General features: G+C 33.8%; 7 protein-coding genes and 1 pseudogene across 8 annotated transcripts; 2 read left to right on the forward strand and 6 right to left on the reverse strand.

The window, feature by feature from the left end:
• Positions 1-1918: 1918 nt before the first annotated feature.
• On the reverse strand, positions 1919-3963 carry LOC128157136 (spore cortex-lytic enzyme-like). Its single transcript, XM_052819550.1, has 2 exons — positions 3670-3963; positions 1919-2494 (listed from the first exon to the last, which is right to left on the reverse strand). Exons 1-2 carry the CDS (start codon positions 3735-3737, stop codon positions 2062-2064), a joined length of 501 nt encoding a protein of 166 aa, XP_052675510.1. The 5' UTR covers positions 3738-3963; the 3' UTR covers positions 1919-2061.
• A 7768-nt stretch (positions 3964-11731) lies between these two features.
• LOC128157124 (uncharacterized) lies at positions 11732-47853 on the reverse strand. Of its 2 annotated transcripts, XM_052819524.1 has the most exons (8): positions 47730-47853; positions 27796-27876; positions 27503-27622; positions 16542-16667; positions 16090-16252; positions 15731-15836; positions 13657-13837; positions 11732-12473 (listed from the first exon to the last, which is right to left on the reverse strand). In XM_052819524.1, exons 1-8 carry the CDS (start codon positions 47737-47739, stop codon positions 12469-12471), a joined length of 792 nt encoding a protein of 263 aa, XP_052675484.1. In that variant the 5' UTR covers positions 47740-47853; the 3' UTR covers positions 11732-12468. The 2 variants fall into 2 exon arrangements, with proteins under 2 accessions (XP_052675484.1, XP_052675473.1); XM_052819513.1 differs by lacking the exon at positions 47730-47853 and having other exon boundaries at positions 27796-27895.
• Positions 36796-43034, forward strand: LOC128157133 (low-density lipoprotein receptor-related protein 4-like). Its single transcript, XM_052819536.1, has 5 exons — positions 36796-36968; positions 38780-38899; positions 39366-39485; positions 41512-41628; positions 42502-43034. The coding sequence occupies exons 1-5, from the start codon at positions 36893-36895 to the stop codon at positions 42579-42581; spliced, it is 513 nt and encodes a 170-aa protein (XP_052675496.1). The 5' UTR covers positions 36796-36892; the 3' UTR covers positions 42582-43034.
• Positions 47854-52232: 4379 nt separating the features above from the next.
• On the reverse strand, positions 52233-63012 carry LOC128157144 (uncharacterized; annotated as a pseudogene).
• A 29125-nt stretch (positions 63013-92137) lies between these two features.
• LOC128166532 (uncharacterized) lies at positions 92138-104400 on the reverse strand. The gene is made up of 4 exons (XM_052831772.1): positions 104150-104400; positions 103707-104118; positions 102800-103095; positions 92138-92502 (listed from the first exon to the last, which is right to left on the reverse strand). Exons 1-3 carry the CDS (start codon positions 104369-104371, stop codon positions 102833-102835), a joined length of 897 nt encoding a protein of 298 aa, XP_052687732.1. The 5' UTR covers positions 104372-104400; the 3' UTR covers positions 92138-92502; positions 102800-102832.
• On the reverse strand, positions 94499-95449 carry LOC128192018 (uncharacterized). The gene has a single exon (XM_052864415.1). The coding sequence runs from the start codon at positions 95447-95449 to the stop codon at positions 94499-94501; it is 951 nt and encodes a 316-aa protein (XP_052720375.1).
• LOC128192025 (uncharacterized) lies at positions 95801-98602 on the reverse strand. Its single transcript, XM_052864426.1, has one exon. The coding sequence runs from the start codon at positions 98600-98602 to the stop codon at positions 95801-95803; it is 2802 nt and encodes a 933-aa protein (XP_052720386.1).
• Positions 104401-117589: 13189 nt separating the features above from the next.
• On the forward strand, positions 117590-119552 carry LOC128159909 (spore cortex-lytic enzyme-like). Its single transcript, XM_052823135.1, has 2 exons — positions 117590-117887; positions 119069-119552. Exons 1-2 carry the CDS (start codon positions 117817-117819, stop codon positions 119493-119495), a joined length of 498 nt encoding a protein of 165 aa, XP_052679095.1. The 5' UTR covers positions 117590-117816; the 3' UTR covers positions 119496-119552.
• The last annotated feature ends 5879 nt before the right edge of the window (positions 119553-125431 follow it).

Here is a 125431-nt window from a genome sequence, read left to right on the forward strand (position 1 = left end):
CGAATTTAGTTCTGATCAAAATAATTTATTTTTCACAACGGGGTGCCAAAGAACGCGGTTTGACTATTTACATCATGGCGGAAAGTGTAGAACGAGTTACCTATAACACTGTACCGGATAATTATGCCAGTGCCAAGGTAGCATTTTTGCACCCGCTTCAGATTGAGTTTCGGAAAAATCCATACATACCAAATGATAGACCATGTCTAGAGAGTATATAACCACTTTTGTTTTAGTGTGTTTGACCTGACAGGTGAGATATTTACCTTTAAGAATTAATATCCCATAGGAAAATGATAATTTCCATAGGAGAAATGATTCTCCTACAGAAAATATTGATATTAAAAAGTCCTATAGGAATTATATTTCCTATAGGAGAATGGTATTTCCTGTAGGATTCAGACATGTAGTTTTCCTATCGGATTTTTATCAAATCCTATCGGAATTGATATTCCTCTAGGAAGTTCTTGTATTCCGATTGGAAATTTCAAATTACCTTTAAGAATATTGTTATCCTAAGGGAAAAATTATTTTCCAATATTAACCTGACAGGTGAGATTCAATGATAACAAAGTGGTTGTTAACTCTTTATGCAATGGTCTATCATATGGCATATTTGAAGTTTTTGATATATGCAGCTAAGACGGGTGCAAAAATGCCACCATGGCACTGGAATAGTTATCCGGCACAGTGTTCCATGTTATCCATCGGGCAGATACTTGGGTATGACAACTTTTGTTTTAAAAAAGCATAATAATATGCATAGAATATCGTTTTTTTTAATTTAATACATTTTAATACCACGACAGATCGGTTGGGTTGTAAACCTTAGACACTAATTTGTAAACAAGGAACATATTCTGTTTTTATAAAATTCGGGGGGGGGGGGGGGGGGGTAATCACAATCCCCAGTCGTTTTTTTTTTCCAAAATCAGGCTTTTTTCTGAAATTCTCATTTGAGACAATAATAAATATTGCAATTAAATTTGACCTAAAGAACAATTTAAAAATATAACGTCGTAAACCCCCACTCACTGGTTTAAACAAATCATTATCATTTTCTACTCAGCTGCAACAAAAAGAAAGAAAGGAATTAAGGAAAAAAGGCCATGTTCATATCACCTAATAGAGTTTAGATTTTACATCCCTCAGCTAAATAACCAGCTATGAATTTTTTACTTATTTTTTTTTTTTAATTTCAAAGAATAGGTTAAGAGAACAATGAAGAAAATTTCAGACATACTGTATACGGAAATGAAAAAAAAAACATGCTTCAACCTTTTAGCGCTGTGTCATTAATGTGTAAAGTGTTAATTTCCGCGCTTGCGCGGGGTATCATCAAGTATACGTTAAAAGGACTTGGACACGATTTGAGTTCAAAATTTTAAACTTTATTTATCTGTTTTTTTTTATGTTTAGCATGGTTAATTGGGTATTTTTAATTCTTGTCAAAATTTGAAAGTCAAATGTTGAGTTACAAGCAAGATTTGAAATTCTTTGTTTTGTAAACAAAACTCGAGTCATTATTTTTACAAATATGTCTTAATTGACATAAGTTTCAATCAAATGTTGAATTTCTGTTGATAATATTATTTAAAAAAAGAACATTGAATCAGTTTATCTTGTTTGCCACGAGTCAGTTTGTCAATTAATTGGTAATATCTTACTTTACATTATTTGTAAACAAATTTAAGACTCGAGCTTTGTTTACATAACAATGAATTATTACATCTGTATCTCTCTTATAACTTGATTTCTAACATTCAAATTTTGGTCATTCAAATAGCATCAGTAAATTATTTCATACATAAAAAATAAAAAAATAAAATTTTGATCTTAAATCGTGTGTAGGTCCTTTTTAAAATTAAATGACATGGATACAAAAACAGATTTGAAATAAAGTTAAAATAATGTTTATACCTTTTATTAGTATAATACTTATCTAATTTTGTGACTTATAATTGTATTGAGAAGTCTGTCATATTTTACTTGTTAGCCGTTTTGGAACAACTCAGGAATAGCATTTGTCACAGAATAAAAAGAAGACATGTAGCGTCCGCATCATCCACTGGTACGAACGCGGCAAACAAAGTAATGGTTTCCGATCCTCATTTTGTTGGTTGCCCGCCACCACTGGTTAGACTTCGTTGCATGGCAGGGATCAAATGCGCAGTAGTCTGTTGCGCATCTTGTTGGATCACTAACTCTTCTACACAACACGTCTCTTGAAGCTTTAATTGCATTTCTGTATTCCCTTGTGTTTCTTTTTTTGGCATCATTCCAAGCCCGAGTATGAGACGCCAAATCAAGGGTTTCGTACTGATACCCTCCTGAACTCATTCTTTGGTAAACCACTGAATTAAGGTTATTCGGATACCCCTCATGGTTTATTCTATTGACAATGCTGTAGGCAACTGCAATCTGCCCTCTCATTGGTTCCCCTCTGGCTTCACCAAACACTACCCTTCCGACAGTTTGAAAGTTTGCGTTGGTGCTGTATAATGAAAGTGAAACATTCAGAGCAGCTAACTAGGAAAGAATAAACTAATCATAAGTTAAGGGGACTTGGACACGATTTGACTTAAAATTTTCAAATTTTATTTTTCCAATTTCAATGTTCATAATGATAAATATAGAGTGTTTTAATGCTATGTGAAAATTTGAAAGTCAAATATCAAGCTATAAGCAAGATACAGAGATAACAATTTCTGTTTTGTAAACTTATTTTGTAACTTTCTTTTGTGATAATAGTATTTATGAAGATGTTGAATTAGTTTAAATTGTTTTTTAAACGTCATTTTGTCTAAGAAATAGGAATTCTTTTACATTACATTTTTTGAAAACAACTATAAAACTCGAGCTTTGTTAACATTACAATTAATTCTTACCTCTGTATCTCGCTTGTAACTTGACTTTAACATTCAATATTTTGGTCGATCATTAAAAAAATAACATTTTTGATCTCAAATCGTGTCGAAGTCCCTTAGAGAATTCAATGCACCCAAATTAGACTACATGTAAGTAGTACAAAAATTGTAATACAATTATGTCGTCATGTTTTAATAAAAAAAATGTTGATATTTATTTTAAAAAGACGAATTTCCCTCTGGCTATAAATGATTTAATAACAATATCCTACTTTCAAACTGTTGATAAAAAAGTGTAAGCTTGTGTTTTCAATTTGATTAGTAAATTTTATTAATGACAATTTCTTTTTTTACATATCTTTTATGCTAATCCATGAGCCGAGTGTACAGAGTTTTTAGTATTTTACAACATTTGATTACATTTAAAATCATTGATAAATCGGACACGAGAAAAATCAAAACCTACAAAGTTTAGCCCGTATTTTGAAAAAAGAAATAATATAGTTATCCTAAAAAAGCTATAAATTATGTGTTTAATAACAATAGAGTAGTTGCTCAAAATTGTTAAGGTTTTTAGACGTCAAAATTAAGTTTACTTCGATTTGTTTTTTATTTTTTTTCTGATGAAGAGGTTTCTTCAATACATGTACCTTTGTGTTTTCAATCGTGTCGGTATAAGAAAAAATTACATATTGGTTACATTTCATTTAAACTGCTTTACGTGATCATGAACGTTTGGAAAAAAAGACAACATCAGGTTAAAAGATTATTATAAGCAAATTGATCACAAGATAAAACTTACCATAATTGGCCAAATACCTTCAAGACTAGCAGGGACAGAGCACAAACAATGAGTTGAAATTGTTGCATGATGTAACAAAGGAATAGTTGGTAATTAAATTGGCGAATTCTCTGGTTTATCTGTATCAGTTCTTTATATACAAGAAGAACTGATCTTCATGAATCCATTTTAATCTTCTCCAGGATGCAGTGTATCCTGTTAGTGACATGCGGAGGTGCGAAAAATGGAATAATGAGATATTTATTCATCAGGTATGAATAAAACTTAATGTTTTATTATGGGTCTGAAATGCATTAATGTCAAGGCAGTAATGACATAGTTGTTTGTTTATTTACCAACATTTGGACTTATAATAATTTATGTAAATTTTATTAATTTAAAACACGTGAAAGGAAAGTTTCTGTCCGAGTAAAACATCCCTACAGGATATTGAAATCACACTCGTACACATTACAACGCCTAAATTCTAAATAGTTTGTAAAGTTTTCATCTGTTCGGGGCGTACAAGGGTTATTTCAGGCATACGTTACAAGTATATCATCCTGTTATGCTGAGGTACTATTATAATATCATATATTTACATCTACTAAGTATGGTTCCCTCTACTTCTTACGGACACTTATACTTAATTCATACTTCTATAGAAACAGCTATACTGAAATCTACACGCCCCGTTTATCGATCGGTCGAAATCTACAGCGGCTAAAATTGACAGGACTGAAATCGACACGCATTGATTATCGATTGTTAGTAAAAATCACGGACGGCACGAAATAATCATGATAATGTCAGACTCAAAACTCACAGGAGACGATTTGGCTGTTTCTTGTAGAAAACGTACTAATGTACGTTAACAGTAATTAAGTGAATTTTACTTACCTTTTATAATCAATAACTAAATTAGTTAAAAGAAAGATGCCCAACTTTACACTATAATCTGTGCTTCAAAAATGGTTAATAATACTTGGTACATACTTAAATAATGTCAAATTTCAAGTTTATATGATGAATTTCAAAATTTTTTTTATGTTTTCTGCAATTATTCTACTGCCGTGTTTGGTGCATTTGCAGATTTTTAATAAATCTCAAATAATACACAGTTTAGAATCTAATTTTTCAAACTTGGCGTCTTTTAACATTGTTTTTATTTATTAGCGATATGATTGTACATGTAGGTGCAAGCAATCAGAAAATCGAAAGAAAATCCTGTTTTAATCGTCTGTCCCACATAGTCTTAATTAATTCACCGAACGCGGATCTACAAGGTATCGTTTATACATCTAGAAGAAAAGTTCATTATGAAAACTGTGTACATACAATGTGACGATATCGATGTGACCGTCGAAAGTGAATATTTGGAAGAAGCATATGAATCTGGGTTTTTTTAAATGTTTGAGTGTTTCTTTCCACAATATTTGTTACTGCTTCTACATGTACCTTTAAGATAAAGCCAGTCTTAGTGTTAGCTTTTATATTGGGTTGCTTGATATTCATACAGAATAAGAGTACCAAACCCCCAGATGTTTACATCAGAGAAAAGTTGCAGAACGTTGTATTAAGGAATTAATGGTAGCCGTTACGCGATAAGCTGAATTCAGGTATGTAACATTTCTCATTTTAAAGTAAAAATATTAGTTTTTAGAATAAATGATGGAATGGGGGAATATTTTAATGAATATAGCAACACTAGGGGTTAAGGATGGGGGTTGATTTTTTATGTAAAGTGTCATTTACTTCCGATCTCTGTAAATCGTAAAAACCGCAAACTTGACCACTAAACGCCACGGGACCATTACTGAAGAATTTGAAATTTCGGACAGTTTCACGATCCCGTCCGAACTGAGATTTATTTTCACATTTTTATTTTAGTCGATGAAGCGGATTCATAAAGTTATTTTCGGCTTTAATGAAGTATGTAAGATTTATAAATGATTTGGAATGTAGGATACATAGAGTCTAATTATACAGCTTGAAGACAACGCACTGACTGCATGCATAAGCATTGGATTATGGGTAAGGGACGGTTGAGATTTATCTTACTGAAATATACATAGATTGATTACTGCATGTTTTCTTTATAGTACTAAACCTACATATTTGCCGTGGAATGGTCACACACAGATGATTAGTGTCTGTATGTTGTTTTTCAGGCGTGGGCACGCCCGAAATGTGTAAGCAAAGGTGTTGAGGGGAGGGGGGCTTAACAATTGCAGAAAAATAATCACAGTAGTTTGAAAAAAATAGGTCTAGAAGCGATCGTAAAGTAAAATATGCAACATACACTAAAAATACTATTTTAAATTAAGTGAAATTAATCAATATTGGAAGGGGGTGAATATCAACCGATCCAGGGAAGGGGCACTTTTTCCATAAATTCTGCATAAAGTTGACCGGAAAAAACTTTTGAACAAAAAGGGTGGGCATGATCCCGGCAGTGGTAGAATTAATCACTTTTTCTTATTGTGTGTAATTTTAGGAAGACCTAAGAGAAAAAAAATGATTTACATAAAATTTATTGTTAGTTCAGGAACTGGTATCCTGTACAATTATTCAAATAAGTGTATTCATTTTACAATAGTCATTAAAGGCAGTTACAGCGACCATTATGTAGCGCGTTTTACACGGCATTTAAAATAATGTTTTCAAATTTTTATTTTGTTGGTTGCAATCCAATACTAATTAGAGTCATAGATAGACAAGGGCTTTCGCGCAGAAGTTTACCGCGTATGTCGTCGGGTCACTTTCTTTTCCGCATAATGCGTCCTTGGCAGCTTTGATAGCATTTTTTAAAGCCCGTGTGTTTCCTCTTTTGGCACTTTTCAAGTTTTGAGCATGAACAATTTTGTCTAGAGTTCATACTCGTACTTTCCATCTTTCATTTTCGCATTCACTACTGCGTCAAGGGTATTTGGATACTGTGGATGATTGAATCGGATAATAATTGTGAAGGCAACAGGTATTTGGCCTTCCATTGTTTCTTGTCAATTTTATATTAAGCTATAAGTGTACGAAAGAATGGGAGAGGAGTTTGAACCGGTATCACTTAGAAGTATGATTTTCAGTTATGACAGAGCTCTTCGACGACACCGCTACGAAGCAAGCATCATGCAGTCGCCTGATAGTATATTTACAGCAACCAGACAAGCTTTGATAGCCAATAAAAAAAATCTTGAACAAATATGGAAGGGCAATGGGCCACAAAAAGCAGATCCATTATCTGACGATGACATTGGGGTTCTAGGAGTTACATCCCCTCAGTCGCTGTTGAATACGGTATGGTTTAACATTGCCATCCACTTAGGATTGTGTAGACACCAGGAACACTATAATCTCTGTTGGGGGTATTTCATTACATAAACATAGGTAATCATAGATTACTAAGCTCACCGAGACGGAGCATCACCCTTATGAGACATCACCTTCATAAGACCACCTTTATCATTTTATATGAAAATCATACTTTATGATCTTGGATATTCATGGATTCTGTTTTGACAAAATATCGTATATCATCTGATATAATTTTTTATGATAATCATATGTTCATATGTTAATCAATACAATGATTTAAAATGAAATATTGCATCATGTCATATTTATAATATATATCATATAATACAATAAAATACCGTAATAAACAATAATGAGATATGATATTGTAACGTATGATATGACATTGTATTGTGTTATACCTTATTGTATTTGATCACATAATACAATATCATAAAATATAATACAATATAGTATTATATTACAATATCATATTACATAATACATCATAACATTGAAGCATGATATTATATTGTATAATATAGTATGATATTGTATTGAATGACACTGAAACATATTTGATACATTATATGATATTATATCATATAATACAATATAATTTGATTCCAACATCGTATCTTATCAAATGATACAATATTATGTGATAAAGTAAAATATTATAAAATACATTATTATATTATACATATTGTATCATATGACACAATAATATATATTACAATATCATATAATACAATTTCATGTGATATGATAATATCACATGATATTACAATATCATATAAACCAATATCATATCATTCAATATCGTATGATACAATATTATATAATATTACAATATCATATAATACAATTTCATGTGATATAATTCTATATTACTGAAACCAATATCATATTATACAATAGTGTATGATACAATATTATAGAATATATAATATTGTCTCATAGGATACAATATTATATTTTGCAATATCTTATGTAATTGTATCATGTGATAAAATAATAAATTAAAAATACAATATAATATTATACAATATTGTATCATAATATACAATACTATCCATAACAATATCATGATACAATATCATATCATAAAATATAAAAAATTGATACAATATCATATCTTATCATATAACTTTTTATAATATAACATAATTTATCATATTGTATCATATCAAACAATATTGTTTCATATCATACAATATTATATCATAGGAATCATGTTATATCATTTATCAACAAACACATCTATCTATTGAGCTGGTTTGAGTGAGGTAGGAGATTTCTTTAGCATCCTTGATAATGGAGATCAGGCTCTGCATTTGAAGCAACCTCTGCATTTAATTTATAATAAAGTTAAATCAACTATGCAAGCTATCATCTATTAAACATGTGACCTGTTCCAAAAAACTAAACCTCATCCAGCATCCGAAACCTATGGCTCAGATTCAGCATTCAAGCCCATCAGGTGCATTGGTATCATAAGACGCATCATCCATGGAAGTTTGGTGAAGTTTGGACCAGTAATAACTAAGATATCATAATCAGAGGGCACTAACAATTAAAACCTTAACTTCCTCCAGCATCCGCAACCTATGGCTCAGAATCAGCATCCATGCCTGTCAGGTGCATCTGTATCATAAGACACACCATCCATTCAAGTTTGGTGAAGTTAGGATCTGTAATATCTAAGATTTATTTTTTAGCATCCTTGATAATGGAGATCAAGCTCTGCATCTGAAGCTACCTCTGCGATTCATTCATATTACAGTTAAATCAACTATGCAAGTTTGAAATAGTACTCTCATCTATTAAACATGTGACCTGTTCCTAAAAACTTAACTTTATCCAGCATCCGAAACCAGACTCAGCATTCAAGCCTGTCAGGTGCATCAGTATCATAAGACACACCATCCATGGAAGTCTGGTGAAGTAAGGACAAGTAATAACTAAGATATCATCATCAGAGGGCACCTGTTTCAAAAACTTTATTTAACCAGCTCTTAAAACCTTAACCTCCTCCAGCATCCGAAACCTATTGCTCAGATTCAGCATTCAAGCTTGTCAGGTGCATCAGTATCATAAGACGCACCATCCATACAAGTTTGGTGAAGTTAGGACCAGTAGTAACTAAGATATAATCATCAGAGGGCACCTGCAACAAAAACTTTAACCAGCTCTAAAAACCTTAACCTCTTCCAGCATCCGAAACCTATTGCTCAGATTCAGCATTCAAGCTTGTCAGGTGCATCAGTATCATAAGACGCATCATCCATACAAATTTGGTGAAGTTAGGACCAGTAGTAACTTAGATATTGCTATCGATGGGCACCCGCAACAAAAACTTTAACCTGCTCCAAAAACCTTAACCTCCTCCAGCATCCGAAACCTATAGCTCAGATTCAGCACTCAAGCCTGTCTGGTGCATCAATATCATAAGGCACACCATCCATGCAAGTTTGGTGAAGTACGGACCAGCAGTAACTAAGATATTGCTATCAAAGGGCACCTGCAACAAAAACTTTAACCTGGTCCAACAACCTTAATCTCCTCCAGCATCTGAAATTTAGGACCCAGATTCAGCATCCAAGTCTTTCAAGTCCATAAGTAGGTCCAGATGCATCATCCATGCAAGTTTGGTGAAGATAGGACAAGTAATAGCTTAGATACAGGACCTGCAACAAAAACTTTAACCAGGTCCGGACGCCGACGCCGACGCCACCGCCGACGCCGAGGGTATAGCATAAGCTCTCCTTGACTTCGTCTCGGTGAGCTAAAAACCCTGATGCCACAGAATATTTACAACATTATGAGAGAAAGAAAAACGCACAATGCGATAAATAGTTCATAAAACAGAAGCTTTGAGTAAATTAAATTGGGAAAATTATGGGGAAATTGATTGTAAAATGTCAAAAAATTGCAGAATCTGTATAGCGCCTCACAAACACAAGCACCAGAAAATACTGTGTCCAAAAACTCAGGGAAAACAATACAGCAGCTACGGATATTATGCAAGTAATCGACCACAAAAATGTTAATTCAATCAACAGTTATTCCGAAATTACAGTTACAAAACAAAAAGAAATGTCCAAATTATTATTTTCAACGAAAAATACCGATTTTGCTTCGACCACAAATCCACAAGGACAAGCGTCAGTCGCAGGAATCATTCAGCAGGCTCAGTCAGTGTTTGCAGGGGTATTCTTGCACATACACAATATGAATGTTTACACTTACTAAAGTGCCTCCCATGACTTCCATCTACCACCAGGCAAGAAAGCAAATGAACATTAATTCCAGCTAATAAACTTCAAATTGATTGAATTGTTTTGAATTTAGTTTTTGTTTCACACAAACAAACAACATCTCGTTTAACTTCTAGTTATTGAGTTATTTAAATCGACAGGCATTCGTAACTTTTCAAAGTAATGAGGTCACCCGATCTAATTTAAAATCTCGTTTGTAATTGCAAGGCTTACAATAAAATTAAAGAAAAAGAAAAACTCAGATAAAGTCCATTTCAGTGAAAATTTATTTTTAAATGCAAAAAACTTTCTAATTCAAATATGCATTATTTTGAATTGTGCAAGGTTACATATATCGTCTTCTTAACGACGCGTTGAACCATCGATTAGAAAAAACCAATCGTGGTTTTTAAGGAACATTTCAAAAACTTAAAAATACTAGACGAGATAAATAGAACATATTTAATTGTGTGATTTTATTATTGCCCTATCCAATTCGTTGAAATGATTATATTCGTTCGGCAAGCCTCGCGAATATATACACTATTTCAACTTGTTGGATAAAGAAAATCACAATATAAGTATCCTATATTCATCACTGCAACCGAGAAAATTACTTTAAACCCAAAAAAATTATAGTAAGAGACATCTAAACAAAAAGGTTTAAAAATACTGAAAGAACTAACCACAGATTGGCAGAAGCATCCCACGACATCATGAAAAGGGCACAATCGTGTTTTGCAGAAAGGTATTCTTTAATTAATAAAGAATAAAGCTTTTAAGTCGTGTCGATGTATTGATCGAGCTTTGTCGATAGGTCGATAGACCATATTTTAATAATTTATTTCCATTTTAAACTTTGTCTAAAATTTTTATTAGATACAGTATTCGCAACTTTCTTGTTTTCACAATATAGCCAATAGAATATGGTTTGTTGGAACCTGTGGTTACGATTAAAAAAACAAAAAAACAAATGTATACGATATTACAAATTAACATTTATATTTACTGAAGGTATACAGAGTAAAGCTGTGCAAATGATTTTCAGCTAATTTCATTAATCGCAATCTTATTATTTTTTATTTTTCTCTCTTTTTTAAGATTGAAAATTAACGAGCATGTTCATCTTTACGTATTGAGATCATCGGAAAATTATTTTCCTTGCGCCAAACAGCATTTAACTAAATATTCTCAACATATATTTTTACCAATCACAAAGGAGAGAAAGTACACAACCCGGAGAATGTAAACTATTTTATCGATTTTAGTAGCGTCCTCTTTGGAAGACTGTACTAAATTCAATTTAAACTTTGAGTTAATAGATTGTTCGGCATCCTCGTGATAGTTGTAAAAGTCTATTGATTAAAATATATACGTAAATTGCCATTAATAGTAATAGTAATAGTGATTAATTTCTTCTATACGTTTTGTCAATATGTTTTTCTTTGATCTTTATCCTCGTTTTCCAAAAGAAAAAGTTTTATGCAAATTCTTTTTATATTCTTAGTTACATTGTATGAGACATTTAATAGCTCTGGGTTGGGATGGTGGTTGGGAACCACTGTGTTGAATAAGCATGGTTTGTTGATTCAACTAAACAACCACAACTTTTCATCAGTCACAAAATTATATTTTACATTTCTTCTATTAATGTTGTAACCATCTTTAATGTTTATTACAATTATTGCAACAATCTTCCTTTCCGTCGTTTTCAATGGCATGAGTTTTTGGGGAAAAGCCCTATTAACTACGAAAACGACATTTGTGTTTGGAGAAAAGCCCGATTAACTACAAGTATTAATTAACTCATTGGCACTCAAGTAACTGCAATTTTATGATTTGGTAAATTAAAGCTACAGTCTATGATAATTAAGTTCGAAGGCAAGACAAAAATAACAGAAATATTTTGAACAAATGCTACATGTATATTTTCTACATACTTTTTCATTTGTACTGCTCTGTACATCGCTGAATTGCGAGAATATTTGCAACATCGCTGCATAATAGGACATAAATATTCATTGATTATTTATTGTTTAACATACATAAACAAGAAATGATCTTGTGTAAATAATTGATATTGAAAACTTTCTACACTTACATGGATAAAAGGGCAATTTCGATTCTGTCATAGTGACATAGTGAACGCAGTATATTAATTGATGGATTTTATTATATATTGTATGTGACATCGATATCATGACTGTTTATACGCTCTCGTCATCGATAGTGTACAAATCCAGGTTTGCAGGAGTATTTCTCGTGATAGTTATACTGCAAAAAGACAAAAAAAAAAAACCCCATGAAATTAATTTCATTAATACATCGCATAAAGTATAGGTTAAAGATGCTAAATAAGTTTTGTTTAATGTCAAATCACCGTGAAAATTTTAAATAAAAAGGTAAATAATAAATGCAGAGGTTGTAAAGCAGACAAAGCAAATTAAATACAAACAATCTAATTTTTGTTTGCGTACCGTAAATGTAAAACATGTTTGAAATATGGTAAGCTAATGTTTAAACCTTACTTTTGTTTGGATAAACGTTATCCTTGGGTTTTTTGTAGATAACAACGAAACGATAAAGCTTTATAATATCTTCTTCTCTTGTATTGCATTCAAAATTTACAAATAAAAAATGTATTGTATAATTGGAAACTTAAGAAAGAACGAGTCAATTCATACTATTACAATTAAGAAGAATGTTTTGTTTTACTGTTAAGATCTCTATCTTTATCATTAAATGAAAGATAAAACAATTACATGTGTATGTCAAACTCTTGCACTTATGCAATGAATACTTTGTCAGAATACGTTAAACTATTCTGTATATTTACATCCACCCTCTAAGGGGTATAGTCTCTCAGTTGAATTTCAATTGTTTTAACATGGACTAGGATAGATGAAGCGAAACCTTAACGTGTGGTTATAAATATGTGCATATATATGTGTATATATCCTGTTGCTGATTATTCATGGATATGTATATCTTGTTACCATAATATATTGTAAATCTTTTCTTTCTTTTGGTTAGAGTGATATGTAATTATCATATTTGTATTTGCAAGAAATACATACATGAAAAAAATTATCAAGAAATTATGCATTAATTAAAAATTTTATGTGTCATATCAATGCAGACTATTTAATGAGGTACAGGTATATGAATGAAAAAAAAAACAACATGAAAGATACAAAATTGTAAAATGCACTTTGAATGTTAACCATAAATAACAGCTTCTTGAGTAGTCAAATTTCATTACAAATTGTTCCCTACATTCGATTTTTAATCAAGCCTATAAAATGTGTTTTTTTCATCTGAATTTCTATTACTTGGAATAAGTGTTTCAGTGCAAAATGTCAACATTAATAGGTCTGTAGATTATACCATATCTTATTTTCAAAAGTAATTAGAATTTTTAATCCTTAAATTATAGATTAAAATTAGAATAATGTACCTATTTGGCAATGAACATGTGTACCGCCGTGGGACCAGCCCTTATGTTTTGTACATTCATCTCTGAAAGCTTTTTCTTGTGCTGCTTTTGCAGTTCCGCTCCCAAATAATTGAAAATCGACAGCTTTTCCATCATAATGTTTGGAGCCATTAGAGTGGCACGCTCCGGCGATGGCGTTTACCTTTAAATAGAAAAATAAAACCTGTTTTAAATTTATTTCATTAGACCACTTTTACTATTTTTTTATTTTTAAAACCGACCGACCGAACAAAAATTGTGGAATCAGGTTAATGAATTTGACTGAGACATATTATTCATTTACCCCTATCCATCCCCCCAACGTAAATGCGATTTGAAAGGTTTTAAAAGGAGTACCAGGTATTTGTTTTTCTTTTTTGGGTATGTGGTAGGGTTTTGTTGGTAGTGTTCGTATATTTGTGTAAAACTCGATCGGAAATTTTTTTCAAGTCGGTTTTTTAATACGAGGCACCGTAATGTCTTTAAAATTAATACTCTTCAATTGGAATTATAAACAGATATTATTTATTCATCGAGTGCAAAATTCACTGTAAAATCCACAGATTGTTAACATTCAAAGTGCATTTTGCAGTGAATTTTGTACTCAATAAATGAATAATATCTGTGTATAATTCCAATAAATACTATTTAAAAACAGTACGGGGCATCGTATTAAATTATTAATCAATTTGATTATTTCATCAAAATTAACAATTACAGATTTGTGTGTAAAATGAAATTAAAGGTTGATAAATGTATACTGATTAATCTTTGGACAATACAAAAAATGGTAAGTGAGGCACTAATATTTGAATTATAAAAGAATATAAAAAAAAATCATATAATAATAAAATTTAAACAAGAATAGATTTCCTGCGTCCCCCACCGGTCAAGCAGTATACTAGTATACTGTATATGAAATTGCAATATTTCAAACATTAAGGGCTGTTCCAGAATTAAATGTGTGGGGAGGTTGGGAGGAACATTTTTTTACCCCCACCACCCATTTTTTTTCTATTTTTCCTGTCGCAAATATATCCAAAATGCTACAATCTAAAATCAAACAAATACCTATTAACATATATAAGTTTATCTAAAATGTACAAGACAATATCACTGTACAGTTTTTGATTAAAAATCATATTCAAGTTTCATACTCTGGTTTACATACCGTATAAAACCACATACCTTATTGCAGAGATATACATGTAAGAAAATGGTGATTTTCGAACTTGACCAAAGTATTAGTGGTATAAACATTTGGTATAAATTTAATGAAAATCCGTCAAAATTTGTAGGCATGAGAGCGCTTACAAAAAAGTGTGACGGACGGAAACACGGACGCAAAATCCCATAACTCCAACAAAAAGTATCGACCAAGGCTGATTTAGGAACTTGACCAAAGTATTAGTAGTAAAAACATTTGGTATAAATTTCATGTAAACCCGTCAAAATTGTAGGCATGAGAGCGGTTACAAGGTCAATTTTTGATATAATTAAGTAATAATTGTGGTCAAAGTCCCATAACTCCAACAAAAAGTATCGACCAAGGCTGATTTCGGAACTTGACCAAGGTATTAGTGGTATAAACATTTGGTATAATTTTCATGTAAATCCGTCAAAATTTGTAGGCATGAGAGCGCTTACAAGGTCAATATTTGGATAAAACAGAGTCATTATTGTGGTCAAAGTCCCAAATCTCCAACAAAAAGTATCGACCAATGCTGATTTTCGAACTTGACCAAAGTATTAGTGGTATAAACATTTGGTATGAATTTAATGAAAATCCGTCAAAATTTGTAGGCATGAGAGCGCTTACAAGGTCACAAAGTCCCATAACTCCAACAAAAAGTATCGACCAATGCTGATTTTCGAACTTGACCAAAGTATTAGTGGTATAAACATTGGTGTAAATTTAATGAAAATCCGTCAAAATTTGTAGGCATGAGAGCGCTACAAAAAATGTGACGGACGGAAACACGGACGGACGGACGCCCGGCATTTCTATGTCCCCGCTCCGCGTTGCGGCGGGGGACAAAAATAATTCTACATGTACCTGTACTTGGTATTTGGTAGAAGTTCCCAAGTTGTAAATGTATTGTAGAATTTTCAAGTCCAGACAGGTAGAGCCACCTGGTGCCTGTCCTTCTCTACATTTATAACTGAAATATGAATATATTTAATATTATATCAACTACTACCATTTAATGTTGAATGCCATTAATTTGACAAATATTTAATACTTCATATAAGTTTAAAAAATATATATACCCTTCTTATATAAATTGTCATATAAATATATATACGTGTCAATTCTCGATGAGATCTTTCAAAAAAATGCAACAACAGCATAGAAAACATCCCCCCCCCTCTCTCTCTCTCTCTCTCCATTGACCTTATGATACAATTAACTACCTTGACCGCTTGGCAACTTTTCTAGCACATGCATCCCTGATATTGCTGTAAGGATCTGCTTCGTCTTTCACTTGTGATGGGTTTATTTTTAACAAGGTAATCTTTGAGGAGTTTTTAATCTTGCATGCTACTGCCGCTGCCGCTGCACTACAACTCGCCGATCCTATAAACATTGTATCTATATTGTTGACTTACTTACATGTAGAATGAATAAAATAACATCTTGGTAAGTAAAGGGTTTTCTCCCTTATTCTAATTATGAGATTGATATTAGATTGTCAGTATCATCTTTAGCCAAGGAAAACGTTCCCACTCGATTAAAGTTTTATAAGGGTTAGTTTTGCAAAAATAAGAACTGTAACCTCTCGTGTTATAAGCAGCAAATAGGCTACACGTATAGCGTAAAATTGGAAAGAAAATGCAGTTTTCATTTAATTTGAATCAGTGCCTACCTGACTGTGGGACACAGCACTTCCTGGACGCTGATCCTCCACACAATCCGCTCGTGTATGTCCCTCTACAGGACACGGAGGTCTGTTGACATTTACCTCCTTTATCTCTGCAAGGTTTGTCAGCAACTTTTTATGAGAGAAAAAAAAAACCCATTTACTGATTATGCAAGTAGAAATGTTAAAGATAAAGTGTGTCTAACGAATATGATTCAGTTGTTTCTTTATATTTATATCGAAAACAAATTTTTTTGGTTTATATTCAGATTTTAAAATTATAGACAAACGGACTCTCGTGGGTAAGTGAGTGTAGATAAAGCCTAAATAGAAGGTTCATTTCATGTGTAGTTAGATATGACGCCTTCCAAACAAAAAACAGCATTAAAATGTTTTTAATAGCATTGTTTTATCATCATTGTTGAAAACAGCAGATGTTTTCAACAAGAGGCCAAAAGACGTTTACTTGAATACCTTAGCTCATACACAGACCTTTTGAAGATTCTCTTAATATATCCATTTAATTAAGCTTCACTCTGGAGTAAAATAAAATCTAAAATATGGTAATTACCTAAAATCTTACAATAAGGACATTGATTGGGAATAACTGCTCCATATTTATTAACTTTCAAGATAGCATTTATGTTTATATGGTTTGATATATAACTTACAGATACATGTAGCTGGTATTCATGTTTTATTAAAAAAAACAACAACAACAACCTTTCCCATCCCCATCGGCCAGACAGGCACTCTGTCCTTTGGGACATTTATACGAAAACAAAAACCACTGATTAGTTATTTTGTTCTATAAATTTTCACGTTTTACCTGTTCACTCTTCAACCATTTATTCAAAGACACCATTTTGCATTTATTAAAAAGTATATTACACATACCAAACTTTTTCAGTATTTTTTTTACGCTGTTATTAACAAGTCTACGGTTTATTTAAAACTTTAAAACCTGTTTTGGTTGTTTTGTTTAAAAAAAAAATAAAAAGAACTTTGAACTCTTTGTATACATTTTTTTACAATGAGTAGTTCTTAAATATGAAAAAGCAAGGAAAAAATATCCATTAACTGTTTTGTCCCCATTAACCAATTCTTGCAAATTGCTTTCTTGTTATCTTTAATTTTGATAGACAGCTTCATTCATTCCCTTTATAAATTTTTTTCATTAAAATTCAAGTTCGCCCACACCCATTATAACTAAATGTGACTACATTTTGGCGCCATCCTTGAGTCAAAACCTCTTTCCAAGTGGCCATGAAATTTTGGTAGATGACTTCCTAGTCTTCATATTTTTTTTACAGGTGTGTGGGAGTAGAGATGTTTTTTAAAGTAAAGTAAATTTCCTAACATAGGGCGTATATCAGTTCGACAATTTACCATGTAGTTTAGAGGATGAAGTTAAAATTGTTAATGGATGACAAACAGCATAAATAAAAATACATGTTCAATACATAGTCATATTAACCACCCCCCCCCCCCCGCCCCCCGCTTCAACTTCTGCCCCATGGCTCAAGGACGACGAATCTCACCATTTAACATCAGCACAATTTTAACATAATAACAATGCAAAACCTCATTTCCCACAACTGTGATAGTACAGATCTTAAATCTATATACTGTCACTATGTGGCAACATTTGCCCGACCTAGGGACTTAACTCCTGACCCAGGAACCATAAATTTCACAATTTTGCTAAATGGCTTTATGGACATCATAAAATGATTACCATGCATTTATTCCTTGTTACATGTAAATATATATGGGAGTGAAGAAAAAGATTTTTTAAAGATTTAATTCACTTTCACTATATGGCCATATTAGTCCCGCCCTAGGGCCTTAATCCTAATCTCAGCGGTCATGAATTTCAAAATTTAGATAGAGGGCTTCATGGACATCATTACCATTTAGTTGATATTATAATACCTCAACTGTACATGAATATGGGAATAGAAAAAACAATTTATAACGATTTAATACTCTTTTACCACATAGCTATATTGGCCCCGCCCTACGGCTTGAACCCCTGACTATGAATTTCACAAATTTGGTAAACGGCTCAATGAACATCATTACAATGCATTTAGGTTTTTTTTTCTCAAATATATATGGAAGTAGAAAACGAGATTTTAACAGATTTAATATATGCTTACCATATGACCATATTGATGCTACCCTAGGGCCTGAAACCCTGACCCAGTGGCCATGAATTTTACAGTTTAGTAGAAGACTTCATGGATATCAATATACTGCATTTAGTTTTTTTCCCCACGTGTGTTGAAGAAGAGAAGAAGATTTTTGATAATTTTAAAATTCTGTATTTTAGCACCGCCTATGGCACCCCGGGGAGTGGTAGAGTTATGAATTTCACATTTTTGATTCCTTAGATGCTTCAGCCAAAAATGATAACAAATGACCTTTTAGTTTTTAAGAAGTTAAAAAATAAATAATTCTTTTTAAAAAAGTTGCCCACCGCACCACGACGGACGAAGATATAGTAGGTAAATAGGTCACCTGAGTATCCTAAAAATATTCTAACATTAACATTTATTATACATTTGATTAATCTGCACTTTTCTGTACTTAGACACTGTCTTAGTGTTCAGTTGAATGTAACGAATAAGAGGCATTCAGAAGTTGGAGTGCTATTCGCTTTTCGCTATTCACTATTCGAATAGCGAATAGAATTCTGTGGTCGGTTCGCTATTCAAATTACCGTAAACATGCTAATAAACGTAAATTCAAAATTTCATATAAAGTTCCCTTTTTAATTAAACAAACAGTTTTATAGTAAAAATTATTACTTGCTGACCTAATCTCAACATTCACATAATGAACACGGCCAGTAACAGGCTTAGCTAGCCTGGCGAAAATGCGACATTTCCTATAATACAGTTATAATGGAATTTCATTCAAGGGGCTAGCTAACACCCTGTATCCCATATTTAGGCCTTCATATTTATAGAAGATGAGGCCCCGGGACAGCCCAGCCGACTCTCAAAAGGAATTGGTTTTACACGACGAGTAAGAGGCTTAGCTAGCCTGGCGAAAATGCGACATTTCCTATAATACAGTTATAATCGGATTTCATTCAAGGGACTGGCTAACACCCTGTATCCCATATTTGGGCCTTCATATTTCCAGGGGATGGGGCCCCGGGACAGCCCATTCGACGCTCAAAAGGAATTGGGTTTACAGGACCAGTAAGAGCCTTAGCTAGCCTGGAGAAAATAATGGGATTTCATTCAAGGGCCTGAAAAACACTCTGCATCCTAAATTTGAGCCCTCATATTTGCAGAAAATGGGGCCCTGGCACAGCCCAGCCGACTCTCAAAAGCAATTGGTTTTACACGACCAGTAAGAGGCTTAGCTAGCCTGGCGAAAATGCGACATTTCCTATAATACAGTTATAATGGGATTTCATTCAAGGGACTGGCTAACACCCTGTATCCCATATTTGGGCCTTCATATTTGCAGAGGATGAGGCCCCGGGACAGCCCAGTCGACCCTCAAAAGGAATTGGGTTTACACGACCAGTAAGAGGCTTAGATAGCCTGGCGAAAATGCGATTATTCCTTTAATACAGTTATAAAGGGATTCCATTCAAGGGGCTGGCTATATAACACCCTGTTTCCCATATTTGGGCCTTCATATTTGCAGAGGATGGGGCCCCGGGACAGCCCAGTCGACACTCAAAAGGAATTGGGTTTACACGACCAGTAAGAGGCTTAGCTAGCCTGGCGAAAATGCGTAATTTCCTATAATACAATTTTAATTGGATTTCATTCAAGGGCCTGAAAAACACTCTGCATCCAATATTTGGGCCCTTATATTTGGTGAGAATGGGGCCCTGGCACAGGCCAGCCGACTCTCAAAAGGAATCTGGTTTACACGACAAGTAACAGGCTTAGCTAGCCTGGCGAATAATAGGATATTTCCAATAATACAGTTATAATGGGAGTTCTTTCACGGGGATGGCTAACACCCTGCATCCCTTTTTTGGGCTTTCATATTAAGTGAGGATTGGGCCCCGGGACAGCCCAGTCGACCCTCAAAAGAAATTGGGTTTACACGACCAGTAAGAGGCATAGCTAGCCTGGCGAATTATAGGAAAATTCCAATAATACAATTATAATGGGATATCTTTGGAGGGGCTTGCTAACAGCCTGCATTCCATATTTGGGCCTTCATATTTGGTGAAGATAGGGCCCCGGGGCATCCCGGTTGATCCTCAAAAGGAATTGGCTTTACACGACCAGTAAGAGGTTTAGCTTGCCTGGCGAATAATAGAACATTTTCTATAATACAGTTGTAATGGAAGTTCTTTCACGGGGCTGGCTAACACCCTCCATCCCTTATTTGGGCCTTCATATTAAGTGAGGATTGGGCCCCGGGACAGCCCAGTCGACCCTCAAAAAGAATTGGGTTTACACGACCAGTAAGAGGCTTAGCTAGCCTTGCGAATAAGGAATTGGGTTTACATGGTCAGTAAGAGGCATAGCTAGCCTTGCACATAATAGGGCAATTCCAATAATACAATTATAATGGGATATCTTTGGAGGGGCTTGCTAACACCCTGCATTCCATATTTGGGCCTTCATATTTGGTGAGGATAGGGCCCCGGGGCATCCCGGTTGATCCTCAAAAGGAATTGGGTTTACACGACCAGTAAGAGGTTTAGCTAGCCTGGCGAATAATAGAACATTTTCTATAATACAGTTGTAATGGAAGTTCTTTCACGGGGCTGGCTAACACCCTCCATCCCTAATTTGGGCCTTCATATTAAGTGAGGATTGGGCCCCGGGACAGCCCAGTCGACCCTCAAAAAGAATTGGTTTTACACGACCATTAAAAGGCTTAGCTAGCCTTGCGAATAAGGAATTGGGTTTACATGGTCAGTAAGAGGCATAGCTAGCCTTGCGAATAATAGGGCAATTCCAATAATACAGTTATAATGGGATATCTTTGTGGGGCTTGCTAACACCCTGCCTCCCATATTTGGGCCTTCATATTTGGTGAGGATAGGGCCCCGGGACAGCCCGGTTGATCTTCAAAAGGAATTGGGTTTACACGACCAGAAAGAGGTTTAGCTAGCCTGGCGAATAATAGAACATTTTCTATAATACAGTTGTAATTGGAGTTCTTACACGGGGCTGGCTTACACCCTGCATCCCTTTTTTGGGCTTTCATATTTAGTGAGGATTGGGCCCTGGGAACGCCAAGTCGACCCTCAAAAGGAATTGGGTTCACACGGTCAGTAACAGGCATAGCTAGCCTGGCGAATAATATGACAATTCCAATAATACAATTATAATGAGATATCTTTGGAGGGGCTTGCTAACACCCTGCATCCCATGTTTGGGCCTTTATATTTAGTGAGGATAGGGCCCCGGGCCAGCGCGGTTGATCTTCAAAAGGAATTGGGTTTACACGACCAGTAAGAGGCTTAGCTAGCCTGGCGAATAATAGGACAATTCATATAATACAGTTATAATGGGATTTCTTTCACGGGGCTGGCTAACACCCTGTATCCCATATTTGGGCCTTCATATTTGATGAGGATGGGGCCCCGGGAACGCCAAGTCGACCCTCAAAAGGAATTGGGTTTACACGGCCATTAACAGGTCTAGCTAGTCTGGCGAAATATTGAAATTAGTATGATACAGGTATAATTGAATTTCGGCTGTCCAGTTTACCATCAATTGTAATTTGGTTTACATGACTTACAGACATGTGTGTAAATAGCTATTTGAAGTGGCAAATATGATGTAAATTGCTATATGGGAAAAGTTTTGTAGGAAGTGACTTACATATTCATATCTTCTTTTGTCAAATGCGGTACTTGGTGAAATCAATGGACATTTTAGAAGGAGTTATTGCTCTGAATATATACATGTGTAAGGACATTCACATCATACAATTATCACAACAGTCATCTTAACACTTGTTTATATTAGATATTAAAAGTCAGCGCCATCTCTCTGAAAGTGAACAGAGGTTAATAATTTTGGGTATTACATGTAATAACATTTGCATGCATGTAGCACGTTTTTGATTTTTATAGTGTATAAAATCGATAACGAAACAATATGTTTTATTATACTTTCATGTTAAATACTGAAATCTGATTGGTTTAGACGCAGTTGGTAATCCGTTCTATTACCCTCAGCATTAGCAACACAATTGGCAACGGGTAACACAACGCAGGCACGTAGCATCAGGGGGGGCCAGGGGGGGCCTGGCCCCCCCACTTTTTCTCGCAACAACAAATTTTTTAAAATTTACATATAAAAAATTGAATTATCATTGAGTTGCCCCTCCCCCCCCACTTTTTAGGGAGTATGTAAAAAAAATGATATGAAAATAAGGAAATGAGGAGTGAAATTGAAGTTATATACTACGCCAGCTTCGCGTCGGTTGACAATGGTTTTCTCGGGGTGTCAATTTCTACAGTTACCCCCTCAAACAGGCACTATTTACATAATGTGATTTGTTCTTTAATCCCGTGAGCAAAGGTCAACGAATATTTAAATCAATATGGGTCTTTGTTCGACTTGGGTTATCTCTCAATATACATATACCGGAGTTCACACGGTGTGTCATTTCATAACGATTTATATGCTATATGATTTATTATATATTATGTGAGTGTTATATGAAAATATAAAAAGGTCGACTGTTCAAGCCCCAATGTGGCCATTTACTGTGTGTTGTGTCCTTGGACAAGACACTTTATCTACATTTTTCTTAGTCCACAAAGATAGGTTCAGGCTGGAAGTTAATCTACGATGGACTGATGTCGCATCCAGAAGGAGTCAATGATTTTCATCCGATAACCAGGATTAAAATAACGACGGTCACTCTCATTTGTCGGAGAAAGAATGGAAATGCTAGCAATAATGCAAATACTTCCAACAAGCATGTTCCCCTCTTTACAGAACATTAAATGCTTTGTTTTGGGCTCTAATACCGATGAACCGCGAGATACTTTCTTTTGTTTAAAATATCATAAATCTGTAACTACTATAATTCTTTCCAAGTCGAAACTTACTATCTACTAATCAAATAAGTAAGGCTTAAAAAAGAAATTTGTACGAGTGTGAAATTAAACCTGGTAGTTGCCGAGACGAAAGCTTTCCCTTTACATAGAATGTATTTAATGGACATTGCCCCATGATCAGTTTGCATTTCGGAGACAATGATAAATTTTTCAACACGTGATGAATTATTTGAATTTTGTATGTATTTTGACATATTTCCATTGTCAACTGTCTGTCTGTGATACAATAACGAATCAATTTTGAACCCTAAAACCCAATAACTTCATAAAACACGAGTGACACAAAATGGGCGTGTCTTATAGCATAACCGAAAAACGGTATTGGCTGCGCCGCGTAGTAATATATATTATAGAATGTGCTACATAAATAATAGTGGTTTTAAAATAATGTTGTTTTAAAGTGTACAAATTTAAAATAATGTAAATATAAGTAATAAGTAATCATTCTATGAATATTATGAGGTGTTAATTGTGGTCGGAGCGTGGTCAAATTTATTGATTTGACCACGCCCCGACCGAAATTATCACCTCATAATACTCAAAGAATGATTCCTTATTCCTTAAATATCTATATATAGGCGTTGCATACATGTATATATAAATATACATACTTGTAATAAGCATATAGATATACAATAAACACACAGTTATAGAGAACACGCATATAATGAATTAACGTTTACAGCGAAGTGATTTTCATTCCGACTGAAATTATCACCTTAAAATTCCTTATTTCTTAAATATCTATATATGGGCGTGAAATAAATGTATATGTAGATATACATACATGTATAAAGCATATAGATCTACAGTAAACACAGTAATAGAGAACACGCTTATAATGAATTGACGCTTACAGTAAAGTGATTTTCATTCCCCGTGACTAAATAGCACGTTGTAAATTCAAGCATATCTTTTACAACATACACCATAGCATAGCATAGCATAGCATTGAAATCTTATAGCATAGCATTGAAATTTTATAGCATAGCATTGGAATCTCATACCATAGCATATAATCTCATAGAATCGTATTCGTCATATCATACCATAGCATAGCATACAACATTATTTCAACTCGGTTTTAAATGTTTTTATTTGAAAAAATAAATGTTCACATGATAGATTTGTGGTAAACTTTGGCTTCTTAGTATTTTACTTTGAAAAGTGTGGAACTCTTCTGTGTATGGAGGCGCTTTTGTTCAAATCTCATAGCATACAATAGCATAGCATAGCATAGCATACCATATCATTAAGCCCTTCATTTCAATTTCTCGTAGCATAGCATACAAATCTCATAGCATATCATTAAAATTGCATACCATAGCATAGCATAAAATTGTAAGATATGCATGTAATGAATTTATAACGACTTTCGGTTATAACGAAGCAAAATCACTCACTACACAATATGGTTTGGTATGTATTGCGGCGTGAAAGAGCCTAGAACCAAATAAAGAAAAAATTAATTTAAGTTCTGACGAATTTGCTATATGTTTGAACAAATGAATTAATTGTTTATAAAAAAAATTAAAGGGTAATTTAGAGTAATTTAGACTATCTTATCTGCCAATGATGTATATTTCGGGGGGGGGGGGGCTGTAATCAAGCCACACCTTTCCTGGATTGTTTTTTTTCCCTTTTAACAACAATTTTTTTTATATACAAATAAATGCATACAAATACTAGTCATTGATATTGATACATTATTTGACATTTTGCTGCCGGAACATAGGTTCAGTTCTCTAAAACTATCACCATTTTGCATGTCGATAAAGAGTGGGCGGATTGAGAGAGAGAGAGAGAAAAAGAGAGAGAGAGAGAGAGAGAGAAAGAGAGAGAGAGAGGATGCCTTCAAGATCAAGAAAATTCAACCCAAAAGGAGGGGACTGGAAAATAATTTTATTTTCTTTCCCCCGGGAGGGGGGGGGGGGGTCTGACCCCCTCACTCTAGATATACGCATATAGTTGTCCACTCTAGGTACAGTTGGTTTTTCTCTGGTATCTATAAAAAATTACTTAATGTCATTTACATACCGCCTCCTTTATATAAAATGTTGTAAAACATTGAGTAATTGGTCGAAGGAAAGGCATATTTCAGGTGTTGGGGTTGGGTGGGGGTGGGGTCATTGCTGCTTATTTATAAACTATTTGGATCTGATGCATAATGTTGATTAGGAAATAATAGGCAATTTTGTGTCTTGCGCGTTTTTTTCTTCTAAATATTGAAAGCGAGCTCGACTGTCATATCAACAAACGGATATTTTGTTTATTAGGATAGGTGGCGTGGGATAGTTTCGCAGGAAAGACCCGGTCAAATTTTAGAAAAAAGGGTAAATGTGAGGTTTGGTTGGGTATTTGAGGGGTATAAACTTTAGAATATCTATTTCATTCATTGTGTGGATAGAAGACCTTATGTCTATGTAATTGACATGCAACACTTTAGATGCGAAACTGTGACTTTTGTGAAATTTTCATTTTCGATTTTATAATGGAAATGGGGGGGGGGGGGGATGTCAGAACATGAAATCTCACTCAGAGGGAAAGTGTATGATATCAAATAAACTCTTGAATATTTACATGGACATAGCTGCAAATCCTATCGTAGTGTATGGGAATTGCCGGGGATTAGAGAGTATATTGGGACCTACGTATCTCAAAAACAGCGAATAAGGGACACATCTTCAAAAACTTTTGAGATCGACCATGGCTGTTTAAGTAAATGTTTTATGTAAGTTGTACATCTTTTATTCTGCAATGTCTGGAAAGAGTCCTAAACATGTCTCCCCTACATTTAAACCAGTTTAAACCTATTTAAAAATCCGCTCAAAAATAAAACAGAAATACGACCAGTATCTGCTTCACATTTCCTCCACAGTTAAACAAAATTCCCCTTTTAACCTATAGTTTAAAATGAATGAACATTTAGCAAAAACAAAAGAAATAATCAGACATATACATGAAACAAATGAATATCAAATTACAGGGCGACGAGCAAAATTAAATATATATAATTTATTTTGAATTTATTATTAAACCCTATCACAACAAGAGACAGGGCTTCCCCGGGACCCCATCCCCACCAAATATGAAGGCCCAAATATGGGATACAGGGTGTTAGCCAGCCCCTCGAAAGATATCCCATTATAATTGTATTATACGAAATTTCCAATTTTCGCCAGGCTAGCTAAGCCTGTTACTGGCCGTGTAAACCCAATTCCTTTTGAGGGTCGACTGGGCTTCCCCGGGACCCCATCCCCACCAAATATGAAGGCCCAAATATGGGATACAGGGTGTTAGCCAGCCCCTCGAAAGATATCCCATTGTAATTGTATTATACGAAATTTCCAATTTTCGCCAGGCTAGCTAAGCCTGTTACTGGCCGTGTAAACCCAATTCCTTTTGAGGGTCGACTGGGCTTCCCCGGGACCCCATCCCCACCAAATATGAAGGCCCAAATATGGGATACAGGGTGTTAGCCAGCCCCTCGAAAGATATCCCATTATAATTGTATTATACGAAATTTCCAATTTTCGCCAGGCTAGCTAAGCCTGTTACTGGCCGTGTTCATTATGTCAATGTTCAGGTCAGGTCAGCAAGTAATAATTTTTACTATAAAACTGTTTGTTTAATTAAAAAGGGAAATTTATTTTAAATTTTGAATTTACGTTTATTAGCATGTTTACGGTAATTTGAATAGCGAACCGACCACAGAATTCTATTCGCTATTCGAATAGTGAATAGTGAAAAGCGAATAGAACTCCAACTTCTGAATGCCCGAATAAGAACGTAACATGTTACATAAACAATAAATCTTTGTGTCTAATGTTCTACAAAACTGAGTAAACGTGTACTAAATATTTATTTTAAAAATGTTTTAAAATAAGAGAAATAGAACCTTGGTTGGAAATACAGCACTGTCTGGTTCGTCCACCATTACATAACCCTTTTTGGTAATTGTCGCATGGTATTGAATTCTCCTGACATTTTCCTCCCTTTCGTAAACATCTAAGGTCGCCTATCAGGAAAAAATAAGATATTTAAATAAAGATAAAAAGAAAAAAAAATTGATCTTTTTTATCACAACGATGGAAAAGAATATAAAACATGTAGTTGCCAAAATTCATGTCAAGAAAATGATAAGTTTTAAAAAAAAATGCAAAACCGTTATTTAAAAAAATACTTAATTACCTGTTGCAGTCTGAATAATAAAGAAAAGTATTATAGCACAGCTTCCTAGGGGTCTTCTTGCTTGCATCTTCTTAGACAACTCTTCAAAAAACATCAACATGTATCATTTAGTTGCGCTATATATATATATATATATAACTTCATGCGTAATTCACATCATGTAGAAATGAAAAATAGGTATATTTTCGAAAAATATTATATAAAAAGTCTGTAAAATTAATTGCAAACTTGACTTAACAAGGGCAAAATAAACAATATATCATCGAATGAAACTGTTGTTGTTATAAACATGACCTGCCATTTGGTCACTGCAGAATAAAAAGCCTTCAGTCGTACTTAAGATGCCTGAATGCTCTAATTTAGTCCTGTGCTTTCAACAATATCAATGAATGAGTGATGCAAACATATATATATATACACGTTCTTAACTTCGTGCGTAATTCACATCATGTAGAAATGACAAATAGGTATATTTTCGAAAAATATTATATAAAAATTCTGTAAAATTAATTGCAAACTTGACTTAACAAGGGCAAAATAAACAATATATCATCGAATGAAAGTGTTGTTGTTATTAATAATGTCTGAAAATATGCATGACCTGCCATTTGGTCACTGCAGAATAAAAAGCCTTCAGTCGTACTTTAGATGTCTGAATGCTCTAATTTAGTCCTGTGTTTTTAGCAATATCAATGAATGAGTAATGCAAATAATTGGGTACTTCAACGTTTATGCAACTCCGTCTTTAATCTAATGGAATAATACGTCTTAAATGAAGATTTTTATTTAGACTAAGACAAAATGCTGAAGACGTTAAACTAGTTTAATCAAGCATACATATAGAATATCACACTGTTGTTTTGATCTCGGCCCTGGTATCAGCCCGAGCGGTTGGTATCGGCCCAAGCCCGAAGGGCGCGGGGCGATACCGTCCGAGGGCTGAGAGAAGCTTCCATTCTACGCAGCTTCGTTATAAGTAAAATTCTTTCACTGGGATTTCGTAAGTTTCCTGTCAGATTCCATTCATAAAAATCCATAAGTTGGTATAGCAAGTTGTTTGAGAACGTTCATAAGCGGTGCCATTACTTCAACCACTTAAATTTTACAGTCTAATCTCTGGTTTTCTAAGATTAGGTCTCGTTCCATCCTTCTTTATATCCTCCATAATTAATTTAAATGTTAATTGATATTAATTAAAGCGTGATATTGTTCTAAATACACAACCGTTGTGTAGGTTACCTCCCCTTACTTGAATACATATCACTCTTTGGCGCTATTTTTGAATTATTATTTTTCAATTTTCGGCAATAAAATAAAAATATTCAGATGTATAAGGTGGTGCTTTGTATTATTTATTCGTTATTCTATCGTTATTTTACAAACTAGTCTTAATATAAAGCAGAGATATATGAGAATTATCGATTTCAAATTTGAGGGCAATACACCCCTTAACGACAAGCTGAGTGAGACAGAGAAATATCAGCCCCGAGGGCGATACAGCCCTAGCTCCCGGTTGCTGTCTCACCTTGTCCAAAACACGTGTATCAAGGCTGATACACTACTAGGTATATGATATATGTACGTATACTGTTATCAGTTTTTATTAGCTCACCTGAGCTGAAAGCTCAAGTGAGCTATTCTGATCACATTTTGTCCGTCGTCCGTCTGTCCGTCTGTAAACTTTTTACATTTTGAACTTCTCTAAAACTGCTTATCCAATTTCAACCAATTTTGGCACAAAGCATCCTTATGGGAGGGCGAATATAAATTGCAGAAATAAAAGTCCGATCTGTATTCAAAGCGGAGAAAACCTTGAAACTGTAGAAAAAGGGGGGTGCATTTTTAAAAATCTTCTTCTCAAGAACTACCGAGTTCAATTCAACGTAGTTTAGCATAAAGTATCCTTATGGGAAGGAAAATATAAATTGCTAAAATTAAGTGCTAATTCTGTTTCAAATCTGAGTTATTACGAAAATAATAATAAAGGAAAGGCGTGTTTCAATCAGTTTAATAGCTTCGGGCTCGGCATACGATAAAATGGGTAGGCAAGACTTGGCCTGAGCAAAACAAAAGATTGGCAGGTATTAATCTGCCAATCTCATTAAAATTTCGGGATATTTGATGGACCAGTATATTTGTATTCGCTGTAAATATTGCTGCAAAATAATGCGTATTTGAAATTGACGATTGCCGATCTGCCCCGGCTTTTATTTTGCCACGGCCCGGGTTTGCATACCCATTTTACCAAGACTCGTATTCCATACTTCTAAAACGAGGCTCTTTGTATAAAGCAGCCATGACATTATACGAAAAAGGGTCGATCTGACTATGATGAATTTGCTTGCTATGAAACCGTTCGCGTATGAAGGGAAATTTTTGAAACATGCAAAATATATTGGTGCCGATTTTGTGAAGTAAATTAAGGCTAAATATTTCAATGCGTTGACCGTTTTCACACATGACGTTGGTGTTAGCTAGTTCTGATTTTCGTTTCGTTTTCATTATTTATGCTTTGTATTTCGTGATTTTTACGTATCAAATCAAACAGAGACTTCGGTAAATCAAACAGTTAACTGTTTACCTGCGCAAATTAAGCAAAATCTGATGTAGGGGTACTGAAATACAATTCATTCTATCGGTAATTCGGCATTATCTTTTGCGTAATGGTAAATTAATGCAATGGGTTTTGTTGAGATGCTCGGCATTTTCTCGAGTTAATCAGTTTAAATAGAGTTTGATATCGCTGACGGAAATATGTAGGTATATACATGTATATATATGATTCATTTCGAAAAAATAAATTGTGTTCTTTAAATTATTTGTTATACATGTAGTGCATGTTTCTTGTGTTTAATTGTTACCCTACAATATCTATTTACTAAATATATTTGAGTGTAAAGCTTCGAATTATAAGCAAGATACAGAGCTTTGCTCACAATTCTATGTTTGTACACAGATCTTAAAAGCTAAAGATTAAAAAAGTAAAAAATTTGTCAATATTTATTACGAAAATTTCAAAGTCTGTTCTTCCAGAAACCAACTTATTGAATTGTAAACTTAACCTTTTAGCTCACCTGAGGGTGGGGCCACAATGGGGGGTCGAAGTTTAACAAATGAATATATAGAGTAAATCTTTAAAAATCTTTTACTCAGAAACTAATCGGCCAGGAAAGCTGAAACTTGTGTGGAAGCATCCTCAGGTAGTGTAGTTTCAAAGTTGTGAAAATCATGACCCCCGGGGGTAGGGTGGGGCCACAATGACGGGTCGAAGTTTAACATATCAATATAAAAAGTAATAAATCTTTAAAAATCTTCTTCTCAGAAACTAATCGGCCAGGAAAGCTGAGACTTGTGTGGAAGCATCCTCAGGTAATGTAGATTCAAAGTTGTGAAAATCATGACCCCTGGGGGTAGGGTAGGGCCACAATGGGGGATCAAAGTTTTACATAGGAATATAAACAGTAAATCTTTAAAAATCTTCTTCTCAGAAACTAACCAGCCAGGAAAGCTGAGACTTGTGTGGATGCATCCTTAGGTAGTGTAAATTTAAAGTTGTGAAAATCATGACCCCCAGGGGTAGGGTGGGGCCACAATGGGGGATCGAAGTTTAACACAGAATTATATACAGTAAATCTTTAAAAATCTTCTTCTCAGAAACTAATCCGCCGGCAAAGCTGGAACTTGTGTGGAAGCATCCTCAGGTAGTGTAGATTCAAAGTTGTGAAAATAATAACCCCCCGGGTAGGTTGGGGCCACAATGGGGGGTCGAAGTTTAATATATGATTATATAGAGTAAATCTTTAAAAAATCTTCTTCTCAGAAACCAGCCAGGAAAGCTGAAACTTGTGTGAAAGCATCCTCAGGTAGTGTAGATTCAAAGTTGTGAAAATAATGATCCCCAGGGGTAGGGTGGGGCCAGAATGGGGGGGGGGTCAAAGTTTAACAAAGGAATATATAGGGTAAATCTTTATAAATCTTCTCAGAAACTAATCAGCCAGATGATTCTTTATAATTGTTAAGACTTTAGCCCCAGGCTCACGAGAAGGTTCAGAGTTTGATGTACGTTTATATCCCATATATAAACTATTGTTAGGGATCTTTTTGAGACCTGTAATACTCAACATATGATATGACTATAAAATCATCCTGTTAGAAAAGGGACTAATGATTATAAACATAAGAACATCCAGGGGAAAATGGATTTTATTTATACAGGATCTACATTTATTATTGTACATTGTCCAGATAGTTTGTATTATGACTCCATTGAGCTGATTTTATCATACCTATTGTTCCTCAGGTGAGCGATGTGGCCCATGGGCCTCTTGTTCTAGTTTTATGTCTGACGTTAGTATGTATCTCCTGAATGATATAAAATAAATACATATATGTAAATGTATATTTTAACATCGTGATGAGTTTCCCCTTTTTACTTTTGCCATTTAATGCTTAATGTTTCGAAGAAAACCTTGCATATAAATCACCCTACCCAAATTAAATGTTCTTTTTGTGTTCTATTTATGACTACACGAGTTAGCTATGAGTTAACCAAACAGGCTGGTTTTCAAATCTTTATCTGCTGTGAAGAGAGTGCGACATCGTCTGTTAAAGGGGCATTGTCAGGATTTTGGTCAAATTCTAAATTTCTGTTTTCATTATTGAAATGCTCTAGGAATGCCTTGCTAATGTACAAATAAAAGTTGAAAATCAGTCGTAGAGTTATTAGCAAGATACAGGGATATCAATTCTTTGTCATGTAAAAAAGCTCGTGCCCTGTTTTTGTTTACAATAGTTCAGTATACCAGTAAAAAAATCTTTTTCAAAATGATTTGTCGGCCTTTTTATTCATTTTTAGCATAAATAAACAGTTCATTACGTTTCACACGTTCACTTTAGGTCTAAAACTGGAATTTTCACTTCTACATTCAAAATGTAAACAACTCAGCGAATGACTCTAAATTTTGGTTGCTTATTAATCATACTCTCAGTTATTTTGTTTTATACAAACAGGATTATCGTTTTCAAACAAACAGAGTAACCTCATTTGTAAACCTGTGGTATATTCACTTTGGATTAATTCATATTTGCAAGTTACTAGTTTTTTAAGGAGGAATTGGTCCTCATTTTCGTTACAATTATTGACTTTATAATAGAATATTCATTTCAATCAAATTTTATAAACAATGGTTTGTGTACTGGTTTAAGTAGATAATTATGACTAATTATACAGGCTATTTAAGAAATAAAGTACGAGTTTTCATGAATGTTACAGAATAACCATCGAGGTCGAGAAATGTTGTTTTGAAATATAAAAGCCGAGGCGTTAAGTCACGGGAAAATGCTGCATATATCAACACAGTGTCATCCAGGATCAGGTGGCAAGTCGAACATCCATGCTGTCTTTCTCATATAGACTCATTTCGAATAAAAACTATGTATAATTGCTGGTACATCTCTAAAGAACACTATACAATTTTATAAATCTTCTCAGAAACTAATCAGCCAGATGATTCCTTATAATTGTTAAGACTTTAGCCCCAGGCTCACGAGAAGGTTCAGAGTTTGATGTACGTTTATATCCCATATATAAACTATTGTTAGGAATCTTTTTGAGAACTGTAATACTCAATATATGATATGACTATAAAATCATCCTGTTAGAAAAGGGACTAATGATTATAAACATAAGAACATCCAGGGGAAAATGGATTTTATTTATACAGGATCTACATTTATTATTGTACATTGTCCAGATAGTTTGTATTATGACTCCATTGAGCTGATTTTATCATACCTATTGTTCCTCAGGTGAGCGATGTGGCCCATGGGCCTCTTGTTCTAGTTTTATGTCTGACGTTAGTATGTATCTCCTGAATGATATAAAATAAATACATATATGTAAATGTATATTTTAACATCGTGATGAGTTTCCCCTTTTTACTTTTGCCATTTAATGCTTAATGTTTCGAAGAAAACCTTGCATATAAATCACCCCACCCAAATTAAATGTTCTTTTTGTGCTCTATTTATGACTACACGAGTTAGCTATGAGTTAACCAAACAGGCTGGTTTTCAAATCTTTATCTGCTGTGAAGAGAGTGCGACATCGTCTGTTAAATGGGCATTGTCAGGATTTTGGTCAAATTCTAAATTTCTGTTTTCATTATTGAAATGCTCTAGGAATGCCTTGCTAATGTACAAATAAAAGTTGAAAATCAGTCGTAGAGTTATTAGCAAGATACAGGGATATCAATTCTTTGTCATGTAAAAAAGCTCGTGCCCTGTTTTTGTTTACAATAGTTCAGTATACCAGTAAAAAAATCTTTTTCAAAATGATTTGTCGGCCTTTTTATTCATTTTTAGCATAAATAAACAGTTCATTACGTTTCACACGTTCACTTTAGGTCTAAAACTGGAATTTTCACTTCTACATTCAAAATGTAAACAACTCGGCGAATGACTCTAAATTTTGGTTGCTTATTAATCATACTCTCAGTTATTTTGTCTTATACAAACAGGATTATCGTATTCAAACAAACAGAGTAACCTCATTTGTAAACCTGTGGTATATTCACTTTGGATTAACTCATATTTGCAAGTTACTAGTTTTTTAAGGAGGAATTGGTCCTCATTTTCGTTACAATTATTGACTTTATAATAGAATATTCATTTCAATCAAATTTTATAAACAATGGTTTGTGTACTGGTTTAAGAAGATAATTATGACTAATTATACAGGCTTTTTAAGAAATAAAGTACGAGTTTTCATGAATGTTACAGAATAACCATCGAGGTCGAGAAATGTTGTTTTGAAATATAAAAGCCGAGGCGTTAAGTCACGGGAAAATGCTGCATATATCAACACAGTGTCATCCGGGATCAGGTGGCAAGTCGAGACACCGAGCATCCATGCTGTCTTTCTCATATAGACTCATTTCGAATAAAAACTATGTATAATTGCTGGTACATCTCAAAAGAACACTATACAATTTTATAAATTGGTTAAGTTCAAGTACATTATTAATGAATAAACATGTTTTCACAACACTGATAAATGATGTAATAGTTTTTTTTTAAAACCAACCTTGGTCTTATCGCACCATCTTTGATTTAATTTTCAAATGCATAAACAAGAGACATTAAATGATCTTGAAAATTGGCGATGCATAAATCCTTGATTTTTGATAGAGTACATTGTCGATAAAAAAGGAATAATCTTTTTGTCAAACACCTTTCGTACATACCTGACTATGTGATACAAACAAGAAACAAATTGGCCAAAATAGTCATTTTGGCATCAACATAGAGGATTCAGTTCAGTAGAATTTCATGATTTAGTACGCTATAAAAATGGCCACGGTGCTCTATTTTACATTTTTTTCATTAAGTAACTAATTACTCTTTTTGTAATCGATGGGATAGAATATTGGATATTATTTAATGTGCGATCAGTTTGTCGAGATCTCTTTAAGAAGTCATGAACGTAGCTTTACGATATAGCTAAGTCTAAGAACGTAGTTTAACTTTCCTTCGGAGAGTATATCTTCTATATAATTTATTTATTTACATGAGGCATATGCTTTTATTAGATATTGGAACCACTTTCAGGGTACCTCGTTCAAGGTTCATTTTCTAGTGATTTCTATCCATCGAAAAAAAGGCATTGTGTAGATAAATGGAATGGACGGTAATGTTCCCTAATTTTTCAATACAGTCAGAAAAAGTCTATGATATATCTGTTTCAAAATATTGTGTTGTTTGGGGCTTTTTCTAATTTGAAGAATGTAATTTACTCTGACATTAATACAACCCTTAGAAGAGACGTACATATATGACGTAGCAATGTCAAGTATATATCATTATATAAACATCAATATCTTGTTAGATGTTGTACTTCAAATTAGAATTTTGATAAGGAAGCTTTTCGTGTATCATTTAATACAATACAAAAAAAATTAAAATTATATTTGGAAAAGGAACCAAATTTATATGTTCAGGAAATACATGTATTATATCTTATTTCATAGATAAAATTTTGCAATATCTTAAAAGCAAAATTATGTATTATATGATACTGGCATTTTGTGTATTTACAGGTATTAAGTAAGACGCTGAGACCCAATTACAGCGGTACTGAAGAAGATCTGTTTACGAAGACTAAACGATTTCCTGATAGCCCATAATTTACTTTTAATTTACCCAGAACATTCAGTAAATGGCTATTTTGTTTAACAATGGCGGAAATCGTGAACTTTATAGTATTATCAAAACATTCAGACACATTTAAGTAATACATTAATATATAACATCACATATCAAGGGTCATTAATATAAAATACTTGGATACTGTCTTGAAATACATGTACTAAGCTAGGGCTAGGCTTGCTGAACCCTCTTCAAGTTTTGACCCGAGCCCAAATATTATAGCTTATACTTCAAGACATTTATGATAATGCTACAATATAGTAATAGTTTTACGCCTTAAACGAGCTATTTCGACAAAATTCGCTCAATATCTGTAGTTATACCATAACGCAGTGGCGTCAACCATGCAAAAAGATGACGCCAAAATGGAAATGAAACGCTGCGCGAAAGCGTGCGTACTTAAACTGTTCTCCACCTCTTTAAATACCCCTCACCAAATTATCCTGGATGTCAAGTTTAAATGAAATTAACACAGTAGTTCTGAAGAGAAAGTTGATTAAATATATAAAAAAAATGTTCGCAAGAGAGAAACAGACAGAGGGGTGTCTGAAAATACATGATTTGAAAAGGTACCGTCTGCTTTTAGCTCGGGTGAGCTAATAAAATATATTATGGATTTTGCTCAGTTATGAAATTTATTGTTAAGGAAGTTGCATTTTACCCACACATATGAAATTTTATTGTTTTGATCCATTTTCTGATAAAAATGTAGTTCAAAAACAATATCTTGATATCCGTCGAACAGGATCTACAAATAAACAGGAATATGCATCGTGCTAGTCACTGCTACTTGAACCTCGATCGTACCGATTGCCTTGCCCGGCTACTTTTCTATCTCAATAAATATAGAGAAAAATTAAAGTTATTGTATACCTGAATCAGAAGACCTAAGATGTCGGATTTTGTCTCCATAAGCATTACTTTGTTCCTTCTGTTGGTGTGCTCATTACCATGTGCTCAATCAACAGGTAAGTATTTTATTAAGTAATGATGATTGCCTTTTGACTCAGCTATTACTTGACACAATTTCTTTCAATTAAATGCATTTATATAAAGTAGATAAACGCTTATTATAATATATGGCGGTTCGGAAGGATTCTTTCCATGTTTCTTGGATTGGAAAATAAATATTAAAATTAAAATCAAATGAAGTTTCAAAAAGACAAATTAAACTAGAAAGTAGACACAGCTATTTACCGACTGCGAATAGGGAGTCGGTTGATTGTTATTAGATATATAAGTAAAAATGAAATTAAATTTTGTTCTGGACAAAGCAGAGAGAGAGAGAGAGAGAGAGAGAGAGAGAGAGAGAGAGAGAGAGAGAGAGAGAGAGAGATGGAAGAAGTAGGCCAATTGTAAAGATCTTATTTTAAAATTAAAATGTTTCTTTACCGAGATAAAAATAATTATTATCACTAAATGTAACCATAAAAGAATGATTATTATTTTGGCGTTATATGTTTGCATTTTTAATCATCTGACAAATTATTAATTTTTTGTGTTGTAACATCTGATTAGCCTAAGACCTTTATGTTCAACAAATAAACCTCCTCCTTTTTTAATCAAAAGTTCAGCTTTTATGTCCTTTAATATTCAACACAGTCGCGTACAATTTATGCGACAATCGTGTTTAAGTGTATATTATATATGTATATCCATGTTTTTCTACACATTGATAACCAAGGTTGTACATTTGTAGAAAAAAGAATGATCTTTAAAATTCTTAACACCGCAAAATAATCATATGAGGAAAGGTGTACATTTTACTAATTTGCATAGCGGCCATTTTGTAATCACAATGGCGATTTTTAGTACATTAGAAAATATAGAAAGGAATGAGAAAAATCACAAATTTTTAAAGATAAGTATTTCGGAAATATTTTCTCCTCATTTGGTTTTGTCATTTACTTCATCCAGGATCGGAATGTGCTTGTTTTGTTTACAATAGATATTGAGATGGTGGTTCCTTTTGAACCTGAAAAATCGAAGCGGGGCGTTGTAGGAAGTGTGTTTTAGTGATGAAAGGCGTCAAGAAAGGATTTTGGAATTATTTTTAAAATATATATACTTGCCATTTATAGGTAAAGTAGTTCCTCATATATTTACAACAAAGTTTACATTGCAAACTAGTTGTGTCAGAAATCTTGACTCAAATTAAAAAAGTCTTGTCGTTCCTTTTTACTTTCAATTTAGCATTTTTCAAGACTCTCCCAGTAAGCTATCGGACATGCAACTAGGCATTTAGGCTTTATATTGAATCATTGGGCATATTGCATATTTCTATTTAGGAATTATCGTATATAAATTAAATGAAATTTTTCAGTTTTTAATTCTATTCTGTTTCAAGCTGATATTTTTAGCTGTTTATTTATTTATTTACTTATTTCAGTCGATATAGTCCTATTTTTAGATTATCTATAAAGGTTGGATAGAGAGGCATTCAAAGTGAATTTGAAGTGTGAATCACTGATTGTGGTGACAAAACATACACAAATAATCTATGCATTGCCCCCACACATGTTCTCATTAAAAAAATGAAAGTTTTGACATAATCACACACATTTCATACATAAAAGGTATGTAATTTTCATTCGTAAGGGAGACAATATGAAGACATGAATATTAATTAGAACAGCGTCACGTGGTATTTAGCTCATGAATAAAGTGTACGTGATTTCTCCATACCCTTATATTTCGATACTTCAGAAAAATAATACCCCCTTTAAGATAGTCAATTTTATTCTTAGACCAAATTTCAAGTTATAATTACTTTCTACAGAAGCTCAATGCACAGACCAAGGCGGGATTTGCCAGGCGACAACAACACCGTGTGAATATCCTTCACAATTTGTGAATAATATTTGTTCTGATGATTCCTCAGTGCAGTGCTGCTTACCTGGTAAGAAAGTAGAATTAGTCTTGTAATTCTTTTAAGAAATCATAATGATTATTATTTGCAATTATATGCAATCTAGTTTAATGATCCAATCTTCACATTTATTTCAACACTAAAAGCATTTTGATTTCTCTGTTAAAAACTGCAGCATTTTAAATTTTGGAATGATTTTTATCGGGTTTAGTTCTATTTTAATCGTAATCGGTTCAAGTTTGTTTAAAATTATTTTTTCGTTACAGTTTCTTTCTAAACTAGAATCATGAAATAGCTATGTACTGTAAGATTGCTGTGTATTTTAGTATATTTTATACAAAGGAAGAATATACATAAGAATATATCTATGAGAAAAAAGTCAATTGACAAAAAATTGTGGGATGGCGAGTAGAATGATAAATAGAAAAAAAAATTAGAAAAATTGTAACAAAGAATGAAGCCTGAAAAAGTTAAAACCTGTCGATTTTTTTTGCAGATAAAGATGTACATTGTACATCAAAAGGAGGTATATGTCAGGAGGACGAACTTCCATGCGGGCGCTCCTACGTTCGATTTCTGTGTGGTGGAGGAAATAACAGACGATGTTGTCTACCAAGTAAAACTTGATGTCAATTAATCTTACTTAAAGCAATATGAGTCACAGTGTTTTTTACAGTATTTTTATATTATTAAACTGCAAAGACCTGCTAGTGTGATAAGTCTGCATGCAACTAAAACGTTTATGGTCTTTAAAATTTGAAAAAGTCATTAATTTTTTGTACGAAGAAAGATTTTTCTTCTAAAGAATATATAGCAGATCAATTTTTGTACAGGACAACAATAATTCAATTTTGCTACAATTAGGGGTTCCTAAAGACTTTTCCCACAAAAATATGGCCAATAGAAATTTTAAAAATCATGGGATTTTTTTTTATTTTAGTAGAAAATAATATTTTCGTAAAAAAAAAATCAGCATGAAAATGCAGCTAATACTGCTTTAAGGTATTCCTGTACTCGAAAATTACCACGGAAATCCTAGTTTTATAATTACAGATGTGCATTTTAACAATACATTAACAACGAAAAAGTATGTTTACAGTATTTTCTGTAATAACCTCTCAGAAATGTTTAGTACCCCCGTGCAAATATTATTGACAATGATAAAATTTGAAAAACCTCTTGTTTTTTTTTCTAAAATTAATTATCAAATTTGGGTAATTTAGAAATGGGTGCCATTGTTAAAATTGATTATAAACAGCTATATCACATCAAATTGTTGTGGATATTAACGCTTGGTGGACTTGACAAATCAGAGTACAATACAAACAAGTGATTTTTTAAACCAAATTATCTAAAAAAAAAATTTTAATTCCCAAAATTTTTTACAAAGAAATTATCTGCAATTTCGATGAATGTAATTCCCAAAATGTATCATGAAATCAGCTCACCGAAAACTTGTGGTTGAATAATTATATTAAATGTAAGGAAAAACCACTTTTCCTAGAATCGTGGATAAAAGGTGGTATAATTTGTTATAATAGATGGTATAAAAGATACATGATACTAAAGAAAATATGAAATCAAAAAGAAATTATCTGTGCGAATATCTTATAATCAAAAATGCTAGAGGGTTGAATGTAGATTACTCCTATGTAAACAATACTAAAATTGAAAAGCCATACTTTATTTCTGCGGAAAAATGAAATAGCCAGATCTTCAATAATCATATTTCTGTTATAAAATTTTGTAATCAGAAAAGACACAAAAACCAATACTTAAAAATTGAAGCAAAACGACCAAAAGAATTTGAAATATCAAATGATCTGTGGAACAATATATATACAGATAAGATAATAAATGCATTTGATAAGCAAATAACAGAATTTAACTTTAAATTTTACGCAATCAGTTGAGATGTAATTATACAGTTAAATGGAAATAGAAAATTACAATATATTACAATTTCGCAAAGAAAGATTGTATAGTTGTAAAATGCATAATGCATACCAATTGCTCGTAATAAACTGCAGTCTTTCTATATAATTTCAATTTTAAAATAATTCTGACCGGGATGATTTTTTTTTGCGATCGAATGCGGATCGAATTAAATAATAAGCAATTTGTCTAAGTTTGCATTTTCGTTTCTGTTTAAAATATTTTTGTTTCATAAGTGCTGTATGTGACTATGTATTATTCTTTAAATTTAATCCATAGATTTAAAAGATATTAAAGATTAACAATTTTAATTTTCCAACAAAGTTTTTATTAAGTTCGTCATGTGTTTATTCATGATTATATTACACATCAATTGAGATCAAGTTTTGAAATATAAAATACTCTCTTTGCAGTCAAATCAATTTTCCCATTTTACTTACAAACAAAAAAAAGTGATATTTTAAAAAGTTTCTTTCTCATTCCATAAAATAAAATTTAAATGTCGAAGAACCTGACCAAAACTGCAGTTAAAGTGAAAAAAATGTCATTAGAAATTTAACACTTCGTCAAGTCATTCTTTTACAATATTAATGAAAATTTTACCATGAGAAAATTTTTAGGTTTCCACTGAACTATAAATTATCCAGACGGTTACGCTGAAGTTACTGATAAAGCAGCTACAGTTTTTATCTCTTTTGCGTTTGTAGATGCTGATGTTCGCTGCCATGAGTCTGGAGGTAGGTGTTATACCACAGGCTCCCCCTGTGACGGGCGATACAAGACAGGGCTCTGTGGAGGACAAGACAGGCAATGCTGTATTCGGAGTATGTGGAATTGTTTCCAAGAAATCCACGGCTTTAATTTTATTTAGCGTTATGGCTTTATTATCATTCTATACACGTAAATGTTTGTAGACATTTAAGAGTTAGTTCTGAATATTTATATAAACATTTACATGTATATGGATTCATGGATGGCATTCTTTTTTTGTTTGACTTATTCAATAACACAAGAAAAATTCATACAGACACTGTAATTGAGAGACATATGTATCAATGTAAAATTCGATACAAATAGACATATTTTTAGTTTCTTCTTTGTTCTTTGACGACTTCGTTATCACAATCTCTTGCTAAAGTAATGTACTGAAATGATAGGAAACAAATATTTGAAAAGCTTTCAAATCAACCGACCTATAATTTGTTAATTATTACCACCTGAGCAGCATGCCTTTGGCTATAATTTTTTTTCCTTTAATTACAACTAAATTTTTTATTATTAAAATTGCAATACTAGTATTTTTTTTAAATATTGTATCTAGGTGACGTTAAGGTGGCTATTTTGATTTTGTGTTGTAACCTTTGTTTTAACATGCAATTTCATTTTTTTTTAAACCCAACAGGAAAAAAGTTTTCTGCAACAATATTAGTCACTGCTAATGAAACGCGCCAAAAAATAAAAGTACAACAATGCTAAAGACGTTGCTTATAATTTTTCTTTAAAGTTTATTGTCCTTTGCACATGACAAAATAATTGTAGGTATATATTTCTAGCCGATTCATAAAAACGAGCTAGTGCCCAATTTTGTTATTCCGTAGACATTCACAATCTGTTTAAATCACATTTGCTTTTAATTCGTACATAATAATGTATTTAACTTTTATTCTTGATTACTGAATTATTTTTTATTCTTTCAGAATTTTATTCATGGTATTGGTCCAAAAATGGTGGAAATACGTGCCAGAGAACACCAGGATTTTGGTATCAGCCTGTTTGAATTGGTTAAACGTTTACGTTTAATAGAATAAATTAGTTAACCAATCAGATGACTGTATTATAAATGTATTCAATTAATTAAAAAGGTTGAAAATATTAAACATTTATTAGACATCAATCGATATTGAAAATAGCCTACAGGGATTATTTTTTATTGAATTCTTATGAAACTTAAGGCAACATCGAATGCCAATATGTAATAAAGCTGAATGAAAAAACCTATTTATAAATCTCGCGGATTACCAGACTTGGTTTGATTCTACATATCATGCATGTACATGTATGACTTTTTAAATGTGCTACTTTATGCTTCCATGCATACATTGGAAAATTGAGAATAAAATGAATTTTACTTGTTAACTGAGTATCGAAAAAAGAAGTCCAATTAGTATATATTTATAATAGGTATTGATTATTATAGACAATAAAGGCAAATGTAAAATGTTAATATATGTTTTAATTTGTTTTCGAACGTGGCCACGGCCTTAGGTCTGCCGAATGAATAAATGGCCATCATTAAAACATTAAGCATTACAATACGCATTACATTATCCATTACAGTATGTAATACATGATACTATTATTGTGGGTTACATTATACATTGCATTATGAATTTCAACCATTGATAATCTATATATCATCCATTACTTATTATGCAACATTAAGACATTTTAGTCAACATTACACATTAAAGCATTCAGCTCATTAAACATTATGACATAATATATTTCGTTATTGGTTTAATGTTTTTGAATGATAGACAAAACAATATGGTTAATGTACTGAGAACAGATATACTCGGTATCATTTTGCTATCAAATTTATAAATCCAAAAGGGTCGCGAAAAATCGCCATGCACATGGTTGTTAGAGTTATAAGAGAACAATCACCGCACCGCCAAATTATATTGGAAGAATAGCGACGCCTAGGATATTGACCGTGACCTACTTTCGCATTGCTATAACGCCATAAAGATCTAGAAAGAATAAAAGACCAAACAAGAATGGTGTTTTGAAGTCTGGTCTAAATTCTATAATTTTTTTTTAATTTTCCTGCATATGTCAAGAAGAGGAACATTTTACCTCATTGGGCCTACAGGTTTCTCTGGTTTAAATGGAATATTGTGCGATACTAGTCCATGTGTACCTTGTTTAAAGAAATCAAAATAAAAGCTATTTATACTACTGAGTATTATTCATCCAAAGGTATTTTAAAAAAGCAATATAAGCTGTAATTTTCATGCTGAATTTTTTTTTACGAAAATGTTATTTTCTACTAAAATGACAAATAATAACATGTTTTTTAAAAAAAATTCTGTTAGCCTCATTTTAGTAGGAAAAGCCGTTTAGATGCCTTAATTGAAGCAAGATTGAATTATTGTCGTCCTTTTCGCAACTTGAACAGCTATATATTCCTTAGAAGAGAAATCTTGCCTCTGCCAAAAATCAATGATTTTTTCAAATCTTATTTATGACAAAAGTTTAGGTTACATGCAGACTTAGCATGCTAGTAGGTTTTTGCAGCAAAATAAAATTCTAAAAAATACAGCCAAAATAAGAGTCTTTCGTGTAAAAGGCCACGTGTACGTGTGGGTATCTCACGCTGTGTTTGACCACAAAACTTTACTGCTTTAGTTATATTTTTATGTTCTTATTGAATTTGAACAAATTCGGGCGTTCGTGTTAACGTCTGTTTGAAAATATGCCCAATCTACTAGTATCAAACTCCAGCTCGGAGAATGAGAATATACGTACAGATATAATTCAGCTTTTTGCCTCTGAATCATAGATCGACGCAACGGGGCATAATGGCAATGATACTATAAATGAGCGACCAAATACTAGAAGCACAGCTTCGACAATTGTCGCCACAAATTTCAAATCCGGCAGACCAGGAAAAGGTAAAGACAACTAAAAAGTTAAGCTCTATCAAAAAGGTGAGCAACAAATGAAAAAATGAAGAAAAAACTGTAAAAAGTAAAATCAAGAAGAAGAGTTTAATCCATCCCAACTATTATCGGTATTAAACGACCCAGAACGAATGCAAGAATTTTTTCCGTAACTTGATATTGATCAGAATGAATTTAACAATGAGAGTAATTTATTTTTAGTTGATAATGACCCTGAAGTGGTTTTTGATGACGAGAACTGTTTCTCTGCCAAAAAGATTTGAAGACGATCCAAAATTTTCTGAACCAATTTCTGAAAACATGGCAAAATTAATAAATATGGGATGTACTCAGAAAGCTGATCTATTTTTGGAAAATGTAAAAATTCCAGAGAATTGCGAAAACTTGGTACCACCTTTGTTCAATTATGAGATTTCGAATAATTTATACCTATAAACGTTCAAGAAAGGAATACATGTAGGACCTTACAAGATGATCAAAGAATTTTGGGGCTTTCCATTGAACCGATGATAAGTTTGGCAGAAATGTTTGAAGGGGGCATGGTCATGATTTTGGTCAAATTTTATTTTTCGGTTTTTATTATTTACAATGTTTAGGGAATGTATTTTTCATGATCAAATGAAATTTGGGTGCCAGTCGATGAGTTTTAAGCAAGATATAGGGCTCACATTTCTTCGTCATGTAAACAAGGCTCGTGTCCTGTTTTTGTTTACATAGCTTCAATATACATGTACCAGTAAACATCTTTTTCCAGCTGATTTGTCTATCTTCTTATTCATTTTAAGCATAAATAAACAGTTCCTAACGATTAACGCATGCATTTGAAGTTTAAAACTGGAGTTTTCACTTCAACATTTAAAATGTAAACAAAAGCTTTGTTTACATAGCGAAGAATTTTAGGCTATGTAACTCGCTTATAACTCAACAAATGACACTCAGATTTTGGTTGCCTGATAAAAATGCCTTACTGAGGCATTGTTAACATTAAAATCGAAAAAATAATTTTTTTTACCAAAATCGTGACCAATCCCCTTTAAAACGAACAAGTTGGAAATGAAAAAGCTAAAACATGTGTATTAGACGCAATAACCCTTGCATGCAATGCAATGCTATTTATGATTTAAATGTGGGACGCTGTTTTATTTTAAGGCCATTTGTTCAGAAAAAAATTCAGCAATTATGTGCTGCTACTGCATTGTACACAAATTGAGGAAAAAAATTATCCCCATCTGACATAATAAAAAGAATAAAAGAAATCACTGATGCTTCAAAAATAAATAGACAATTGACAGGTTATCCAAGAAACATTTCAAATAAGTACAGAAGAAAAATAAACTTCAGAGGAAGGGATAATACAGTCCCTACTCTCGTGGAGGCGGCAGAGGCCGGTCTGGAGGCATGTCAAAAGACTCAAGATTAAGCCGAGGACAAGGTCGGGGCTACAAATACCAACAGAATTTTTAGATGTGATCAATGTACAATTAATATCAGGTGGTTTAGCAAATAAGGTAAAAGAATGACAAAAATAAGTTCAGATCCTTGGATTTTGAGCACAATATCGGGTTTCATGAAATTCCATTTCAATACAAAATTCCACACCCAATCAAATTTTAAATCATTCAACAGCAAACCGAAATCACAGACCAAGTGGTTTTTGGAATTTCTTAATAAACGGGCAATAAATAAAAGTAAATTTGAAACTAATCAGTTTATTTGTAATATTTTTCTTGTGGAAAAGAAAAATGGTAATTTTAGACCAGTGATAAATTTAATGAAAATGAAAGATTTCATTTTATATCATCATTTGAAGATGGAAAATTTAGATGTTGTTTTATTCTCAATAAAAAGATATTCATAGTTTGTAAGTATAGATTTAACAGCGTACCTATTGATATGAAAGACAAATGGACGTATTCGAAATGTTTATGGAAAGGGGTTCTGTATCAATGTAATGCACTGATCTTTGGTCTGGGTTCGGCTCCCAGAGTTTTTATTAATTTTTGCTTTTATTCGGCAACAAGGAATGTCATCATTTTATTATATTGATGATTCATTAATTAAGGCAGATGATTTTGCTCAGGTGGAACAACATGCACATTTTTGGTAGATTTAATAGAGAAGTCTGGTCTATTTTGGTACCGTCTACCACAATCCATTATTTAGGGTTTATAAAAGACAACAGCTGAACACCAACTGGCTTATTTTTTGAAATTGAACATGCATTTTAGCAACCGACCTGCCACCCTTTTGGTGAGCAGGTGTATGGCTGCACAATAAATCAATCAATCAATCACTACATCAACAATCAATTGTTCAATCAATAGATATACACGTAAATTATTATCTCAGCAATAGGACTGTTCAATCAATCAACCCATGAATAATCAATCAACTTGTTAGATCAATCAATATAAATCAATGATATTAGCAATATGATTATTGAATCAATTAATCCTTAGTCAATCAATTTATCATTGAATATAAATCGTATGCGATAATTTTGCCGTTGGAGTCCTAAATGTGCTTTTTCTTCAAAAATGCAAGCGCGTTTTTCTTGACCTGTATATGATACATTTACATGTAACGCAAATATCATAAATGATATATCAAGAAAAAACAAAATTCTTACGAATTCTAATTAATTGGTCGTTGATTATCTGTATGTCATGAATACCAATGATATTGGGGAATGTTATTGGTATTGTTTCATGCAAATTCACTTACCCTTAAAATACATGATATTTCAAAGAATTCGAAAATTCACCACAAATTAGGAAGGTTCTAATTAAACAGGTGTAGGTTTTTTCCAAAACTTGACTAAAATTCTTTAACTTTTATTGTATGAACTTTTTGTGTTTGCGGCTACAAAATTCATTGTTAGCAGTTCTATTTCAGCACTGATATTATCCTCGTGAAATCTTCTGGAAAGGGCAATGAATAAATGTCCGCTTCGGGTGCGAGCGATCTGAATCTTGCCCACTGTTAACCATAAAAAGAATCAGCGATCGAGTTATTATTTATAACAGGTCCAGTACAATCACTATAATACGCTACGTAGCTAAGTTTACCTTCTTAGGTATTTAAACCCACCGGTAGTAGCTTTATTTACCTTCTTGATATGATTTTAATAAATAAAAAGCTAAATATAAAAAGTCGCACGAAAAAAAGTGTGGGTCATGGTGGCGGGAAAGTGCTTGGTTATCACAACAAAAAAGTCGTCATAAAAGAGCTGCGCTTACCTGTAATCATCAATATTGATGAAGATAACTGTGCGAAGGTGTCCCCTTTCGTGTGTGTGCGGGTTACTACTGGCCTTGTTAAGAATGATCCACACACCAAGTTTGTCTAACAGCAACCTGTTGACCCAAGGATGGCTGCAGTGCAGTGCGGAAGTTGATTGTCGTAAGCAAATGAAAATGATGAGATCCGAATTAAATGATAATTGTATAGCGCGCGTTTGGTGTAAGAATTCAATCAGAGTGGGTGAAAATAGAATTAATTAAGGTATCTAACACTATTTAAGATATTTCATTTTTTTTATTGTAGAAAAATGCCTCCAACATACAAATGCAGCTGAAAAATACACGATAGACACTCGGATATACTAAATCTTGATTTTAAAATATCCACAAAAATGTGTTATTGAAGCACTATGCAGCGGTGGTTTCCTGTCTGCTAGGGCTCTGTATTTATGCACTGCTTGTGCAGATTATGCTGAAAAGAACTTGCTTTGCAATTCTGACAAAGACACTGATAGTAAAGTTGAAGAAATTATAAATTTGATCAAAAACAATAAAATATCGAACATCAAATTGCTAGAGTTGTTGAAAGCCATTATTGGAAGTCAAATACTAGATCTGTACATTGATTGTGCTACTATGCAAAAGCAGTATAAAGACTATTACTTTTTACAAAAAGTAAATGTTGTAAAATGGGTGAAAGACAGAAATTTCATTATATTGACAATTCTTTTATCACTTCTAGGTTGTGAATTGGAAAACTTGTCTAGCAATTATTTTATTCTTTTGGCTTTCTCCATTTAACAGTTGTACTGTGTATTGAAGAGAAATGTCGTTTTGCCATTTTCATTTGGAAAAAACCTGAAGTCTTTTTAATTTTCGACAAATAAAAGTGTTTGCGCATTGAATTCCTCGTGCGGTCCAATTCTGAACTAGATAAGTGAAAATTCCAAACTTTCTGTTCACGTCCCTCCAAATAACAACGTAATAACATATTCTGACAACAACCACGTGTTGGCCAGAAATTGGAGGGTACACTTTGACGCAAAAGCGATTTTAAGTGCGATTACTACAATTATTCATGTGTTTCCTTTCCACCAATGCAATGTCCAGTTTCATCCCGGGTTATCGCCCAGATCAGATATTGGTTGTACATTGTATAAAGCAAATTTCTGTTTCCCATGGCAATCGCGTATATCCCTTTTTCCTCGGACCTCCGAAACTTTTCGCACACTCCGGGAAAATTTCATTTCAGATAGATTGTCCATCATTAGGAAAGAGCAGAAATACGAATTGACCGGCTATTCTGATAATGTCAGTATTATAGTGTATAGGAGAAAGAAGCAAAAATGTAAGGAAAACACACCAAAATCTGAGGTGAAAGCCGACGTATACAATTTTGTAACGCATCATCATGATGAACCTCCGGAAATCATTGTGGCATTCCAATTTCTAGAAATCCATGCTTCTATGATGCTGTTAAGGATGTTCTTCAACAAATTAAAAACGATGTAGGTATATCCAATCATAGATCATGGTCCATAATAAGGTGTGATGGCCTTCCTTATGTCATTGCATCAAGAGTCATCAAGGAGACTGCTGATTTGCAGAATATATTGCTACAACCAGGCCTTGGACACTGGGAAATGAATATGGCAAAAGGTAATATTATAATTTCTATTCTTTTCCGTTCAATCAACAATAAGTGTATTGTCTTCATTATGATATAAATTATTTTAATTTTCTTTACATATTTAGTTTTCTTTCGATAGCACTTATCAAACTCGTATGGAACATAGTTGGAGAAGACCTTGCGAAACTTTTGGAGCTTGGTTGCCCGTACTCGGGCCTGCCACAAGTTCCATGTTGATTGCTACTGAAGATTTTTCAACTGGATGTTGGTTTCTTGAGACAACGACAATATCATCCCTCTGGAGTATTAAGGTTTGAATAGTCTGTGTCGTATCCGAGAGAATCATTTGTGATACAATTGAAGCTAAAATAAACTGAGGCCAAAAGTATTGCAACAAACAATGAAAGCGTATTCACAACTGTGATTGCTTCAAATTTTATTTTTAATGCTGACACGTAACTATGCATGTTCGGAGCACAGTATCCGGGTTGAAATTTATATGGGGTATGATTTATTTAAGGAATCGGTTCTGGTTCCCATACGCAGACGATATCTGGTGCAGAGACTAAATGTAAACAATGTCGAAGAAAAAGAGAAAACTGTCAACAGATTGAAAGGAGCGGATCGTAATATTGAATTCAAATGGATTAAACAGCAACAAAATAAGTGAATCATTGGGTATACACCCGAGTACAGTAAGACCTATTTTGAAGAATTTCTTCCAAGAGGGAAGTGTTGAACACGGTCCCCGAAGTGGAAAATCGCGAAAGGCAGAAGTGGGTGGTGATCGGTTCGACCAAGAGGAAAAATTCAGCAAACTCTGACAAAAAAGCAAAGTCAACCGACAACGCCGAATTTTTTGGTGTCGAGGAAAAAGACATTGGCAATCTGAACAGTGGCAGAACGTAATATTTTCAGACAAAACACAGGTGGTAATTGCGCAAAATAACTCTGTTAGTTTGTGGAGAAAAACGCCTGAGAAGTAAAAGCCCTTACTTATCCAACGCAAAACGCCAGTCGAAGTGAGTTGTATGTTTTGGGGGTATTTTAGCTGCGATGGATAATTAAACTCCACACAGTACATTAAACTATTAGATTTTCATTTATAGCCTGTTATTCATTTTGGGAAATCGTCCGTTTTTTCCAAGATGAGAATGTCAATTCTTTATACTCTTCCACATGTAAACAGGAAAACGGTATTAAAAAATGTAGTGACCTGCATTATCCCCATTTCTTAATGTCATTGAAAAGGCTAAGTGGATTCAAAGTTGTGAAAATTAAGGGTCACGCCCCATTACATGGGGAAACAATTAGCAAGTTAAAGGTGTGAAAATCATGACTCTCGGCGATAGGTGTGGCCACAATAAATATGTAGAGTATATCTTTAAAATCTTCTCAAGAACCATTTGGCCAGGAAAGCTGAAACTTTTATGGAAGTAGTCTCAGATAGTGTAGACTCAAAGTTGTAAAAATCATGACCCCCGGGGGTAGGGTGGGGCCACAGTGGGGGTCGAATTTTGACATAGGACTACTTAGAGTAATGCTTTAAAAATCTTCTTAGAAACCATTTGGCCAGGGAAGCTAAAACCTGTATAGAAGCATCCTTGGGTATTGTAGATTCAAAGTTGTGAAAATCATGACCCCTGGGGTTAGGGTGGGGCACAATGGGGTTGAGTTTTAACATAGTTAAAAATAGAGTATATCTTTAAAAATCTTCTTCTCAGGAAAACTGAAACTTATGTGGAAGCATCCGCCGGTGATGTAGATTCAAAGTTGTGAAAAGCATGACCTCGGGGGTAGGGTGGGCTACAATGGGGGTCGAATTTTTACACAGGAATATACAAAATATATCTTTAAAATCTTCCTCTGAAGAACCATTTGGCTAGGAAAACTGAAACCTATGTGGAAGCAGTCTAAGATAGTGTAGATTCAAAGTTGTGAATATCATGACCCCCGGGGGGAGGGTGCGGCCACATGGGGGTCGACTTTTCACATAGGAATATATAGAGTAAATCTTTTTTTTAAAATCCTTTAATTAAAAAAAAAACATTTGCGTAGAAAAGCTGTAACTTTAGTGAAAGTAACTTCATTTAGTGTAAATGAAGGGTGGGGTCACTTTGGGGATCCAGTTGTACAAAAGAAAACATTTCAATTATATACAAAAATTGAAATGTTATTATATATGCTTTTACTTAAACGCAAGCATTTTTACATATTGCTGATTCTTTAAAACTGTTTAAACTTTGGCCCCTGGACGATTATTGGGCCTCACAAGGGTTCAGAGTTTGATGAAGGTTTATATCCTGTATATATAAACAATTGTTTTGGGGTCTTTTGAGAACTGCAATGCTGAATGTGATATGACTATAAAATCATCAGGTTAGAAAAGGGACTTGATTATAAATGTAAGAATATTCAGAGAGAAACTGATTTTTTTTTTTATACAGGATCAACATGTATTATACCACATTGTCCAAATATTTTGTATTATGACTCCATGAAGCTGATTTTGTCATGCCTATTGTTGCTCAGCTGAGCGATGTGGCTCATGGGCCTCTCGTTCCCAATTACGACAAAGAGCACACGGTGGGTGTGACCGGTAAGCAGATGATGCTCACTCCTCCTAGACACCTGTTGCTACCTCTATCTTTTTAGAGGTCCGTGTTGCTCCGTTTTGAATTTGCATTTCGTTTTATGGATTTTTGATACGGTTGATATAGTTTGTTATTGTCATTTTTCATTATATGTCTTAAATTTAATTTTGTAAAACATTAACCTGTATCAAAACCTTACAGTGACAATTTGTATATTTCTGATTGTCGTAGTTTTGACTTTCAAAAAAATAACTTAAAATCATCAACAAACTGGGTCATTTAAATTTTAATTTAAAAAAGAGATATATTTCCAGTTATACATCAATAACATGTCCAAAAACAAACTTGTATATATAGTTGGTTATCTGGCACTAAACTAATCAGCCTTTAGTCGTTTACCTATAATTTAATTTGATAAAATAAATTCAGTCTACGACACCAGCAAACAAAAAAAAGTATTCGAATTAACCGCTGGCTTTTACACGGCAAACAAAGTAGTGACGTCCGATTTGGATTTTGTTGGTTGCCGTCCAATATTTATTAGAGTTTGTTGCAGAACACGGATCATATGCGCAGTAGTCTGTTGCGCATGTCGTTGGATCGCTGACTCTACCGCACAAGGCGTCACTAGAGGCTTTGATAGCATTTTTATATTCCTGTGTGTTTCCTTTTTTGGCAACGTTCCAAGCTTTTGTGTGAGCAGCTACGCCCAAAGTTTCATACTGGTAAGCACCACCAGCAGTCTTTTGGTTGACAACTGCATTAAGCGTATTGGGATACCCCGAGTGGTTTATTCTGTTGACAATGCTGTATGCAACTGCTAACTGCCCTCTTGCCGTTTCCCCTCTGGCTTCACCAAACACAACTCTTCCAACAGTTTGAAAGTTAGCGTCGGTACTGAAAAATGCATTCAAAAGTAACAGTGCAGTTGAAACAAGCTGAAAAAAAGCTTAGATTATATATTTGATTTTTTTCCCAATAAATTTTAACATAATGTCATTTCTTTTTCGGCACTTTTGAATTGTCTTGAAAATATAAAGCTTGCGTTATTTTAATGACACGTATAGTATGAACGTTTGAAAGTATTTTAATTCCTTATTTTTGCATTAGATTCAAATACATATTGATAGTTTAAAATTTACGTATTAGAAAAAAATCCTGTTTGAATCTGACAAGTTTGAATCCAAAATAATGGTAATACAACATTTCATAAATAATAGTATAATTATAATAATATGTAATGTATGAAATTAAGTCATAAACGTATAAAATGAATATTTGATAAATGATAAAAAATTATAAGAATTTCAAACATATATAATCACACCGCAAGAAAGAATTACACATGTAGTCTAAAATTAACGACAAACACATTTAATTTAAATCAAGCTTACCATAATTTTCCACTTGATGCTAAAATGGAAATAATAAACACTACAAGTTAGTGCAAATGATTAATATTACTGTCCAAAAATGAGCTGAATGTATTTTAATAACTACATTAATAACAATTATTTAACTTTTATATACATGTTTAGGTTTCCTCATATCAAAGATGACATCGTGTTGGTTTTGATACTTAACTACGTTCGCTGACACATTACATATGTAGCAAAGATATTAACTGTCGTACATTAACAATGTCTTATTTTTGGAGAGCCGTAGAGTGTAGCTAATCGGAGAAACAAGTTTCGGCGCAAAAAGAGATACTGTGTATTGACAGTTGTGTGTTTTCCAACTGTAAGGCGTTCATGATGTTTTGCTTCGTTACAACAACTTTTATTTGACATGACCCTGACACTGAATATTTAAATCCATCATATTTTTTCACTAAAATCTTTTAATTTTTTTTTCTCGTTTGTTTTCCCCTAATCCCGTGAAATATAAAATGAAGATTTAACCACATTTGCACAACATGTTCAATTTAAGAAAAACTCTTTCCAGTCACTTTGACATATTGGTTTTATCATCAAAGCATTGATCCCGGCTTAGTTGTCTTGTGTTTCCCGAACGAGCTGTTTTCAAAAGCAAATGACCCTGGTATCTTGTAAATATTGAGTTTGATATCAATAATGCTATCAATAATTTTTTAATAGTATGGATCATTAAATATTCGATGTCGGTGAGAGTACATCAAGTTTGAACTTTTTAAAATAATTCAAAATCCTCTGCACGTTTCGAAGTCATGAAAACCACAACCAAACGCATCAACCAACTGTCCTACACTAGTATTCTAACAATATTACAAAAGGGAAATAATTAGAAAGTTGTTCTAATAGGCTAAGCTTAATTAATCACAATGTGTGTACACTTCATTTTTCCGTTTCGTACTTTATTTAACAAAATAAACGCACAATGTTTTAGTTGATAAACATTCGTAAGAATGACCTCAAATAATTAAGTAACCTTTTGATAATAGTCATTCATAAATTGTTAAGAAATGATGTATCCAATCTATACAATATTTAGGCGATAAACGTCATAGTAGTTTTCCGTTTCTTTTTCCGTTCTACGTTTTAGCAAAACACGCTTATACTGTTTACCAAATAAATATTTCATGTCTCTCATTAAGAAATCGTCGAAAGAATTTTGGACACAAAAATATGTACATTTGTAACTACCTGACCGTGGGACACAGCACTTCCTGGACGCTGATCCACCACACAATCCGCTCATGTATGTCCCGCTACAGGACACGGAGGTCTGTTTTATCCATGCAACGTTTATCAGCGACTATTTATACAAAAATGAACAATTAATGATTTTATCTTTTAACCACTTTCTTCAAAGCAAAAAAGAATAACACTGGACAAATTTGGGTTATTATTTTAGAAAAACAGAACCTTGGTTGGAAATACAGCACTGTCTAGTTCGTCCACCATTACATAACCCACTTTGGTAATTATCACACGGTATGGAGTTCTCCTGACATTTTCCTCCTTTTTGTATACATCTTGTGTCGCCTTTTGTGATGAATACAAATAAACAATTATCAGAAAATGTCGAATACATATGCTTATAAGGCTAACAAGTTTGCAACATGTATATAGATAAAAACTATTATTAAAACAAAATGCATGAGTCGTTTCTTTAAAGCAATATGAGCTGTATTTTTCAGAATTTTATTTGCTGCTAAAACCTGCTAGTATAACAAGTCTACATGTAACTTAAACTTTTATGATAAATAAGATTTGAAAAAAAAACCATTCATTTTTGTCAGAGGAAAGATTACTGTTCTAAGGAATATATAGCAGATCAAATTTTGTACAGGACGACAAAAAAATTCAATTTTGATCCAATTAAGGCTGAAGTTCTTAAAAGCCTTTTCCACAAATATAAGTCTAACAGAAAATTTAAAGCCATGATTCTTTTGTCATTTTAAAGGACAACAACATTTTTGTACAAAAAAATTTCAACATTAAAACTGCAACTCATAAACATTTTAATTAAGATATTAGAAATATTAATTAGATGTGTTCCTACTTACCTGTTGCAGTCTGTATGATAAATAAAAGTATTAGCGCACAGCCGTTCAGAAGACCTCCTGCTTGCATCTTTCGAGACAATTTTTCAATTTATTGTTGTGTCATTCAAATTTGTCCGTTTTATATAAGTCAGGCCTAATCATGATGCGCAAAATAATTCAGCATTGATAAATGGACTTATTTTTAAAAAATAAATATATAAAAAATTATACTGCTGAGCAATTTAAAATGATCAAAACAAACGATTAGTCACATGAAAATGAAATGGTACCGGTGCTAATTAGACAACATATTGTTCACTCAAGGTCTTAAAAAATGAAATGAATTGCGTTGCAAATCATTCATTCTCTTTTTAAACACAGTACGTCAACATTTGATATGCCTAAATGACACAGTTTTATCCCAACATGAAAGAATATGCGATACAAAAAATGACTGCACTTCAGCTTAGTCAGAACCGTCCTTGATATTTAAAGACTAAAGATCAAGATCTACTGAAGTAATGGTGCCTACATGTACCTGTTTATGAGATTCAAGATGTCCAAAAATATTTAAGCCCGACCCCACTCTCTTCTATTCTCATCGGAGAGCGGGTTTAAAATATTAAACCCCCTCTGATTTTCTTTTGCTATTGGACAGAAAATTCAAAATATTATGGCTTCGAAATATTGAACTCCCTTTGGTTTTTTACTTTTTTATTGACGAGGGGGTTAAAGATAAAAGATGTGGCTGGTTAATATTGACCCCCCCCCCTTCTGATATTCACTGCTAATGGAAAGGGGGTTAAAAATGGCTGCGAAATATTAAGTGCGATTTTGAATTTAAATTCTCATTGGAGAGAATGTTCAAATATATTGGGCGCGAAGTATTAATTCCATCTTTTGATTTTCATTTCTCTTTGAAGAGAGAGGATTTAAAATATGGCCATAAAATCATTCTTTTGACTTTCAATTCCAATTGTCAGAGGAGGGTTCAAAAAGTAATATGGACGCGAAATATCGAACTTCCTGCTATTTATTTTTATTTTTTTTTCGCTAGCTATTTGAGAGAATATTAGTGAAATATTGAAACCCAATCTTTCTGCAGTTCTCATTATTACAAATATATTGACGGATACTTTATTCGAAACTGTCCCCTACCTTACAATAGAAATAGGATATTGGTATTCTCTTGGGTAACACTATAGTTATATGTTTATAGGACGGGAGTAAAAGGGTTAATACCTGTCAACTGCGTATACAAACTGGTGGTTAACATTTAATCTGTTCCCTTCATTCTTTCTGGGACCTGACTGACAGCGTTAATGTATGGTATCCCCTCTAACATAAATTCATGCCAGGGATTGTAAATTGACCTGCCAAAACAAAGGGTTGCTTATCTTGCTTATTTTTAAAAAAAATATTATATTCTATAGCTATATACTGATCAATTTATTTGGACTGCGTGAGACAAGGATGTAAAGAGTACCATGCTTTGTTTAAATTCCTGAGAAGGCCAGAGGTACAGGGGGAATTGCCATTGAAGCTTAGCTGTGTCAAAGTACATTTAGTTTTAAGTTGTTGACTTTTTGAATTAATTGGTTTTATATGCCAACATATGTTCATTTACTTCTTGTTGAGAAATATGGTGAACTATTATTAGTCAGGTACATATATCAGCTACATTCGAGTCCCATGATTGTAACATGTAAAAAGTGTAAAATTCAATATAAAAAGATTGATTAGTAATGTTGCCTGATAAAGGATATATATGTACATAACAGAAAGTGATTTGCAGTTTAATTCTTTTCATTAGATTTAACTTTTTGTGTGCTTTTGCTACTATAATATAGATGTCGTATATTTAAAGTTTTCAGAAAAAGTTTTTTTAAGGTGCTAACGGCTTAACAAAAGTTGAACGAGGCAATTTTGAAAAATCATGCAGAGAAGGATTTTCGGTAACCTTTTTATCTCACCGAGACGTTGTCAAGGGGAGCTTATGCTATACTCCCGGCGTATTGATTATATTAGCCCCTTTGGGACGAAAATATTGCCCTCCGCTTCGCGTCGGGCAATATTTCGTCCCTCGGGGGCTAACACAATCAATGTTGCCCTCAACCCCAGTCAATATTTGTATAATATTGTATTACGTGATCAAATACAATTATGTATAATACAATACAATGTCATATCTTATGTTACAATATCATATCTCATCATTGTTTATTACGGTATTTTATTGCATTATATGATATATATTGTAAGTATGATATGATCCAATATATAAATTTTATATTATTATTTTGATTAACATATGAACATATGATTATAGGCTTTAGACAGATCGCAAAAAACTACACATGACACTTTACCCTCATCAATGGCTTTTAAAATACAATCTCAAGTTTCGATAAGTTGGTATACTGTAAAATGGTCCGTTTAAAACCTGCCTCATATTTGTAAAAAAGATCGTTGTCATGAAAACAAAATGTTCTTATACATAACTTAAAATACTATGCGCTCCATTATCTTCCCGACCCTCAAAAGTGAAACAGGTCGGTAATTAATCAGTTCAGACGTCTTTCTTAATAAGGGGAAGAACAATCATATTTTTCATGAGCATGGGAAAATCCAATCATTCAATAATTTGATACATAATAAACACAAAGGAATAGCAATTATATACATGTACATTATGCTCTTCAACATTTCATGGCTTATGTCATCTTGACCAATGGATTTGTCTGAGGGTAAAATTGTAATGCTATCAATGATTTAGAGTGCTGTTTAATCTATATTCATTAATTTACTTCTATAAATATTATAAATTGAATACTTCTTATAATATACAAATATTTTTAAAAAATGATAAAAATGTTTTACTTTACTAATATCGCTTATAAAAAATCTCGATTAAATTGGACTCAAATAAAAACTTACTATTTAAAGTTAATAAACGTAATTTTTCTTGTTTATTTTGATTTTTAAGGTTTTTTTTAAAAATAAATTTCTAATTTAATTGGCTTGTTATAAAGTAGAATTTAAGCAGAGGAAATTCGGATAAATTTTTGCCGATTTTGTTTTCCGCTAAAACATTTTTGGCAGTATTATTCTAATATTATAAAATAAAATTTTACATTTCAGTCTATATAATTTTGCATATTTTCTGTTGGTTTTACCTGACTTATTCATAGAAATAATCGTATGGCATGAATTGCAAAAAAAAAAAAAAAATAAAAATAAAAAAAAAATGATGATAACCGATAAAAGACACCATATCTCAAAACTTTGATCATTGACCTCATATAACTTTTATGCCAACAGAATAAGGTCGATAAAAGTAGTTTAATACTATAAATGTTTTTGTAATATCATCATTCAATTTTTTTGTAAAATTGGATCAAAAATGGGTAGGGATTTGAAAACTGATAGCGGAAATTCAGATTGGAATAATTTTCTAAAATTGTTTCTGAAATTAAATGCTTTGTATCTATTTAGTACCACTACCATTCATAAACTGCGTTTCATATTTTAAAGTGTTAAATTGTTTGTAATATTTTCAAAATTAAGAAAATCTCAATCATAGGGTAACAATTTTATGAGATTTTCCTTGATTTTCAAAATATATTCAATGACCATAAACTCAAAAAGTAGGTCATTGACCTACTTTTTAGAAAGAGAAAAATAACACTAAAATCAAAGGTCTATAACATACAATAGATGGCTTTTCATTGCCATTAATGGATTTAACGTCATCCTTAATACGACCTTTGATTTTAGGCGTGCTTTTTCACGTTGTCATAAGAAAGTGGCATTTAACATTAGCATTTAACAGAAGAGAAACCATAATTCCTTTTTTGGTAATCATAAGATGAAAAGTAGTAAAATTATAAATTTTATTTTTAAATATAACTATAGATTGCCTTTAAGGTCATACGCTATCTTCTTGCAGGATATAGGGATTGCAGGACGATGCACGAATAATAGTTAAACTGCAAAATAGAAAAAAAAAACCCATGAAATCATTTTTATAAATACATCTGTCATAGTATTCTCACCAAAATATTGTTTAAACATCAATGACAAAGATTGTTTATGTCTGGTCGTGCATCCTATTTCTTCCTAGTTTACGTTCTATAAAAAGAAACATTTAAAACATCGCTATAAAATTTTGAGTGTGTTAAGGTATACAGACTGCGGAAATAAAAGAAATAGATTCTAAGATCAGAAAATATGCTTCGCATTTTAACTGATAAATACAGAACCTTGAACACTGCAACTTTTTTTTCTTTTTATTTAAGGTGCATTCGATAAGGAATCAATGACATAAGACCTGTTGTTTAACCTAATTTGAATATGGTATATGTTTATGCAATAAAGAAATGCCTATAGAAATCGGTTATATGAGTTGGATTGTGTCTGATCTTAGTTCCGTAAACCATTTTATCTGAATAAGAATCCAAGGCATATAAACCCTTTTACCATACTGAACTCTAAATTGTATGGAGGCATGTAGCATCGTTTTCAAAGATGAGAGGCCAAACTTACAAGCAATCCAGAGGTCACATTGCTCACCTGAGCAACAATAATCATAATTGATCAAATCAGCTTTCTTATATTAAATACAACAAATTTGTTATTCAAGATTTGGAGAGGTCCAAATCTACCCCCCCCCCCCCCCGGAATGAGGTTTATGTTGCCGTTTCGTCTGCTACCCCCAACTTAAGCATAGACCTGACAAGATATCTCAAGGCCCCTCTTGTACAATCCTTCCACCTCTTTCTAGTATCTGCCGATTCTTTTGTTGTATACCTCGAAACGTGTCTGGTTTGAATAGATATAAAATCTATATGTGTGTACCTATTTGGCAATGAACATGATCACCGCCGTGAGACCAGCCGCCATGTTTTGTACATTCATCTCTGAAGGCCTTTTCTTGTGCTGCTTTTTCTCTACTGTTTTTCTCAAGTTGAATATCAACAGCTTTTCCGTTATAATGCTTTGATCCAATTTTGTGACACGCTCCAGCAATGGCGTTTACCTTAAATTAACAAAGAGAATATTTTTTTTATGCACAAATTTAGGTATCCAGTTAGAACAAAGCTACAGGAATGTAAGTAAACAGTTCGGGAAATGGTTTGGTAATACAAAACTTTACTTTACAAAAAACACGCCACCCCTCCTCACCCCCACCCCAACACCTCACGCACACAAAATACCCGATAAATTGTCAATTGTACAATTTAATTGTTGAAATATACCGCACGCAAATGGTAATCAATAGATTTTTAAATTTAACCCCAAAAAGAAGGAACATATAAATCTGTAATAATTCAATTGAATATACAGTTTTACCTGAAATGGGTATTTGGTAGAAGTTCCCAAGTCGTAAATATATTGTAGAATTTTCGAGTCCAGACAGGTAGAGCCACCTGGTGCCTGCCCTTCGTCACACTTATAACTGAAATACATTGTTAAAAGATATACATGTTATGTAATTGCCACTATACTGAAACAGATATATTACTTAATAAAATCTGTAAAACTGTCTTAATAACACATGCTCTGGTTCAAATTGATAAACACAGAAACATGATTTTTACATAGTGCATTTTAGGTAGTCCATCCATAACTGAGGTGAATTTAACAAGTTTGATCGATATAAACTACATTGAATACGTATTCTAAAATTATTATGAGGCTGACATAAACTTATAAACTCGGGAGTATGTATGTAGTCGACTAAATAAACTTTTTGCACTTGGAATTTTTTAATAGAGTCTGCCCTTGCAGAGATTAGGAAAATTCAATTTCTATAAATATGTACGGTAAGTTATGAATTTTTCAATCTGATTAAAATCAGATCCTTTGATCCGCTCACTTAGATCGCTACAAGGAGATACTAGTGTAGCGATCTAAGTGAGCGGATCAAAGGATCTGACAGCAATTTGACAGCAAACCGGGTATTGTTTTATGTGAACGGTATCCATAATCAATTCGACAACCCTGAATTGATAAATCCTACCTATCCAGACAATTGGAGTACTGAGTACAGTTCACAGTACTCTTTATACAATATTCTGCAAAATAATTAATAAGTTCAACAAGTATTATTTTTCCTAAGCTATTAAAAACTCAATACAAGTAATAGGTACAACTATGGTACATGTACAAAATGATCTGCAAAGCAACAAATTCACATCTTGAAAACTGTAAGAGGAGTTATCCGTACAATAGGGATGCCCTATCTGCAATTTTCTGCTAGAAAATTATTATTGCGCAGACACATGGACGGAAGGACAAGGTAATTCCTATATCCTAACCTCCCCAATTTTGTTTGCGGTGGTGGACGGGGGTATAATCAAGGATTTTCTTGCTATTTTATATCCCTTTTTTCTTCGATTATACACTCAACGGCGCTAACTTCAAAATCTGCTTAAAAGATCACCTTGATCGCTTGGCTACTTTTCCAGCACATGAATCTCTTATATTGCTGTAAGGATCTGCACCATCATTCACTCCAGACGGATTTTTTTCTATCAAGGTAATCTTTGGTGAGTTTTTAATCTTGCATGCTACTGCCGCTGCTGCTGCACTACAACTCCCTGTTCCTAAAACAATGGAGTTGATTGATTTATTTTGATGACTTTATAATTAATGATGAAAAAAGCAATCCTATAAGCTTTTGGTTTCCTTTCTCTTTTTTCTCGATATGAAATGATGGGACATAAGTTCTTAAGTATCTTCTAGTATAATTGAAACATTTTTTTTTATCTGATTAAAGATTTCAGGTTAATATAAACAAATTAAGTTTTCATAAAGATTCGCCTCTTGTGTTATGATTAGTAAAACCTGCATGCATAAGTTACAAAAGTACACAGAAATGCAACTTTGATTTCATTTGAAACCAGCGATTACCTGACTGAGAAACACAGCACTTCCTGGACGCTGATCCTCCACACAATCCGCTCGTGTATGTCCCGCTACAGGACACGGAGGTCTGTTGACATTTACCTCCTTTATCTGTGCAAGGTTTGTCAGCGACTATTTATACAAAAAATTAAATAAGAGTATATTTACTTATTATATATTCTCAAACTAAATATAACAATCCTGAATACTTTGATTGCTTTTATATATATATATAAAAAAAACAGAACCTTGGTTGGAAATACAGCACTGTCTAGTTCGTCCACCATTACACAACCCCCTTCGGTAATTATCACACGGTTTGGAGTTCTCCTGACACTTTCCTCCTTTTTGTATACATCTAGTGTCGCCTTTAGTGAAAAATGCCAAAATATGAAAAGTTTTCAAACGTAGGGACGAACAGACGGACAACAGTCAATCAAAAATGATGCGATAACAAGTTTATATATTGAATAAGACCAACAAAATCATAAATAGAAAAACTTGAAAAGAAGATCTATAAGTAGTTTTTCAAAAGTTCACAATTAGACGTTTCCCTGCTTACCTGTTACAGTTTGTATGGTATACAAGAGTATAAGCATACAACCGGCCAGAAGTCTTGCTTGCATCTTTTTGTGAAAATTTTTCGAATTGTGAAGACTAAGTGTAATATCTGTCCATTTAATACAAACTGTACTCCGTGCCTAAGCATGATGCGCAAAATAATTAAGCATTGATAAATAGACTCATTACATGTAGAAAAAAATTGATTTATTAACAATATCTATAGTTAATGACATTGTCAATCAATTTAAAATGTACATAACATTACATACGATAGTAATATGATAATGAGTGACAAATTCATTGAGTGATGCAAACTGAAAAAAACATATTGTTTACTTGAGGGTCTAAGAAGATGAATGAATTGCATTGCAAATCATTCATTTACTTTCAAAACACGCCATGTCAACATTTGTTTTGCCTGATGGAACAGTGTTATTGCAGTATGAAAACGAATATGCGATGCAATTGAGTGCAGAATTTAGCAAAGTCCTTAAACTGGGGCTGACAAAATGTATTTCAATAATGAAAATGAATTTTTATAGAGTAAAATAAATTGAACTTATCTGTTATCGGACACGTTACTGTCACAATGTCATGTGTTTTCTGCAACTCTTTAGTCCCGTACTACTGAAATACTATACTAAGTGTACAAACTTACTGTGTGTATTTATAATAATAAAGGTTCCAAACCCATTTACAGAGAAAAAATCTTTATAAGTATAATTTGTTCAAGTACACGCTTACTAAATAAAAACCCAAACACGAAACATTTAAAGTTTGAGATCTTTTAATCCAGTTGAACAACATTATGGTACATGTACCTGGAATAAGAATCTAATCCGATCCAAAATTATGACATTTCTCAGTTAACAAAAATATACATGTAGCATTTACATACCGAAAAAGAACAATTGAAGATAACATTTCACGCATATATTGTTAAACATTTGAACGGCCAAATTATGACGTTATAAATTCATTTAAAAGAATCAATAATTTTCATTGCTATATCAAAGTATCTTGTTTTGTTTGTTACCATTTTTTATATGAAGAAACATTGTACTTTTTGAATAACTCGTAACAATAAACAACTTTCCCGTTGTTATTAAAATGTAATGATAACAGTGATATAAAATATGCATTTCATCATCACGTCAAATAAGCAAGTATTCCATGCAATGTAGTACGTACACACCTCAGTCGTAACGTCAGCAAATGTCGTTTAACAAATAGATAACATAAATGTTAAAAATTCAAAGATAACCCACTAGCCAGAAGAAAAATATTATATGATAATTCGCAAAAATTAGATTTTTTTCAGAATTCCCCAAGATTTTAATGCAATTCTTAATGTTTATTAATGCAATTTATAACACAAAATGTAACAGTACATTGTACAGGATTCAATTATTTATTTGCATTATTTTTCCACTGGATATTATTATAATTTAAATGCATAAAAATAGAAAATGATAATTGTTTGAATTTCAGTAATTCGTGTTGTTCGGTGATTTGAAATTCTGTCATATTAAATACTTAAGCCTCTCTCTATTTTAAGCTAAGATACTATTTACCATCCACGAACGAGCAGGTTGAGGTACAGACCGCTGGTTGAGTTAAAAGGTAGTTGGTGATAGTGTGGACTTTCCAAAGTTAGATGAGTAAAGGCTGCATGAACTGACCCGTAGAAGTATCATGTATCAAATGCGCCTCTCCTATAGAAATGCTCAAGAACACAAAGAAGGTGACAATGCCAACCATACATATAAGAAGAAAAAAGGTATTTTGAGAACTCTTATGCAGAGCCAGCATGTATCGTCCAAGACCTACCAACTCTGGAATAAGGATATTGATATCATTGCATGGTATTGCAAATTTTAAGCTGGTGCGCGAGGTTGTTAGAATGTGCGCCAATGCATCAACCATTATGTATACTGGTTATGTAGAAAGTTTATTTTCAATACTCAAAATGTCATGACCATTTCTTTAAAACAACATAAAAAGATGATGTAATTTAAAACTCATGAAAGTGACAGACTATAAGATTTCAACGAACATGCTCCATTTGACGTTAGTTTGTAGTTTGCAAAGGTAAAGGAACGGTCTCAAATCAATATTGTTTCAAATTTTCAAGAACTTGTCATTTAGAGCGAATATCGTGATTTACTGATGTTATGTTGATAAGACAAACCGGAATAGATGGTGTGACGTCATAGATTAAAGTTCAATGGCAGCCCCCATGGCGGCGGGAAATTTGAATTAAGCGATCGATTTTCTTGATTTATTCATTCTTCCGGGGTTTTTAATGAAAATAAATACGATTTACAATTATAGTAGATGATAATTAATTGATTTATTGTACAACATATTTTTAGTTTCCTTCCCCAGGCATAGGGGCATTTTAGCTCAGAAATACCTTTTAGACGGACCAACTTTTTTTTAAACATCAGAAAAATGGTCATAGTAAAGCAATTTGATTTTTTTATCATTTGATAAATGTTCATCATTTATACATTGACATTCAAAATTTTGATTTCATAAATATACATCTATTTGAAAAAAAGAATAGAATTCCTGGGTCCCCCGCCGGTCAAGCAGTATACTAGTATACTGTATATGAAATTGCAATATTTTCAAACATTCAGGGCTGTTCCAGAATTAAATGTGTGGGGAGGAACATTTTTTAACCCCACCACCCATTTTTTTTCTATTTTTCCTGTGGCAAATATATCCGAAATACTACAATCTAAAAGAACTTGACCTAAGTATTAGTGGTATAAACATGTGGTATAAATTTAATGAAAATCCGTCAAAATTTGTAGGCATGGAGCGCTTACAAGGTCTCAAAGTCCCATAACTCCAACAAAAAGTCTCGACCAATGCTGATTTTCGAATTTGACCAAGTTAATAGTAGTATAAACATTTGGTATAAATTTAATGAAAATCCGTCAAAATTTGTAGGCATGAGAGCGCTTACAAAAAAGTATGATAAATCCGTTAAAATTTGTAGGCAAGAGAGCGCGTACAAGGTCAATTTTTGGATAAAACAGTCATTATTGTGGTCAAAGTCCCATAACTCCAACAAAAAGTATCGACCAATGCTGATTTTTTAGCTTGACCAAAGTATTAGTGCTATAAACATTTGGTATAAATTTAATGAAAATCCGTCAAAATTTGTAAGCATGAGAGCGCTTACATTTAGGTCACAAAGTCCCATAACTCCAACATAAAGTATCGACCAATGCTGATTTTCGAACTTGACCATGGTAATAGTGGTATAAACATTTGGTATAAATTTAATGAAAATCCGTCAAAATTTGTATGCATGAGAGCGCTTACAAAAAAGTGTGACGGACGGACACACGGACGGACGCCCGGCATTTCTATGTCCCCGCTCCGCGTTGCGGCGGGGGACAATTACATAGAGGAAGAAGCATTGCGACAAAATACACGATATTTCATGCATAGATCTATCAAAACCCATGAAGGTTGAAGCCAACATTTTAAGCCCTAAACAGAGAAAGGAAAACAAACAATGTAAGACAAGAAGGAATCTTGCAAGTTTAGACGGTGTTTGTTAATCTCGTATTTCGTTTTCTTCGAAAAGCTGGTTCTTTAAAATTTAAAATCTCGTTCCTTCTCATTCTTTAGGATTTGAACAAAGTAAATTTCTACCAATACCTGAAAGTATAAAATCATAAATAAATATTATATTCTTTCTTAACCTTCTAAGATTCACATTCACAGTCTAATATTCAGCAACATTCTAGACGAAAGGGACAATAGAGACGATCTGACAAATATAAGACTTCATCACTGAATTGACCGGAAAATTATTTTTTTTACCATATATAAACAATTTAGGTAGTCGACGCATCAGTTATTCTGTAATTTAGCAGTTTGATGTTTCAAAATCAATATTTTAAATACTTAAACGTTTTTAATCCTTAAGAAAAGAACAATCTGACTTGTTTTCATAAACAGCAACAACCCATAATCTTGTCTTTATAAGGGGAATTTTATGTTTAGTAAAATGACCGCAACAATTGGAAATGTAGAAAAATTTGCATTAGTCATTCTGTAAATGGATTCCACCCATAATAACAACATCTATTCCTTGAGCTTAGAAACATATATCAAGTTGGTTTCTGTATTAAAAATAAGGAAGATAAAAATGCAATATCAGTTTTTCTTAGAGCTGATAAGGAACGATCTCAACAAACAAGGTGAGAATTATAACGACTGATGATGACAATTCTGGATTAAATGCAGTGCTAAACAGTATATATGGCACTGACACATAAAGAACTCTACTTTCCAGATACAAATTTACTTTATTTTATGTGCTGCTTTACAAACCAAATCAGAGAGCGAGTTCCATTGATACATCAAGATATTGTTTTCACAATTAGAAGATGTTATCAATAATTTTGTTTCCAGATTTCTACCAATCTAGGAAAAAGTAATGGAAAATGATACAGGGCCAGTGTACATCAAATCAGAGAGCGAGTTCCATTAATACATCAAGGCATTGTTTTCAAAACTAGACGATGTTATAAATAATTCTTTGTTTTCTTATATTTTTCCAATTTTTTGTTTCAATTTAGGAAAAAGGAATGGGAAATGATCCAGGGTTAATGTACACCATATTATGAATATCTTATTCTAGAAAGTTTTTACAATCAATTAAAAATATATATTAAGAAGAAACACCAAGTCCTTTAATTAAGGATATCTTGGAAATACTACTGCAAGTAGAGACCAATTTGTTTTTGAAGGAGTTTACTGGTACGAAAAGATAAACAATTTATCATCAAAGTGCAAGCGACTGTTGTGACACTGACAAAAAATTTCGGGGGAAACCAGAGGATCATATTGACAAAGATGTTAAATTCTACAGACACAGGTTTTTTCAACTGCACAATTATAATCGAAACTGGCCAATATGAATAAAGTTAAAGAGAAATTAAAGATAATATCTTATAAAGTTCAATATAATTATGCATCATAGGCTTGATAATATTCTTTTGGCTGTAAAACCTTATTTTTACAGGTAATGAAGATTACTGAAAATTATCACATTCATTTGAAAAACTGTCTCAATCTGAAAAGATATCTTTAAATACTACTAACCTCAACAAGTTTCGCGAGGGGATAATAAAATGTTTTGATTTGAACTAGACTCGTTTCATTAGAAGTGAATTGTTCACACAAGATATAATATTCATATTATATCATACAGCTTTTGTAATTAATATTGTTTATTAAATCATAATCTGCCAAAGGGGGGGGGGGTACTTCAATCTATTTTTCACTTTCTTTATAGGTAATGTGAATGAGAATATTTATTTTTATGTATTTAAAACTGAATTCATTCAAAATTTGTAAACATTAAGTTGATATTAAATATTATTTGGTACTTCATGATTATTGCTCATTGTACAATCATGCATATACAAATAATATATATATATATATATATATATATATATATATATATATATATATATATATATATATATATACACACACATATATATATATATATATATATATATATATATATATATATATATATATATATATATATATTGCATCAAGTACTACAATTACATCATTTTATAAACCCACCAAAGCACCCAGTGACTTAAAATGTATTCTACTGAGATAAAAATATGTGGTTTTATTAAGATATGAAAGAAATAATTGGAAATATTTCTTTTTATGTTGTAACTTGAAAGTAATTCATTTCATTAGGTTCTTCTGGTAATCCCAACATCAGTTTGTTGTGTCTTCATAAGGTCAAGTCATGAAGACCATGATTACATCTCCTTGCCAGTAAGTCACCAAAAACTGTTACATATTTTAAGTCGTTTGCCAATCAATAATTTAATGGTAATTATTTTCATACATTCTCAGTGTTATTATATTTTACAAAATAATGCTGAACCCCCTTGCTCTTGCTCCACCAATATTATTAGAGAAGAAATAAAAAAAAGAGACAACTATCAAGTTTATTTCAATTGGAATTATATTTAAAAATACATGTACTGTAATAAACAGAGTATAAAAATGTGGCAGCCAGTATTCCTTTAACTTCAATTTCACTGATTATTTCCTTATTTTCAATTCAATTTTTTACATGGTCCCATGAAAGTGGGGTGGGGGGACCTCAATGTTAATTTACTTTTATGTAAATTTAAAAAAAATTCTTTGCTGCGCAAAAAAGTGACCCCCCCCCCCCCCCGATGCTATATGCCTGTAGATGGAAGATGTATTACTTAAAGAAATAGCCCCAGAGGATTTGGATAATGCAAGATAGTTATGTTGCATGTAATTACATGTAGTGCAACGTATAGTCAAGTCAATGTCATAATTATTCAAAGCCATGCTATTTATATATAATATGTTAATATTATGATAAGTAAAATTATGGGGGGGGGGATCAAGATTTCTGATTTAAATGATCTTAATGTCCTACCATTTAATAAAAGGGCCATATAACTAAAAGTCCTTGTAAATTATTATTAAATATACTGAATTATAAGCCATAAAAGCTTTAATAAATGCCAGGAGAGGTGACATATTAATGCTTCTTGTATATATATATTTACTATAAAAAAAAGAAAACTCTAGTTGTTGTTATTGCCCTATTTATTGTAAAATAAAGTGGCACATAAGAACTGGTGAATTGTCCCTCTTTCTTCAATTAATCCCCGGGAGGGGGGGGGGGGTTGGACAAAGCAAGATATCATAGACGTACAAGGAATTAAGAGAAATCTATCTACAAAAATGAAAGAAAAAAAGTCCAACTATTTTTAACTATATTCTTGTGCATTGTGACTACAGGGCTAATGAAATCGTTTTTAATATTTCGGAATCAACTTTTTGAGTTTTTGAAAAATACATAAAAAATTTACTCTATGATTCATATTTTCTTAATTGTAAAAATAATACAAATTGCTTAATTCTTTGACAAATGAAATACAGTTTATGAATGGTAATGACATTAAATACAGATACAAAGAATTAAGTTTCCATTCACAATTTTTTAAGGTATTCTAGTCCGAATTTCCTCTATCAGTTTTCAAATTACTACCCATTTTTGATTCAATATAACAAAAAACTGAATTATGATAATGCTAAAACATTAATAACATTAAATAAAGTATAATGACCTTTCTCTCCTGGCATAAAATTTATATGAGGTCAATGATCAAAATTTTGAGATTGGTGTCTTTTATCATTTTTAAGTATTTTTCAATATTTTTGTAGTGTGTGCCATACGATTATCTAAACGAAAAAGCAAAATAAAACCAACAGAAAATATGCAAAATTATGTTGACTAACAAATAAAATCTTAACTTTAAATATTATAGTACTATCCAAAATATTTCAGTGGAAAATAAAATCTGAAAAATTTAATCCGAATTTCCTCTGCTTTGCTAAACGTAAAACTTTGTCGGAGCCTAATTCCATAATTTAGTAAAAATATCGATTGTTATGTCAATAATAGTTCATTTCAGAAATACTTTTTGTATTTAAAACAAATTTTACTCATTAAATTGAACTTTTTAACATCCGGATTTGAGAACTCAAACCCTGAGTAAACAAGGTCCTTAAAGATAAACAGGAAATAATACATTATACCAGATCAGTGGTGTTTTTTTGATACCGTAAATTTCATTCAAGTATCCGTAGGTCGGTAGGTACCGGCACGATAAGGATCCATTCCTGCATTTTTGACCATGTGAGAAGAGCGAAGGATCTTCCAATGTGAGGCATTAGCTTTTGCTATATTCATGACCACTATTATGCAACCCGTTACGAACACAGTGATTGACATATGGTAAGTAACTCGTCGTGGAAATTCTCTATAAAACTAGGATTAGATACAAGTCGATACATCCTTATTCGATTTGTTGGGCTTTGATATAGTGCAGTCACGCTATATCTACATGTTTTTCAGCTGACGCGGTCTGTTACAATTTTATTGCTCGTTTAGATGGAGAAAAAACGTAAAATAAGATTGTCCAGATAAAGTTCCAGACTGGATTTCAATCTGATTCGAGGTCTCGTATGTGAATCTTGTGTACGTGCGTATACGTTACGATACCATCACACGAATGTGCGGTGTTGTGATGAGGTACGAAAATGATGGCGATTTTTTTAGCTATCAAGATAATTATATGATAATGATTACAATTTAAGCTACTGGGCAACAATTCGATCCGACAATATATTTGTGTATCTATTTAGCCAAGCCATTTTGACGCATTGTTTTGCGCTGACTTTGCAGTCAAGTGTCAAATCTGGACTCAAAATATCGAAATTTCCAGTGCAACAACAGCGGCAAGAAAATTTGTGGGCCATTTCATGAGAAGTTTTCTGGCTTCTAATGAACACAAGTCTCGCCAGAAGCAGTTGGATTTGCCGCAACGCGCACTATTGGAAGACGTTCCATCCAGATGAACTGCGACATACATGATGTTTGAAAGGCTTCTAGAGCAGCGCCTAGCTATATTTTTATGTATTTACGAAAAATTTGAATCTTGTGGTCTTCCTTTATTACGGGCCGCCGGAAGGCGGTCCGTTATTTGATACACATTTAAATATTGTTACTGCGTTTCTGCGGGACAGTTCTTTATTGATAGAATTAATATTAAGCATATTTTTATGAATTAAAAGTAAATTTGCATATAGAAATATGTTTTATGCCTTTTAAAAATATCACATATTTTTTGTCTTACTCGTAAATGAAAAATAGGTCATACTAGACTGTCGTGTTTGGCGCGTTTTTATCGAGACTATAATCTATTCGGAAAATTCCGGAGGTCGTCATTCGCAACGGGATCGGTATGCGGGACATACTAAAGACCTGAAATACTAAAGACCTGAATGTCATTAAATTTTACATAAAGGATATATTTGAATTTCTATGTGCCGTGTCAAATAAAATGACTTTATGTGTGTGTTTATTATATTTCCAAGTAAAATGTGGTAGAAAATATCATGAAATGACATCCATATCAATTATTTACGCAAAAATATGACAGACATAATAATTTGAATTGACTGGAAAATTTGAGCTAATCAATTTCTGTTTTATCACGTGGTCCCTTGAAATCATATAAACTAATGCATTAAGTTGTCATTCAATTCAATGCAAACAACCAAAAAAACAAACAAAAAAACAAAATGGTTTGAAATGCATAATCTCCAAGAGAAAAATGATGAGTTGATCTTTGTATTGTAAAAATCAATGTGTTTTCCATTCCTTCATACTATGGCAATGATCGAACAATTACCGTTAGAAATGCTTACAGTAACGAACTCGATTCTTTATGATAATAGTAAAATGTTAAACTTCAAAACAAGTTGCTGAAAGTATATTTAAATATACCATAAAAATTAGTACAACCAACTTTTATTTTCTTCTTTGCGGTGTGTTTTTATGTAAACAACCAATGATTCATACAACAATTATATTTTTTGCGGCCCATTTGACGCTTGCGTCAAGATGATTTCTTGTTAAATAGTTTAAAGTTATATAAGTTAATTCAACAAAGAATCAGTATTAACTCGTACTTGGGTTTGTGTTTCGCTAAGTTGTTCATAAAATCATTTTCATTATTCGTAATTCATGTTAAGAATCATTCGGATTTTAAAACATTAATTTATTTTGCATATTTTTTTTTATTTGTAGATATACGTATTGCCTGGTTTTGAAAGCAGAATCATAAATTCCCGATTCAGCCCCTCTGGAAAATCTATCAAGTATTTGGTCCAAGCCGTCATACAGGAGGAATAGACAATTGCCACTATATCTTCTTTTAAAACACAATCAGTTGAGAAACTGCTCCCCAAAAAGTACTTTAAATTTTTTTAAAGCTACTTATCATTCAACATATGGATATGAACGGAAGGCAGATGCCATGGTGTGTGAGGTTATTTAAACATAGTTCTTCCCTCTGTAAAATAAGTATCTTCAATCAATACAATAATTGCCGGAAAATAACAAAACACTGACAAATATTTTTACATACCCTCAAATTATTTAAATGGAAAATGTTTTATTTCAATATTTTAAACTATATTATAACACACACACACATATAAATATATAACATACAGTGTGTGTGTGTGTGTATATATATATATATATATATATATATATATATATATATATATATATATATATATATATATATATATATATATATATATATATATATCAAATCTATATTGTAGATTATGGACACAAGCTTTTCGCTTTCCGAGTCAGAGGACGCCCTCTGCGATGGGTTCATAAACCCTCCCATGTTGAAAATGCAGGACGCCGCCACAGTAGGAAATCGGATTAGGATTTCCCTTTCTCCAGTTGCTATAACGACTGTAATTGCATTGCAATTTTTTTGCTGGTCATGAGACTTATAATATTTCATTACATTATTAAACGTAAAACTATTTGCATCCTCAAGTCGGAGACTCGGCAACTACGTCCTACGGGACCCAGCGTGGAGAGCTCCGTCTCTCTTATGAGAGACAGACGTGCGTCCTAACTCTCTGGGGAAACAAAGCCATCAATTTCTCCCTAAGAAATGATGTGCTATACACCATTAAATGCATTGTTCCGATAAACGATTTCAACCACCAACGTTGCTACAATTCGACACCTGACACCACGTTTGAAGTAATTCAAATTTTGAAATACTACTGTTTTAAAAAACAGTAAATATTAAATCAGGAAAATTAACATTATATATACATATATACATGACCTTTTACATTCACGATTCATTTATTATCTTAGAATTCTCTGTGTCTAAAAAAAATATCAGTCGAAAATACATACATAATCGAAGACAACTAGGCAATATTCATTAACAATAGGCCAATTGGCCTTAACGGTCACATGAGTAGCATATATGTCACGGTGTGAATTTCAATCTTTCGGACTATTTTTTAATACAAATAAGAACAAATTTTTATATGGGAGTAGAGAAGAAGATTTTCTAAGATTTATAAAACATTTTTACTATTTGGCCATATTGGCCCCACCCTAGAGCCTGAACCCCTGACCCAGGGGTCATGAATTTCCCAATTTTGATAGAGGGCCTCATGGACATCACAATTATGCATTTAGTTTTTAACAAATATATATGGGAGTAGGGAAGAAGATTTTGTAAGATTTAATACATTTTTACTATATGGCCAGATTACACTAGAGCCTGAACCCCTGACCAAGGGTCATGAATTTCACAATTTAGGTTGAGGGATTCATGGACATCATTATCATGCATTTAGTTTTGAACAAGTACATATGATAGTAGAGAAGAAGATTTTCTAAGATTTAATACATTTCTACAATTTGGCCATATTGGCCCCACCCTAGAGCCTGAACTCCTGACCGAGGGGTCATGAATTTCACAATTTAGGTAGAGGGCTTCATTGACATCATAACCATGCATTTGGTTTTGAACAAATTTATATGGGAGTAGAGAAGAAGATTTTCTACGATTTATAAAACATTTTTACTCTTTGGCCATATTGGTCCCACCATAGAGCCTGACCCAGGGGTCATGAATTTCCCAATTTTGATAGAGGGCCTCATGGACATCACAATCATGCATTTAGTTTTTAACAAATATATATGGGAGTAGGGAAGAAGATTTTGTAAGATTTAATACATTTTTACTATATAGCCATACCCTAGAGCCTGAACCCCTGACCAAGGGTCATTAATTTCACAATTTAGGTTGAGGGATTCATGGACATCATTATCATGCATTTAGTTTTTAACAAATATATATGATAGTAGAGAAGAAGTTTTTTAAGATTTAATACATTTTTACTATATGGCCATATTGGCCCCACCCTAGAGCCAGAACCCCTGACCCAGGGGCCATAAATTTCTCAATTTTAGTAGAGGGCTTCATGGACATTATAAGCATGCAACCAGTTTTTTCCTACCATGTGTGGGAGTAGAGAAGATTTTTGAAAATTTGGCTTTTTTGCATATTTGGCCCCGCATGTGGCACCCCAGGGGTGGTAGAGCCATGAATTTCACAATTTTGATTCTTCTTACCATAGAGATGCTTCACACCAAAAATGGTAACGATTGGCCTGGTAGTTTTCAAGAAGAAGTTAAAAATGTAAAATTGTTAACGCACAACGCATGACGACGGACGAAGACCAATTGCAATAGGTCACCTGAGTGACTCAAGTGACCTAAAAAGTAGCTAGCATGCTAATGGGTAAACCCTTAGTATTTGTTTCAACTATTTACGTGCAGTTTTTATAGTATTCTATGAGATTATAAGATTTCTCTTTGATTTGTCATTTTTGGGGGGGGGGGGTAGGTTTATAATGCATTGATCTGTATATTTAAAAAAGTATATATTTAACATCTTATTCATCATATCTCCCTTGAATACTCATTATTATTTTTTAATCATTTTATTTTAACAAGAATTATGCTGAATACCGCTCGTAAATATTTGTCTACCATATTTCTGTTGAATCGCCTTTATTCCTACAAGCCATTTCGCTGTGGAGGTCTCGCATGTGTTAATATACATATTGCTTCGCCATGTTAATTGATGGCGATGAAATTATTATATTTACGCACATTTTGTAAGACAGAAAGTCATCAAATAAACACGCAAATGTATTATTTACCTATGCAGACAAAATACTTCCAGAAAACCAAGAAATAAATGCACAATCTAAGAGGATAAAGAAATGTTATACGTTGGCCAGAAGTTGGAGGTGTAATCTGATGTAACGTGATCAAAGAGTTTATAAACCTTTGACAGTCCCAAGTTATGAGCGGTGTTCAGCTTTAAGATAAAAAAAAACAAATACAAGTTCACCTCTCTCATACACAGGTAATACTTTTTTAACGTAGAAGATAAAGTACGAGTAATTACTCAGTACTATCATTTCGGTAGACAATATTTACATAATTTTGATAAAAAAAACATTGAAACATTAACGTTCCTGAAAATTAATTAACAGTTTAACCCCATCAAGTATAATTTAAATTGTTTGTCTTCGATTATCATTTAAATATAATACATGTTTCATAACTCAACTATTTTTTTCTGCAAATCGTGACCATGCCGATTTAAATTTTGCTTAAAAAATGACCGTATATTTATTTCAATAACTTACAAAAGGGAATTCATGATATTGTTTTAAAAAAATCAGATTCTTATTTTTATATTATTGCTTCAATGGGTATGATCACGATTTTGTTCAAATTTTGTTTATTATTTACAATTCTTTAGGAATGCATTTCTAATGTTCAAATGAAATTTGAGAACCAGTCGTTAAGTTTTAAGCAGGAAACTGAGCTCATAATTCTTTGTCATGTAAACAAGGCTTCTGCCTTCAGGGATTTATCAAGGCTGTTTTTTTACTACCGGTAAACGGTACCTTTCCCCTCTTAAAAAGGTGTCGTGAGGAAAACTTGTTTTCAAATTAACTAAGATTATATTTTTGAATATATTGATTTAATAACATGTAAGTAAAGCTATCAAATTCTTCTTTTAAGGGCGTATGGGACTCACACCAAAGTAATTTGAAAATTATAAAACTTGGTTCAACGGATAGCTCTGTATTTCCTCTAACAGAATATAAAAAAAAATTAATAGGTCAATGTGTTTGTTTCCATGGTAACGGTACCCAAACATACCCTTGTTGGAAATGCTCCAGCTTATTAAAATACACCGCTTGCAACAGAAATGAAGCAATTCTACAGAGTTTGCAATTATTATACCCCCGCATCGAAGGAGAGGGGGTATACTGTTTTACCCTTGTGTGTCCATCTGTCTGTCCGTCTGCTCGTCTGTCTGTCTGTCCGTAACAAAAATTTCTGTCGCATTTATCTCAGCAACTATTTATCGCAGATGCTTGAAATTTTTACACAGTGTTTGTTAAGGCATGCCATATTGTGGGATATATTTTTGTACCAATCGGACGTCAACTTCCTGTTAAATGACGACTTTGCTTATTTTTTAACCAAAAATTTCAAACAAATTTTCGTCAAAGATTTCCCATCAACTATTTATCGCAGATGCTTGAAATTTTTAAACAGTATTTGTATAGGCATGCTATATCGTGGGATGTATTTTTGTACCAATCGAACGTCAACTCTCTGTTTAATGAGTACTTTGTTTATTTTTAGCCATAATTTTCAAACAAATTTCCGTCAAAGATTTCTCAGCAACTATTTATCGCAGATGCTTGAAATTTTAACACACTTTTTGTTTTGGCATGCCATATTGTGGGATATATTTTTATATCAATCGGACGGCAACTTCCTGTTAAATAATGACTGTTTATTTTAAGCCAAAATTTTCAAACAAATTTTCCTCTAAGATTTCTCAGCAGCTTTTTATCGCAGATGCATGAAATTTTTACACAGTGTTTGTTAAGGCATGCCATATAGTGGGATATATTTTTGTACCAATCGGACGTCAACTTCCTGTTAAATAAGTACTTTATTTTAGCCAAAATTTTCAAAAAAATTTTCCTCAAAGATTTCTCAGCAGCTATTTATCGCAGATGCTTGAAATTTTAACACACTATTTCTTTAGGTATGCCATATTGTGGGATATATTTCTGTACCAATCGGATGCCAGCTAAACGTCGACTTTGCTTATTTTGCATATTCACATCAGAGCGGGGGTATCACTAGTGAGCATTGGCTCACATATATCTTGTTTGATTTCAATTTTCTTATATGCTATTCATAACACATTAACAGAAGAATAAGTTTTTACAAAAATATTTTGTCAACGCCTCCTCAGTATTTTACAAACTGCAACTGAATTTCCTGTGCAAGGTTCTAATTTGTTGCTTTTTGTGTTGACCTTAAATGCAAAATGGTCAAAAAATATATTTTAATATAATTAAAAGTCTTATTTTTGAACTGAAATAAAATGTTCAAACGTTATGCTTTCACTGGAAAAGGAGAAACTCATGTGTCAATGACTTAGATAAAAAGATATTGCAGTCTGAATTTCCTCTGGTCTGATTTTACAATTTCGCGCCATTTTCACTTATTAATAAACACTATTCTAATGTAGATAAAATAATCAATACCAACTTTTTGTTCAATAAACGCTTAGTCAATTAATAATATCTTTATTACAATGCTAGTACTTTATAAAATTCACCAAAAATGTACAAAAATATTCATTTAATTCCCAAATTCCCTCTGTTTTAACTTGAAATTCCTCTGTTAAAGTACACATTTTTGAACTATTTGCACCTTATAACAAGATACCAGGGAGGAACAAAATAATTCCAATAGGTATAAACAAATAAATATTTAATTTATGATTTGCTACATGTATCTCATAATTATTTTTTCAACTCTGAAACATATAAAAGGATAGAAATCAGCATTACATCATTTACATTATGCAAAGTACAAAGGGCGAATTTAATTTTAAGCCATTCGGTAATGCTACAGTGTTTGCAATTATTTGATTTCATTTTTCTTATACGCTATTCTTAACACATTAACAGAAGAATGATTTTTTTCCCAAAAAAATTGTCAACGCCTTCTCAGTATTTTACAAACTGCAACCGAATTTTCTCTGCATGGTGCTAATTTGTTGCTTTTTGTGTTGACCTTAAATGCAAAATGGTCAAAAAATATATTTTGATATAATTTAAAGTCTTATTTTTAAACTGAAATTAAATGTTCAAATGCTCTGCTTTCACTGGAAAATAAGAGACTCATATGTCAATGAATCAGGAAAAAAGATATGGTAGACTGAATTTCCTCTGGTCTGTTTTTCAATATCGCGCCATTTTTACTAGAACATTATTCTAACGTAGATAAAAATATCAAAATCAACATATCTGTTTATCAAACATTTATTCATTTATATTTCTCACTGTTACAATGCTAGACCTTAAAGACAATTTCACAGAAAAGTCTTAAACTATTTATTTAAGTTCCAAATTTCCTCTGTTTAACTTGAAATTTCTCTATACAACGACAAATTTTAAACTTTTTGCACCTTTTAATAAGATAGCAGGTAAAAAAATATTTCTTTAGCAATGTACGCAATTCCTAATGAATTACTTTTCGATTGTAAATAATAATTCAAATATATTTTTTTAAGTATGATTTATTACAATGGCAACTAATAATTTGTTTCAACTCTGAAACATAAAGATCGACTTCAAAAAATGATTTATCATTGTCCTGGTTTTAATTCTCAATTTTCATTACTTATTGATATAAAACAATCCTTTTTTCATACATAGTCTTTTCTTCAGTAAAAAGAATCATTAATAACAATGACAATATAACTACAGCATAATATAATTAATTTACTCAAAAAGACACGAACTCAAATCAAATCGAATTAAATTACCGCCCCCGAATCAACACTCCCATCAAAATTACATAATTCAAGCTATTTCTTTTGATTTTTGGTTTGGTATTGAATATTATTTGAATTTATGCACATTGTATAAATTACTGTTGGGGACATTGTTTGTGAGGGCCTTGAGCCACATCTAGTTTCATTTTATTTTATGTTTTATAACACACTTTTCCATATTGAATAAAACCGCACGGACGTAAAACCTTATCAATCTTCATTTTTCATCTTTATTCAGGACTTCTCCTTATCATTTGATAAAAAGCGCCATTGCCCAAAAAGAAGGGAAGATCACTGGTGGAAGATAACGGTTCGTCTCAACACCTCTCACAACAGCAACAGCGAGTATTTCCCTTCAAAGCTTGTTCATTCCATCCGAGAGCTATGCCAGTAACAGGTACCCCATCCAACACGGTGGTCAACAACCGAGTGACCAAGGAAAGACTTGAGGAGGCAGTGGCGGAATTGCCCGGTCGTGAGAGCCATCCAAATGTTGCATTTCTACTTCACTGGGATTTCCCTACAATGGTTTACATTCCTGGATCCCGTGAAGAAAACATCGTTGGAAATGTTTAAACAGGCCTTTTCGATAGGTTCAAGCCATCCTCTCCCATCAACAAAGACCTCCTGAGGATTCAACAGCAAACAGGAGAAGGCGTAGAAGAATATTTATACAGAGTTCGAAAATTGGCCACCAATTCCACCATGGATGAATTAGCAGTGACAGAGTTAGCCAAGGATGGACTTCATCAAAGGCTCCGAGAACTTGTAGTACCTCAGCGACCAACAACGTTGGACCAGCTAAGGGAGCAAGCCATCCTGGCAGAGGATGCAGTGGATTTGAAGCGATCAACATCCAACCAAATTCCCAGTGCAGACTCGCAAACAAAAGGAACTGTGGATACCGCACTAGTAGCAGCCATACAAGCAGCCATGATGAACATTATGCCAGCCACTGTGAGTCAACACACACAAGATGAGGAAGTTAATGCAGTATACAGTCCTCGCCCCACCATCAGCGGTCCAGCAGCAATCGATGGCCCAGATGAAGAGGTCCCTGCCTGCGATGTGGTGGTAAGTCCTGTTTTGATAAGACTCATTGTCCTGGTTTTAATTCTCAATGTTCATTTTGTGGAAATGTTGGTCATCTAACTCAAGTATGTCACCCGAGATTATTAGAAAATGCTACTCAATTTCAAAAGTCAAAATAGGGGTTCGCGCCTGTCCTTAGACAGCCGTCTCAGGATTGGCATACTGGTAATGAAAATCGCTTAGCTACAACTCTGAAAGAAAATAAAGTGCTTATGAATGTTGGTGGTCAATATGTTAGGGCTTTGCTTGATACACTGTGATGAGTTCAAATTTCTTAAACAAAACTACCTATCATAGTGCTAAATTGATAAAACCACAACATCAGAAAATTAAAGGTGTTACTGATAATTATTTGAAAGTGCTAGGAATGCTAGATACTAAATTAGAAATAGATGGTGTCAGTTTTCAACACAAAGTGCATGTAATTCAAGATCTTCACCATTCGTTTATTTTGGGTTTAGACTTCCTAACTGCTAACCATGCTCAAATAGATTATGATTCTAACACACTAACAATTACATGTAACAATCAACATGTGTGTCAAATCATTACAAACTCAGATTTAGCAAGAACTACAAAATCGATTGTCATCCCAAAACGATCAGAAATGATGGTTCCTGTTCTGGAATCAAGATGTAGGAATGGTGATCAAGTGCTATTAGAACCACTTCCATCTCTTCTGAAAAAATTTCACATCACAGCTGCTAATTTATAAATGCCTAGTGAAGGTGCAAAGTAGAAAAGCATATCTGAAGGTTCTTAATCCTACATGTACATACAGTGATGTGAGATTGAGAAACAATCAGAAATTAGCTACTGTTGCAGAGATTGTAGGTTCCAATGACAGTGCAACTGTTTTCTCTCTAGACTCTGACAGTGCTATTACACCTTCACAAAGAGTTGCTTCTAAAGATTCTGATAAATCTCATCGCAAATCAAATGAGATCATAAAGTAAGGCATATTCAAGCTTCTAATTGATATTGAACGGTAAACCAATCTGCAATGTCGCACAACGCGAAGTGTTATGTGAAGCGAATAAGAAAGAAAGATGCGGCCGAAATGCCGACAATTGCGAAACTTTTTAAATTTGCATCCAAGAAGAATGACGATAGTGACAAATCTGCAGAGATAAAAGGCTATGGAGATGAGAGTCAGATGGAACATGAGTCTGAAGAGGGGGAACAAAACGATGACACTAGTTAAGGTGAGGAGTCAGAGGTCGAATCGGAATATGGAAAAATTAGAAGCCCCGTTAGTGAAAGATAGACCAAAGACTTTTTTCGTCAGAGAAGTACGAAAATAGGTACAAGTGGCTGTACTACAACTATCTCAACAGGGGATACATGTGTAAAGTTTGTAAGATGTTTTCAACGAAGTCAGGAATATTTACCAAAGGCTGTTCCTTAGGTGACCATCCAACAAGAGTATTAGAAACTCAAGCTATTACTGCTGCCCATTAAAGCTGACACGAATTCATAAATACGCATTATTTCCTTTTTATCTCCGACTACCGCCATATTAGTTGTCGATTTCTATTGTTCTGCTCATCGCTACACACCCCCTATATAAGCTGAGAGCACTATTCATGCTTCATCGCATTCAGGAATTTCATACACCTGAACACGTTACATTGGACGAAAAGACATGTTGAAACGCGTTTTGAAGAAAAATAAAATGACAACCACTGCACTGGTAAAATATATCCAAAGCACGATGAAACAAGACAGACTGAAATCCAGGCGCAGATACTTATAAAATTCCTCGATAATTGTGGACCGTTTTCCTGTGTGTGTTATAACATCGCACATGCGCAAACAACACACTGTGGCAGATCGAGCAATTTCAATGATATCATGGATTTTAGAAACGGTGCGTTTTTGTAGGAACGGATGGAAACGATGTTACGTTATCACTTTCTGGGATTTACTATTATTTATCTACTGTGTTCGATGTAGTGCCGCCGGGGTTTTCAAAAAGACGCAGACGTTATTCATTCTGAATGAACGACACACGTGTTCGATGTGAATGCGTAGTGAGGCAGCACTGTATGTGCAAAATAATAAAGATTTTTGGGAAATCCTTTCTTAGTATAAATATTTTGTATTTCATTGATTGTTGTTTTCTTTATTCTTTACTACAAACATTTTACTACAATGTGTAGTTCATGCATTTAGAAGTCCGTGCAACCTGAATGCCTCGATCGGAAAGCAACGGACCGTAACTTTCTCAACCGGTATATAAACCGCAGTGGTAGGTAGAGGAGCGATCGAAACTAATATGGCGACCAAATGATTTTATGAATTTATGTCAGCTTTAAGATGCAGAACAAATTCAAAGTAGCAGGAAAAGTGGAAGTATTTATTCAATTATCCTTGAAAAAAGCATTCAAACAAATTAGAGAGGAAAACTTTATATAGGAATGTTATAAAAAAACAACAGCCACAAAAAATTTGTGGGCCATTTCAAGAGAAGTTTTCTGGTTTCTAATGAACACAAGTCTCGCCAGAAGCAGTTGGATTTGCCGCAACACGCACAATTGCAAGGCGTTCCATCCAGATGAACTGCGACATACATGATGTTTGAAAGGCTTCTAGAGCAGCGCCTAGCTATATTTTTATATATTTTCGAAAAATTTGAATCTTGTGGTCTTCCTTTATTAAATAGTTTAAAGTTTTATAAGTTAATTCAACAAAGAATCAGTATTAACTCGTACTTGGGTTTGTGTTATGCTAAGTTGTTCATAAAATCATTTACATTATTCTCAATTCGTGTTAAGAATCATTCGGATTTTAAAACATTAATTTATTTTGCATATTTTTTTTATTTGTAGATCTACGTATTGTCTGGTTTTGAAAGCAGAATCATAAATTCCCGGTTCAGTCCCTCTGGAAAATCTACCAAGTATTTTGTTTAAGCCATCATACAGGGGGAGAAGACCATTGCCACTATATCTTCTTTTAAGAAACAATCAATTGAGAAACTGCTCCCCAAAAAGTATTTTTAAATTTTTAAAGCTACTTATCATTCAACATATGGATATGAACGGAAGGCAGATGCCATGGAGTGTAAGTTATTTTAACATAGTTCTTACCTCTGTAAAATTGGTATCTTTAATCAATACAATAATTGCAGGTAAATAACAGAACACTGACAAATATTTTTACATACCCTCAAATTATTTAAATGGAAAAAGTTTACTTCAATATTTTAAACTATATTATAACACACACACATAGAAATATATAACATATATATATATATATATATATATATATATATATATATATATATATATATATATATATATTGTAGATTATGGACATAACCTTTTCGCTTTCCGAGTCAGAGGACGCCCTCCGCGATGGGTTCATAAACCCTCCCATGTTGAAAATGCAGGACGCCGCCACAGTAGGAAATCGGACTAGGATTTCCCTTTCTCCAGTTGCCATAACGACTGTAATTGCATTGCAATTTTTTTGCTGGTCATGAGACTTATAATATTTCATTACATTATTAAACGTAAAACTTTTTGCATCCTCAAGTCGGAGAAGCGGCACGTCCTACAGGACCCAGTATAGAGAGCTCCGTCTCTCTTATGAGAGACAGACGTGCGTCCTTACTCTCTGGGGAGACAAAGCCATCAATTTCTCCCTAAGAAATGATGTGATTTACAAAATTAAATGCCTTGTTCCGACAAACGATTTCAACCACCAACGTTGCTATAATTCGACACCTGACACAACGTTTGAAGTAATTCAAATTTTGAAATACTACCGTTATAAACAGTTAATTTGAAATCAGGAAAGTTAATTCTAAATATACATGACCTTTTAAATTCACGATTCATTATTTAAGAATTCTTTGTGTCTAAAAAAATATCAGTCGAAAATATAATCGAAGACGACTTACACAATATTCATTAAATGTAGCTACATTGTAGCACGCTAATGAATAAACCCTTAGTATTTGCTTCAACTGTTTACGTGCAGTATTTACAGTATTCTATGAGATTATAAGATTTCTCTTTGATTTGTCATTTTCTTTGTTAGGTTTATAATACATTGATCTGTATATTTAAAAAAGTATATATTTAACATCTTATTCATCATGTCTCCCTTGAATACTCATTAATATTTTTTATTCATTTTATTTTAACAAGACTAATGCTGAAAATCGCTCGTAAATAAATTGTCCACCATATTTCTGTTGTCATTTTCTTTGTTAGGTTTATAATACATTGATCTGTATATTTAAAAAAGTATATATTTAACATCTTATTCATCATGTCTCCCTTGAATACTCATTAATATTTTCAATCCTTTTATTTTAACGCTCGTAAATAATTGTCCACCATATTTCTGTTGAATCGCCTCTATCCCTACAAGCCATTTCGCTGTGGAGGTCTTGCATGTTTAAATATGCATATTGCTTCGCCATGTTAATTAATGGCGATGAAATTTTCATATTTACGCATTTTTTGTAAGACAGGAGAAAATCGTCAAATAAACAGGCAAATGTATTATTTACCTATGCAGACAAAATACTTCCATAAAACAAAGAAATAAATGCACAATCTAAGAGGGTAAAGAAATGTTATACGTTGGCCACATGTTGTAGGTGTAATCTGATGTAACGTGATCAAAGAGTTTATAAAACCTTTGACAGTCCCAATTTATCACCGGTGTTCAGCTTTAAGATTAAAAAAAACAAGAATAGAATTCCTGGGTCCCCCGCCGGTCAAGCAGTATACTAGTATTGAGTCTATCGACCAGGTCTGATTTAGGAACTTGATCAAGGAATTAGTGGTATAAACATTTGGTATAAATTTACTGAAAATCCGTTAAGATTTGTAGGCATGAGAGCGCTTACAAGGTCAATTTTTGGATAAAACGGAGTCATTATTGTGGTGAAAGTCCCATAACTCCAACAAAAAGTATCAACCAACGTGATTTTCGAGCTTGACCAAAGTATTTGTGGTATAAACATTTGGTATAAATTTAATGAAAATCCGTCAAAATTTGTTGGCATGAAAGCGCTTACAAGGTCAATTTTTGGATAAAACGGAGTCATTATTGTGGTCAAAGTCCCATAACTCCAACAAAAAGTATCGACCAATGCTGATTTTCGAACTTGACCAAGGTATTAGTAGTATAAACATTTGGTATAAATTTAATGTAAATCCGTCAAAATTTGTAGGCATGAGAGCGCTTACAGGGTCAATTTTTGGATAAAACGGAGTCATTAGTGTGGTCAAAGTCCCATAACTCCAACAAAAAGTATCGACAAATGCTGATTTTTAAACATGACCAAGGTAATAGTAGTATAAACATTTGGTATAAATTTAATGAAAATCCGTCAAAATTTGTAGGCATGAAAGCGCTTACAAAAAAGTGTGACGGACGGACCCACGCCCGGCATTTCTATGTCCCCGCTCCGCGTTGCGGCGGGGGACACAAAACAAATACAAGTTTACCTCTCGTACACCGGTAATACTTTTCTAACGTAGAAGATAAAGTACGAGTAATTACTCAGTACTATCATAACGGTAGACAATATTTACCTACTTTTGCTATAAAAAAAAAAAAATTAAACATTTTTTTAATTTAACGTTCCTGAAAATTAATTAACAGTTTAGTCCCATCAAGTATAATTTGTTTTTCTTCGATTATCATTTAAATACATGCATCTTAACTCAATTTTTTTCTCCGCAAATCGTGACCTTGCCAATTTAAATTTTGCTTAAAAATGACCGTTTATTCATTTCAATAACACTCACGATATTGTTTTTAAAAAATTAGCTTCTTATTTCTATATTATTGCTTCCATGGGCATGGTCACGATTTTGTTCGAATATTTTTTTTTCTATTTTTATTTTTTTCAATTCTTTAGGAATGCATTTCTATTGTTCAAATGAAATTTGAGAACCAGTCGTTAAGTTTTAAGCAGGATACAGAGCTCATAATTCTTTGTCATGTAAACAAGGCTTCTGCCCTGTTTTAATTTGTTAATTTAGATTCAATATACCAGTAAAATCTTGTTACATAGCAAAGAATTGAAAGCTCTGTAACTCGCTTCTAACTGAACGAATGACAACTAAAAATTTCACTTCCCTATCAAAGTTACCTTACTAAAGCATAGTAAAATCGGAAAAATAAGTTTTGATCAAAATCATGACCATGCTCCTTTCAATGATATTTAAAAAGTTTAGTCAAAATTATTAAGCAAAATTTAAAGGTATACTTAAAAGTCACAGTTCTCAATCATTAAGTAAACACTTCTCGTGTTATATTTTTTTTTACATCTTAGTTATACGATGAATATTTTATATTAAAACAGAATGAAAAGATGTATAACAAGAAATTAAACTAGATATTCATGGTCGTGTTAAAACTTGTTAAAAAAAAGTCTACGGTTTTACAAGGGGTATGGGCCAAAAATCGATATTTACATTGTATGTACGGGGAAATATATGAAAATCCAAATTATTTCACCTGCAAAAAACATAAATTGTTACAATATTTCTTGCGAAATACTTATTAAAACCAGAAGATCGATACTGCTTAGCGGGAAAAGAAGATTTTTTTTACCAATTTACTGCAACAGATTTAAATTAAACAACAGTACCAAATAAAGGTGGAAAGACCTTCTAATTGTTCCGTGAACAATTAGTCTACTAGTTATTATAATTTTTTATTTTCTCATTTTTTCCAAGCTTTTTTATTATTAGACATATTAAAAGTTTTTTCTTCATGTAATTGACCATTTAAAGTTATGCGGTACATCGATCTACCCAAAAGAACCCAAAAGGAACACAAAAAGACCCAAAAGGAACACAAAAGGACCAAAAAGGAACACAAAAGGAATTACTGGTAACGATTTAATAAGATTTTATATTTATTTCAATAAAAATGTTGCAATTAAGAACTTTTTCTGTGTTTATTTTTCATTGATTTTTAAAATTCATTACAATTATTTTTAGTAATGTAATTAGCTTATTACTAATTATTTGTTTATCCAATCAAATAATCGTGCATAATTGAGTTGATTAAAATATCCAATTGAATTCATTAATTAAAACATGAGAACTTAATTATGAGACGTTGGTGTTATAAAAGCAGGTTCTCATTTCACTTATCTCCCATCAAACAAGTTTCGGAATGGAATTTGAATCACTTAGCCAGTAAGTACCAACTTTAATTTCTTGTAATACCCATAAAAATAATTTATAAATGTATTTCACAACAAAATTAATTCTGTTATAAAATTATATATCAGAAATAAGCCCTTGGCATTATAACATTTATCAATATTATTACACTGGGATGGAGAAACCGACTCCTATAATTACAAATTCCTGACACATCTAAATTCAAAACTGGGATTTCCTTCAGGACTAAAAGTGGGTAGTGATGAAGAAAAAGCAATAAAAAAGCCATCCAAATGCATTCGATAGCCCGGTTCACCTGCCTTGTACTAAACCCTTAAAAGACAACGTCCGCCGATATTTAAAAGATAAAGAGGGATGCAGTACAAAGGACAGGGAGTTTAAAGTGTCGTCAATTTTTGGACAAAACGGTGTTTTAAATTGTGATGACTCTTTCTCTTACGATTCAAAAATTGCCGACTTGGATTCAAACCTAAACAAATTTCCACATTTTAAAAGTTATTTCCAAACCCGTTTAAAGCCACTGTTGGATAAATATGTTTTCCTCCCGCTACAAAACGGACCTGTCACAGAGCAATGGACCAACAATAACTCCGAGTCCATGAACAATTGCTTAAAACAATCCCTTGACTGGAAGCCACACAAACTGCCCGACTTGATTACAAAAATTAACGAAATATCTGCGTTCCAAATTAATGACCTAAGACGAGCGATCCATGGCAACGGAAATTACATCTTTGAGGACACCCTTCAACAGCACCGGGTACCACCAGACGTCTGGGTGAAGATAAGCCAATCGAAGGAAAAGAGGAAAACATGGAAACTCCTTTCCCAAAACCCGATTGAAGCTGAAAAGAGACAGTACATCAAGTCCTCCAGATGTAGCTTCCAGGTAATTATTTCAATTTACCATGCACTGCATTATTTATATGGATATCTGAATATATCATATTAAATCTCTTTAAATTTTATGTGAATTCCATCATTTAATTTAATACAGTGTACTAGCTTTTAAATTTACCATGCATTGCATTAATTATATGGATATCTGAATATTTCATATTAAATCTCTTTAAATTTTATGTGAATTTCATCAATTAATTTAATACAGTGTTCTGTTAAATCTAAATCTTATCTTTTAACTTTTTAATTATTCCATTTTTTTTAAATTACAGAGGTACCACCGACATCGAAGGTAGCCCAGAAACCGTGCCAGAGAAAACGCCCCAAAGCAGAGCGCACGCGGCGGTAATCCCGACTGAGACTTTTCTCAACTGTGACTATACAAAATGTGACCGTACCGAATGTTTCTATCTACCGAATGTGACTAACCGATCGTGTGAATGACTACCCAATTGTGAGTGAATTTCAAAATGTTTTACTGTAAATAAGTTTGATTTATTGTTAGACTTGTTTGCTTAGAAAAACTGAGTCTGGGCCTTGGTAGGGCGTCGTTTAAAAACGATAAGAACAGTTTGGTCCACATACGAGTCTGTAGAATGAAATCAAATCAGAATTAATTTCGATGGCTTATAGACGTGCCTTATAAATATGTTTAGTAGATTGATTTGTAATTTGATTTGTGTTGCTAGTATATTGTCTTGGTTCAAACTTGTGTGCTTGGATAAACTGAGTCTGGGCCTTGATAGGGCGTCGTGTAAAAGCGATAAGAACAGTTTGATCCACATGCGATATTGACCAAGTTCGATTTAACTTATTTATTAAGAAATCCATTTTTTTTATTTAGATGACATATAGGTGTACCTTGTAAATACGTTTTAGTGCTTACATAATTTATGTTCGTAAGACTCGGCTGTTTATTTGTTTTGCATACAGGAACTTTTTAGTGACCTATATTTTAAATATTGCATATATATATATATATATATATATATATATATATATATATATATATATATATATATATATATATATATATATGATTGTGCGTATTGGAGCTCGTTTTGTCCTGACAAATAGGTGTGCTTTGTAAATACCTTTTAGTGCTCTTATAATTTATGTTCGTCTGAGTTATTTGTTCGTTGTTTTTTTTTTATTATTATATTATTATTTTTTGCATGTTGCAAGTGGTTTATGGTGCATGAATGTATATATTAGTGATTGTTTATACATAATTTCTATGGTACCTAAATTATTTATTTGCTATTCTTTTTCTAAAACCTTTCTTTTAAAATAATGATGTAAACGTTTTATTTATTTTTTTAATAAGAAAAAAAGGTTTCCTTTTTACATTTATCAAAATTTATTACCTCTATAATGTATTTTCTTATCTAAGAGTTTTTAACAATTTTGAACTTTGGCTTTTTGCTTAATTTTGGCTCTTAAAATGGGTGGCCTCCACGTGGCAAGAGTTGGGCAACGTTATCATATTGAGTACGTTTTAATGAATAAAACGTGCTTATAGCGGCTAACACCCTACACTTCAGATTTTTTAATTTTTAATCAACTCTCCCCCAAGTAGACAATATTTAGTACATTTATATTGTAAATTATGGCATTTAATGACCATTAAAATTTCATTTGGGTCCTTTTGTGTTCCTTTTTGGGTCCATCGATGCACCCCATTAAATGACTCTGTGCCTGATAACCCATAGAACTTACAAAGTTATTGCCCTTGTGCACATAAAGCATGTTATCGCTGCTTCTCTGAAACCAAAAGTGATAGAAACTTAAAATCTTTACCAATGTCTTCAGTGTATTTAGAGGGTTCTTCAATCTATTCATACCGAAAGAATCTGAGGCCAAAATGGACCTGAAGGCGTGTGCTTTACATGCTTGCATGAATCCGATCGTTTTGCATATCAAACTTATAGGAGGAACCAACCAATTGTTCTCATCATGCCAGTTTTCCTAACAGCAGGTAGTCATCAAAGACAGTTTAACTCTTTTTTATAAAAATGTCACCTTCCTTTACATAGCATGGCGAGTGGATTTATCCAAACATTTTTGTGTCGTGTCGTTTAAGCCTGCGTGTCTAAAATTGAGAACTGGGTACCCGAGGTTGTAAGTTGAGATCAACTATAGGGTGAAGGAGATCTTAGGTAGGGTCGTAGACTCGTATTATTTTGATAAAATCAAAGTTATACCACAGCATTTATAAATCTAAGGTGAAAATAACTTTACCGATATTAGGCATACCGCATCAATTTTTTTTTTTTTTACATTTTTGTATAAAATATTTGAATAAACAATTCAAAAAGAAAAACAGATAATTTCAATAGATATTATAGAATGTTACTTTCAACTAGTTGGACTTGAAAATCAAAGGCTGAATTTCATTCATAGCAATTTGTATTGCTTTTTCGTTTTCTCACTTTTAAAGATTTGAAATCTACGAAATTTGTTAAGTCGTACGTGGAAAAGATCATCAGAAAATTATCTCCCTTGCGCCGAACAGCATTTCAACCGATGAAATAAATGTAAATTTTCACATGTATTTTCAACCAATCACAAAGGAAAGGAAGTGCACAATCCAGAGACTGTAAATAATTTCAACTCTTTATACCGTCTTCCTTGGAAGACGGTAACCATGTGACAACACTGTGTATATCACCCCTATATATACCGATGTGCCTCGTGCGGTATCATTCTTTTAAGAATTTGTGGCAACCCTAAAATAACGGGTTGGGAGAAAAATTACAACCAAAATAGTGTGGGAATATGATACCCTCTTAAGCCTCAGGCTCATATTACATGAATGTCTCCCATCTTTCACATCCCTAACGGTATGCTTGGATGAGGGGCCATTCTATTACATATCGCCTTTCGGCTCTGCGAGGGTATCATATAGCATATTCAAAGTAAACAACACAAAAAGTTATATAGATTAAGAAAGGTTATTTAATCAACTCAGATGAAATTTGTCAAATATAACAAATCAAATAGCACAACATATGTAATCACTTAGTGTGCAATTTTTCAATAGTCAAGCACATTGGTAGCAAAATCATTATTATTGACTGGCAAGTCCTTATGGTAGAACTGAAAGAATGCTTTTGTGGAAGTCCAGTTAGCGGTGTCCATAATGTCTTTCATTGATACACCGGATGAAAACGCTACTGATGCTGCAGTTCCTCGAAAACTGTGAACCGTATACATGTTTGAATCTATTCCAGATGATGATAACACAGTCTTTAACCATCGAGCTAGAGTACATGTAGTCACTTTATTGTATGTTTTATATGAAATAAACAAATCAGAACATTTGCGGATATCTTTTGTTCTATCCAAATATTCCTTCAAAGTTTCAAATTCACATAACTCCTTTTTGTATTGAAAAAATGACACAGAAGGTAATGGAACACCAGGTTTAGATGTTTTTAAATATGTTCGTATTTGAAAAATAATTTTGTCATGATAAACACTCATATAATAAATGTTCAATGCAGCAGTAATTAACGCACACAATGCCAACAATTTCAATGTTAACATTTTCAGAGTCAACCTTTTTCAAAAGTCTTTTAAAAAATGTAAAATGTTATTTTACACTTGGGTTTAGGAGGATTCATAATGTAATAACCTTTGAATAGCTTTGGTATTAAAAACTGATTATTAATCCAATCCACCCGAAATAGAGACAAAGTTTGCATAATCATAGCTTTATTTGAATTGATGACAGAATAAGAACATTTTTCTTTCATCAAATGTCCTAAATATTTTACAACATTTACTTCAGATCGATTATAGGTATTAATTTCCCGTTCACGGCACCAGTGAACCCATTTTCTCCAGCAATACTGATATTGTTTAGTTGTGGAATGTCTGAGTGAAGAGTTGATGACATCAGATTCATATTTCGGTGGTCCTTGATTTTTGAGATGTTTCCTGATACAATGCAGGCAATCAGTGACATTTTCTTCATCAGTGGATGGTTTTCTCCTGTGTGAGGCATGACCAGAAGATCCTTGTGACGTGGTTATCTGGCAGGAATAGAAATCAAAGATGAGATAAGCAAAGGAAACCAACTCTGACTTTTCCAAAGTGGTACAATCAAAATAGCTGTAACGTTTTCGCGCTCTCGCTTTATGAAATAACCTAAATATTACAGGCGGTACCTTTGAGGCACGTTACAATATTGGGTTCGAAGGTACATTTAATACAATGAATAAAAGAATCACATAATAGGTAAAGTTTTTAGAATTTTATTAACACAAACTCAATCCAGAAGGTCGGTGCTGACTCCCGTCGGTGCTAATTCCAGTCGGTGCGCAGTTCTAGTCGGTGCTCGGTTCTGCATCGAACCCGGTTGCGTGGTGCTAAACTAAAACTTCTGCACTAGGTGCTCCATCTAGTCCGGTGCTACGGGTGCTAAATTCTGCAATTTTATCTATATGGTTCTTATACTAAAATAAGTTTTACCGCAAACCGACTAATCTAATCATTCAACGTTCAAATAATATCAGTACAAATACGAGATTCGGGTAGTGCCATGCATAACTACACCTATATAAAGACTCGGTGCACATCGGGTAACTTGGAAGGTGCAACCTGACTAAATTGCACTAAATTTAGCAAATTTTACACAAAGCAATTTCTGCGCCTTACTAAAGACAAGGAAATTCTAAAACTTTATCTAAACTTTTTAAAAACACATAATTAGAGAAAACCGGGAGAAATAAATTTTCCCTGGGTCAGAGTCCAGGGATGCACCGACTAAATTCTACATATTTCTTAACTTGTAAACTAATAAATTATTTCAATATTCTTTAATTTTACATTCTTACTATGAATTTTCTACATTTCGCCTACATTAATCAGCACAAATACATAAATTTATAATTTTACATATTCATACCTTCTCTCGGTGCAAGCACGATAATCTCGGGTACTTTCTTCTAATTAATTCTGGCTTCTGACAACACGCACTCTGTCCGTTCCCTTTTATACTATGACGCACATCATATTTTACTTCCTAACTTTGTATGAAAATTAATATTCATAAAGAATCTAAAGTTATTCTCTATGAATAACAGCTAAAATTAAAGATCAATCAACTAACTAAACTTTATTAAAACATCTCTAATCAATTCATAAACCAATATCGCCGTATTGATTTATTATTTAAAATCTGAACTTCGTATACTGGATTAAATCCGGAAATATTTACGCTATCCGTATCTACTCGACGTTTACACATCAAATGGCATTTCCATTTCCATGTCTTGAAAGAAACCAAACGGTAAAATAGTTTTAACTATTAAACAAACTTCGGAAAACTATCTATTTTATCTGAAAAGTAAAGACTAAATCTTGTACCAACAATAAAGACTACGTTCCTGATTTAACAATATTCACGTAATAGAAGACGTACGTATATTCTGACTATAATAAAAACAGCAAATGCTCATAGTCATATTCACCCATTTAGACTTATGAAATAAAGACGGCTCCAAGGACGCAACATAGCTTTCTCTACTTTGTCTGACATGTTACTAAAAATACATCTTCACAGTTGAACACTTTTGTTTACACATTTATATCTATCGTTTATACATAACTTTCTGCACAAAACAATACACAAGCAGATTTCATGTTAACTTACCAACTTAGAAGTTTTCTCTCGTAGAAACAAACATAGTAAACATGGTAAATGTAAATGGTGTTCAGCACAGGGACTAGGAAAAAATCTAAACTGCTCGTTCCCCGCGAAAAATCCTAATAACAAAACCAAATCCGGAAATCCGGAATATTCTAAAATTCAAACTCAATCCGGAAAAAATGTATATAATGTTAAATTGGCTATAACAATCCAGCCCCCTAATTGTGGAACATTATGTGACACAATTATACAAATCATAATACTTGATATATAATCAAATTATACATATTGAAAAAGTACCCGTGTCAATAAAATGTCATAGGTTGCCTTAGATAAGCAATAAATTTGAAAAAGCACAATGAAAGTTTGATAACACATCACACAGAAGGTTCGTCCATTTCCAAAATAAGACACAGTTTATCTATTGGACGCATCAAAGTGTTCGTTGCTGTCTTTACTTTAACTTGTCGCACCAATCCAAAACGATCGGGAACAGTCTCTAAAACCACACCCATGGGCCAGGAATTACGAGGAGAGTTCGAATCCACCACTAAAACCACATCACCGATTTTCAGGTTCCTCTTCACTTCGTGCCACTTTTGACGCTCTTGCAGTAATGGTAGGTATTCTTTCACCCATCGGTTCCAGAAGAGGTTGGCCATATATTGAACCTGCCTCCAACGACGTCTGCAGTAGTTGTCAGATTTCGTAAACACACCTGACGGTAAATTTGGCTGTTGTCTCATTAACAAGAGATGATTTGGTGTCAAAGCCTCTAGGTCGTTGTGATGATCGGAATTCTTGGTTATTGGTCTGTCATTGAGAATGGCCTCTATTTCACACATAAGTGTATTGAGTCCTTCATCATCTAGGATCTGTTCTCGAAGAACACTGTTCATCACTTTTCTTATGGTCCTGATGATTCTCTCCCAGACACCTCCATGATGGGATCCTGCTGGGGGGTTGAAATGCCAATCTATGTTTTTCTGTAGCATTGCTTCATGAATCTGTGACACATTCCAGTCGTTTATCGAGTTTCTAAGTTCACGATTTGCCCCAACAAAGTTTGTCCCATTGTCCGAGCGAATTTTCTTCACCTGACCTCTGCGTGCAATGATACGACGTAAAGCGTTGATGTAGGAATCTGTAGTCAAAGAAGACGCAACTTCTAAATGCACAGCACGACTGGCAAGACAAGTAAAGATAACACCATAACGTTTGACGTGACTTCTCTTCAATTTCACTTCAAAAGGACCAAAATAGTCCACGCCAACTCTAGTGAATGGTGGTTCATCAGGTATTAAACGATCCTCTGGTAATTGAGCCATTTTCTGTTCTCCAACTCTAGCTTTTTGGCGGCGACATACTATACACTTTGAAATCAACTTCCTGATAGAAGAAGGCGCATGTATTAACCAGTATTTTTGTCTTAACATAGAAAGCATATGATTTCTACCACTATGTTTCAGTTCACAATGGATCTGTCTTAATATCAGATTTGACACGTGGTGATCCTTAGGTAAGATGATTGGATGCTTGGTTTCTAACGGCATACTTGCTCTGTGCAATCGACCACCAACACGAATGAGTCCATCATCAAGAATAGGGTCTAATTTTCTGACATTGCTACTAAGTTTCACAGGATGTCCTTTCTTCAGCTCTTCGATTTCTGATGCAAATTATTTTCTTTGAATGAATTTCAAAATAGCAACTTCAGCTTCCTGCAAGTCCTCAGCTGATAAACATGTCTCAGCTGCTTGATTTTCTAGTTGTGTTTTGCGTTGAGTTCTGAGAAACAGTTTTTTCTTTACTTTGAGAATCCATGCCACACTTTTCTTTAACTTGTACCATGAGGAATGATAGTTCAAGAGTCTTTCAACACTATCAACATGATTATCACTGGATTCACGTGTATGAATAACTGCCCTCACTGTGATCTTTTTTACCTCTGGATCGTCAACAGGTATCTCATCAGAAAGTTCCATTGGTTTTTCAGTCCAACTATCATTTTTTGCTAACAAGACTTCAGGTGCTGTTATCCAATGTTTTCCTTGAAGAATGTCATTAGCGGACATGCCTCTTGATGCAAGATCAGCAGGGTTTTGTTTGGTATTGATGTATCGCCATTCATCAGGTAAGGAACCTTCAGGAATCACTGCAAGTCTATTTGCGACGAAAGTGTGAAATCTAGATGAGGTATTTCTTATATACCGAATAACTGCCATGCTGTCTGTCCAAAACACAGTTTCATCTATAGGTACATCTAACTCGGACTTCAACATCTTATCTGTGCGAACTGCTACTGTAGCCGCTGTCAATTCTAGTCGAGGAATTGTCGTCTGTTTTAATGGAGCGACACGTGACTTGCCTATAACGAATGAGCAATGAACTGCACCATCAAAGTTCTCCTGTCTTAAGTAGGATACAGTTCCATATCCACGTTCACTGGCATCTGCGAAGTGATGTAGCTGTACGGACTTTATTTCTCCGAATCCAACAGGTTTATAACATCTTGACACTTTAAAGTCAGAAAGTCTCTCTAGATCTTGTAGCCATTCATTCCACTGTTGTGCGAGATGTCCTGGTATCTTCTCATCCCATCCTAGCTGAAGTTTACAAAGTTCTTGTAGTAAACACTTTGTTTTTAGAGTGAACGGGGCCAAAAATCCCAGTGGGTCAAACACACTGCTCACCATGGATAAGATACCTCTTCTCGTTAAGGGTTGATCTTTAATGTCCATCTTGAAACAAAAAACATCATTTTCAACACACCACTGAACTCCCAGGGCTCTATCGATGGGAAGGGTATCATTTTCCAAATCCAAGTCTTTGACTTCCTTTGCTCTCCTTGAGACTGGAATATAGGTCATAACTTCTCGGCTATTACTAATCCATTTAGTAATATGAAATCCTCCTCTCATAAGAAGATCTTGCAAATCACACAACAGAGAAGATGCTTCAGTTACGGTTTTCACTGATTTCAAACAGTCATCCACATAAAAGTTTTTAAGGACAGTGTTGATGACTTCAGTGTTGTAAAGTCCTTTGTAATCGTGCGCTGTTTTCCTCAAAGCATAATTTGCACAACTTGGCGATGATGTTGCACCAAATAAATGTACTACCATTTGGTACTCAATTATGCGTTTTCTAGGATTTCCATCCTCCCACCATAAGAATCTAAGGAAACTTGCATCCTCCTGTGGTACTTTCACTTGATAAAACATGCTATCGATGTCTCCCATGATCACTATCTCATCTTGTCTGAATCTTAAGAGTGTACCAATCAGAGTATTTGTGAGATTCGGTCCTTGTAACAGTTGTTCGTTCAATGAAGTTCCCTGATATCGAGCTGCACAATCGAACACAACTCTCAACTTCCTTTTCTTAGGATGGTATACTCCATGATGAGGTAGGTACCACACTTGTCCGTCATCTTGAATAACTTTCTCATCTGGAACTTTGACAGCAAATCCTTCTTCAAGAATCTTGTTCATGAATACACAGTATTCTTTGTGAAAGTTTTCATCACGACTAAATCGTTTCTGAAGTGAAGACAGTCTTTGTTCAACTTGTTTCCTGTTGTTAGGTAAACACACGTTTTCTGACTTAAACGGAAGGCTTATAACGTAATGTCCATCTTCAAAATGAATAGAATTTGACACACATTCTAGGAATCTTCTGTCTTCCTTTGAGGGTTCACACTTGTCATCAATAGTTCTTTCATTAAAGTCATGATTAAACTGATTGCGAATCTGTTCCTCCAAGTTGTTCATTAGTTTTGCATCTACACGATTAACGGACACATATGTATCATTCGAAGTCGCATGAATTTCGAGTGGTCCATTTATCACCCAGCCTAGCAAAGTTTTTACAGCGAACGGTCCATTATCAACACTGGGTATAACATCCCAAGGCTCCATTGCCCTAGGCACATTGACTCCAATCAGAATTCCCACATCACTGTCAATCCTGGGAAGTTCAATATCACTGAGATATGGATAGTTCTCAATATCCTCTGGAGAAATCACATCTGTCCTCGATGCAGGTAAAGTAGGTTGTGTGTAGACCGGAGGAAGTTCCAACACATTCACACCATTGATGTCGGATATTTCTAACCCGGAAATCACATGAGAAGTCTGAGTATGCTGTTGGCCCATTGTCGTAAGGTTGAGGTTCATCTTCCTTCCCTCCAGTTTTAACAATCTTGCAATGTCCTCCAAACAGAATGTTGCATTACTTCCTGAGTCAAGGAAAGCATATGTTTCCAGGTATTTGTCACTAAACTTTGACTTGACTCTGACCGGCACAATAGGTAGCGCTTGTTTTCCAGCCCCCATATGAACTGTAGATGACATAGCGAACAAAGGGTTTTCACCGTCAGTATGTTCTCTTGAAGTTGAAGCTCCATTTGTTCCTTCATTCTGTCGAGGATCAACGTGAAGAATGGATGGATGATACTTCTTACAATGAGCACATGTCATTCTTTGTCGACAATATTAGTTTTCACATGTCCATATCTCAAGCATGCAAAACACAGTCCATTCGTTTTCAAGAATGCATATCTGTCTTTAAGAGGTAGAATAGTAATGCTCAAACACATGTCCAATGAATGGGCTCCATTACAGAATGTACAATGTTTGAAAACTGGTTTCATCTGTGTAGCACTGTTATCATAGAAAGATCTTGTGTTGGTTTTCACAGCAAAGTTTTTATGTGCTTCTGATTTCTTCTGGTCTTGAAAACGTTTGTTGGCTGAACTGCTCATAATTTCTCTTCCGTATATAGGATCTGTTGCTTTTTTGGCTTCTTTGCGAACAAAGTCAGCAAGATGGTGAAACTTCACAGCTTGTTTCTTCTCTTTTAGTTCATATACACAGCTTCGCCATTTGTCGTGAAGGTAAAATGGTAATTTCTTCACTAACAGTTTCAAATTTTCTGAATATTCCAGTACACGACCAGTATCAATGTTTTCAACAGCATATTGACACTCACGCAAAAATATAGCAAACTGATCTAAAGTTTTTGCACTGTCCGGTTTTACTGGAGGCCAATCGAGAGCTTTCTTCACATATGCTTGCGCTATAATGTCAGGGTCTCCATAACGATCCTTCAACTCTTCCAGTGCTGCTTTGTAGCCACGTTCAGCATCCAGATATGAATAACCAGAAACGATTCTTTGTGCTTCACCAACAGTAAACTGTAATAGATAGTTCAACCGTTCTTCGTATGATTCCGTATTAGAACAAATTCTGGCATTGAATTGTCTGAGAAATCTTGTGTAATTCATAGGGTTTCCATCAAACTTCTGTAGATCAGCTTTTGGTTTGTTCAATTCACGAGCGACAGTCTGTATTTCACTGCTTGGTTCATATATGGGTGTTAACAATTCTGGTCTAACTAAACGTTGCACAGATCGATGAGGAATGTGCGGAGTAGAATTGTCACGTGTGAACTCATTCTCACGATCAAGATCAAAAGTTACAATTCTGTCTATATTTTCATTGATGAGGGAATTTTCTAGTTCTTGGTCACGAAGTTCACTTTTCTCTAATTCTTCCAATAATTTGGATCGTGCATCACTTATCTGAAGTTCAGTTTTAATCTTCAATTCTTCTTCTTTCATTTTCAGCTCCAGTTTAGCCGCTTCTAATTTTCGTTGTTCATCTAAAGCTGATGCTTTGGCCAACAGTTCTGCTTTTCGTTGACTTTCTTTTAATTTCTCGAGTGAAATTTGACTTGAAGTTCTCGATGCACTCGACAGTCTCGATTTCACATCAGATGGTATTTTCTTTGGAGTAGGTTGCACTGAATGTTTCCCGAACCACTGTTCTACAGAATCTTTCACTTTATGAAATCGGGAATTCCTGTCCTGAAATTCTTTGTCATCACTTTCTCCACTTCCGGTCGAAAGTTTCAATAAGCCCTGAAGACTTTCATGTGTAAATAAAAGTTCATCGTAAACTTTCAGCCATTTCTTGTACAGTTCTTTGACTTCATTCACATCTGTTGATGTTGTCAATAATTCTTCGATATCCTCACTCAAAGACACCAGTTTATTTTCACATCCCCTACGATATTTAGACTTACGATCGAGATGATATTCTAAACCTTTCTCGTTATGAGTTTTAGGTCTTGTCTCTCCTGTAGCACCATCCGCCATGACGAAGTACAGCTTCTTTAGGGACAAGATCTTCTAAGTTGTTAATGTTGTACTGACTACCATCAAGGAAGAGTCAACTTGTTGTTAATGCACATCTTTATTCAGTCATTGTATAACTATAATGATGATTTAGGACATGATGACGTGACTTGATGTAATGACACGTGATGTGACTAGATGTGATGATGTGATGTGATTAACTGGAAAAACAAAGAAAACATACATAAGTTTTGATGCTATGAATAAACATACAAAACACACTCAGCATATGACAAATATCACTCTAGTAAATATATATGCCCCTGTTCTTGTAAACAATACTTTCACTTATATATATGCTCTAGTAAATTAGCAAATATAACGAAACTCGCACTACTAGTAAATTACACAATTCAAAATGAATATATATGTACGCCTATGGTAGAGTGCACAAAACATCGCATCCAAACAATGAAACCTTAAATTCCGATATATCATACAATAGAAACATGCTACGATGATACTTATAGCTTTAAATTTATATAACATTCTAGATATATCCCTTGTGCCAACATTCTAACATGTTACTAAAAATACATCTTCACAGTTGAACACTTTTGTTTACACATTTATATCTATCGTTTATACATAACTTTCTGCACAAAACAATACACAAGCAGATTTCATGTTAACTTACCAACTTAGAAGTTTTCTCTCGTAGAAACAAACATAGTAAACATGGTAAATGTAAATGGTGTTCAGCACAGGGACTAGGAAAAAATCTAAACTGCTCGTTCCCCGCGAAAAATCCTAATAACAAAACCAAATCCGGAAATCCGGAATATTCTAAAATTCAAACTCAATCCGGAAAAAATGTATATAATGTTAAATTGGCTATAACAATATCTTTAAGTTATTTAGAACTCTTCCAATGAGTCTAAAAGGAGGAAATATATATGGGCAAAATTGGAACAAACAAAAAGTAAATGGATCAATTTCTGCTGCATCTGGATCAAAAGTCCAAGACACAAATTTGTCTAACTGTGTATTTAATCGAGAGGCAAACAGATCAATGTCAGGCAAGAAAAAATGGTGACAAATGCGAGAAAATATATCTGGTTTTCACATCCATTCTCTTGAATCTGAAAACTGTCTTGATAATTGATCAGCTAGAACATTTTCAATGCCAGAGATATGGTTTGCAGATATCACTATATCCCTATTAATACACCATTGCCAAATTTCAATTGAAATTGAATTTAATAATTTTGAAGTCGTACCACCCTTAGAATTGATTTAAGAAACTGCTGTGGTATTGTCAGATTTTATTCCTATATGACAGTTTTTAAAGCCACTGAAAAAAGCTTTCAATGAAAATTTAATAGCCAAAAGCTCCAATTCATTTATATGCATTTTTTAATTCTGTTAGAGTCCATTGACCACCTACAGTTTTATTAGAGAATGTAGCACCCCAACCTTGTAATGAGGCATCTGTTTCAATCCAAAAATCAATAACAGGTTCGAATGGGTTTACCATTTAACTTTTTAACATTATCTAACAACCATTGAATTTTTACTACACTGTCATTTGATATAAACATTTTAGAATCATAGTCATTCAGTTCTCTTAAGTTTTGGATTTTATCTCTTTCCATATTTCTATAATGCATAGGTCCCTCAGAAATGCCATTAAATGCATGGACCACAAGACCAATCAAGGATGCAACTATCCTAATAGGAACATATTTTTCCCTCAATATTTTCTGACATAATGATACTATCTTTGTAATTTTTTCATCAGTTACAATAAGTAATCCAAGAAATATGAAATGTGTATAGGTTCTAGGATTAATTTCTTCAAATTAATGGTAAATCCAAGTTTATCTAATTCACTCACAATAAACTGAGTTTCATTTCTACAGTCAATATAATTCCTGTTTATAACAAGAAAATCATCAATATAATAACAACACTTTATGTTATTTGCTCTAAAAGCTGCAAAGACAGGTTTCATAAGCTTAGCGAATACCCGATGTGCTGAAGCAAGTCCAAATTGAAGGACTGTAAAGCTATACAAATTTTCTTTCCATCTAAATGTTAGATATTTTTGAAAATCAGGATTAATACTGATGCTAAAATATGAATCTTTTAAGTCAATTGAAGTTAAAAAATCATTTTTTTCAATTAACTGTAAAGCAAATTGCAGATTTTCTTGTTTAAAATGATGATATTCAACAAACTCATTTAGATTTTTCAAATTGAGTATAGGTCGTGAAGTTCCATCTTTCTTTGGAACCAAAAATATATTTGATATAAATTCATCAAATGGATTTTGAACCTTTTTAATTGCTCCTTTTGCTAACAATACATCCACTTCCTTTTGGACAAGCATATATTCACTCTCAGTAAAAGATATCTGCTTTGGTATAAAATATTGCATAGGTGTTTCTAAAAATTCAATCCTGTAACCTTTAAAAATTTCTAAAATCCACTTGTCACTAGTAAACTGTTTCCAGTAATGAGTATTAAAGGCTCTCACCTTATTTACTGGTTCTGGTAGCCTTTCTTCTGACTATTGAACTGACTGAGATATCCCCCTCGTTTGTAACATGGTCTGCCTCCACGAGGTCTGTATTGTTGGTACCCTTGGTAACTTTGGTATTGGTTTTGCTGTTGGTAACCTTGTCCAACCCTCTGAACTCTGACCCTTGAGAGAACTTAAAGAATGTTTGTTCATGTCACCCATATCTTTCAGTTTGGTCGTACAGTTATCTCCAAACAATTGTTCTGTAACAGGAATATCTGAACTTTCCTGTATCGAGGATTTAAACAATTCTTTAAAGCTGTTTGGTCCGATTTTATATCAAATTTTGTGACTATTTTTAAAAGATGGGTTTGTGTATAATAAAAGACATTGCAGTAGTTTTCCCGGTCAATCAAGCCATATATTTCAATGAAAAAATAATGTTCAAAATGTCGTTTGAAAACAAACGACACAAAAAGGGTACTGCGTAATTTCGTCTCATATTAAAATACGCCCCCTGGCGTCGAGACGGCTATGATAGTATTACGACTTTAAAATGATGTCATCGCTTTATATATAAAGGTCATAATGTTTTGGCAAATAAAAGTTAAACCCGTGTACATTTATTCACTAATATTTCTGAAGTTTGCTTTGTTTACATTCGATGCATTACATGCGGGTTGAATAAACCAACCATGCGGGTAACGAAACCAAACGGTTCCCTTTTCTAAACATTCCCATGATGCAGTTTGGTTTGTTTTTTCGTTTGCCCAAAAAGAAATTATTTTAATTACTTTGAATATTCTCTAACTTTGAAAGGAGACCGACTCTGGTGGTGTAAATAGGCGAAAGTCCGTAAATTTCTAAGATAATTGGTTTGTATATAAAATTATTTGATACTGTAATTGCGAAAAAATCGGACCATGCAGCTTTAATTCATTTCTGCGTTTCATTGATAAATTATAAAACCCATACCCTAACAGACTAATGGAGTCGGACAGCATGGACTTTGTTTTCTGAACATCCAAATCTTTGCTATTTGCCAGCTGATCTGCTAGGGAAACAATGGGAATTAACCCATGCGCCATATATTTTGGTATTTCTTGTAAGGCAAGGTCGGATGAATGTGCATTTTTGTTCATTGCATCCCAGATTTCTTTGTTTACCCTGGGAACTTTGAGGTAAGTACAATTTTCGGGCCTATTATACCGTTTAGCTATTTCATCCATTGTTTCTTTGCAAGACTTAACAGAAACAGCTGCATTTACAGCCTTACCCAAACCAGTCCCTATTTTTGGACCAGTAATCCAATCAATAATCATCAACAGAATTGACTTGCTTTGTGTTCCTAGTATTACTTGGAACTTCAAATGCGTCTTTAAATGCTATTTTGGGATCAACACCTACATGGGATAAACTGTTAAGGGAATCAAGATAACTAAAATCAAAACTATCTATAGCATAATCATTTGCATCATCCTGATTAAGACTAACAAACTCTGTAGGTCTCGTAATAGTTGCACTTGGTTGATTATGACTACAACTTTGTTCCATAGCATTTTCATTATTGCTAGAACTGCCCGCCATACATTGACCTACATTTGTCAATTTCTTAACAGATTCAGATAAACACGAAATAGACTTTAAAATCGAATCTATACCCAATTTTAATGAGTCAATATCAAGACAGGGTTCGTTTTCCGCTGTTTTTTTGTTTTTTGTTATATGGCGTTTTTTAGACGGCTTCGAGCTCGCCTCAGATGCTTTTCTTTTAACTCCAGACCGTACACGGGATTTACCCATCGTATTATTGGACCTAGTTTGCATTTTGTCAGCATTATCGGGGATAACATCGCTGTCAAAATTATCATCCGTGTTCTCCCCTAGTGACAAAATATCATCCATATCCGACATAATTCTACTGGCCGTTAAACAACCGAAGTGTCAACGTCACGGTAGAGAATACCTGTAAAATTATACAGGAAAGAGAACCAGAACTACGTTCTTGGTATACACAAAATAAGTTTTAATTTCTGGACTTCGTCCTAGAAACAAGATATTATAACACCTGTATGTAATACACAGGTCTGAGTGAAATTTACGTTATGCCCGCTCAGGAAAAAGAATGATGCCGCACGAGGCACATCGGTTTATATAGGGGTGGTATACAGTGTTGTCACATGATTATACTCTATTGTTAAAATCCTTGAATGTTATGCCTCGCTGAACTGAGGAAAGTAATGCTATATGATACCCTCGCAGAGCCGAAAGGCGATATGTAATAGAATGGTTATCTGTGTGCCATTAGGGAGCAAGGGACAGTTTCGAATAAAGTACCCGTCAATATTTTTGTAAACTTGAGAGTTGCGGTACTAGAAGGCTTATGAGTGTTGCCAATATTCATGAAATGATATTTAATGATTATCATTAGTTAGAGGGGTGTCTGTTGTTGAAATTGATATGCAATATGTAGGCCCCTTATGTTAGGTACATGAGAATCAGAAGTAAAATGCGAAACCTGCGGCTATGACTGTTGTGCTGACTTTACACAGTGAAATTGCAAATTACAGACGGGAGGTAAAATAACACGAAAAGTAGGTGGATGGGACATTGTAAACTATACACCGGTAAGTTTCTTACATGTGATAGTGCAACATGCACGCGATACGGAAGGTCAACCCTCTGCAGGGAATTAGCTGGGGGAGGTCTAAAAAGCTGAAAAATCATGAAAAAATAGAAAAATTTGAAAGGGTCAAAATCTCATAAAAACCAGTATGTAGAGAATTTTACAGGTTTTGACTAATAATTTTCTTCAGAAATTGGTGATTGGCCTTATAAAGAGTGAATTAAAGGTATTTGTGCTGAATGGGAACTGAGGAAATTCTAGTTACAGAGTTCCGACGACATGCATCCCTAGGCTACAATGAATTGTATCAAAAAAAACTGTCCCCTGCCACCTAAAACGTTCTTACCAATGAAGTTACCTGAAAAAGAATCAAACGCTAACTGTATACCTTTAAGCTCTCTCCATGTAGAACTCATAACCGTTTTATTTTCTGTCCATCTTTTGTGGAAAACATGTTCATTCAATTCAACACTATAAGCCGCAGCGATATAACTTGCATCAGAATATACTAGAACATGAGAAATATAATCTTGATCCATACGCTTAAGCTTAAGTTTGCGTAGATAATCTTGCCAAAATAAACAACTTTTTAACTGCTTCTGGAAAAGATAATAATAACAAACGATCCCAAGAAATTCTATTCTCAATGGCTAAGTAAATTTGTCTTGTCATTAAACTGGCAACATTTCCCACCACTGGGTACATAGCAATGATTTTGACTGCTGCTCTGGCCAATTTCCTTGCTGTAAAAAGAGAAAATCTATCAATTAAAAACTTAATTGAAACAACTGCATCATCAACTCATCTAGGTATGCTTAAAGAGAAAGATGTCGCGTTCCAAGTTAAACCTAGCAACCATAAGCACTGTACGGGCTGTAATACTGATTTTTTCAAAATTTATTAATAAACCCGCTTTTTCTAAAGTATCTCTGACATGATCAGAATTCTGCAAACATTTCTGAAAATCTTAACCAAATCCTAAACCATCGTCCAAATATAAAACTATGTCAATTCCACTATTTCTCCAGTATTTGACAAGAGGTCTTAAACATTTTGTAAAAATGTAAGGAGCCGAAGTCAAGCCGAATGGTAAAACGCTGAAACAATAAAATTTGTTATTCCAGGAAAAGGAGAAATATATCAATTGCTGTCTAAAAATATCTATGTGGTGATACCCTGATATAAGATCGAACTTGTACAAATGACAATCTACTTTGAAAAAATCTACAGCATTGTTCGAGTCTTCAGATTTGATCCTTCTTTTAAGAACATAATATAGTTATTTAATTGACTCATCTAAAATCAACCTCTTTTCACCAGAACCTTTGTTAACAGCACCACTCAGCGGACTGACAACATACGGCCGGAATGGGACTTCTTGCATGCATCCTATCTCTAATAACTCTGAAACAGACTTGTCTTCAAATTCAATATTATCTTTTGCAGATTTATTATTTTTGAAATACATACAAGGTGGAATACTTTCAAAAGGAACAACATAACCTTCTCTTATAGTATCTAAAACAAATTGGTTAGCACCAATATATTCCCAAAATTTGATTTGTTTACACAAATTGCCTTTAACTCCTTTATCCACATTAACTGGTGTTTTATCAAAATATATAATTTTATGCGGGTCTCCGACTGGCGCATGCGTTTTCAATCTTCAGAATCTGTAGCAAGGTCATCGCTCTCGTACTCTCTGACCGTTGTCCAACTTGCAGGGGACTTATCTGCTATTCTGATTAACTTGTTCCTCTTATTCAGCTTATTAATAAAGTGTTTCTGCACCTTTGCTAAATCACTCAATAAATCAGCATTAAAGTTAATATACTGTATCTTATTTCTTTCGTGTTTAAACTTTACTGACACTTCTCTCTTGATAGACTTAGTAATGTTCTCAATATCTTTACCGGAAACTGATACTCTCCGGCTTTGAGATCAAGTATGTCCGAAACCAGTTAAATGTGTCTGCGAGGTCTGACCGTTCAGGAACTTTATACGTAGATTGTCCAATACTGCAGGTTGTGGTCTAGTTTCAATTGCAGGTTCTTCCAATAAATTGTCTTCGTCTATTTCTCTGTACGAAGCGAGGAAATCAGTCTTGGACGGTCGAGACATCTCAGAAGTCTGTTGCACGATAGGCAGCGAATTCTCGAATAACTTCTACTTTAAGCACGTACCCAGGTAACTCTCGATACGCCTGAGTAACTTAATTTACGACCAATCAGAGATTGGATATAAATATAACAACAACATTCAAACACGTGTTACTTGTATCATTTATGAATATATTTATCGCTACAGACGCTACTCCTCTGAATCCAAACGATATAGAGATTTGGAACTTTTACCAATGTTTTCAGTACACTTAGGGGGTTCTTCAATCTATATATACCGAAAGGATCTGAGGCCCCCTTCTAGTAGTTATTGCCCCTTAAAGTATTTAAATTTCTAAAAAAAAAAAAAAAAAAAACCACTTCCAACTTTTTGTATTTTTTGTCTTTGAGACTTCGGGTCACTTTGGATTAAAACGTGTACCTCGGCCAAACAAAATGTCATAAAGGTCAAATGCCAAGGTCATTTGGAAATATGTTAATTAATGAGTTTTTAGATCGCTTTTGTTTAGGGGGGTACATAAAAACTTTTTATGGATGAAGTAGGACTTCTTGAGACATTTCAAAATATAACCCTTCAGCCCCTGCTTTGAAACAATTAGTAATTGCCCCTATTGTACAGAATGCTTGATATCGCTATATCTCATAAACCGTTAGAGGTAGAAACTTGAATCTTTTACTAATGTATTCAGTACATTAAGATGCTTCTTCCAACTATCAAACCGAAAGGGCCTGAGGCCACCTTCTAGCAGTTACCGCCCCTGAAAATTTATTTTGTCAAAAACACCTACAACTTTTTAACCTTTCATCGTAGGGTCATACATGTAAAACTACTTTAATTTGAAATGTTGACCTTTACCAGTCAATATGACGTAAAGATCAAAGGTCAAGGTAAAAAAAATAGCATACTTGTGTTTTAGACTTTTTTTGTTAAGTAACGCAGAGAAAAAATGTACTTTAATTATATTGAAACAAAACATAAAAAAATAATGAGTTGGAAAGACCTCCAATTATTCGAGAACAATTAGTCTATTAGTTTTTAGCTCACCTGAGCCAAAGGCTCAAGTGAGCTTTTCTGATCACAATTTGTCCGTTGCCTGTCGTTGTCGGCGTCGTTGTAAACTTTTCACATTTTCATCTTCTTCTCAAGAACCACTGGGCAGGTTTCAACCAAATTTGGCACAAAGCACCACTAGGTGAAGGGGATGCCAGTTTGTCGAATTGAAGGGCCACGCCCTCTTTAAAGGGGAGATAATTGAGATTTATTGAAAATTTGTTGGTATTTATCAAAAATCTTCTCAAAAACTATTCGGCCTGAAAAGCTTAAACTTCTGTGGAGGCATCCTCAGGTAGTGAAGATTCAAGTTTGTTCAAATCATGGTCCCCGGGGGTAGGGAGGGGCCACAAGAGGGGGATCAAGTTTTTCATAGGAATATATAGAGAAAATCTTAAAAAATCTTCTTTTCAAAAACTATCAGGCCAGAAAAGCTCAAATTAAAATGGGAGCATCCTCAGATAGTGAGGATTTAAATTTGTTCAAGTCATGGTCCCCGGGGGATGGTAGGGCCACAATTGGGGGATCAAGTTTTACTTAGGAATATATAGAGAAAATCTTTTAAAATCTTCTCAAAAACTTTTAGGCCAGAAAAGCTCAAATTAAAATGGGAGCATCCTCAGATAGTGAGGATTTAAATTTGTTCAAGTCATGGTCCCTCGGGGGATGGTGGGGCCACAATTGGGGGATCAAGTTTTACTTAGGAATATATAGAGAAAATCTTTTAAAATCTTCTTCTCAAAAACTTTTAGGCCAGGAAAGCCCAAAATAAAATGGAAGCATCCTCAGGTAGTGTAGATTCAAGTTTGTTTAAATCATGGTCCCTGTGGGTAGGGCGGGGCTACAATTGGGGATACATTTTTATATTGAGAGAAAATCTTTAAAAATCTTCTTCTCAAAACTATTAGGCCAGGAAAGCCCAAATTTGAGTGGAAGCACCCCAGATCGTATAGATTCAAGTTTGTTTCAATAATAGTCAAGGGGTAGGGTAAGGCCACAATGGGGGATGAATTTTCACATAGGAATAGATAGAAAATCTTTAAAAATCTTCTTTTTAAAGACTATTTGGCCAGAAAAGCTTAAACTTGTGTAGAGGCATCCTTGGGTAGTATAATGCAAGTTTGCAAAATCACAGTCCCCAGTGGTAGGGCGGGGCCGTGATGGCGGTTTGAATTTTTACATAGGAATATATAGAGAAAATCTTTAAAAATATTCTGGGAAAGTTTTCGGTCCTAAACTCAGTACTTAGTGTGAAAGCACAGGTTATGCAGATTTAAGTTTGATGAAACCATGATTCCATGTAGAAAAGTGGGGCCACAAAAGGGGGGGGGGGATATAGCAATAGAGAAAAATCTTCTTACAGGTACAACATCAAAAGGGGCTTGGTATTCACCAAAAAAAAGAAGTGGATAAAAATTGGCAGATTTTCTATTTTTTTTTTAGCAAGATCTACTGTACTTAGTTGTCAAGATATTTTGATACTGTAATGCTAATTTGATCAGAATTAAGGCAACTATTGCTCAGGTGAGCGATGTGGCCCCTGGGCCTCTTGTTATGCCCCCCTTCGAAGAAGGGTGGGCATATTGCTTTGCTGCTGTCTGTCAGTCGGTCGGTCCACCAACAGTTTACGTTCATTTTCTTTGCAGAGGATGAACATATTGAAATGAAATTTAGTATACAGGTTTATCATGATAATATCTACGTCAAGTTCGATATTGGGTACGATCGAGCAATTTTCAACAGAGTTATGGCCCTTGGACGTAGAAAAATTCAAGTTATTTGCAGTTTCCGCTCATTTTCTTCACAGAGGATGAACATATTGGAATGAAATATGGTATAAAGGTTTATCATGATGATATCTAGGTCAAGCTTGATATTGGGTACGATCGAGCAATTTTCGACAGAGTTATGGCTCTTGGGCGTAAAAAAAATTCCATTTATTTGCAGTTTCCGCTCGTTTTCTTTGCAGAGGATGAACACACTGAAATGAAATTTAGTATACAGGTTTATCATGACAATATCTAGGTCAAGTTCGATATTGGGTACGATCGAGCAATTTTCAACAGAGTTATGGCCCTTGGATGTGGAAAAATTCAAGTTATTTGCAGTTTCCACTCATTTTCTTCACAGAAGGAGCACAAATTGATATGAAATTTGGTATATAGGTTTTTATCTAAATAATATCTAGGCCAAGTTTGATTTTGGGTATGATAGAGCAATTTTCGACAGAGTTATACCCCTTGGACTTCAGTTATTCAGTTAAAAGTCCAGTTATTTGCAGTTTACGTTCTTTTTTTGTGTGGATGTTTCCAAGGGAGGGGGGCATAAGTGTTTCACAAACATCTCTTTTTTTTTTTGTTGCATTGTATTGGATTGAAACTTAATGCGTTAATATGATTTCAAGGGACCACATAATAAAATAGAAATGGATTATTTTAAAGGTACATGTAAGATTATATATGCTCATCCAGTAATATCTGCACAATTTTAAAGGTTACATATAAGCCGGATATTTTTTCCTAAAAGGAATTATAAACCTTATCTACACTTCAGTTTATGAAGATAATCATGGTTATTTAATTGCATGAGTTTCTCAAAAGAATTTAAAATAAATCTCTTTTCAATGTCAATTCAAATTTTCAGTTCTTTTATATTTTTGCATAAATAATTGATATGTCATTTCATAATATTTTTCTACCACATTTCACATGGAAACATAATAAACACACACACACACAGTCATTTTATTTGACACAACACATAGAAATTCAAATATATCATTTATATAAAATTTCATGTCATTCTGGTCTTTAGTATTACTTTCGTATCCCGTATACCGATCGCGATACATTGTTTTGAAAAGAATAAAAATCCCCGAAATATTCCGAATAAATAATGGACTAAGTCTTGATAAAAACGCGCCTAACACGGCAGTCCATGACTTTACATTTACGAGCAAATCAAAAATATGCAATATTCTTTAAAAGGTGTAAAACATATTTCTAAATGCAAATTTACTTTTAATTCATAAAAATAAGCATAATATTAATTCTATTATTTAAAAAAAACTATCCTGCAGACGCAGTAACAATATTTAAATGTATATCAAACAACTAATAGCTTTTCAAAAAGCTTGCCTGACTAAACAAAATTATTTAATGGAAGCGTGCATGGATTGATGAGGCTATCTTTTCAAAAATGAATATTAATTTTCACTGCTGATCATAAATTCATAAACGGAACGCTTATTATTTAAGAAGAAATTTCAGTATTTTTCTTTGATCTAGTGCATGTCCATCACTTGAAATTAAATGATTTCATTTTATTTTAGGAATGCACATGCGTTTATCATTCAAGTAATTGCATGTAAGCTTGAAAGTGGAAGATAAAACAATCAAATATCAAATTGTTTTTGTTATAGTAAGAAACATCAAGAAAATAGGACGTATTATCTTCATTCAAAAAACCTTGACAAGCAATTAAACAGGGGGTGGGGGTTCTCAAAATCATGAAGGAAGTCCTAATCCGGGGGTTGAAGGGGGCGGGTAGTTTTTGTTGTAACTTCAATACAATTCAATTAAAATCCCTTATTTTCAGTGTTATATATTAAATGCTCCGACAAAAGAGGAGGGTAGGGGGCACCCATGACATTTCCATTTTTTTGATAAGTCAAGTTAAGAAAAGTGTCTGCTGCGAAAAAAAGTGGGAGAGGTAGCCCACCCATCCCCGATGCTGCGTTCCTGTGATACATGTGTACACACGGTGTGCTCTAAAGTATTCTTATGATCCCCATTTGAACTAGTCAACTAATCGGCGAGCAAAAACTATGAATGAGACACATAATGGCGCGAAGCCTTGCGTTACCAATCACGCAGCAGCTAAGATCTCCGATTGTTTGTATGAACTCATCCACTGGCATATTAGATCAATTGGAGGGGATCAACTGATTTTTTGACATTTGTTTTGTAACAACTATATTTACATTACTTTACACCGAATTTGTCAGAGGAAATGTATCGAATTAACATATATACACACTTGAGTTGTAATTGTATTAAGTATATTTAGTACGACACATGAGTTATTACACCCTGAACTCGCCCAATTGATAAAAAATCTGGACACACCTCGCTTCGGCGTATTAGCTCTCCAGTAATTATTCCAGCTACATGGATTCATATTTGTTTGAATTCAAAGTGATGATTCATTTTTAGTGACGATAATCCAGCATCAATTATTACTTGCATTGTACATGTACCGTAATAGGCAATGTATAACAACGTGTTCCGTTGACACCCCTGCCTCGCACCGTTCAAATATGACAAACTATTTTTTAAATAAGGATTATGCTATGCACACACGTGCATGGTGAACAACCCTTTAACTTGAAAACTCTTGCTCACTGTTGCTTATTACATCATATATAACATTTTCATTAATTGTAAATGTTGACACATTAAACATGCATTGGTTTACTTTTTTATGAAAAATCTTGATATTGCTTGCCCCCATTGCCTGCACTGTTTCACACCTATAAGTTAGAATGCCTGACGACGTCAGGCAATGGTGGTCCGTAACAAGGGCACCGCTAAGCGGAGCATCTCCTCGCGACATGAATTATTGTGAGGAGGATGCATTATTTAGGAATATACATTTATGTAAATGTAATTGAGGAGACCAAATTGTACTAACTGTAGTGTATTTAGGGGGTTAATTTAAATGTCAATTGGGATCGGGTTCGGGATCCGGGGTATCGTTGTAGTGTTGTTCCGTTTGCCAGGCCGAGGCCAGTTGCACGTTGTCTGTCGTGTTCTTGTGGTTTGTTAGCTTTTATCTTCTTCATTCTTAGTTGTTAATATACGTTTTTACCTAAGTGATTTGTGTTGTTGTTCCGTTCAATAGTATAATAACTTTATTGGCGCTGCGAGCAGGGTAATTTAGTGGTCATTTTAGACCGGCGTGGTGCTTAGGGGACACCACGTGGGTCGGCCATGTTTAAATTTTGTTAGGTTTTGGGTTTGTGTTATGTTACTGTTGTGGTAGGACGGTGCATTGTTGTTCAATTGTATATTGTGATAATGGAGGGAAAGCAGGGGTTGAGTAGTCAGGGTAGGAAGAGTTCCTGGTTCATGAGTGGCATGGGTGTCCCGGGGGCATGGTAGTTGAGCCGGAAGGCTTAGCAGGAGCCCAAGGGAGGGATACAATTGCCTGGGAGGGATTCAAGTCTGACTGGAATGACCAGCTTTGCGGTCTTTCATCTCCATTTAGTCCACCAGGGTGTGCTGGGGAGGAAGAGGCGTCTCTCCCCCAGGGGTGTAATGGTGGTGGCACAGCTAGGGATACAGACCCAACTGGGGATAGACATGCACGAAATGTTGGGACTGTTCAGGGGGATCCTACGTTAATGGCACGGCTTGAGGCCTTGGAGTCCCAGTTGGCCCAAGTGACACAACTGCTGATCGGGCTGTCAGGCTCCATGGTAGGCAGTTGCTCTCAGGGACTTAATCCCAGGGAGGACAACAATAGTATACGTAGCACAGCAGTCAGGGGGGATGCCATTTCCCATTCTAGTAACACTGGGGTCACATCAACAGTTACTTGGAGTGTAGTAAGTGTTCCTTGCTACACTAGTGTCACACCAGTGTGAGTATGGGGGTAGTTCTGTCCCAGGGAACTCTATTTTGGCAGTCAGGTAAACAATGCTTTAGTCAGCCAGGCTGGGATACATTTTGACCAAAGTAAGGGGGCACTATCCTGTGGGGAATCTTTGTATAGTGATGGGGGCCCGTCCATCCTTAAGGTATCTGAGGCTTCTCTGCCTCAGGTGGGGAGCTCACATAAGGGTAGGGAATCCCCTGGAACCCAAGGACAATCCCCTGGAACCCAAGGCCACTCAAGTCTTCTTGCAGAACAAGGGTATGGTCTAAGGAGTCACTTTGGCAGCGGGATGGCACATGATGGTAACCTCGGAGTCGTTATGACACAGGGGGGATAGTAGTGTTTTGTTAGTACCTCCATTGGCTAGGGAAATGGTGTCACATAGTTGGTCCAGGTCAGGGCGGAATGTACGTCCCAGCAGAGGCTAAATGTCGTCAGTATACTAGTAGCTTAGAGTGGGGTCTGTTCTATGCTAAGTTTAGAACACTTGCCAGGTATTATGGGTGGAATGATGATGACTGTCTGTTAGCTCTAAGTGTTTCAGTGGAGGGGCCAGCACTCAAGTACTTCTATATTCTCTCGTCGTGGGGTGAGGAATTGAGTTTCCGTGAAATAGCCTGGCGATTTGAGCAGAGATTTGGTAAGGGAGCACTTCAGGCTGCATCTCAGGTAGAATTCTACTCTATGACCCAAGGGGAAGAAGAGAGTCTAGAGCAGTGGGGTGACCGTGTCATGGAGGTTGCACAGTGGGCTCTACGGGCTCAAGTCCCAGGAGAAGTGCTTCAGGAGCAGGCAGTCTTGCGATTTGCAAAGGGTTGCAATGACACGAGAGTGGGTAGAAAGTCCCCCCTCCACTGTAGATGAGGCAGTCAACCGAGTGAAGACATACCAGCTCAGCCATCAAGTCTTTGACCCATGTCGCAGGGAAGTACGCATGGGTCCGTTGGCAGGCAGTCACAAGGACTGGGTTGTACCGTTGGCGGTGAGGTTATTCCACCTAACCGGGGAGTATCTACCTCTGGGAAAGGCAAGCGCCATCGGTGGTCCGGTCGTTGCTTTAAGTGCAGGCAGCGGGGACATTTTAAGGGAATGTCCGAAGAAGTATTCAGAGCCCTCAGCTGGTACAGGTGTGAGGAGCAAACATGCTAGGTCAAAAGTGTCTCAGAAAGTTGATGCTGAGAAGGGCATTGTGTCGTCAGTCGGGACTGGGGGTGCAGTAGGTTATGCGGAGGGCGCATGGCAAATACCAGTAAAGGTGAATAATGTTCAGGTCAGCGCTGTGGTTGATACATGGAGAAACCATGACGGTGGGTTCCCTTGGGGATGTTCTTGTAGAGATAGGAGGGACCCATGTCAGGCATCATGTATACGTTGCGCCATTACAGGTTGACATGCTCCTGGGGATTGATTTCATGCATGGGAATGGTGTTGAGCTTAATTGTAGCACTGGAGACCTCAGCTTTGGAGCAAGCAAGGTGCCCATGTTTAAGGCAAACTCACCCTCTGGATTGCGGGAGGACATTTGTACACCAGGACCACCCTATGGATGTGAGAGGCCGGCGTAACCCGGTGCCATGGACCCCGCCCATTGCGTATCCTGATGCTCGGATAAGATGATAGACTGTGTTGCGTGTGATCATTGCAGTGACTGTGTGTGAACTTTCCGTTGTGACGTGATTAATTGACTGTTAATGTATGTTTTCTTATTTTAAGTACATTATGAATTGTCCATCACAGGGGTTATGTATCATTGTGTATTTGTGATGTAAGTGGCTTCGGTGGGTCGGAATTGGGGCATTCCTCCTCAAAATGGGGGGGGGGGGGGGGATGTAGTGTATTTCGGGGGAAAATTAAAATGTTAATTGGGATCGGGTTTTTTTTAACTTTACTAGATCTAAATCCAAAAAATATCAAGTTGTTGATTTGAACTGTTAACTTTGACTTTAGTTTCACAGTAGTGAAGCGGAACTAGTTATTGTCAAGTCGTACATAAAATTGTGTTATTATAACGATATATTAAAAAATATTCAACTATTGACAGGGTTGTCTTTTTACCATGCCAAATAAGTGTACGAAGTTTGATAAATATCCGTGCAAGGGTTTTCTTGTAAGGTTGCTTCTAAGCTGAAGAAGACACACATACACACATGTACATTTACACACACACGCACAACAGCGATGCTATATCCCCTTCACAGCAAGTTGCGCGAGAGGATAACAATTAATCGGCGCTTCTGTGCATGTAATATGACCTTTCTTCACTGAAAGTACAACTTGCAGATATATCGTTTTTCCCTCCATTACAGTTAATTGGAATGAGTCATAGAACCAAATAAACATTTTTGGGGGAAATACGTTTTATACTAACTAAATGCTGTTTTCTAGCAGAAGTCTAAGTTTTTACCTTACTTACAACTGACTCATAAGAAAAAGTTTATGAATTCACAAAATTACTTATGAAGCATGGGTCAATTATGTATAAATGTAGATATAACATGAAATTTGAAATATTTTTATATTGATTTTTCAATATTTGTTATATTTACTAATATATGTTAAAAGAAATCATGAAAAGTTTAAGCTATTTTTCTGAAGTTTAGTCTGCATTGAAAACTAGAAAGCCAAACTTACACCAACCTTAAATAATAGAATAATACAGAATGTTGATTTTCCTTTTGAAGAGCTTTCCGCGTTTTAAAAAAAGATGCCTTGCTAAACTTATATGAATATTACTGTAGGTTTTGTAATTAAATATATTGTTCATTTGATGTTGTATAATTATCACCAAATGAATATATGATGCAAAATTATCAAACTTGAAGGGAACACATTTCTCATAAACAGAGGAGCGAACTCATCACTCATTAGATTAAATGATATAGTATTTATAAATAATTTAAGCTTGTTACATAACATTATGGCACTGGTTGTGAAACACATTTCTACAGACTGTGTCAGTTTAATTATTTTTAATTTATTCATTCTTATCAATTTTCGTGCATTTGTGTTAAAAATAGCCTAGCGGGCACGATAATGAATGAAAAATAATCATTTAAAGAAGAAGCTTTTATTGTTTGAAATTTCATGCATATTATCTTATTTAATCTTGGTTGATAAACTTTATCTTTATAAACATGAGAAAAACATATTTGACTCGAACAAAAAATCAATGTCAATAAATAAACTTTATTAGAATTTGAGAGTTATATAATGCAGGTAGCATCATGTACATGGTTTGCAATCTTAACTATTTTAGTTCTGAAAATTAGGTTCATAGCAGTGCAAAATTGATTTCTTTCATAATTAATTTATTTCGAATCTGAATAAATTGAATATGTTAATGAATGCGACAAAATATTATGATGGTGATTTGAATCAATTCTTAATTAGGACATGGTAATTTGTTCCTTACAGTGATTTTTACAGGTCATTCTTGGCTTTAACACAGCAGCTACTTGTTACAGTTTGACGCAAGCGCACAAAAAAAAGTTCTTTAGACGTCTAAGGCAAACATAGAACCATAGGGGGCTTTGTGTTTCATTACTTTTTTTTAGAGAACGCTAGTATTTTCAGAATTATGTACTATATCATACGTATATGGATTTTACCTGCATTTGTTTGCTGTGTACATGCATCAGGGCAGTTATGGTAAGATATTTACAGCAAGAAAGAAGAAAGATAATGTTTTCTTACTTAAATTTCTATTAAATTAAAAAACTTATGAAACCCAGAATGTGTCGCGAAAATTTTCTAGTGAAATATATTAAAAAGCATTTTTGCCTATTTGAATAGTTAAAAATGAAAAAAAAAAGCATAGTAGAGAGAATTTATTTTCTAGTATAATTGATTTTTAAAGATCAATGAAGAGAAGTTGGCTGGACGGAAAAATATGAGTTTTAAGAATTACTGGTTTGGCAGAGAAATAAATTTTTTAGAAAAAATTTTAAAATGAAATATTTTATTAAATACATTTACTAATTAATTTTGATATGCACTTAAATCAATTAATTGTGAAACGACTCATTTTCATCTCTTTTTTTAATGTTTTGTTTTTTCATGGGGTGTATTGGAGTTATGTGATAAACAAAGGTCTTCTCTAGTTTGAGTGGTGTGCTAAAAATGAAAAAAAAAACGCATAGTAATATCGTAAATTCAGGTAACACTTTAAAACCTAAAAAAGTTTTGCCGTTTCACGACAGACGATAATTATAAAGTCCTAATTCGTAATTAAGTAGCCCTAAGCTTAGAACCCAGATGGCAACTATGATTTTCTAGTATGACTAAATAAATTTTCTCCAGGGGACGTAAAGTGACAAACATAATCAATCAGTTAAATATAATAACTAATTTATGACTACCATATCAAAAATCTTAGATGCTAATTAATGTAAAAAAAAAAAATCAGGACTCTTTATACATTCTTTTTACATTGCATACCGGATAATTCTAGTTCATTGTTAGCATTTTGTGTAATTATAGCGATTTTCTCTAATTTTGATATTTAAATGCTACCCAAGATATTATATATCATTATACCAGACTATGATAAAGTTTGATTTTTTTTTTCGAATTGCTTGTTTTTTATTCTCGTCATTGAAAAAAATTCACTGAAATAGTTTCACCGGTTGCAAAAGGTCTAAATAAAATCAATATTAAAATTATTTTTTTAGTGTTGTAAAATATCCAAATTTTATAGAAGATTTTGAAGCCTCCTAATATAAGTTTTAATGATTATGCATTCCAGAATATCAATATAAAATGTGTGCTATTACTTTTTTTTTTACTATATATTATTATATTATATATTTAACATTATATTTTCTTTATAGCTCTGAAGATAATGTTCAAACTGTCGGTAGAGTTGTCTTTGGTGAGGCGAGAGGAGAACCGCGGGAAGGACAAATAGCGGTGGCCTACAGCATTGTCAACAGAATAAAGCACGAGGGGTATCCGAATAGTCTCACTGCGGTAGTGAATCAAACAACAGAAACCGGCGGTTACCAATACCACACTCTGGATCTGGAATCTCATACTCAAGCTTGGAATGAAGCAAAGGTTGAACAAACTCTCGAATACAATAACACCATCGAGGCCTCTCGGGACGTACTCTGTGTTGGAGTGAAGGATCCGACAACATGCGCAACGGATTTCTGCGCACTTGATCCCTGTCCTGCAACTGCTTCCAATCCATGGTGGACTACCATCAACAAAATTAAAATTGGAAACCATTACTTTGTTTGCAAAGTTCCAGCCTAAACCTTGCCTATATTTCATTGTGTTAAATCTGATAATAATCTTAAAATAAATTGATATCCACCATGTGATATGAACATTCGTCCATGTTGAAAGCTTAAAGTTAACTTGGTGATATGTTTTTTACCCTTAACTGTCGCAGAAATAGTTAACTAAGACAAATAACATATGATTGTAAATAAGTTCTGTACGACATCTACAACGTTGACAGAGAAATAATACTTTAGGTTCAAGATCACAAAAATGTTATTTTCTTCCAAATCTCTTGGTAACAAGTTGCAAAAGCTTTCCCTTTACTTAAAAATGCTAAAAATTTGTAGTTTACCGTAAATATTTTGAAGGGCAGAAAACCTTTAAAAAAGATTCAAGTGCAGAAAAGTTTATTTAATTTGACTACATACTCCAAACTTTCAATTGGTTAATGTCAACCTCATAATTTTAAAGACGCATTAGATGTAGCTTAGATTTTAGCAAGTGTTTAATTCACCTTAGTCATTGAAAAAACTTTTTAATTACTACGTATTATATCAAAACTCATCAACAATAAAACACATCCTGATTTAAAGCTGCATGGTCCGATTTGTTCGCTCTTACGGTATCAAATAATTTTCGGATCCATACAAACCAATTATCTTAGGAAGTTATAGACTTTCGCCTATTAACACCAGCAGAATAGGTCTCCTTTCAAAGTTAGGAATATTCAAAGTAAATAAAATAATTTCTTTACGGTCATAAAGAAAAACGTCAATCAAAACTGCATAATGTGAATGTTTAGAAAACAAAAGGGACATTTAGAAATATAAGCGAACCAAATGTACACAGGTTTATTTTTGATTTGCCAAATTATTTGACCTTTATATTAGGCCAAAAAAATATGTGTTTCCTATTTTATCAAATTTTAAAATAGGGTAGGTAGGTCGGCTTTTTTTTAATGAGCTTTTAAGTTTTCCCCTTTCCTAGCATATGATTTTTCTGTACAATTAGAAAATGAATTTTACAGGTGGAGCAATCATGGATAGTGACAACTTTTACAGAATTAAAGCTTTCTTAAATCTAAGGTTGATTTGGAATGTATACGAAGATTTTATTTTCATGTAAATAGAACATATAAATATGACAGCCACTATAAATTAACAGAGTATAATACTCACTACCACAAGTATATTATATATTAGTTATTAGTTCTATTTTCCTGGTCAACTGACATAACAGTAAGTATTAATATCGTAACCGTAAGTGTTGAATTCAGAAACAGAGGAAATTCTGGTTGATCAGACGAGAGCCTTAAAATTAAATTTTTTCAATAATTAGAAAAAATGAATACATAATTAATGGTTTAAGACTAATTTTAACAAATTCATTTGCAATTGAACTGCAGCATTTTAAAATCATATTTATAATGTGAATGATTGTTGGGCCTATTCAAAGACTTACGATGTCTGCAGTCTCCACACCCAGAAATTAAAAAAAAAAATGCCTCTGCTTTTTTATGGCTTACGGCCATCTAGTTGCCGGATAATCTTTACGGCAAAGAGTTCAGTTAGCTGAACATGCGCGACAAAAAATAGTTCTATTCGAATGTTGCAAAGTTAACTGTTTGTTGTTCATAATAAATATCTGTAAGCAAGATTATATTTTCCATAATTATGTTATTATCACTTATGTTATTGTAACCAATATGAATTGACTTTATTTAAATAAACTCGAAATCTAACGCGAATGAATATTAACTGCAGTGTTTTTGCATAGAGGTAAAGGCCCCCGCCATGCATCACACAGTGCCGCCATGCTTTCCGCTATGCATACTTACATGTATTATAAGCAAAAAATCTTTTCCCAATTATTTCAGATCCTAACAGTGATAAGTAAATGTAAAGTTGTCGTTATTTCGTTCAATCTTCAAAAAAACGTTGGCACCCGCAGAGAGCGTCGCTAACTTCGATCGACATCGATCTCAGCAAGGGGGAAAGTGTTTAACGGTTAAAGGACTGTTCTTATGATTGAGATATATTGAAACTGGGATTATAAATCAGTAATAAATGCATAAATAGAGGGGCAATTACTACTTGTTTAATATAATGTGCCTTCTTCGACACCTCAGCCATTAACGAATGTTGGGGATTTTCGTGAGGACTAATCGCCGGAATGGCGACGGAATAGACGTAGTGACATGTATAAAAAGGTCGATTACTTGTGTTGTGTATAAGCTATTGCCATTCGGTTTTCAGTTTTTCCATCTATGGATATAGGGCTATCGAAATATATAAAAATATTTTAGATAATTAAATGTTTAATATGCAAAACCTTTGCCGGAATGAGCTATGGTCGTAAAAAATAGGCGCCGGAATGAGGTAGTCGTCTTCATAAAACAGTTAATATCTCAAAAAGTTTTTAACATTTTTGCATTCGGACACGATTTTTTTTAATTATTACGACCATATCTTTGAAATATGTAAAAATTGAATCCATATGTTTTGATTTGATATGTAAAACCTTTGCCGGAATGAAATGTTTTCGTTGAAAAAGAATGCCGTTATCGTGCAGTCATTCCGACATAATCACCTGTATCGTTAATACCCTCGAATATTTTTTTATTCGGTAAAGATTTTTTTCATCCTGAGATATATACCTTTCAGAAAATATATAGTTTTGTATGATAAAGTCATATCAAATGCTCAAAGCCTTTGCCGGAATGAAAATTTTACACACAAAATTTACAAATCTTATATAATCGATTCACTCAAGTATCGCTCAGGTAAAGAAGCCATAATACAAAGAGGTGTGAACAACGCCTGTAATTTTAAAAACACAACGGGACTTTATTAAAACAACACATTCCAATAAAACAACACATATTTCTCAAATTTATTCACGACAATGGTCGTTACAAAGCCAATCTGTACAATCATTATTTACATCAGCACATTTTGAATGTTTCCAAACGTTACAATTTTTTTACCTAATTTAAAATCACAATCTACCATTTCATCCACCCAATCTGGAAACCCACAAGAACAACAGCACTTAATATTGTTAAATTGTTAAAATCTTATGTTTTAAATCTGAAGTGTCAGAACTTTGTGATGAATTCTGTGGAAATTTTGTAAATTTACCATTTTCTAAACATTCAACAAGATGATTTCTCATATATTCTGATTTGAAAGAGGTTTTAATTTGGAATGAATGAGCGGGATCGAAACAAAATTCTACAAGATTAACAATTGCAAAAAGTCCACAATCACAGCTATTTTCCTGTTGTTGGACATCTAAAATCTTAATAGGTATTGAAGTGTTATCACGCCCATAAATAAGAGAAAGTTTCCTTAGGCACCTTTTCTTCATTGAAGCTGTAACTTTTGTCCAAGAATGAACACTTGTACGCACACTGGGGATTGGAGCACTGCTACTGGACACACTTGGCAAGCGGGGAACAGGAGCACTAGCACGGGCCACACTTGCACGCACACTTGGAACGGGAGCACTGCGAGGGGACACATTTGCACAAACACTGGGGATAGGAGCACTAGCACGGGACACACTGGGTACACTTACACGGGGCAACGACGGCCAGATGATTTCGTCGTCGAGATCGGCGGTGAATTCCGGGATGACAGTCGGCTGAGTTGTTCGGAGCAGCGCATCTATGTAGTCGGTTGGAATCGGATCTTCTTCGTGGTCTTCACACACACTCTCCGGCTGGCAGGTAGGGGCCCTCACACACATAGACGATCTGATGCGCGACACAAGAACCTGGATGTCGTCGTGCAGCTGTTGAATTCCTCTTCGCGTCAGATGAAGTCCGTCCCTTGATAGAAGTCGTCTGTTGGCTGTCCGTCTGTCAACTCCGAACGAAGGATGGGGGGGGGGGCAGAATTCCAGCTGCGTTGATCTTGAAGCTATCATCTTTAATCCATCGTTGATTTCTTGCGCTCTACTGTTGCATCCATCGATGAATCCAGCGTTGTTCCTTGCTCCCTCGAAGACGTTATAATCCCTGGGCAAGACGGCCGACGCTATGATCCTCGCTGTTGGGTTTGATGTCCAGATGATCTGTTGTCGATGGTTCCTCCCTGGGGACGTTGTTGGTTACGGCATGAAGGACGATGATGTCGTGGTCTTTGACGATTCCGGAGAAGAGGGCCCACATCTGTTCTACGCGAAATCCTGATGTACAACGGACGGCGGTGTTGTCCTCCAGCTGAACATGGTGAAGATACTTCAGCTGCGAATCTCCCACGAATAAGACAGACATTTTACACACTTGAACACACTTTTTCTCAATATATCACGCACTTTTTCACTTAAACACAAACTCACAATTTCACAATATATCACGCACTTTTTCACTTGAACATAAACTCACAATTTCACAATATATCACGCACTTTTTCACTTTAACACAAACACAGAATTTCACAAGAGATCACGCACTTTTGAGAAGCACTATTATAACTTGTAAGAGGCAGGTTGATAATATTAGCAGGTGAAAAGTTTTACTTTAACAGGGGTTTATATATGATTCTAAATTTCTTTTCAACCAATGAACATCGAGATATTTCATTATCAATGCTTATAATTGTAGCAATTAATTATCTATAAATTTTACATATCACAGCTTCCATGGACAAGCAGCTTCTAACTATGTAGCTTTTGTATATTCTTATTCACTTTGATGTAAACAATTAAATCATCATTCGATCCTAATTATCACGGCTTACATGGGCAAGCAGCTTCTATATATTTAATTTTGGTACATTCTTATTCACTTTGATATTTAAACAATTAAATCATCATCACGGCTTACATGGACAAACAGCTATTTTTTTTTAGCTTGGTACTTGTCTACTAAATTCAGCAAAGCAATTATAGATAATTATTTATAATGAACGACATGATGACTTTATTAATTCTAATAACCACCATTAATGTGGGTATGTTAAATTTGCATATTTATATATATTTTTATATTTATGAAATATTGTATTTTAAACACTTAATGCTATATATGGTCTATGTTGAAGAGTTCATCTTGTACATGTGTTTTAATTACAGGCGTTGTTCACGCATCTTTGTATTATGGCTTCTTTACCTGAGCGATACCTGAGTGAATCGATTAAGATTTGTAAATTTTGTGTGAAAAATTCTCATTCCGGCAAAGGTTTTGAGCATTTAATATTACTTTATCATACAAAACTATATATTTTCTGAAAGGTAAATATCTCAGGATGAAAAAATCTTTACCGAATAAAAAAATATTCGAGGGTATTAACGATACATGTGATTATGTCGGAATGACTGCACGATAACGGCATTCTTTTTTAACGAAAACATTTCATTCCGGCAAAGGTTTTATATATCAAATCAAAACATATGGATTCAATTTTTACATATTTCAAAGATATGGTCGTAATAATTTTAAAAAATCGTGTCCGAATGAAAAAATGTTAAAAACTTTTTGAGATATTAACTGTTTTATGAAGACGACTACCTCATTCCGGCGCCTATTTTTTACGACCATAGCTCATTCCGGCAAAGGTTTTGCATATTAAACATTTAATTATCTAAAATATTTTTATATATTTCGATAGCCCTATATCCATAGATGGAAAAACTGAAAACCGAATGGCAATAGCTTATACACAACACAAGTTATCGACCTTTTTATACATGTCACTACGTATATTACATCGCCATTCCGGCGAATAGACCTGCCCGGGATTTTCCAAGATCTAAAAATAGCACAATGTTCCCTCGATGGAGTTACCTTGGTTGTGCTATGATTAAACTGTTTATTTGTCGTAAAAATATTGGAAACTTGAGACCAAATGTATTCAAATACGAAAAGAATATACAGTTAAGCTTGATTGCAAGTCATATACGGAAGCGATGTCACATTACTATAACATAGAGACATCGTATAGTATGTCTCTGAAAATGAC

Source organism: Crassostrea angulata, chromosome 1 (genome assembly GCF_025612915.1).
Source record: "Crassostrea angulata isolate pt1a10 chromosome 1, ASM2561291v2, whole genome shotgun sequence".
NCBI classification, from domain to species: domain Eukaryota; kingdom Metazoa; phylum Mollusca; class Bivalvia; order Ostreida; family Ostreidae; genus Magallana; species Magallana angulata.

Excerpts from the sequence above, each read along its gene's own strand:
- LOC128157133 (XM_052819536.1), top strand. The coding sequence starts at position 36,893 with ATGTCGGATTTTGTCTCCATAAGCATTACTTTGTTCCTTCTGTTGGTG. Across the intron at positions 39,486-41,511 it reads CAGACGATGTTGTCTACCAA|ATGCTGATGTTCGCTGCCAT; the intron begins GTAAAACTTGAT and ends TTGCGTTTGTAG. Across the intron at positions 41,629-42,501 it reads CAGGCAATGCTGTATTCGGA|AATTTTATTCATGGTATTGG; the intron begins GTATGTGGAATT and ends TTATTCTTTCAG.
- LOC128166532 (XM_052831772.1), bottom strand. The coding sequence starts at position 104,371 with ATGGCGGGCAGTTCTAGCAATAATGAAAATGCTATGGAACAAAGTTGT. Across the intron at positions 104,119-104,149 it reads CATTTAAAGACGCATTTGAA|TCAATTCTGTTGATGATTAT; the intron begins GTTCCAAGTAAT and ends ACACAAAGCAAG. Across the intron at positions 103,096-103,706 it reads AAATGAATTAAAGCTGCATG|AATTGTTTAAATCCTCGATA; the intron begins GTCCGATTTTTT and ends ACAGCTTTAAAG.
- LOC128192018 (XM_052864415.1), bottom strand. The coding sequence starts at position 95,449 with ATGGCTCAATTACCAGAGGATCGTTTAATACCTGATGAACCACCATTC.
- LOC128157124 (XM_052819513.1), bottom strand. The coding sequence starts at position 27,895 with ATGTTGATGTTTTTTGAAGAGTTGTCTAAGAAGATGCAAGCAAGAAGA. Across the intron at positions 16,253-16,541 it reads GTGCTGTGTCCCACAGTCAG|GATCGGCGAGTTGTAGTGCA; the intron begins GTAGGCACTGAT and ends CAATGTTTATAG. Across the intron at positions 13,838-15,730 it reads CTACCAAATACCAAGTACAG|GTAAACGCCATCGCCGGAGC; the intron begins GTACATGTAGAA and ends TTCTATTTAAAG.
- LOC128192025 (XM_052864426.1), bottom strand. The coding sequence starts at position 98,602 with ATGACATGTGCTCATTGTAAGAAGTATCATCCATCCATTCTTCACGTT.
- LOC128159909 (XM_052823135.1), top strand. The coding sequence starts at position 117,817 with ATGTACTATATCATACGTATATGGATTTTACCTGCATTTGTTTGCTGT. Across the intron at positions 117,888-119,068 it reads CATGCATCAGGGCAGTTATG|CTCTGAAGATAATGTTCAAA; the intron begins GTAAGATATTTA and ends TTTTCTTTATAG.
- LOC128157136 (XM_052819550.1), bottom strand. The coding sequence starts at position 3,737 with ATGCAACAATTTCAACTCATTGTTTGTGCTCTGTCCCTGCTAGTCTTG. Across the intron at positions 2,495-3,669 it reads AAGGTATTTGGCCAATTATG|CACCAACGCAAACTTTCAAA; the intron begins GTAAGTTTTATC and ends TTCATTATACAG.